This window comes from Xiphophorus hellerii, chromosome 20 (genome assembly GCF_003331165.1).
Source record: "Xiphophorus hellerii strain 12219 chromosome 20, Xiphophorus_hellerii-4.1, whole genome shotgun sequence".
Lineage (NCBI taxonomy): Eukaryota > Metazoa > Chordata > Actinopteri > Cyprinodontiformes > Poeciliidae > Xiphophorus > Xiphophorus hellerii.
The window spans coordinates 30029390-30171899 of record NC_045691.1 but is presented as its reverse complement, the minus strand read 5'-3'; the positions used below and the strand labels follow the sequence as shown (position 1 = coordinate 30171899).

Sequence of the window (142510 nt, the reverse complement as noted above, 5' to 3'; positions counted from 1 at the left end):
TAGACTGATGACGGTAGACCTGCTGTTCTGCAAGGAAATGTTTATGCTTGTTAAAGAAATTGTTTTGGAGAAAAACTGTAAGAAGATTTCAAAGATCAACGCTACTTACAGAAAGTTCTGGAAAGATTTAAGTAAGGTAGGAGGATTTTTTTTTCTCCAACTTCCTCAAAATTCATCCATCCATTCATCTAAACCCGCCTGTGCTTGCAGGGTGACGGGGTGGAACAGGTCACCAGTCCACCACTGGTGTCACCAGACTGGTGACTGGTGGAGCAACAATGTTAGTAGGTCAATACACTGTACGCTTGCTTTTATTTTCATATTGTTTCATTACTTTTATGTTTTGTGTCCATAGGTGACCGTTTATTATTATTATTATTATCATTATTATTTTTTTTATAAACCGTCCCTTCCTTCCAGCCGGACTGTGTATTTCTCTGCCTCAGCAGGAATCCCGCCTCTCGGCAGGATTACAGATGTAGAAGCTGTTATCACAGCGGGTTTCTCCCAGGAGCAGTCCTACCCACAGGTGAGCTCAGACACGGCATCAGACAACATGTAGCCATACTTTATAAGAGTCGTGTAGTCCTTTAGCACTGCAGAAATATGAATAATTTAAAATAAAATAAAAAAAACCTGCAGCTTTTAATAATGTCTCCCTACATTATGGTTAAGAGCACCAACATGAAAGGCTCAAAAAATAAATTATGGGTATAGAATCCAAACATAGAACATGAACCAGTAGAAGGTAAAACTATGCCATTTGAGGAGTTCTGGGTAGAATGTATTAGTAGAAAGAGAAGGGCTTTTTTTTGTTTTGTTTTATAGTTTTGGCTTAATTATTGCTCTGTGTTGTTTTTTTTAGTAAATCACCTTTTTAAGTCTGCATGTTCCAGTTAACATTAATCAATTACTAAATTAGTTGATGGTTTTTTTCAATAATCGAGGCATAGAACATTAAAAAGTAGACGGCGATTAAAAAAAGGACGTTTTACTAGTAGGAAGCAACGACTTTTTGTTGTCCACACTTGAAGTACGAAGAGTGGCCAACAGGGGGCGCTATGTGTCCTTTCCTTTCTCTCCCTAATAGTTCTGATAGTCTTCAGCAGTTGGATAAAATGGCAGGTTTGTGCAATATAACCTAATCCGATCAACTGAAAGCGCCTTGGACAAATAATGATGAACAGTGGAAACTCCTGCCACAGAGTTCTGTTATAGTCCCACTAAAAAGCTCGAGTTGGAGCCGAGACTCGCAGTGCCTCTCTCCTCCTTCTGTTCCTCCTCCTCTTCTTTCCTCCTGTGGAAGTCTGAATGATGGGGCTGAAGCCTCCGAATCGCTATCTGCTGCTCCTGCTCTGCTTCAACTCTCTCTGTTGTTCAGCCATCGAATCGGGTAAGACTTCTGATCCCTGTTGAAAGCGAAAAGGTGAATGAACAGCTGCGACGTAGAGCAGCGTAGAGAGTTGTGGAGGCAGAGGGGAGTCAGTGAAGCTCAATCTGCTGTTTATGTTGCCTGTTTTATTTCCTTTTTTTCAGCTAAAAAATAGATGCCTGACATGACACAGGCAGGTTACTCATTAGTCCTTGAAGTCTAGCCGGTATATAAATGAAGAAGGATGACTAAATCCACAAAAACCTACAGTAGATAAATAAATGTTGGCAGCAGTTAAATTACAAAGTGAGACATAAATTTCTATATCATTTTAATTAGTTTTATTTAATCAGTTTTGTAATAATTACCTTATCAGTTAATTTCAGCTTTATTAATTGTTTCTTTTTACGTATTTATGTATTTGAATATTTATTGTTTATTCTTTCTTTGCTTTTTTTTTTAACCATATTTGCTTCTTTAATGCTGTTTAGTTCTGTCCTTTTTACATTTCTGTATGCATTTCTGCCTCATTATGCAAATGAGAAGGGGGGTGTCTTCAGACTTCGGCTTCTGCCTATTGGTTAGTCAGCATGAGACTCCATTAGCGCCAGTCAATGTGCTACCGGCCACAGTCGCAACAAAAATGGTGACCCACTAGCTGAGAAATGTAGCGACTTTATATGAAAACAATGGTGTAACTCAGGACTGCTGTTCTGTATGTGGACTCTCTGACAGAATGTGTTTCACCTTCGACACAGATGTCGCCTGTCAACTGTATTTTTCATCATTTTGAGGAAGTCGGCTTCGGGTTCGAGAAACGTTTTTAATGGCGATTCCACTTAACTTTCATCACCCTGAGCTACAAAGATCTAACACTGGCTATTCTCTTAGCTAGAACAACATGCATTATTGCATTCTCACTTATTAAGTTCCTGTTTTCTTTATTATTATGTTCCATACGTTTTACTGCGTTTAACTACTTCTGCTAAATTTAACCAATTGTGCTAATTCATATATCAAGACGTTCGGCTGGACATTTCTGGACATTTATGTGTTTTTGCTCAATTTTACTATTGTACTTTTTGAAATATTTCAGATTTTATACAAATTTCTGCTTCTGCTGAATTATGCTATATCTTTTGCTACATTTTACTACTGTAAAATTTTGCAAAACCTATATAGCAAACAGCTTTTAAAAGTTACAACTTTTTTAAAAGTTGTTTTTTTAACCATAAAAAACCCAACTTTTTTTAGATGTTTATTATTAAACATTATGTAATTATAGTGTTTAATAATTAACACTATGATTACAATAGGCCTTCGCAGCGCTTTTGCTGCTCGGGCCTAATAAACCAAAGGAACGAGCAAAAGAAGGAAAAAAAAGAAATATCTTTTGGTCTAATCCCTGTTCTGGGTTGCTAGAATAGGAGTCTAAAAAGTAGTTGCTAAAGTAGTTTTTCTGGATTCTAAGTTTGTTCTAATCCCTGTTCTGTGTTGCTAAATAAGTATAAGCAAGTAAGTATCCTCTGGATTTTCTAAGTATGTTAACATTTTTAATGTTCCTGTTCTGGAAGTAGTGTTTCTGGATTCTAAGGTTGTTTCAATATGTGTTCAATATTTTAAACTCTGTTATTTTCTTCACTAACAACCAGAAATAAGCACAGAGACAATCTGATCAGATAACAGCCTTTTATTTCCTAGTCATGTGACAGTGGATATTATTACTGGTTATTACAAACAGTACCGTTACTTATTGAGAAATAAGATATTATCACAGATTAACTTGTACGCAATAACTTAAATCCCCAAATAATTCCGCTGTAAATCAGAAAATGAATCAACTGAAAACTGAAATTTAAAGATTAGCTTGAACTTTGTGATTTTATGATGCTGGGAACATTTATCCACAATACAGACTCCTAGCAACCTAGGGTTTTTGGTTAATTGTGTCATCTATCCACTTTTTGTAGGCACAGACATCCAGGAAAGCACTTGGTTCATTGAGTGCATACAGTGGGTCTCCAGTGAAGACACAAACACCATACAGCCTGTTCTTGAACACAAATTCCTCCACCAGAGTCGCCCTGTCACAAACACAAAGCTTTTAGTTGTTTTGCTGCTGTGATTTATCCAGTAAAATAGAAACGATGTCTAAATTTTGTGCAGAAAATTGTTTAAAGGCTGACGTACGAAAGATGTGTCCATTTTTAGAGCTGCTTACACTGTACCACTTCTGGTAACTGAACTCAAAGTCCTCGTGTTTTGCCAGTTCCTTTTCCAACTTTTCATGTGTACCAGTCTTAAACTCTGCACACTGAAGATCATTTGGACGATGTTTGACTGTAGAGGAAAAGCAGCATAAACATGTAAGGTCTGTTTAAGTGTTGACACATTTTGCTTGGGATGTCACCTTGTTGTCTGTGGTTATTAAACTGCAGGATGTTACTTGTATAAAATGTATCTTTTACATTTTTATCAAAACTGTCACTATGTCACCATGGTTAATATGAGACAGATAATCTATGAAAAGCTTGATCTCCTCCAACTCCTCCCTTTTCTCCTGCTCTCTGCAGAAGTGCACCACTCCAGGTCAAACACAACCAATCAGAGCCAAGAGGAGGGTCTTAGCGCTGTCAATCAATGTTCATGCATACCCTGCTCACTTTACAGGGGAGGGACCTGTAATGTGTGCTTGGTCAAATTTTCAGCTCTATCTGAGAGTTTTTGATGATCAAAACTTCAACAAGGTTGCTAAGTTCAGTTGTAGCAGAGAGTTTAAAAATGATATGAATCATCTGAATCATTTTGAGGTAATAACAAGAACAATGAGAAACTGGATCATCTCACCTCTTTTGTTTAAAAAGCCAACTCTTGCATCTCCATAACCTGCAAACTGAACCTTGGTGCCGCTGAAACACAAGAAAAACAAAACTAAAAATAAGTCACATTAAGAAAAACCGCTAACCCTGGGAGACCAGAGCTCAAAAGATTTTCCTGGATTAACTTAGTCTCATCTGGCAGATCAAGAACCAAATTCTGAAATTTGAGAAGATACAACTTACAGTGGGAGAGTATCTGGACAGTCAGGTAGTTTGATTGGTCGAATTGTTGTTTTTTCTGGCAGCTTCAGGAGCATGATGTCATGATAACGACCGTTGCTGTCTCTATAAACCTCACGTTGAGTGATTGGATACATCTTCTTTCTAGCTCTTTTAGGGTGAAGTCCTACATGTGCCTCATTAACCCTAGGCAAAAAAGACAATTATTAAAGAAACAATCAGTTATTGGTGATTTTTCAGTAAAACTTTTCCTCACTCACCATGACGGATCTGAGTTCCAGCAGTGAGCTGCAGTCAGAACCCACTGATCGCTAATCAGAGAACCTCCACAGATTTCATATTTTGTGTGATCGTATCTATAGACCTTCACATGATGCTGCCGCTTATCGTCTTTACAGTTCTGAAAAGAGGGTGTTTCCTGATGTGTCATTTCCTTAAACTTGCATATACAGTACATGCATGCATGCATGTGTGTGCATGTTTCCATGGCCCAGTCCCAATACTCAGGCTGCACTCTACGCCCCTCTATGAAGTGTGGACTCAATTGAAGTGCACATAAAGGTTTGAGTGTGCAGGTTACAAGTGTTCAAACATTTGTGAATTGGGACAGTATGCCCCGTGTCGTAACTTTGACATCCAAAATGGTGGGACTGGTCACTTCTTAGGCATTTGTGCTGCTAAAAAGTACAACAATAAAATAATTATTTTAAATGTACAGTAAAGATATTTTTGCTTTCCAAAGTTGCTGCTGGAGATATTTGACAGTTCAAATTTGTTTTATGACTTGTTGAATACAGAGCAAAATCCAATGTAATCACACATGCTCAGTATAGTGAAACAAAAATTGTTTCAATACTTGTGAAAACTGATTTTTTTTTCTTACTTTTTGCAACAGAAACAGCTTGTTCTGTGAGCATTGCCATATTACCAAAATGGCAGAAAATACACATTAAAATGTACAAATGTTCAATTTAACAGTCTGCGATTTGACTAATTAGAAACATGATGACAAATTCAGCTGTTACTTGGAAGAAAAAAAAACATCTCTTGTGGCTAAAAGTTGATTTAGTATAAAGTGAAACTAATGTGCTAACACAGATCACGTTAAGGACAAACAAACGGCATATACAGTATATTAAAAAAAATAGAAAAAAGCCCTGATTCTACATTGTGAAAAATAAAAAGACTAATCTAACTAAAATGTCCTTCTTAAGAGAAACTATGAATCTTGTGACTTTATAGACCAAAAATGTTACAAGAAATTTACAAGGAACACTGTGTTTCGGACAAAAGGACTCTGTCTTTTCTTTATCTGTTTTGTTTGGTTTTATCTGCATTACTGCATTCTCACTTAAGTTTCTGTTTTTCTTTATTATTTTTTTTTCAATGTGTTTCTCTCTTGTGCTCTATTTGTATCTGGGTGTCAGCATTCTTGACTACCTTTCTGCAGATGCCTTTTGCTATTACTGGTTTTACTGTCTACAAGGGTCTTTTGCACACTTTAATTAATTTGAGCAATTTATAGATCAAAATATTCTGCTTCTGCTGCGTTATGCTACATCTTTTGCTAAATTTACCATATTGCAAAAGATTTCTACTATGTATAACTGTAGCTGTTTTCTGCTTTTTTTTTCTACTTCTAATTCTTTGTTCTGCTCTTTCTTGCATATGCTGCAGCAATCATTCTGCATCATTTTGCATTCTCACTCCGATTTAAGCAATTTTTCCAGTTTCTATTCTTAAGAATAAACTTTTTATAAGTGACTTTGTAACTTCATTGAATTAACAGAATAATTAACATATTATATTAATAATATAATATTATTTATTACATTAATTTAAACATGTTATTTAACAATATTATGTTGTTAAATATTGATAATTTCAGCTTTAATTTATTTTGCAAGGAAAATCCCCTGAGAATTAAAATGGTGATTATTTCCAGACAGTAGGGGAAGACTCATAATGATGGATGGAAGCGAAGCTTTGAACTTCCTCCTTCTCTCTCTGCTCTTTGGTCCTCAGCTTCCTCTCCTGCTCCCCTGGGCTTTGGGGTTTTAGCTCAGCTACTATTTGAGCTTTTGAGATACCACAACAATAAAGACGCAAGAGCAACAACCAGTTCACACGCAAAGCCGAAGTGAGAATTAAGGTTGGATGATGTGCAACCGTTATTCAGCAGTCCAACAAATGACAATGGGTGATACATTTGCACAGGAGACATATTTGGACACACAACTTCCCCACTGATCTCACACAAATGACACAAAATTGGAAAACGACAGAAGGTTTCTAATTTACTCGGAGAGTAGTAGGCAGGATTGTGGGTTCAAAATAACATTTTTGGTAAATTTGCTAGCCCATTTCATAACATAATTTGGATCCATGACTGTTGTACCTATAAAAACTGAATTAGTTTAGTGTTTTGGGGGTTTTTTACACACAAAGTATGAGACGACTCACCAATAAGAAAGCTTGTCCCAACTCATAGTGCTGCCCTTTTCCACTCAGTAATGTTCTATTGACATCAGGACTTCGGTGAGTCAACAGAGTGCTATACGGTTTTTGTAAGCAGACACCACCCTTGATGTTTCGTATTTGTTTTTAGCCATTTCCCATCAACAGGGGCTCCTGTCTCTAGCCATTGGGACATTCCTAGAGGTCGGTCCAGGAAGATTTAGTTATTGCCCAGGGAAACAGAGCTAATAAACCCTGTGGTGGTCATAAATTTCTTCATTATTTGGCCTGTGGCCCAGAGCCAGTAGCTGGTAGACCAGTGACTGGATGTGGGGCTGGAGGAGCTGGATTTTACCACCGTCTGTTCTGTTTTTGCTTATAGATGAGCGTTGAGTTGCTCCTCAGATTGTCGCCACTCTGATCACTTTGCTTATTTATTTGGACAACCAGTATGATCATCTGTAACTTTATTGAAATATTTAAGGTGGCTATTAATTGTTCATTGTTAAAGTCTTTGTTTTCATTTTGTCAGCCTTAAAGACAGAATTCAATGTTTAATATGTCCAGCGGCTTTGGAGTGATTTGTTTAACTGACCTAGTTCATGTTTGATTTGTCACATTACGTTGTGATAATGTACAAATGATGTCATAGCTAGTGTGAGTCAACCAGAGTAAGAACAGTTTTTGGTGTGTGGCCTCTGCCTTTGATATTTTATGTTTGTTGAGCTATTTCACATGAACAAGGGCTCCCAGGCTTTGCATCATATTTACAGATTAGTCCAAGAGAATTTAGTTGTTCCCCTTGGAAACAGAACTAATAAACCCTGTCATGGTCATAAATTTGGAAAAAAAAAGGAAGAATCGTGCATTGAATAGGTCAGTTTTACAAAAAATATGGCAAAAATGATTTAAACCTCAAGACAATATTTGTTCTGAATTGGCGCCGTATGAATAAAACTGAATTAAAACCAATGGTGCGCTCTTTTCATTTGTTTAGAAAAGACAGGTGAAGCCTCATAACATAATTTTACTATTCACTGGAATAATTCAGTAACTTTTTTTTCTTCTTTGTTAGTGAATCTGGTGGATTTCTGTGGCCAAACAATCCGAAGAGACGGAATGATCGTCAAGTCACACCAGGAATCCAAAAAGTACTACTTTGTGACCATGGGAACAGACTGTCACCTCACCATGCAGGCCAGCTCGCCTAAAGACAAGGTCCAGTTCTACTTTCGCTTCTTCCTAGTCTACAGTTTGCTCAGAGTGGCTCCTTTAAGCCCCGCCCCTCTCGTCCAAGAGTCTTCACGTAGCTCCGCCTTTCTCAACTCAAGACTTGATCCCACGTCCAGTGGAAGCCCAGAAGACCCGTGTTATGCCGGCTCCTACCTTCAGTTCTATGACGGAAGAGACCGGAGCTCCCCAGCTCTTGGGCCGCCTCTCTGCGGGAAGACTGCTCCCCGGCCAGTTCTGTCCACAGGAAACTACTTGACCCTAAGGCTGGTGACACGGGGGACTCAGCCCAGGGTTGATTTTGTTGGAGACTTTACCTCCTTCAGACTGGGTAGGACGGACACAGCGACGTTCTGAATAAAGGTCCAACTCATGTTCAAACAAACTGAAATGTAAAAGCAGAAAGAAGTCATGCAGTTATGTCACTTTGCTGCAGAAGGTGTCTTGTACATCTCCTCTTCAGTGGAAAAATTTAACACATCCTGTCAGAAATTAATTTCATTAGACGGTTTTAATTCTTAACAGAGAATCATGCAACCTGCCATAAAGACGTTATTGTTGATTATTGTAACAGCTAAGCAAGTTAAAAACAGCTTTCTACTGCTGCATTCACATTTAGGAAAACCTTCTATGGCTTTACAGTTTGTTTTTTTTGGTGTGTTTAAGAGTCAGCTGGGATGTGAGACCAAGCAGGTCAACGTAGTGTGAAATCCCATTAGAGACAGCAGTGGTCATGGTCATGTGTATTTGTGGGTCCAGATTGGGCAACAGAAAATCCTACCTGAAACTCCTGGCTAAGGATTGGCATAAATTCAGTAAGGGAGTTATTCAGGTTAATGGCACCTGGATGGTCTAATCCAGGGTCACTAAAATGTATTTTTCTCTGGTTCCTGTCCTGATGTGACCCGTGACAGGATATTCGGCTACATGCAGTCATTTGGTCATTGGCAGTGGTGAGAAAACTATGTGTGCTGCTTTGACAATTGATGGAGATCTCTGAATCAGTTCTGATCAGAGAACGGGAGCATGGGACGGGAGCAGCACTTGATTCTAGGACTCTGGCTGAATTTATTAGTTCTCCAAAATACTGACAAACTTACAGCTGATGCCAGGATGCAGATTTGTAGTCGTCTTACCCCAGATGACCTAGTCTTACCTCCATTACATGTGACGAACCTTGGTTTCCAGTACATGCCATTTGAATCCCATATTAAACAAATTTCTAGGACTTCCTTCTGCACAATATTTCTAAAATTAAAAAAAAAGAACCCTGTCTCATAATCAATCAAAGAAAGAAAAAAAAAACTGAACCATGCATTTGTTACAAACAAAGCTTTGTATTGTAGTTCTTTGCTGTCAGGAAGGGCAAAATTTAGAGTTAAAAACCTTCAGAATTACCCAAGTGAGAGTTTTGATGAAGGGCTTTGAGTGCTGCAAACAGATATACTGAGTAACCAAAACCTGTCTTCAAGTAGAGTACCGTTACCACAATATATATATTTTTACTCAATTACTCTGGCAGTTTCATAAACTACGCATCGGGGGTCATAAATACTGTCTAGTCAAATTGCTTACAAAGTGGCCCTTTTTTCGCAGCAAATCCTAATTGACAAAAAGTGTTAAGTCACACTTTCTAACCGCTCCCCCACAGCTTGTCTGCGTTTTAGTTCTTTTTTTGAATTCACAAATACTCTCTTATCATTGTCAGGAGTCTTTCTCCCACTTAGTGGGGCTCTCAATGAGGAGAGCACTGTGAGTTGTAAAATATGTCATTATGGTGGCAGTTTCCCTTTTAATGCAAACTCCTCGACACTTACATTTTCAGGGTTCAACCAATCAGAGTGTAGAAGTGAGCCCTACTTCACCTGTAGAAATGGAAAGTGCATCCCCGTCAGTCTTGTGTGTGACGATAAAGACGTTGACAACTGTGGAGATGGAAGTGACCTGGAGGAAAATCTGACAGGCTGCAAAGGTGAGTTTGTGCAAAAACAAAACAAAACAAAAAACCCCAAAGCGCCAAAATACATTTTCACCATTTTATCGTTTTAATAAAATTGTGGCTGGTCATCAGGTCAGCTTTCATCCACTGAACGCCCGCCCCAGATTTCTACACCAACCCTGTCCTTGGTGAGTCTGCCAACCCATGTTGGTGGGAGGTGTATGAACTGCAGTGTAACACGCAGCAGTCTGAGGCGGGAGTCAGTAACCGGTAAGTACTGTCTGAAAAATAATCTTTTTTCTTTTTTTTGACTCCAGACAGCAGAAACATCGCAACTTCCAAACGTCCTCTTGGACATCATGATTGGTGGATTGCTCATGCCCCTAAAGAGTTATTAAAACCATACATGTGGATGGCTTTATATAGCCCGTAATAAGTCTACTCAAATACCAATTTCTGTTTTGGCTGGCCTGAGTTCCTGGAAGCATTTTATTGTCTGCTGTGAAAAGTGGCAGGTTTATCAACTAAAACACTGTCAATTTCAGACCACATTCCTCCGGCCCTATGAAGGCAACAAGATGGTTCAACACACAGACTGAATTACAACATATTGGCTCTGTTGGGGGAGCTTTGCGTTCTTTACATGAGTAATATATTATGTAAATAATACCTTTTATAGCTACTTGACATGGTAATTAAAACAAAACCGTTTATCTGCAAAAAAAGAAATTCCAAGTGACCTAAACTTTTGTTTAGTTTAGGTTTAGTTAAAATTGAATGTTAAATTAATTTACAGGAGCTATAGCCTGGCATGTAATATTTCCTCATTATTCCACTGCTCCTTCAGACTAGCCACTAGGGCTTAAACGATTCCTCGAATGATTCGAGTGTCTCGATTATTAAAATTCCTCAAGGAAAATTTACCAGCCTCGAAGCTTCGTTAATTTATGTTTTATTATTTAGCACACCGTGTTCCGGCCGGAACATTATGTGCATTGCGCGGAGCTCTGACTTCCGCCCCTGAGTTGTTGACGAAAGCTAAGTACTAGCAGCATAATAACGTCCAATTTTCAAGTTCGACTGTGGGGATTTTATTGATTGATGATAATGCTGGGGTTTTCATCGTTTTTGGGGGACCAATAAAAGCATCCTTTAAATGACTGGCGCGATGCCTGGAGTACGGCAGCCTTTCTCCTCCGGTCGCTGCTGGTTGAAAGCGAACGGCGGGAAGAGCACTGCAGGAGTATTTATACAGAGTAGCTGATGGTTACAGTGCAAGTGTAACTTTACGGACGAACCGCATAATAAATTTCATATCATCCAGGTTTGAACAAACAGGTGGCGGAAATCATCGCGGCGGTACATGGCTGGTAGATGAGTTTCTGAGTGTGATGAACGAAGGTGCCGTAAATATCCCGTATTGCTCCCCGCTCCCCCATTTTTACGTTCGTCCCCTGGTCTACCGGTCCCTGGACTTACATTCGTCTGTCCCCTGGTCTATTTCCTTCTCTCCACCCCGATCTTACGTTCATTCGTTCGTTCGTTCGCTCGCCTCCACCACTCCAAGCCCAGGCGACATTTCCTGTATTCTCAAACCCAAAGCTTGACAGGTATGGGGCAAGGTGAGAATTCATCTATTAAACTGACTGAAGATGAATACATAAACTAAAAGCTGGAGTATAAACATTTTTTTATAAGTGTATTTGTGAGCCTGGCTCTTTATTATTAAATTAAATATAATTTCAGATCTTTGTATAACTTTTCTTTAGGTTAACTTAGAAAGTGAGCTGTTATTGTTGCAGGTTAGTTTTCTAAACTACAAAAAAGTAACTGTTAGGGAAGTTCAAATGTGAAAAATTGGACTGATATTGATATCCGATAGTAACACTGGTGTTATGCCAGATTTACCCATATTTTATTTTATTATTTTTTTTAACCGATTACTCGATTAATCGTAAGAATAATGCTTGATTACTAAAATATTCGTTTACAACAGCCCTACTAGCCACTAGCAATTAGCAAACACCTGATGGAACTGCGCATCAGCTGAGCTGATTATAGGAGCCACTGTGTAAACGTCTAAAAGGGTTGATAGAGGCGGAGTTTCAGAAAGAGCAGGAGTTTTTAAAAATAAGAAAAGTCCAATTTCTAGTCATTAAATTGCAAAGTCAAATTTCTTTTCAGTCATATTTGATAAATGCAGCTTTTTTAATAACTTAAGGTAACATGGTTACTTGACTGCGCTATAAAATGTCACTATGTGCCTGGAAAACACATAACACTGCCCCTTTAAGAGCTGAGTTGGAAATGTCGCTCGGATTCAGCAAGATCTTTGGCATGTATTGAACTAATTGAACAGGAGACAGCAGAACAGTCTATGGAAAAATAAGAGACTGACTTTTCATTCTGATTCTAATCCAACATTTTAGTATTGTTGAGGTATTTTTGTTGTTACTTTGCTTCAAAATTGGCAGATTAAAAACAAAGCGAATCTGTTTTAACTTGACTTAAAAATCTAAATAAAAGCAAACTTGGCCTTACACCACAGGCAGCCCTTTCTGATCTCACGGCTTTTTGATTCATTGCTGTTTAAAAGAGAGTCTAAGAACTTAAGGACTTTCAACTTGACATTTCTACTCCTGATTGCAAACGTTTGGACGGTGCTGTAGCTCCCCATTGTTTTTCTTTCTTCCTTTCCTGACTGCAGTCTCCTCCTCGTCCTCGTCCCTGCTGGCTTTATACGTCGTCCTGGGTGTAGTGGCGGGGGGCTTGGTTCTCTGCTGGTGCTGCTGGTCGCCTGCTTGGTTCCTGTGGCGGCTCAGCGTCTGCCGCTTCTTGCCGTGCTGCAAGTCAACCTGCGCCTCCTGCACTTTCTTTCCCTGCAACTGTGCAAACGCCAAGGAACAGCGAGTGGCAAAGGTCAGCCCTCACACGCCGGTCAGCAGGAACCCCCCGGACCCAGCGGCCAGCGCCGGCGACAATCCGTGTTGACTGTTTCGGACCACTTTCCACTTCCTGGTTTGGCGTTCACAGACGCGATGCTCTGACCAGTGGTCATGACAGCAACACTTTTATTTGTAGAGGTTGATCCGACGAGGTCAATTTTGCGACACCGACTTTAGCGGAAAGCAGAAGGGCAGTGGGAGCTGGAGAAGCACGGTTTAGTTTTTGTAGCCTGTCCAGCCCTGCATCAGAAACACCGGGCTTGTTTGAATCTGTAATTAAATTTGTTTCAGCTGTTCTCTTGAGCCACACGTACTTTCCCTCTCCAGAATCAGCTAATAGATTATTTAAACTCTCGCTATTCACCTGTTAGCGACAAGAAAACATCGAAGCAATAGCAAGACCATCTCGCAGTAAAACTGCTTAATCTGATGTGTTTATTTGTCCAGCGCTACTCTGCCGCCTTGCTTATGCAATATGGCTGATCTTTCAACTGGTAAAGCAGGATATGGTCTACCTGTGTAGTTTGAATGTGAACTGTTTTGTTGAACCGTAATAAAACCATATTTATCCTCAGTGTAGTGTACAAACATCTCCGGTTCAGCAAAAATGACTGTGGAGAAGGAAATTCAGAACAAAACTTTTTGATTGTTTAATGAGTTTATGTCTGTGAATTGGGTCAGTGCCTTGAGACGACTCTTATTGTAAACATGTGCCATGCAAATTAAAACAAGTTGAATTAAAGATTTAATCTGAATGAGTTCAGTGATCTTTTGCTCCTTTTTTGAAGTCACAATGCAGTCGAGCAACGCTTCAGTCTCCGGTCTACGGCTTTGTAGACCGAAGACTGAGCTGTAGAGGAAGTAGCCTAAAGCAGCGTGTGGCCTCATGTGTAAAAGATTTGTGTACGCTGCTGAATGCTACAGATCTGACGTGTTGATGGCGAACCGACCATGGAAACATCCACACAAACCTCGTGACAGCTAGGCTTACTTTGACAGACACAGAGGCCCAATTTCAAGACATTAAATTAAAGTCAAATTTCTTTTGAGTCATATTTGATTTATACAGCATTTTTATAATAAATGAAGGTAACATAAGTTACTTGATTGTGCTATAAAATGGTACTATGTGCCCGGAAATCACGTAATACTGCCCCCTTAACGTTCTACCTCTGCTTTTTCTGTAAGCTTTTCCTAGACTTTCTGTAGCTCCATGTTTGGATATTTGTTCCAATTTGTTGTCGATGTTTTAACAGGATGTGATTCTTTTTTTTTTTCTTTATATAACCTCTCCAACTATGTAAGTTTCTTCTTCAGACACCTGATTCATCCATTTGCTCAGTCATGAAAGCAACCATGCTGGCACCGCTGTCAGCTCCTTGTAATATGGTGAAGTTTGACCGTCTACAGCAGGGGTGGGCAACTCCAGGCCTCGAGGGCCGGTCTCCTGCAACTTTTAGATGCATCTCTACTTCAACACACCTGAGTCAAATAATGAGGTCATTAGCAGGACTCTGGAGAACTTGACTGCACTTAGGAGGTGATTCCGCTATTGGATTCAAGTGTGTTGGACCAGGGAGACATCTAAGAGTTGCAGGACACCGGCCCTCGAGGACCAGGATTGCCCACCCCTGGTCTACAGGGACTTGAAGCACTGACACACCACAAAAACTACCTGCACCAGTAAAAAAGCTGATAAATCATGTTTCCTTATAAGCTCTAAGCAGATCACCAAACCAAACCTGCCGTTTCTTAGCAGAAGCTGAACAAACTTCTTCCAAACTCTTTCAGGGTTAAAGTTTGACACTTTTTACACGTAAGGAAGCTGTTGCTGAAAAAAAACTTCATATAAAAACCTCACTTGGAAAAAAGTTGATCAGCATCAGTTTTAGCTGTTTTGAAAATCCAATTACTATTTTTCTACAGCACAAAAATCCTTGTCCTCACTCGTTACAGTGCGATTGTGAAATGGTGTACAGACCTGAACTGTTTATCATTCATCCCTATTGGATCTTGAGCCAATGGGAGAGCTCCTCCTCGGAGCAAATGTGAATGAGAGTAAATCTGTGGGCTGAGCATTCACACAGCTAAAAGTAATTAAAGAAACTTTAATTACTCAAACCAGGATGTATTTACATCCTTGTCCACATTGAAACCCGCCTCTGTTGTTCTGCTTTTCAACCCGAGATTGCTTAGATGAGTCAGAGAGGGGCTTGGCAAAGAGTGTGTGTTAGCTCTGGTAACTAATGGCAACCTTTTCTAATCCTGTCTAATCCTTAAAAACAGAGCCAAAGAAATCCTTTTCATCAACCCAGTCATGTTAATTTGACTTTTTTTTTTTCTTTTTATTTTAGAATGGTGCTCTAAGCTCTTGCTAAAGTACAGAGCTGGGCGTTTGGGGGAGATCTACGGGGGGGACCGGAGGGATGTCATGGCAACCTTTATGTAAAGGATTTAATTGGCAAAAAAAAAAAAAAAAAAAGCTGTTAAACATTTTAACACAGTAAAGAAAATGTTATCCTTAATCATCCAATAAGTTGTTTTCTGCTGAGTCGGAAAGGATTCATCTTAAAAAGTGATCCTGCTCCAGGTAGTGTGTGTAAATGTTCTACTGTTGATGATCAACTCCTTTTTACTATAAAGCTTTTTACCCCGTGGCGTCATGCTTAGAGCTTTACATTGTTCCTTAGTTCTGCTGTTGCTGCTGAAAGCAAAACATCCTTTACATGGAAAGGAATCTGCTAGGGCGCCACCTGCTGGATGTAACTCTGCTGCAAGCCCTCCAAAACATTTCAGTCCTTTAATAGAATAAACAGTGATCTTTTACGGCCCTACGTGGCACCCTTTCTTTGAGCTTTGTCTTGAAAGTCATAAATTAATTTTAAAAAATAGAAAAACAGCAAACAGTGTGTGATGTTTCTCATTGATTCATTGCTAGACCTGCTCTGTTTGCTGGAGAATCAAAGTGCAGAAGCAGCTTTACGAGTCCAGATTTGACTCCTGCTTCATGTGCTCACAGTGTACAGACATAAAGTGTAAGTATGCAAATTTAGAGGAGATAAAATGAATGAACAGTATATGTGTACAGTCTTTTTTTTCTCTATAAAGAAAGTAGCAGCTTGTGGGAGTACAATTTCGGCGGCCACCGGTGGATTTGGCCTGATTTCATCAATTTTGGGTGACATAAAAGGAAACATGACATATAATTTTCTTTGTAGCCTGCTCACGTTGAATTCACTGGTCTTAGTAACAAATTTGCTAAGCTGCGTAAAGTATGTCTTTTTTTTCTGAACTGTTGTAATAATTAAATTATTGTCATTGATCTCTGTTGATTAGTTGTGAAAGAAATTAGTTATTAACTATTATTATAGTTATAATATCTTATTAGTTTATTATATGTATAAATACTACTGAGTCAGTATTTATACATGAACCTACTATTCAGTGCATGAAGCTACTATTGGGCCACTAACCAGAGCTCACAAGCAGAAACGGTCCAGTGGACCCAGCCCTACATGAAGATTAATTTTCTAACAGACTTGTTCACTGATGACTGCTGTGCAACCCTGGATGGTCCAGATGGACGCAGTAGTGGATTGGTGGTGGACGGCCACCACATCCCAACATGGCTGTGACATCAGCAAGGAGGTGGTGGAGTCATGCTGTGGGCCGAAATCATGGGGAGAGAATCATTGGTCGGCCCCTTCAGAGTGAAAATGACCTCAGCAAAGTATATGGACTTTCTGACTGGTCACTTTCTTTCATGGTTTAAACAAAGAGCCGAACCTTCAGTAGCAAAATCATCTTCATGCAAGACAATGCAATGAAGTAGCTTTTGATTTTAGTACATGTGACCACTTAATGCTGCACATTCAAAGAATGACCGTTTGCAGTTCTTTATAATCCATAAAATGTTTAGAAAATCTGCTGTGCATAATCATTTGGAACAGTGCATTTTGAGTTTTTTATTTTTGAAAAAAATACTGGAGAGCTTTGTTCAGTAAAATTTGATTTATACTGTAATAGTTCATGACTTGTACTGAATACACTGACCATCATTTGCACTGACCATTTAAGAAAATCTGAGAACATATCACTTGCATAATAATTTGGAACACAAATGTTAAAGTTGCAGTATGTAACTTTAAAAAAAATACATTTTTTTTAAACTGTCAAATAATCTGAAAAGATTGAGCTCCTCTGTTTTCTCCCAGTACTAACTAGAATCAACCAGTCAAGGTAATTACTCTGTTCTGCTGCTGGTGATCCCAGAACCTGATCTCAGTAAAATGATTTTTAATGCTGTGACTGGAGTTGTGAATACGGATTATTCCTATAGGTTCCTTGATCTTTCTGCCTCCAAACTTTATTGTTGTTATGGTGATTCGTAAACGAAGGAGAAGCTTCTCTTTCCATTTGATTTCGCTTTGGGAAGAATAAAGAATAATTTTGAATTTGAATTGAATTTCGGGATTATGGCCCAAACATTGCCTACTGGGACTTTAAGAAGTCATCTGTATGTTTTTCCATCAATGCGATTGATGAAAAACAATTGTATTGTTGCTGTATAGCGATAAAACTGCTATACAGCAACAAAACTGCTAGTGATGTTGCAGGTATGGATCCTGTCCAGGTGCTTTGGCTTCCAATTCACAGTCCAAACATCTACATAGATCATTATTTAGAACTAATAGAACTAAACAAACTGATATTAATTTTCACTAATAGGGAACAGAACATTTTTCTAAATCTTGACAGATTTCTTGGTAATGTGTGCCTTGTTGCAGTTTAGTTTCTTTGTGTTTTTAAAGCGTATTCTGTCATTGTTTTTTCGTTGTAAAGACAAACCATGAGAAAATCAGACATGAATAAAATAAACTTTTAATAGAAAGTAACAAAATGTAGTAATATTTACAGTTAGATAACATCTACAGCAAACTTCTTCCTTCTTCTCCCACAACCAGCTGCCAGTAGCTGGCGCTGCAGAGTAACTTCCTCACAGACTCACTAATGCTGCGGTTTACAGGTATTGTTTAATAATCCCACTCTCTCTCTCTCTGTTACTATAGAAACCTCTGAGCGTTGCAGTGCCCGTCCGCAATCTGACAGTCCGTCAAAGCCACGGCCATCGGCTGGCAGCGTGTAACGGCGGTTCAGACGCCATTACTCTGAAAAACTTCAGTCTTTTGTGCGAGTTGCACACCCAAAAACCCCGGTGTGGCAGCAGCAGTCTCCAATAAATATTTCCAGCCACTTTGCTTTGACCGCAGTGAATCTAGGAAGCATGCAGGCGGTTGGCCAGGTTTCGCTGGCTGAGTCTATGGGTCTTAGCCCGGGTCGGGTTCTGGGTGTTTGCTCGGCTCTCTGGAACAAGCTCCTCTTCTTCTTCCTCCTCCTCCTCATCCTCCTGTCCCGCGGCTTTCAGGGTGGGCTGTGCTTGTGCACCAGCTTCAACTTCTCTCCGCTCGGAGGCCAACAGGAGGAGCATCTCCGCATCCAGCGGCTCACCTGAGGAGAAGGGGTGGCAGAGAGTCTCAACCAGCCCGACGGCAGTGCCCAGCACCGCCAGCACGGAGCCCAGCAGGTAAACCTTCAGCAGCTTCCGGTTGGCTCTCTGACGGAGCATCTCCTTCGCAAATGGAATCAACTCCTGCATGGTTTCCATTTCCGGCGGCTGCCTGTCGGTGAAGACAGAAATGATGGCGCCATGCGGTAAAGACAAATTAAAGCCTAAAAGGTTCCAAACAGTCAGTGGCCCATCGGCTGCAACAAATAAATTGAAATAAATGTATATTTTGTATTAAATCAAAAGTGGCGACACTTTCTTTGACGTTGTCCTAAACATGACATGTCGTGAACATGTAGGAGTCTTCATGAATGTTTACGACTGCTGCCATAAAGTGTCCTTCGGTAACTAGTGACACTTTTAGTGCGGAAAGTTATTTACTAAATAACACTTCATGAGAAACACTCATAAATATTCATGAAGAGTCCTTCATGTTCACGGCAGTTGTCACGTCAGCCTTATGCACATTAAATAAATTGTTACCTCAAAAGTTATATTTGTTGCTGTTTTAAGACGACCGCAGTGTAAAGTAATTTTAGCTTTAAATTATGGCCACTTCAGTAGATTTAAACAACAGGGAAAAGGGGAGTCATGTTTTGAATGGCTACTCCTAGAATTTTTAAATATTACATTTTCACTAAAACAAAGCTTGTGTCTACAATCATTAATGTCTTCTACCTCCAGGTTCAAACATTATCAACCGTCTTAGAATTAGGACAGAATATTTGGAAAAAAAACAAGACATACTTACTGTAAATGTCGTTCTTGGTTGTTTTTTTTTTTGTTTTTTTTTGCTGAGTAGAGTTTATCCTGTTGGTGAGTTCCAGTCTGTGGAAACTTGTGGAGTCGGTGGTCGTTTATAACCCAGATGTGCTCTCCCTCCCCTCCCCTGCAGCAGGGCCTGCTGAATATGCATGAGGTCAAACCTGGCTCTTAACCAGAACCTTTGACCCAGTTGGTAGCAAGCAATGTTGTAATCAACACAACCACCACACTGACAAAAAAGAGAACGGAGCCCCATCTTTCAAAAACTGAGTTCATTTGTTACATGTAAACTAATTAAGTTTGTCAAATATACCTTATTTACATTTGTTTAACTTGACAACTTAGTGAGGTTGAAATATTTACTTGGATACATTTAATTTGATTACTTGAAATGAATTAACTCCGTCTTTTTTTCCAAGTTGGATCACCTGTTTTCTTTTTTCAGTGCAAATGAAAAATAGTAAAGCTTAGAATAAGTGTGTTTGAAACAATTACTTGAAGTAAAACATTGCAGCGAACGCTTTAAACAAAGATATTTCTATACAGCAAGATTTAAACTCAGGATCTCTAATGAAGCTAATGTTCAGTTTTTTAAAAAATTTTCCCCAATTAGTGAAGTGAAATTCAGTGCTGAACCAAACTAACATTCATAAACAACTACAGCTTTACAAACTAAAACGCCCCGTGGCACAATGTAGACAGGGCAAAGGATTTTCCAAATGGGCTTTTGTCAAGCTAACATGTCCACGCTAACATGTCCGAGCTAACATGTCCACACTAACTTGTCCACACTAACATGTCCGAGCTAACATGTCCACACTAGAATGTCCAAGCTAACATGTCCACACTAACATGTCCACACTAACATGTCCGAGCTAACTTGTCCATACTAATTCGTCCAAGCTAACATGCCCGTGCTAACATGGGAGGTTTATCTGATTTCTATGCACTCTGTCTATGACTTTTGGCTGAGAACATGTAAACATTGGTCTGCATGCCTAGACTTTGGCATCAACATCGCTGCTTGGTGACCTCACAAATATTGATATGAACATTATTATTTAATAAGAATTTTTTTGTGAAAACAGAGTTACACCGTTAAATAGTAAAAAAAAATACTGAAAGCTGTGTCATTCTCTCGTGAACTAACAGATGAAGAAATGAGCAGAAATTCAATGGGATTTCTAAGACAGACAAACAAACAGTGACCTGTACATGTTGTCCTTCAGTTTTATGGGATCTTGTTGTTTGTATACAAACAGGTGATCAGGGCCTTTCCACCTGCTAAAGTCTAGATGGGAGTCCTCCACATGGACGTGCTCAGTCAGGGCAAAGGTTGTGTAAACCCCGTCGCCTTGCAGCCGTAAACCCAACGCCGTCTGTGAACTCTGCTCAGAGTGGCGCCGTAACAGAGGAGACAGGCACACTTTGCTAATATGAGCATGCCACACGTAGTGCACACACACACACACGCCCATACACACACACACACACACGCGTGACTCATGTGAGACAAAGTAGGAAGTGGGGAAGTGTTTGTTCTGAATCACAGCCTTCACACTCACGACTCACGAGACCCTTTAATACCAGTTACCTTTGGCATCTACGGGTCAGACCAAGTGTTACTTCTTTAACTTTCTATTAAAAATAATTTTCCAGGTTTTAGTTGTTTTTTTTTAGATTAATTTAACTGTTTCTTCTTTTCCTCATTTTCAGGCCAGAATAAAAAAAACGTAGAAAGAATCACAAGAAATGGTTTCGACAAGGCGGCCAAATCGAGCTGGTCCTACTGGGCGTCTGATGAGAAAACAAACAAAAATTTAAGTCAATAGTTGGTTTTGTTAATTGTTACATTTATTTTAAAAATTTGCCAGTGTTCTTTGCCGATGTGTCACCAGTAAGACAGGTAAAAGGTTTGCAACACATAGCAACAGTGAGTGCTCATGGTTTCCTGTCATCAATGTCTGAGGGAAAACATAACATAGTTATTATTTTCCTCACTATCTGACATCAACTTATGCTAAACATTCCAGGTCAGTTTGGATTATTATTGTTGTTGTTGTTGTTATTATAGGATTATCTCTGTAAACAATTTGGGGAATTGCCAATCATGGTGTTGTAACCATCAGGATAAATTAATTAGTTAAAACAACTCCTTAATTTCATTTTGTCCCTGTGTTACATTATAGAAAATTGAAAAAGAATCAGCTAAGATATTTGGACCTCCAGTTGAGATGGTGCTACCTACAGGAGCTCCTTTTTGTGTTTGTTGTTTGTTTTTTTTTTTTTGGTTTTCTTGACCTGCTGTTCCACGTTTAGGCTAAAAAGTGCTATTTTGGCTTAAATGCATTTTTTCCCCGTCTTACTGCCTCTAAGGAACAAGCTGGTCTGTCTGGCCACTTCACCGAGAAAGCCCGATTGTTGGAACACATTAACGATGGCCGACTTTCAAGAATCCGAGAGGATATTTCCCAAGTTTCACATCCCAGCGCAATTGAAACTTTTAAACACTCTTGGAAAGCGAGGCGGGGTGTCTTCATGGAGCAAGAGACGAAGTTCAAGTTGTCTTGCTGGCTTCCAGTAAAACTATTAGACTGCTCACGTTCTGTTGACCTTTTTTTATTGTCGAGAAATAAAAAGCTTTTCAGGAGGAAGTGGAGAACGGTTTACAGATCTGCTTGGCTGGAAGCTGCTTGGAGTCGGGCCTTGGTGAGCAGAGAATGTTCAACCCTAAGCCTCTGGCTGACGCCGAGCACGTGAGTCAGCACAGCCTCACTCCACAGGTCACTCGGCAACAAGCAACAGGGGCTTTGCTAGATGAAACAAAAACATATACGCAAGAAACAAAAAACCTACCGGCATTCATCCATTCAGCCCTTTATTATTGTCACTTCTGTTAGGTAGGAAAAGTTATCCTGCAACCTCTCGTTGCCAGGGAGACAGTCCTCTACATGTTTGTCATCTTTAAGGAAACGTCAAAAGGAGAAATTTGAAATAATGTATTTGGAAGTAAAGCACCAGTGGAATACCAAACCGTTTTCTAAGTAATAATTCTAATTGCTTTAATAAGTAATTATTTTAATCCCAAATTCTGACCTGCAAAATAACTGCATGCATTTCAATCATTAGACCTCCCTAACACACGGTATTTGTGAATTATTTCGTTTTATGTTGCTTATGTGAATGAAAATTTAGGTTTTATACTAATTTTAATCCTAAATTAAAATGTTAAGTTTATGTAATTGTAAGTCGTCCTCTTATGAAAATCGAATTAAAATTTAATATAATCTCATCCTCTTTGATTTTAATGTAACCCATGTTATATTATAATCAACAAGTAAAATGTTAATGTTGCCCCATCTGATTCTTCAAAATAAAACTAAACAATGTCAAATTTAACTTCATCCCCTTTGTTCCTAAATAAACCCAAGTTACAAACAACCAAGCAACATGTGATTTCATCCTCATTGGTCAAAATTAAACACATGCAAAAACAAGTTATTTCTGAAGTTGATTTTCTCTTTTTGAGTGCATACTTAAGGATGAAAAGAAAGGAGAGAAATATACTTTGTGAAACAGGCATTTTTGTTTTAAGTAAACAAAAACTATTTACTCCCTCACTTTTCATTTTATTCACATTTGAATTTTGATGTTACAGCCTGACGTTGCATATTATATTAAGACATTTAGTTCATTTGTTTAATCCAAATAGTTAAAAAGTTTTGCATTGGTGACCTTAACGGTGTTATATGTCATTCCGAACATTAATTTCTAGAGATAAATTCTTTTCTTATTCTACAAACTAAAGAAAACCTTCAAAAAGCACCTAAACTGTTTTATTAACCTTCAATATTTAAGTACTAGCAATAAAAACTTCATGTTTTAGTCTGCTTGATTATTTTATAAATGTCTATTCATTCTGGTAAGCGCGGTGAGGTTGTTTCTCTCCTCCTAAACTCTCTGTGAAACTCAAATGGAGGGGTGATGACGTTGAGCGTTTATTGGAAACTAAAGGCGGAAACAAATCCAGTAGGTGGGAGGAACCAGGAAGTGTCAGTCTCAGACTTCCTCCTTGTTAGGATTAATGCAGAGTAAACTATAGTTTTAGTGGTCAAAGTATCAAAAAAAAATAAAAATTACCATCTTGAAAATTAACGAAGATCTCAAATCGTCTCATGCAATATTCCTTTAAGAACTTACATTTCTGAATCAGTTACTAATTTTTTTAGTCTACTAAACAACATTTATCAAACACAAAACATACAAACAAACATTCACGCCGACATGAAACAGACACAAACAAACGTTGGACGCCATCAGAATTTGGAGTCGGTCAAAATTTCATCACAGTCAAACATTTACCGTCAGTTCTCATTTTGTGTATATTTTTCTTAAATTGAAATGACCGAATTTACTGAAGCTTCAAAATTTCCTCAGTTGTCCTTTAACGACATATTTTAATGTTTGAATTCAACTCTAATGTACAGGATCCTGTTTTAAGTTTTAAGCTGTGTGTACACATACAAAAGAGATCTCAATATAATTTAGGATTACAGCAACCAGTTGATCATATTTCTGCTGAAGTGCTTCATTAATTACAAAAATATATACAGTACAGACCAAAAGTTTGGACACACCTTCTAATTCAATGGGTTTTCTTTATTTTCATGACTATTTATAAGGCAAGAAATCCCACTTATTAACCTGACAGGGCACACCTATGAAGTGAAAACCATTTCAGGTGACTACCTCTTGAAGCTCATCAAGAAAATGCAGAGTGTGTGCAAAGCAGTGATCACAGCAAAAGGTTGCTACTTTGAAGAAACTAGAATATAAGGGCTATTTTTAGTTGTTTTACACTTTTTTGTTTAGTGCATATTTCCACATGTGTTATTCATAGTTTTGATGCCTTCAGTGTGAATCTACAATGTCAATAGTCATGAAAATAAAGGAAACTCATTGAATTAAAAGGTGTGTCCAAACTTTTGGTCTGTACTGTATAAATATATTTTATTATTTTATTATAACTAGTAGTTCCAGGACAACAAAAGGTCTTTTTACCTCTCTAAGTTCAACTTTATCACAGCTGCATTTTATAGGAATTTCTTCTGTTCAATTGAAGTGCAACCAAATATTATATGGTATACCAAAATGTAATCTGCACTGCAGCATTTGTGTGAATTCTGCAGAAGCAGCATATCCTCTTGATATTTATTGCAAATCAACTTTTTGACACTCATTCTGTGGGATTTTTGACAACAGCCACCAAATCAGCATAATATTTTTTAAAGTATTCTTACTTTGCAGTATTTTATTTTATTTTTTTTTCACTATTTCTTAGAACATTTACACAGTGGCCTGTTTGCAGTTCACCTCAAAATGATTTTCACCCTCCCTTTAAATGAGGCGCTGCTAGATGTTTCTTGTGTCTTTAGTGGCGTCTTAACCACTGCAGCGAGAGTTTGTTTGGATCGGAGCTGTAGGCGTTGAAGCGACGTTACATAAGGAAGGCTCGGCTTGGTGGAACCAGCTGAGTAGCGGAAAGAGGAAAATCTGAAATCAAAGATTTCAGTAATTCAAAAACGGCCACAGGTCTGCGTTTACTGCAACTGTTCAGAGATGAAGAACCAGACATGAATCAGAGCCGGTGTAGGTTGAAGGCATGCCAGCTCCTGTCTGAAGGTGTGTGTTTGTCTGTGTGTTTTTAGCGTTTCTCACCTCGTTTGCCCCGTGAACACGGGGGAGATTAGAAGAAGTGCTGCTTTGTGGTTATGGCTGAGGTTTGGGACTAAGGTATGGATTGAGTTTAGGTTAGGATTAGTGAGGCATGTGCTGCTAATGGTTAGGCTACAGAAATGAATGAACAGTGAATGGAAGTCATTGTAAAAATCCTTATGCAGATAGAAAAACACACTGCGTGCGTGTGTCCATGTTGAGTCAGGAGTCACACCCTGTACTTTGCCTTAGTCAGTGTGTCTGCAGAGGGAGGAAAACCCGTGCCCCGGAGCTACGGCTTTTCTTTGCCTGGGTGACGACCGTCAGCGCTAACGCACAACCTGACAGCCTGACTGGATGAGGAAACGTCGCCTGCAGCGAAACTGACATGTCTGTGAAACGGTGCTTCGTTTTCACTAAACTTTGTCCTCTCATGACAGAATGAAACGGACTAAACAGTGCTGTGTCACATTTTGTACTGTGACAAAGTGTCACAGTACAATTGCAGCATTTGTTTTGTAATACTGTTATATATATATATAAAAAAAAAGAAGATCAAATTCATCAAAGCAACTCAAAACATTGCAGATCGATATTCTGACACAATCTGGTTATGATCACTGGATGTTGTTCAGGCATGCTGGTCGCTAAAGGAATTTTTATTTTTCCACCGAGCAAAAAAAGAATCCCAGTCATTCGTTCTCTACCTTTTCTGCTAAATTCTGATCATGTGAAGCGTTAGGTGTGAATAGACGCGTCAGAGCAAAAGGTTTAATCTAAAACCAACATCTGTGTCGGCCCGTCTGCTCTCAGCAACATTTTTTGGAGACAGAATCTACAGTAATTGAGCAACAAGCAGATTTATTTCACTTTAAATTCAGTACAGATATGACTGAACATCTGTTGCTTACGTGACGGCATTTGGGTAGATGCTTGTTTGCATGTGAAAAGAAGTCAGTAGAATCTTATCTAAAAGAATCTTTACAAGTGTTTGGATTTTTTTGAGCAAAAAAAACAAAACAAAAAACCTTAAAGTTGTGGATCAGTGTGAAAGTTAAGAAGAAGTTTAGATATCAAGATGAATCCCTGAAGCAATGTCTTATTAGAAGCTGATAAAAAACAAAGACATCTAAGGGAATGTTTAGTGTTTGTTCTTTCCTCAGGTATGTTGGGCGAGGTTCTTTTTGCTCACAGTTACTAACAGTGAAGTGTGAAGCCCAGTTCAGACATGTTTTGGTTCTTCTAAGTGAGTTTTTTTTTTATTTTTCTGCCTGTGTCTCTATGTATGCGTGTAGGTGTGTGTGTGCGTGTGTGTGTGTGTGTTGGTTCACGATGAAGGGAGTGGTTGTGAAGGTTGGGACTCTGACACACGCTGTATCACCCGTCCAGGTGAGCCGGTGTATAAAACAGCAGTCGGTCAGCAGCGGGTTCTTTAACACGGACAGAATCTAACCTTTAACGGATCCGATTTCCAGGGGCCCTTCACCCGATTCCCCAGCAGCCAGAGTTTACCGAGCCTTTTCACGTTTGCTGATGCTCGGCTTTCCTCTGCCACAGGAATCCAGAATGAGGATCCTTTTGCTTCTGACTGGTGAGGGCTCTTTGGTTGCTGCTTTCTTTTTGTTTTTTCCTTTTTATTTACCCTTGATGCACCTCAATACTTTAGCTTCCACAACAAAGTTTAAACGAAGCATCAAGTGTGACGCGTCCGAGCTGACGCCATGTAAAGCTCAACTTAGAGACGACGTGAAAGTGGTTGTGTTGTAACTTTGTTGGAGTTAGGAATTGTCCTAGTCGATCGTTATTGAACAGTTTTAGCTTCTTAAGGTAATTTGTGCCTGTTGCTCAGGTGGCAAAAAAAAAGAAGTTAATACTAGAAATTTATGATGCTCTGATTGAATAAAATAAATAGATTTTGAAGAATTGTTTCTATAAAAGCAAGTCGCTGCTGCAGACTGGCTCATCTGTTTGGCATGGTGGGACAGGTATAGACCTGTGGGTTCCTGGTAGACGCCTCCTATCCACCCTGAACGGAGGGGTGGGTTGGGGTGGCGGACCCCCTGGGGCTCATCCTACTGCCTCTGTCTGTAGCTAGTGTACTGAGGTGGTGGTAATGATATGGCTGCTGACGGTTTTACGGTGTCACACGTGACCTTTGGGGGGGTTTACTCTCAGATTTTGTCAGTCGGTTGTCCCTGTCTGCACCTCTGTGTGGTGGGCTCCTGGCAGGTGCCGCCGCAAAAACACAAAATGACTTTGTCAAAATTTTTCTTAGTCGTTTGGATCTGGCTTCTCGTCCAAACATCTCAGTACACTTGAAATAAGACAAAACTACTGTAGCTCATAAGTAACTTTGTAGCGAGATATAAAAGCTTGTTTTCAGTCAATAGTTCCGTATTATTGATATTTTTAAAAAGTACTAGTTCCTATTGACAGATTATTTCTCTTATAACAAGACATTTTCCCCATGAGACAATTATGCATACAGCAGCTGTGAGGGAACAGTAACGTGAACCCATAACAGTCGTACAGCTGCAGTGTGGACACATGAAGTCACTTCCTGCTTTGTTTTGGAGAAATGAGCATGCATGGTTTGAGGAAAGACCAGTAAATTTAAAATATATATATATATGTATGGGACACCTTCATGCAATTTTTGGAAAGTAACCATGCTGACACGAATGATTAGTGTGGATCAAAATAAAAGAACAGCACCTAATAATATTAATATTAATTCATATAACTAATATTTATTAACAAGAGAGTGATACTTTATCCAGGCACTATAGAGCTGGATTAATTAAAACTTTATTTTATTTATATGTATGCTTATACCTGTATTTACTTATATAGGTACTTTTTATTCCTTTATTTTAATGTGCCTATTATTATTATTATTATTATTATTATTATTATTATTACCAATGCTGTTATTTTTTAGTTATCCTTTCCTGGCTGAGTCTTGATTAGTTTTATTTTATATCCTGGGTGTTGCTTGTGGATGGGGTGTGAGGGGCGTTCACTGTTCCATATGTGGAAAAACTCAATAAATATGATGTTTAAAAAAAAGTGAATCCACACGTCCTAGTTAATGTTCTAAGGAATTCCTGATTGTTCTGCCTGTTTCTTGACAGCGGCGGCGGCGGCGGTGGCTGCAGCCCAGAACGACTGCTCTCTGGGAGCATGTTACCCTCCGAGCACAGACCTGCTGCTGGGCCGGTCTCACCAGCTCCGGGCCTCCTCCACCTGCGGCCTCACTGACTCAGAGATCTACTGCACCCCATTCCAGGTAACCAGGCGCTCCAGGAGCCGTCGTCTTCACCGTTCCTTTCCCCCCCCAAGTTTTTCTCTGCCACGACGTCTTAGCACAGAAATCTTGGCACAGACATCTGGAGTTTACAGTAAAGAGTAGGAAGCAGAAGAAAAAAAATAAAATAAAATCTGAGCAGTTCTTCATGAGAAAATGCTGTTTGAGTAGCTAGCAGTGCTCAGGGTTTTCCCCCTGCAGAGTTCATTTCAGGCAGAGGTCACGGTGGACAGAGATGAGGACGTGGTTTTAGCCACATTACCTGCCCACAGTTTGTGAAGCTGTCTGATTTTTGTGCCACAGAATCGTGATGAAACTGCATAGTCACACGCTGGGCCCGTCTGCTGGCTCAGCAGAATCAATCCAGAGCTGCATCCAAGGACTGATGGTTTTGAAATAAGGGTTGGTGTCCAGAGCAGAGGGCACGCAGTGTGCAAGACTCCAGCAAATAGTTTTGCAACTTCGATTTCTCCTCAAACTAGACGGAATGAGGTCTTTTGTTTTCTAGCTTTTGATTACACTGCAAAAACACTAAATATTACCAAGTATTTTCAGTCTAAATTCTAGTGTAAATATCTTGTTACACATTAAATAAGACTAAACTGACTTACAAGTAAATTTTCAGCAATATATAGGAGCTTGTTTTAAGTCAATAATTCCTTAATATTGATGAAAAAGTTCTAGTTCCACTGGCAGATAAATTTGCTTATAACAAGATATTTTCCCGTCTTGTAAGTGAAATAATCGTTTCAACTGCAACTCCTTTCACTTGTGGGATTCCTCAGGGGTCCATCTGTGGTCCTCTGCTGTTGAGCATGTTTTTAATTTTTGCACATCCAGATTTTTGGGTCAATTATTATAAAGAGTAAATATCCCCTTTTGTTATTTTTGTAGAGATTCTGCCACTATAACTGCCTATTACATTTTACAGTAAAAAAAAAAAACAACAACAAAAACGCTGGTTAACCGCTTAACTTCCTGAACCACGATGATAAAAACAATCAAAGTGATTTTGGTTTGAAAAATTTGAAATAAATTTGCAAAGAGGAAAATCCGTAGCTATTCAAACATTTAAATTGTTTTAGAGAACTAGTCCGTTCTGAAGTGTGCGCCGTCTGACGTTGCTTGGAGTCGTAAGTAAGTAACATTTTATTTGTGCAGCACCTTTCACGGATAAAAACCGCAAAGTGCTTCACAGGACACAAAAGAAAAGCACATCAAACCAAACATCCAATTATAATGAGGAAAAAAAAATCAGATAAAGAAAGAAAATCAGGGGTAAACTTACAATACAACAAATGCAGTGCAGTTGTTATTTGTTGTTAAACATGTAGGCTAAATTGAAATGTGTACATAGACTGAATGTTTTTATGGGTGATAACAGAGAATAATTCATACTTGGGTTTTGCTTTCATAGCAAAAACGTGTGTAAATAAACAGTTACCTATAAATAACTGACACATGCTCACGTGTGTGCAGAGGCGTGTGCAGGTGTATGATTTGTTGCTTTGTTTTGTTTTGTTTTGTTTTTTTAGACCAGAGAAACAATCTTGCATTTACTGGCATACGTTTGCTAATCTTATGTCATTAAGTTTTGTTTTGTTTTTCCAGATGCAGCTCAAGAAATAATGAACACAATTTGTCAACACAATCATTGCAATAATTTTTCTGCAAAAGCTTCGGAGCATTATGTAACATATATTTTAAATTGAAAGTAATGTTGATCATATAAAGAAAAATAGAGATTTTGCCAGTCTTTTAAAGTAAGTTTTGATAATAGCGTCAGAGTAGCGACCAAACATGCACAATTGATCCAAAATTTTGGTTGAATCAGTTTATATTTAGCATCTTTACTTGTTAAATTTGTTATGATGCCCTTCAGTTAAAATCACAATTTCAGTCAAAAAAAAAAGAAAGAAGAAAAAAGTCACCTCACCTCTTTTTATTTATATTCTGTAACTCAAATGATCTCGGATTCCACTGTGGACTTTGCACCCTGAATGTAGGCCAAAAGGCACATTTATTCTGCACAAACATCTGGCACAAAGTCATCGTAAACACCGTGTATTTACACAAATCTCAGCAGAAAAGGTTCCACGTTGAATCACTTCTCACCTGCATGCAGTTCAAAGTCAAGCCTAAAGTCCCAGTTCTGCTCTAGAGGCAACTGAGGCGGCGAAAGTGACATCTGTGCAACTCGGAGTGTTTGGAATGGAATGGCTTTTATCACCTGGGATAAGATCACCGTCTGGTTTTTTTAAATTATCTTTAAAAAGGAACACCGTACGTGAGACTGAGCACGATAACTTGTCTGTGATAATGATGGGAAAAAAAATAAATAATTCATTGACTCTTTTATTATGTAGATGTTATGTAAATCCGCAAGAATTTTTAGAAAAAAAAAGTTTTTGGTTTTATTTTAAAACCTACTGCAAAGTAGCAATAAATCTAAAATATAGCATTTAGAGACACACATTTAACCTCTATATGCATATGTGTCAGTATGATAGGCAGTTATTCAGAGCCACTTTATTGGACTCCAGTTCATACACTGCCACCTGCTGGACAAACAGTGCATCCTCATGTTAAGAAGGATGACAATCCTGGGCCCAGTTCGACCAGTTCTTATTTCTTCTGCGTTATATTTTAAACATGAAGCTCTAATTCTGAAAGGTCGGCTCTCTCCTGCATTTGCTTCGGTTCAAATCTAACAAATAATGTATTAGAAAATTATAATATTTCTTCACTAATAATGTATTAGAAAATTATACATCTCTTCACAGCATTTGTGTGACCTGACATCAACGGTGGATTGTAAGGAATCCAAAAAACAAAACAAAACAAAATAAAAAACAACATCTTTCTGAAAGATTAATGAATAAAACAACAACAAACCAGGTCTAGATGATATGGCTCTATGTGCTGACTGAGGGAGGCATAGCGTAGCTAAATGCTACTGCAGTATCTGACACTGCAGTGATCGTTGTCTGTACAAGTTGCTAGAGCAAGTGTGGTTGCCTCGTGTGTTTGAAAGCGGTAAATGGCTTGAATTTACACCAGTCTGTGTGTATAAACCTAGCTGGTCCACAGGAAACTCTTGGACGTTTTCCAGATTAGCCTCTCTGACCCTGGTGGCAGCACTCTGGTTCTAGATGTCGTCCATTGAACAAAATGTCATTGATCATGAACAGCATGAACCCAAAAGCCTTTAACTGCAATTTAATTAAAACTTGAAACATCATCTGCAGTGTGTCCCTCTGAGTCAAATAGAGGGACACACTTTTTGACTCTGCATATCACAATATACAGGTGATATCGCCAAGATGGCTCAGAGTTGATCCGTTTGTGTTGCTCTTGATTGATGACGTCTCTCTACGCTATGAGAAACCAGAGGCCCCACCGTGTCAGTCAGTGGACCCAGCAGAAGCATTTATTTGTTTTGTTTTTTTGTTTTTTTCACAGTGGAGAATGAAATGCTGCCCTTGTGACTCTAGGAACCCAAACGGTCAGCTGGCCCACACAGTGCAAGACGTCCTCACGACTTCTGGGCCAAACCGGTGGTGGCAGTCCAGTAAAGGTAAAAAAAAATAAGAGAAACAGCCTGAGATCGTACTCCCTACTGATCACTGGAGCTGTGGAAATACTCAGTGCTCCCGTTCATAAAACCATTTTTCATGAAGAACACGAAGGCCTTGTCTTCTTCCCATAGGCGTAGATCCAGTCATCCTTCAGTTTGACCTCAACAATCTGTTCCAGCTCGACAACCTGATGCTCAGCTTCAAGGTACGAAGATCCACCCTGAAGTTTCCTAAACAAAAGACACAAGCTGTTTCTTTTCTTTTGTTTTGTTTCAATATGTGGACAGAGGAAGCTTTGACTTGTTTCCCTGCAGGGTCCTCGTCCCAAAGCCCTGCTCATAGAGAGAACTCTGGACAATGGACGGACATGGCAGCCCGCACTCTACTTGGCCAAAAACTGCGAGGAAGCTTTCCCTGGGATCCAAACCAACAGCCCCATCAGTCTGGAGCAGACATACTGCCACACACTGCGACCCCATGCTGACCCATTCCAGGAGGAAACGGTAAGGACAAGCTGTCTCATGCCGTCTTACATAATCTACTCTCAAACGGTTGTCATAACTCAGATCATCCGAGTGTCGTCGAAGAGTCGTTGTGGATGGTGACGCTGCCGGCAGGAACAATCTCCAGTAGAGGTCAGTCTTGAAAAGAATCAAGAGACCTCTGACTGAAGACTGTTGCTGTCAGACAGCCTCATGACCGCCCTGACACGCTAATGGCTCAAATGTTGGGCAGCAGAGACAAAATTCCACAGTAATTTGCTACTCTGGAGCTGTGGAGCCCGGGATATGACTCTTGCCTTCTTTTTGGTCCTGTTCTCCATCAAGAATATTGGGGCTCGTAGTTGTGGTGGAAAATTACGACAAGTTAACATCTGCTGATCATGTTATATGAAATGCTTGTGAACTCTCACCAAAAGAACTATTTGGGTTGCATGTACAAGGTTGGAAGTTGTTTTCTGCAGCTGCATCAGAACCAGACTGTTTTGAATCCTGTCTCTACCTGGCAGAGCTTTTCACCCAGACCTGCTTCATTACTGATTGTCCTACATTCTCTCTGTGTTTTGCATTATATTTTAATACACCTGATTGAGTGATTTTACTCAATCAGTGCTTGAGTGACGGTGCTTGGTAAAATAGTTTTTTTCCACAACACAGTTCAGGTATTACTTTTAGCTTTTGAGAAGCTCATCAGCTGCTACCGACTGTCCGAAAGTTTTTTTTAAAAAATGAACAAAAAAGCAAGAGCAAAAATCCTTCCAGCTGCACAGCATCCTGAACCAGAGGGCATAACTGCCCAAACATGCAACGTCTCACCCAAAGCAATGTTGAAGTCTGCAAAACTTCAGGATCAGTGTAACAGAGGTACTCCAGCATGGAGGGATCGGCACAATGCTAGAATTTCTTCATATATTCATTTCAGGCTAAGAATGCTGGCACTCTTCAGCAGAACGGCGTCTCTGTGTTCAAGACGCCTCATGAGCATCAAACTAATCCTCCTTGTCATCCCCAGATTGAGTTCAGCCCGTTGCGTCCGTACCTTTTTGCTCCAGTTTCCAACAGCCAGAAGATTGAAGGTGTGTGTGTGTGTGTGTGTGTGTGTGTGGGGGTGTGTGTGGGCGTGGGTGGGTGTGTGTGTGGGTGTGCGTGCGTGTGTGTGTGTGAGCGAGTCGTGCTGCCATTAAGCCTCCCCCCGCCCCGGCTGATGTGTGTGCGGCCTGCTGACTGACTCTTCTGCCCCCAGATAAGGCCGGTCTGACCGGCCTGCGGGTGACCCTGACGGAACTGGGCGACGTGCCCCACTTCCCGGGCAGATCCTTCAGCAAGTTTTTTGCCCTGAAGGAGATGAGAGTGATGGGAACCTGCATGTGCCACGGACATGCCGACCGCTGCCAGGCGCAGGAGTACAACTACCCCGGTACCGACACCATTCAGGTAGCAGCGAAAAGCAAGTCGTTGCTCTGCTTCAGTGTCGTGTGTGTGCTTCATAAGCATGGTATTGATATTGTAATATGAATTTATCATCACACTGTCAAACATTTGAGCCACCTTTAGTTGTGTCTGTCTTCTACCCTTTAAGTCAAACAAATTTAGTGAGTTTTAGATTTTTATCCTAAATGTGTGAGTTTGTGAAAGATCAACTTACAACAGGAAGTTGTGTTAACTTTTTATTCATTTTGTCGAACCTCCAAGAGCTAAATGAGAGATTTTAGGTTAGCACTTAAAAAAACTGAAAGAAAAAACAAAGAAAAGACAGGAGTGGGCATTTCCCAGATTTTCCTAAGCATTTCCCAGAATGCTTAGCAGCATGTTTTTTTTTGTATCCTGTGTTACAGAGATGGAAGTGTGTTACACTGATCTGACTCTTGTGTGTTGAAATGTTTATTTCAATATAACTCCTGGTCCTGTTCACACTAAATGTTCTAGAGCAAAATTCATTGTGATGTTTAATCAAATTTATTATCAGATCAGACATTTTGTTCTTGCAATTTGAAAATGTAAATATTCTAACGTAAAATAAGTACATTATCAAGTTAAAAAGTTATTTTTTAACTTGATAATGTGAGTGGAAATAACAGAGAAATGTATGAGGGGCCGTTTAGGACAAAAACTATGTTTTGTCTCTCACACGCTACCAAAGACTCCTACACACTCACAAAATATTAAAATTGCACATATACACCACTAACATATCACACGTGGATACAAAAGTCTCTCTCACACATACAAAGAATGTCTTTCACTCAGACAAATACAAGTCTTATCCCCATTCATTCATTCTTTCATTCATTCATTCATTCATTCATTCATTCATTCATTCAGCCTAGTGTGAGTTCACACACAATCACATTTTCCACCTCTCATTCTGAATAGTACATCTGTATGCTTTGTGTGTGTGTGATGTTTTAGTAGTGCATATGTGCAATTTTAGTCTTGTGTGTGTGCGAGAGGAAAAAAATGCATGGACGTGCAATATTTTATTAGTTTATATGTGCAAACTTAGTCTTTTATGTATGTGTGTGAGAAAGAAAAATTGTATGCATGTGTGATGATGTAATAGTGTATATGCATAATTTTAGTATTTTGTGTGTGTGTGCGTGTGTGTGTGTGTGTTTGAGTCTTTAGTAGTGTGTGAAAGACAAAACATAGTTTTTGTCCTAAACGGCCCCTCATAGAAATGTGAGCTCTTTAACAAGGTGAGGGCAGTTTTTTTTTTTTTCCTCACATATTGTAAAATAATTATTTGGTTTAAATTGCAGCATTAATTTAAAACTCACCATTCGTTTCCCAACCCTTGTCCTCAAGGCTCACTGCCCTGCATGTTTAAGGTATTTCCTTGCTTCAGTCCAGCTGATTTCAATTGATGACTGATTAACAGGCGTTTGTTGAACTGCAATCAGATGAATCAGACACATTAAAGCAGGGAAACCTCTAAAACATGTAGGACAGTGGGCCTTGAGGACCAGGGTTGGGAAACACTGGTTTAGGCAACGTGTCTCTTGTTGTTAAGTCAACTTAATAATGAAGTTCAATTTCTGAGTTAAAACCAAAAGAATTTTCTTGTTGACTTAAATCGCGTTTTTAAGGCAGCAGGTGGACTTTCATTTTCAAGCTAAACCACCTTGAAATGTTTTACAGTGCATATGTCTTTCCGATTCTCAACTTGACGCTCCTGAGCGCCACAGAAAATCATTTCTGCCTGTAGGCATCAGCCTTTTGCAACGCCCAACTCTGAGTAACTTAAATGTTAAATCTTTCTTTCTTTACATCACACTTAGTCGTCCATACATATTTGTTTTTATAAATTGTTATTGTATATGGTTACATTTACATTATTAATGATTAACGCCTTGGATGGAGTAGCTTGTCAGCTAATAAGCAATTTCTCCTTGGGGATCAATAAACGATCTTCTATTCTACAGACCTTGCCTTTTAGAGTGTAGCTCTAGGTTTTGTACACAACAGCTTATCGCAGAGAAGGACATGTACGTTTTGTTCTTGTCCGAACCAATGAGTGAAGAGTGAACGGTTGAACTCCAGGTGTTTTATCTGCGTTATCTCGGCAGGTGAATCATGTGTGTGACTGCAGACATAACACCGCCGGCGAGAACTGCGAGCGCTGCGCCGACTTCTACAACGATCTGCCTTGGAGACCCGCAGAGGAAGGGAACACACACACCTGCCAACGTAAAGTTCCTCACGTATCTTTACACACCGTCTGAAAATTGTTTCTGGAGTTTCTGCCCACCTCGGTCAAAGTTGTGACAAATAAACTTAAGTGCTAGAGGAAAACTTAAATATATAGCGAGAACCAACATTTTCTTTACATAAGACTCCCACGTCGTCAGCTGTCAAACAACGCTGTGGAGTTCTGTTAGGAACATTTTTCAGAGTCACTTTAACTACAGCTGAAATGTCAAAACTGTTATGCGTTTCTAGTTACAGTCTAGAAAAGTGTTTATTAAAGTGGTGGCCGCCAGAGGGCGCCAAAGACGGTGTAGAAAGCTGGAGTGATGATGAGGAGGGCAAAAAAATGATACAAAAAGAAAAGGTTATTTTTAAATCATAGTTGGCATCAAATTTAATTAGCTATTTCTATTATCATTATTATAGAATCTGAGTAAAGTTACAAATAATGTGTGAAATGTTATTGGCTGTGCTCGTCTCTGATTGGCTACCAGCGACATTTATAAAGTGAGTCTGCAGCAAATGGAGAATTTTCTGTCAAGAAAAAGACGGTCGGAAGTGTCCAGCTGGTGGCGGACACTGCTGCTGGACGCCTTAAAATCAGAAGTTATAACGCAGCACTTATGCTAAATCCAATAAATATGGAAGTGTGAATAATAGTGAAAAAAATGTTGTTTTTTTGCATATGTTGTTTGTTTATAAAGGAGGTCCCCACCAGAGGCTAATGCTGTTAGGGGTCTTTGGTGTGGAAAGTTAGAGAACTCCTGACGTAGAATAGATCAGACTAGACCAGCTGTACTTGACTTCATGACCTTTTCTACGCCAAAGAGACACCTTTAGTAAAAGACGCTGTTGGCAAACCTTAATAAAAGTTTTCCTAACAGGGTTACTATTTCAAAGAAATACGCGTCACACCCTTACTAACCTTTACTAACCATAGTTCTGTCCATCTTTGTCCTGTCCTCAGGCTGTGACTGCAACAACCACGCCCAGCGCTGTCACTTCGACCCAGCAGTGTATGAGGCCAGTGGGCGGAGGAGCGGCGGAGTGTGTGAGGGCTGCATGCACCACACCACAGGGCCCAAGTGTGACCGGTGTGCCCGGGGCTACCAGCCAAACCCCCGGAGCCGGATGGATCGTCCCGATGCGTGCATACGTAAGTGAAGAGGCCGATTAAAAAAAAAAATGCAATCAAAAAATCCCAGTGCAGCGTGTTAAAAGACAAAGCCGTGTTTGAGACAATCCGGGTTCTGTTGGCTCCAGGCTGTGCCTGCAGTGCGGAGGGGACGGTGAACGGGGGCCAGTGTGAAGACAGCGCCGGCTCCTGTCCGTGCAAAGCTAATGTGGAGGGCCCTCACTGCGACCGCTGCAGAAAAGGTTTCCACAGCCTGAGCTCGTCCGACCCGATGGGCTGCAAAAGTGAGTCATCCGACGTGCAGAGAAGCAGAACGAAGGAAGGAAGCTGCATGTCATGCTTTTTATTATGTTGAGAAAAACTAAAATCTTATAGTTTAATCTTTCCATCTTGTGAAGTTTCAAAGCTTTAGAAGAAATAAAGCCACTCATAAAGAAACTCATAATTATACACACCTGAACAGAAACTCAACCATTCATCTGCATTTCAGAATCCAAATAATTTTTTTGTTGTTTTTACTCCTCCAATACTAAACTCAATAGTCATAATAAAAAAGGTATAATTTATGCTAATTAGAAGTTATACTAATGATAGTAGGTGTGTTACACACATAGAGTAGCTTAGGAGTGATAAATCATCTGGTGTTGACATTTTCCACAAAAAAAAAAAAGAAGCTGCTTAGGGCCCCAAAAAGGCTTGGACAGGCCCTGATCGTGGCTTGGACATGTTTTTAAATGTCCGTCCCAGAGCAGCAGGTCTCCCTCTGTCCCTCCCCTCAGCCCTCGTTTCTTTGTCGAGCGGTTTTGTCCGGTGGTGACGCGTTGGCGGTCAGCCGGCTCTCTGCCCAACGCCGGTTTCTCCCTCTCTGCAGAATGTTCCTGTTCTCCGGTCGGCTCCCTGTCGACCCTGTGTGACCCTGTGACCGGACAGTGCCCCTGTCGCCCCCACTTCCACGGCCTGACCTGCGACGTGTGTTCGAAAGGCTACTGGAAGCCGCCCCAGTCAGATGTCTGCGAACCGTGTGGCTGTGACCCGACCGGGTCAACCAGTGACACCTGTGACCAGGTAAGAAGACCCGTGCAGGTCCGGCACTTCAACACAGCCCCGGGGTGTAAACTCTGTCTGACCTGTGTCGAAACGCTTTTGGAAACACACGTTTCTTTCTCCCTAAGGCAACAATATCCACACAAGAGTTTATTCCACAAAATGACTATTAACAGACAAATGTTGGTTCTAGACTGCAGTATTCAGACGGAGGCATTTATCAAGCTTTCACTTTTTTCCAGACTCGGTTTGAGTTTTTGAAGTGAAATAAACTGTTCTCTGCCCTCTAAATGCATCAGTGCTTGTCCCCCACTGACAACGTTCAAAGGTCCACTCTTATGGTCCCTTGAGCTGGAATGGGTCCGTGGGCGAATCGAAACATGTTCGTCACATTTAATACACAAAATTTTTCTCAGATTTCACTCGATGGGTTTTTCCTGTTTTGAGCTCATGGAGGAATGCACCGTCCTAACTCAGTGTTTACAGTAGTGTTGTCAGCAGCGCTGTAGTGTTTACAGTTATCCTACAGTATTTTCCATCACAGATCTCAGACACGTGAAAATGGCTGCAAGCAGACGCACAGCGGTACAACCGTCCATCTTTGACCCGGAAAAAGAAGCACAATAATTCAGCACAACAAAAACCCGTTTTTAAAAGAATCTGTCTTTGTGAGGTTAGAGAAGACTGAAGTGGGTTGAGCTCCATTTAGGTTGTCAGGTGAGGGGCTGGACTTGGCTTGCCCCCCAAAATGAGCGTGCAGGATGTGAAAAGTGACGGAAAAGTCTTTGCTGATAAAGGAAGAAATATCTACATTTTAGATAATGTGTCATTTACACGGTGCTTTAACATTCATGAACGAATCAAAGAAATTGTCCAGTCAGTAGCAGACGTTCAGCGGTTCTCGGAACATTTCCTGAGCCGGAAGGTTTCACACTGTGAGTGTGTTTGGTTGCAGCGGACAGGTCAGTGTCGGTGCAGACGAGACTTTGGAGGAAGGACATGCAGTCAGTGCGCAGACGGCTCATACGGGACCCCTCTGTCTGGCTGCCGACGTGAGTCACCTGCTTTCTTTTCTGATAGTTCATCTTAATTTGCTTCCAATCAAAACCTTGTGTGCGTGTTTCTGTCCGCAGCTTGTCCGTGTGACAGAGCGGGAACCCTTCCGGAAGTGTGCAACAGGAAAACGGGAGAGTGTTTGTGCCGACCAGGTGCCACCGGGCCCCGCTGCGACTCCTGCAGTCGCGGGTACTGTGACTCGTTCCCTGCCTGTGAACTTTGTCCGAACTGCTTCTTCACTCTGGACTCCCAGCGAAGGAACGTCAGCCTCGCTCTGGACAAGCTGTCCTTCAGGCTGCCGTCTCTTCCCGGAGGCGGTGGGGATCTCGGGAGCTTCGGGCCACGCTTTCGGGAGCTTGAGGCCGGCCTCGGCCGGATCAGGGAGTCCGTATCCCGACCGCCCAAGACTGTCACACAGCTGGATGATGCTCTGTTCCTGCTCAACAAACTGAGGTGAGGAGCAGCTGAAATAACGTGTTGATTATATGTTCCAATTATGTAGGGCGAGGGGAGGAACTTAGAGATGTACCAATCTGATATTAATATCTGTATCTTCCCGATATTAAAAATGAATTCTAGATTTGGTACGATGACAATGTACCCAATCCATAAGGGCTAATCTATTCAGTCTAATTCTATGCTTTGTGCTCTGAGTGACATCATGCTTTATTCCTAATTCCTAATTTCACTTTCTGAACCATTTAAAAGAAGGTTTGTTGCAGTTTATTTCTTCACTTCTGACCCAGATAGTCAGCGTATTGTTTTAGTCGGTTTCAGTTTCTTTGTTGTTTATCTCCCATTGGCTGTTCTACTCCTAACTGCACTGGCTGAACAAATGAAAGCTGAATGTCTGACCGAGCTTGTGAAGCTGTTGGTGTGTTTAAGTGTGCTTTACTCGTGCAGAGTCATCAAAAAATGTGTCATTTTGTACATTCACATCTGTTCTTCTTTAAAAAAATAAACAAGAAGAAACCTTTTCAGTCAATTCAGCGCTTTTTTTTTTCTGTGTCGGATTGATACCAGTAAATACTTTATGTCGTATCGGAATGATAAGTGAAAAAACGTGGCAGGCAGGTTACTGCCAGACTTGGGAAAACTAAAAACAATATATAGTTGTATGGAACATTTTACAACAGGAAGTGCGCTAAGAGATGTGAAAGCAAACATTAGCAGGTCTCACTTGCATTGATCAACGGTTATTGTTCAAGGTCCAACAATAAGAAATAGACGGGGCACGACGGCATTTTAAAGCCAACATTAATAACTTTATAATAGAAACACATTCCCAAACTCTTTGGCCTAACACGGTCCTTCAGAAAAAGGACATCGTCTGAGCAGCACTAAACTGACTGAACTAGTTGGTTCAGATAACTTGGTTGGTTTAGATAACTTTAGGTCTCAATAAATGAATAAATGTTAGAAAACTGCTCTTACCTATTTAGTCAGGTCTGATATGAACATTTTGTTTAACAATGTTAAACATTCCTGTGTGACCAAAAAGGAAAAGTAGGAGAAACCTTTAAGAGGACAAATACTCTCTCACAGCTCTGTATATGAGTTTCGGTTCAAAATCTTTTCCTTCCACTAATGGATCATTTTCTGTTTTGTTTCAGGGGCGACTTGGAAAAGGTCGACGACAATCTTCCTCCTCCAGTCAGAGATCCTGGTTTGGAAGCGGAGCTGGATAAACTGCAGGCTCTGCTGGATAGCATCTCTTTAATATATGAAGCCAAGAAAGATTCCACGGGGACCGTCACCGACCCCGACGATGCAGGTCGGCTCAACCTTGGTGTTTTAGTTTTAATGACAGCAACCGGAAGAGGATATCGTATTAAAAAAAAAAAAAAGTTTTACTTTGCCGGTGTTGGGACAAATTCTCAACCCGTTTTCCAACTTTTGTACACAGAAGGTCTTGATGTCATCAAGAAAGCGTACGATGAGTCGACAGATGCGGCTAAGAAAGTGAATTCGACTGAGAACACGATAAAGGAGGCGAGAGACATCCGAGAGGAGGCCGAGGGCGTTCAGAATCGGGTGCAGCCAAACAACATCAGAGACCTGAGCCAGCTGAAAAACAACATGGCCTCCCAGCCAGACCTCACTCCTGTTGCTAAGCAGGTAACCGTCATGGCCGATCAAACGAGAGTAACCTCCTGCATTTTAGGTAGCAAAGAAAAAAATCTTGTTTCAAAAAGGAATTAATTATTGTTTAAACTTGGGTCTTTTAATGTATTTTTAATGTTGTATTAAAAAAAATGAAAAAAAAAACATCTGGAAAATGTGCCAATATTCTTTATCCGATTAATCGTCAGAACAATCGATTAGTAAAATAACCACCAGCTGCAGCGGTTAGAAACAGGAAAACAATTCTTGTTTGAAAAGGGAATTAATTGTTGTTTGCATTCGGATCGTTTGATGTACTTTTAAATTTGTGTTAAAAAAAAGGGAAAAATCTGGAAAATGGACCAATGTCTTTCGTCCGATTAATCGATCGATCGTCAGAATAATCGATAGAATAATCGATTAGTGAAATAACAGTTGGCTGCAGCCCTACCTCCAATCGGACGTGCGTCATACCAGATTTGTGACGTTCCTCTCTCCAGGTGTGTGGCAGTGCTCGGTCCGAGCCCTGCACCCCTCTGCGGTGTGAGGGGGACGCTCTGTGTCCACCGGAGGGAAGCCCGCTCTGCCAGAACGGGGCGCAGTGCGTTGGCGCGCTGCCTATAAGCAAACGGGCCGACGCCGACGTTACGGACGTGAAGGACCGTCTGGCCAACCTCAGTCTCAAGATCACCGAGGCTGCAGAGATGGTTCGCACTCTGTCCTCATCACCGCAGATTTTCATTGTTCATTGATTTGCAGATTCTTTTTTTTTTGTTGGGTTTTATTTTTTTTTTTTAGATTTTCTCTTCAATTTATTTTGTTGCTCTTTTCTCTGCAGCTTCAGAACGCGCAGGAAAAATCAGACGAGGTGAGGCAAGTAGTGAAAGACTTGTCGGGCAAGACTAAGACGGCCAGAGACCGGCTGGAGGACGACCTGCAGGAGACGCGCAACATAATTCAAGACCTCAAGGACTTTCTGACGGGTACAAATCATTCCGGGTCGCAGTGACTGCTGTGATTAGCGTCGCAAGGTAGAGATTCACTCAAACGTTTCAACTTTTCTGTGCGTCCAGATCCATCTTCCAACCTCACCCAGGTTCAGGAGATAAGCGAGTGGATTCTGAACGCCAACCTGCCGGTCAGCCTGCCTGCCTTGGAGAAGAAGCTGGAGGAGCTGAAAAATCTGGCTGCAAGTCTGCCGAACACCGAGAACGTTCTGAAGGAGGCCAAGCCCCAGCTGGACACAGCCAGGAAGCTGCTGCAGGAGGCGGATGCGGCCAGGTCAGGACGAAAAGTTAACACTGGGACCGGGAGACATTTTAAATATCGGGGGGTGGGGAGGGAAGCAACAACTAAAACTTAACCGAACGTCTCCAGAAACAAAACTGCTCTTTTTAAAAAGAGGCTAGCTCATCCGGTCTTTGGTAGAAAGAGAGAAAATCAATCAAGCAAATTATTGTGCTTGTTTTCATTTACAACGCGATTCATTTCTTTATTTTTTTAATTGCCACAGTCTTACCAATAACGCAACTACAGTTCGTGTGCCCAGATCAGTCGTTGGTCAGATTGTTGACAAATGCAGAGTAAAAAAAATAAAATAAAAAATGCATGTAAATAAATCCTTACCTCTGAATCCAGAAACTGGTTGGATCTAACCAAATTCCCTAGAGTTGCACAGACAGAAGAGGACATTGTAACTCAATCCAAATCAACACGTCATGAATGTGTGAATGAGAGAAAATCTGTTTGTGCGACACATTAACAGGGTCAAGGCGCTGGGAACCAAGGACGATTTGGACAAACTCCTGAAAGGGTTGGACGCAGGGAACGACTCCCTCTCTGACTTGGAAGAAAAGCTGCAGGGCAGCTTGGACCTCATCAAAAGTGTCCGTGACGACCTGACACAGGTAGGAAGTGCTCTGGCGTTTCTCAATAACCCGGTTATTTCAACAAAGTCAATGGAACCTGCCGAGATTTGCTGACCCCTCTGTCGCGGATGAAGGTGGAAGACACGCTGAAGCCAGCAGAGAAGGCGCTGACCGACACAGAGGCACTGACGACACCGATGAAGGACCAGCTGGAGGAGCTGAAGAAGCTGCTGGAGGACGCAAAGCGGAAGGCTCCTGAAACTCTGCAGACTGCAGGAAAGGCTGAGGAGGAGGCAGCTGCAGCTCAACCGGTGAGATCTGGACGACACAACTTCAAACTGAGAATCTGCGTGTGTTGACCAAAGCCGGTTATTCCCGTGTGACTGTCCTGGTGTGACTGTTCTAGTCCTCCTTGTTTCCTTAGCTCTGCTGCGTTTCTTTTGTCTCATAAAGAGAATGAAAAAAGTGAACCATCCACAAACAGGTTTCTAAACCTGGAAATAAAAATGACGTTACCAGAGTTCTTTTGCATCTGGCGTTAGGACTCTACGGGGAAAACAGCGTCCCCTGCAGGACGCCTTGTTTCTTAAGTGGCTAAGGCTACTTCTTCCTCATCGTTCTGTCCATGCTACTCCTTTAAAAAGTAGATTTCCTCCCCAAGAGAGTGTATATGAATACATTTGCTGTTCATATTTAATCGCTAACAAGGACTTAAAAAGCCAAAAAAATAAAATAAAATAAAAATAAAATAAAAATCTGATGTTTTTGTCCAGATGTCTTTCATGTCAGTCCAATTCATCCCAAACTAGTCAGGCAGGATAGTCATCTCCAGATCCAGCTGCTCAGAGTTCAACTCCGTCCTAATCAGATTATAGAAAAACCAAAGTCAGTTGCTAATCTAATGCTAATTGGCAAAAAGTTATCTAAGAAACAACAACTGGCTATTATTTTTCTCCTGAGCAAGCAGGTGGTAACAGTGGAAAGAAAAGACTCCCCTTTAACAGAATTAGTCGTTTTTTTGAGTAGCTGAGAACAGCTGGCAGCTCACAAGGCAGAACAGTGGCACCAAATCCATAAAGATTGGAGTTACACAAAGCTAACGTACAATTCCTACTATAAAACATACCAATATAATTCTGTCTATTTTTTATTGCATGCTACGTTTTGCCACAGGAAGGTAACTGGGAGTGTAAGTACAAGTGTGGTCCGAGAGACAAAACATAGACCAAGTAAACATTAGACATATTGATTCTAGATTCTGATGCTGTCAATATATAGTTACATAGAGCTGCAAATCAAGAGGAAATCAAGTGTGTTCAGGGCGTTTGAGTCTCAGCAGCATAATGTTCTGTTAAAACTGAAGAGCCGCTAACACGAGGCTAAACGAAGCTAAGTGTTCTGCGTATGTACTGTATATATGTGCATATACTCACGCTGGTGGCTGTGTGTGTGCTTTCAGATTCTAAAGAGTTTGGAGGAGCAGCTCGATCGTCTTAAAGGCCAGGTGAGCCCTGGAGCTCCTGGAGAGACGTCTCCTCTGGCAGAGAGAGTGGAGAAGCTGAAGGAGAAAGCTAAAACTCTGACTAACACCACACTCAATATGACGGACGCTCTCGAAGGTAACGCAGGGATGCTGCTTTATCGATATATTGTCTTAAATCATGACAAACTTTTGACCTTTTTTTTCCCCCATTGAATTCAACCGTTGGATGCTTTTGGTTGTCAGTTTCACGCTTGTTTTAGACGCTGATTGACGGTCCAAATGTTTTTGCTCTTTTTTTTGTTTGTTTTTCCTGTGCTATTTTTCCATCATAATGTCATGAATAGGAAATAGAAAATTCAATTACTTAATGACAGACAGTTTGTTAATAGTTTTCAGGGGGGAGCTGGATGTAAGATGGCTTCTGAGACACTTGGAGTGTTTTCTGATGGATGCTGGTTTTCTCTGTGTTTTCTGATGGACGCTGGTTTTCTCTGTGTTTTCTGATGGACGCTGGTTTTCTCTGTGTTTTCTGATGGACGCTGGTTTTCTCTGTGTTTTCTGATGGACGCTGGTTTTCTCTGTGTTTTCTGATGGACGCTGGTTTTCTCTGTGTTTTCTGATGGACGCTGGTTTTCTCTGTGTTTTCTGATGGACGCTGGTTTTCTCTGTGTTTTCTGATGGATGCTGGTTTTCTCTGTGTTTTCTGATGGACGCTGGTTTTCTCTGTGTTTTCTGATGGACGCTGGTTTTCTCTGTGTTTTCTGATGGACGCTGGTTTTCTCTGTGTTGTCTGATGGACGCTGGTTTTCTCTGTGTTTTCTGATGGACGCTGGTTTTCTCATCCACTCTCCAGGAAAAGCAGACACCCTGAGAGGACTGCAGGACGAGATCATCCAGAAGTCTGCCAAGCTTGAAGGACTTGACGCCAAGCTGAAGGACATCTTGCAAGCGATCCGAAAAAGAGCCGACGATCTCCGCACCTGTTCGGCCTAAATCGCCTATGCAGTGGGGCACTGTGGCGCCCCTTATTGCTCGGTCAAAACCCTAACCTAACATATATATTTTTAAAATATTTGCACTCTTTGCATAGCACTTTTTCAACAAAATAATTTTTATTCTGAGATATAGTAATCTGTGTTTCACTCTACACTCTCCTCCACTGTTAGCATGTGGTACAACTGTTCTACTTTTCAAAAAGGAACAAAAGGGTCACTGATACTGTACAATATTTATTTTTTATTGGTTTGCATCTGCTGTTTGTGCACTTTTAAAATAAATTCTTGTTTACTGCTAAGTGTGTGTGACAGTTGTTTAGAGTTTGATTTCCTTGTTTGTTTATTTAATTATTCAAAGGTTGTTAAAGTGAACTAAAACTAACAAAATAAGAAAAACTAAAATTGAGAAAACATTTTCATTAACTGAGATAAATAAAAACGGCAATTAAGGGGGAAAAACTATAACTGACTGGAACTATGTTGTGAGTTTATAAAGCTGAAACATACTGAAAGTATAGATATAATGTCTTTGGTTTTGTGTTTATGAATCTATGTTTTAGCCTTTCAAAGTCGTCTTATTTTAATGGTATTGTTGAGTATTCATTACGCAATTGTTGCATACATAATCACAATACAATACTTTGACCTTTTTGAATTCTGTGCCTAAAAATTAGCCAAAGTATAAAAAACTAAAAGTACTACTAAAACTAATAAAAACTAAACTAAAACTATGCAATTTTTAAATAAGAACTAATAAAAAACTAGTAAACACACTCTCAAAATGAATTAAAACTACCTGAAGTAGACGAAATAAAACTAAACTAAAACCCCAAACCATTATAACCCTGATTCAAAGAGAAACAAGAACAACAGTTACCATATATTTATTGTGAAAACAATACAAAAACGCACTGTACTCTATAAGGAAATACAGTCTTACATGGCATCACTAGTGTCGACTAGAGATGCACCGAGAAATGGGCGGCTGGTTGGAATGGACCATTTGTTACAAATCTCTGAACCTTGAAAAGCCGTTCAGCAACAATAAGATCAGATCTGCTTCTATTCAGAAAGCGCCACCAACACTTTGTGATGCAGACGTTCTTACAAAGGCGAAAATTCAAAGTCAGCCATTTTCAGTGTCAATGAGACGTTTCGAAAATGCCTGGCTTTGCATATCATACTGCTGCTCAGTTTTCTTTTCTGGTGCGAAAAGAGAATCAAATCACACCCTCCCGTGAGAACTTATTTTCAAATTTGCAAAGATGCTAGTTGAAGTACTAGAAAGGCTGACCATGTAGCAGCCGCCTTGCTCTGTTGAAGCCTTTTGAGCCTTTAGCCTAGGATGAGAACATTCTGGATTTGGAAATGTTGGCCACCATTTGGTACAACTTATGATCCGGATTCTCCAGGAGAAACACAGAGGTTTATGTTTAAAGCACTTACCAGGTCAAATATACTTTTATTTTATTTTTTTCTTTTATTTAACTTTTACTTTACCAGGATTAAAAAAACCATTGATATTAAAGAATTTCAAGGGAGTCTATGCCAAAAGGCAGCATATGTCTGATGTGAGATACTGTAGTCAGGTTTCTAAAGGTAAATTAATATTTGTGGCGCAAAGGCTGGACTAAAAATATTAACACTTAATAATGGCTTCTAAAAGATCCTTATGTGTTAAAGTCTTTATTGGCAGATTAAAGCTTTAGAAAAAAAGAAGACTGAAATCGACCACAGATTCTGTTATCGGTGCATCTCTAGCGTTGACAGCATCTTTACACCAGCTTGTGGCACTTTATCACTTTAGTTATGAGAGCAGCTTACAGACTTGTGAGAGAAAAGCACAGCAATCAGCCTTCTGATGGGATTCAGTGATGCTGTGGCAAAGTTTTACTAACATCCGCGTCAGCGTGATTCAGCACGAGCAGCAACACAGAGCAGGCCCAACAGACTGTCGATATCCAAAACGTACATGTCCAGACACCTAAGCTTTGGTGATTTACCATAAGCTCATTCAAACTGTCACTTATAGCTGTATTTTTATACACTGACATATGCAGTGGTGAAATGTGTGACAAATGAGATCACTTAATATAGTGGGATCATGTGTGAAAAGCAAATGACCGGCTCAGAGTAGAGGACAAAATCAAGTTTGAACTCTTCAGTGGCCTTCATTGGATTCCTGGCAACGCCAGAAATACAGAAGACAAGCAGAGCAAGTACGCAAAGACACAATAGACACAAATGGATCACAAACGACAGGACTTTGAAGTTAATACATTATAATGCCATTCCAATTCCAACCGAATTCAAATATCAGTGGTAAATAAATATAGGACATTATTTAAATTATCTATGTCTATATAAGACAAGCACAGAGTTTTGTTACATACTGGGCTTCATCATCAATGAATAATAATTTTCAACCTGTGTCTATCTTTGAACATATGATTGACGTTATTAAGTTTTAAACATTTAATGTGTGTATACTGTCTCTGAATCTGAAGTCGTAGAACAAACTCCAATGGGCTTGTTATCTGCAGCAAACAGAGCGATGGAGTTCAGCAGCAGGCGTGTCAAGGAGGGTCAAGGACTCGGGTCAACTGCAAAAAAACAAATCAAGAATCAGAAAAGGGGGAAAAAAAAGTAAGAATAATAATCTGAATGCTACAACAGGAGGGATGATATTTTACCTTCAGAGGGGACTCTGTTCATCACATGATTCTACAGACTCCAGACTGAAGCGGCTGGTCCTTCCTCTGACCCACAACATCCAAGCTGGACCGCAACATACAACAAGAATTCATTTAAAGAAAGATTCCCTCCCAAAACAATTTACTGCACAGCTCAAAACAAGGGCATTCTGAGAGCTCAGTCCTGGGAATGTGGTGTTCGATCTGAAGAAAGGTATGGCAGCGCTGTTTTTCTGTCTAATGAGGGCATTTATCAAATTCACATCAGCTCAAGTAATTCACACATTCACAAGCATTGGTTTGATACATTCACGAGGTTACGAAGTTAGTTAGTCCTAGAAAGTTGGACTAACTTTTTTGTTAAAAAAGTTAAAGGGTAAAACAAAGAAGAAAATTCAGGGTCTTCGGGTCTTATTTCCCGACCTTTGAGGGTCGGGATGCTGAACACATGAAGAAAAGGGTGTGGAAAAAGTAATGAGAGGCCAAGAAACCGACTGAAATCTGTCACTATTCAGAAAAGCTTCCCAGCTTTTATGTGAAAATCACTATCAGCTTTTATAATACAAACTGATAGTCTAAAAAAAGAATCCTTGATACCAAATTATTGTGACAGCTTGTAAAACAAAGGAAATCCTCACAAAAAGTCTTAATGTTGCTAATGGCAACAACTACAACTGCGTTTCTAAACTCTCTAATGTTCTACTCAGCCATAATCCACAGGTGGACATTTCACTATGAGTTAGCCATGGTCGGGTGGCCTTTGTAAAACTTCTGACAGATGAGTCAAAACAATAACGTAATATAAAGAAAAGGAGATAAAGATATCAAGCATTTTCCCCTATCAATACAATAGGCAATCTGCTCATCCACAAAGGAAGACTCACTGCACAAGACTCCACTGCTGAAGTACAGAATGTTGAAGCTTGATTAAAGTTTCCTGCTGAGAATTTGGACAAGCCAGTGAAATACTAGGACAATATAGTCTGGTCAGACGAGGCCAACAGTAGATTATTTGGAGGTGATGGGCAGGTGATGTTAGGAGGAAGAATGGTTCTATACTCTATCCAACTAAGCTTTCATTGATTTAAAAAAAATAAAGCAGAAAATCTGTAGAAAGAACTGAAGAGCGGTGTGAAAAAGTATTTAATGCGACTTGAAAGTTTGTTCAAGTTACCATAAACTCTCATGTGTCTTTCCAGTTTTCACCCTTAACTTCATTTGGAGTCTAACTCGTTTGTGTGGGCTGCTGCCGACATCCGGTGTAAATCTTGTCTCAATAACTCCATGAGAAATATTTAAACTGAGAACATGTTCCATACTCCTTTTCACAGTATTTCACATGGTATGCCTAAAAAAACTGCTTTTTTTGTGTGTGTTTTTTGTTTTTCGAAAAACATCACAGGGAAGGGGGAGCAGCTCTCACCTGGGAGACGGCCTGAAATGAGTGTCCCCTTCTGAATGGAAGCTGTGGGCGGCGTCTCTTGGATCTGCCATGACGGTAGGCGTGCCGCCAGGTTCGCTGTGACTGGATCTGAGGAGCGGACACATCTCCCTGCCCGACTCTGCGATAGCGCTCCGTGAGTGACTCGCCGTCACAATCGGGTTCCCGTTAGGATCAAGGGGGTCCCCCTTACCGCAGCAGGGACTCGGCAGCTCAGAGTCGGCCTCAGAGGAAGACTCCACTACGATGTTGGGCAGAGAGAGGGGCGAGGCGAGGGGCTCGCTGTGGGACAGCTGCAGTTTCATCATGTGGTGGATTACTGAAGCTGCATTGAAGGCTTGCTATTGGACAACGCACAGAGAGAAAGGACTTCATGAAAGTGGAGAAAAGAACAATTACTAATTGTTTGATATTAGAATATAACTCCTTATGAACCCTTTTCATCCGGCAAATTAAATCAGTTGAATGTAGTTTATTCTATTTTTACAGCACAAGTTCACAGTATTATTATCCTTAAGATACTTCATAAGACAAACAGGTCCAGTTACACCAAAATCTAGTTCAGTTCCAATTTTGTTCAGTTGAATCCAATTCATTTTAATATATTCTAATAGAGTAATACTTGAATACAATCACAGAGAGTCAAATTCAGTCTAGTTACAACACAATACATTGTTTGCACAATTATGAGGCAGATTGCATGTTTGTGGATTCATCTTATTATGCATTAAAGGGGCAGTATTATGTATTTTCCAGGCACATAGTGCCATTTTATAGCACAATAGCACAATCATATAACTACAAATGTGACTCAAAAGAAATTTCACTTTGTAAATAACGCCTCCGTCTCTTTAAGAACTTTTGCTGTTTCTGAAATGCTAATGTTTTTACCAGCGTTGCACTGAGAAGCAGCTCATAATGAGCTCAGCCGGTGTGCAGTACCACCAGGTGTTTGTTAATGACAGGGGACGGCTGCTCTGTGAGGGGAAGCTCTGGAGCTTGGATACTGCCACGCTGAGAAGGTCCTGCACCTCCAGGGTTGCCATGGGAGATTATAGGATTTCTCAAACTCCACTCCAGGTATGTTTTTGATGACAGAACAACATTATACCATGAGGTAAAACTCAAAAGGGTCAGTTTCACATAACACTGCCCCTTCAACCTCAGACCTGAATATTTCGTGAAGTAAAAAAGGAATGCTTAATTGTGTGCCTAATTATTGGGCAATTATTTGTAGGCAGAACTTTTATGCAGTCAAATCAAAAATGAAGATTTTCCTATCTCACCTCTTTATTTTTATGTATTAAAGTTAAAATAAACTATTTTAAAGCTGCAAATAGAAATTTCTGGGGGAAGTAGCAAACATTTATTTTTATCAGTCCTTTTTTGTGGACTAAGTAAGTGTATCTTCAAGATTATAACTGCTCATTAGTATTTATTGTTTATGTTTATTACTATATTTTTTTTATTGCTGTTCTGTGATGTCCCTGTCCCCCCTCTTCAGGGATCAATAAAGTGTCATTATTACCTATCAATTATCTTAAATCTAATTATGGTATTAAAGCAGCATGCAGCAGGGTCACTAACCTTCCATTTGGTTTTGACAAAGTTTCTCCCCATCTGTTCACAGACAGACTGATAAATGTCCAGGTCTTTGGCCGTGTTTTCGGCAATCCTGGAATCACATCAGTAGTGCATGTTAGCAGGAACTCGCTGAAAAACAGATTAAAGAACCTGTTTGTGGTTAAGAGGGAGAACTCACCACGGATGCCGAAGTGCCTGTTCAGTAGTGAAGCGTTTGGTGGGTTTTTTTTCCATCATGTTCCGAATGAAGTCTTTGGCTGTTGACACATGAGGCAGAAACCTTACGCTTGAGGGCGCTAAATCTGAACCTGTTTAAACATCTGCAGTCCTAAACATGGCACTGGTGTTATTTAAGTGTTTTTTAGAGTCACTAATTTAGATGGCTAAGAGTCACTGAAATGTCCATGAAGCAGACTAACATTCCAAATGCTCCATTGTAATTGCAAGTGTTGTGCAAACTGATCCTGTGATATGATGGTAATTACAACAAGAAAACAAAATGCACAGAAATATTTATTGTGTCCCTATATTCTGATCAGTTAGCCAAGCACGTAGCATAAGCTGAATGTTTAAATCCATGTTGTAGATTTTGGCCAAGACACTGAATTCAGCAAGCAACACAAAGGCATGTGAAAGGCATGGCCTGAGTACATTTAGCATAATAGTGGCAGAGAGTGTGCTATGATTTGCTCGACACATTTAGTCTGAGAAAAGTATCTCTGGCTTATAATACACGGTAGATTCTAGAAACATCGTGCTAGAAACATCAGAGGGAGGCTTGGGGTCTTTCCACTCCCCCGTTTTATGTTCCACCTGTGAGGTTGGAGACCGGGAGGAGGAGCAGGCCCGTGGCAGGGACCCATGCTGGTGGGCGCCTCTACCCAGCGGCAAGTTGGTGGTTCTCAGTGTCCGGGGTTGGCTGCTCGGTTATGTTGGCTCCCTCCTGGTGGCTGCTTGATGAAGGCGAGGCCCCCGGGTTTTTTGAGCCTCTAGTGGAAGGTGGCATGTCCTTGAGGCCCTTGAGTCTCCGATCTCTGGGATCTGCTCTGGTGGAACTTGTGGGCCCCTCACTGCAGTCCACTGGGGCTTCTGCACTGCGGCTGCAGCTTGGTTTTACGACCGGGGCTGTAACTGTTTATCAGGTGGATGATTAAGTCGCTACTCTTGTGTGTTTTTGAACTTAATCATTATTTCAGGTCTTTTATTTCTACATTTCAAACCTTTTGACAGGATGAATTATTATGCTTATTTATGACATGTTGCTGCTTCTGGTTAGTGTAGAATGTCTGAAAGGAAGAATTGTTGGGAAGAAAGAAAATCTTTGAAAGGGGTTGTAGCTGCTGGTGTTGCTGTGGTAATCCTGATGGAACATTGTGAGCGATTAATCCAGAGGTTGTGATGTTTATCCAAGGTTACAACATTATGAAAGGAGAATTATTATACGGTCGAATTGTACGTCAACAAAGCATCTGTCCCAGAGTAGCAGAGGTTTCTGGAGCCAGCAAAGGACCTGAGAGCTCTCCTTCTCTGATTTTAATCACTGATACAAACAATACCTCATCTGTCAACAAACTACCTGAATAATAATCACAAGGTGACCTAAAACAAAACACAGACAAAATATCACCATTATCTTCTACATAACCATTTATCTGTCTACAGTGCTATCAAGTGTAAGGAAGGTAGGTGCTAGCTGGCATTCAGTGTGTGCAGCAACTATATCTGGCTTAATCCAGCAGGTCAAACCACTATAAATGTCTCCAGAGGCTGATGTCACGGTATGTTTGATTAAATATCCTAATCCTAAGGATTATGTGAACAAATCCTGCCCAAAGAGAAGCAAGTTTATTTATATAGAACAGCTGCCACACAAGGCAACCCAAAGTGATTTTCTGATCACCAAAGAAAGGACAGAAAGAATTTTATTCTTAAAGTAATCTGAAAAGTCATTGCAAGGCTTGTTGGGTCAGCGTTCCGAAGGTGAGGCGTCTGTCAGCCAGCTTACTTTAGTATTGGTGTTTACACTGGTAATATAGACATGTTGCGATCTGAAAGACTTCTTTTCTTACCTGACTCAGAGATGTCATCCCAGAAAGGTGAATGGAAGGCATACTCGGCCCTCATGATCTTTGAAAACAGACGAGTCTCGTTTTCTTCAAAGAACGGAGGGTAGCCACAGAGTCTGCAGAATATAGAGCAAAATTAGCTACGTCATTTGTGCCTTTGCAGTTTTCTGTGTCTCATGTAATTTACCATCCCAACAGGTAATGTGACCAATGGATCTGAACAAAAAAAGTTGTATGAAAGTGAAATTAATTGGATGAAAGTTCTGTGATTTGTAAGATTTGTAAAGTGCAGACCTAACAGTTGTCCTGTTGACAGTTTCCCCCAGCTGAGCTATGAAAACCTGAACCTCCTTCTGACTCACTGAGGGCCTTTTGGCTGCTCCTGTGTCAATGCTCTCCTCCTTCTTTCCATTTCCATTTGATGGATTGAACAGAGCTAATTCAAATTTTCAAATCATGGACTGTTGTTCCAGGCTGGACAGTACCACAGTTGGTAGCACTTTTGCCTGGGTTTGAATCCCGGCCCAGGGTCTTTCTGCATGCAGTTAGCATGAGTGGGTTTTCTCTGGGTACTCCGACTTCCTCTCACAGTCCAAAAACATTGCCAGTCCATGCCCTGCGATGGAATGGCAACCTGTCCTGGGTGTTGTTGACCGCTGGAGATAGGCACCAGCACCAGTCGCAACCCCACTAGGGATAAGTGTGTAAGATAACGGGTGGGTTATAACCTAACCCTGCTTTAAGCTTTCCTCCCAGACCTGTAATCCTCGGTTTTCATTATGTTTTTTGTTCACCACTGTTCTCCAACGGCCTTCTGCAACAACTGGACTCCTCCATGTATATACTGCTGAATTTTAAACTTTGTATACCGCCTGATTGAAAAACTGATTGTCAGTTGATCTCAAAATGCAAAAAGAAGAAGCAGAAAGGATTACACAAAAACATATTTTTCGACAATTGATGAAAAACCATAGAATAAAACTGAACTAAAATTATCAATAAAGGTCTCAGCAATGAGTAACCTGACCGTTCTTCTTGATCACTTCAAAATATTTGCATAGACATTCTTGATCCGATTGTTTCCCATTTTGATGGACGGGCCCAAGAGACACTGAAGGGCAGGTACAGTCAAGTGTGAGGATGACCAGAGGGGTGTGGTCAGGACGATAGAAAGTACACTCTTGTAGTTGACGTTCGGGATTTAGCTCGCTTGATTTGGTTTGGCAATTTACAATTTACTTTTATGGGTAGAGGTAATTTAAAAACCTGCCTTTCATTTGAAACGTTATCGGTCAACACTTGCTGCAGAGCATTGATCAAAAGAGATCAATGCTCAATGCTGCCCTCTTTGGGCGGAATGGCAGCACTGAGACGGTTTTAGGCAAAATATTGCAGAATTAAACATAAAAATGTAAAACTTTGCACAGAAGCTTAAAGGTCCAATTTATAGTTCACCGAGGTGAAACATACTTACAGGATGTATGTGATAACTCCGATGGACCAGCAGTCCACTGCTTTGCTGTAGGGCTTCTGAGCCAAAACTTCAGGAGCTTAAATGAAAAACAGTGGACAACATTCAAGTTAAAAAGCACTTCCCATCAAGAATGTCAAGCTATCGTGTTACACAAAGAATACTGTTGGCATGAAATAAAGTAATTTTTTTTTTTCAGACCGAAGCCTCAAATCTCAGAGACATAAATTAGAATTTTGTGAAATTTGCTGTATGACAGCAGTGTTAAGTTATATAAAGTAGTTGGTTTGTGTCAGTGTTTACTGCTAAGGATTTTTGTTAACTTGCTGTTATTTGGAATTTTGCCACTAAAAGTTTAACAGGAAAAACACAGCTTATGTTATGAAATGTACTATAAAGGTGCTATGTGACTACAACTAAATAAGTGATGACACATAGTTGGATTTTGTATTGATTTTTGCTAGAAAAAAAATGTGCAAACTCAGCTTTAACCCTTAATACTGGAAATCAATGGGTCTTTTAAAGTTTGCATCTCACTACCCTGTGATTTTAGTGACAAAAAAGATTCTGTTTAACTTCTGACCTGTTTGGTCTTTTCTATTTCTTGAATATTCTAGCATTTACTATAACAGTTAGTACTTCTTTTTATGTCAAGAGGACAAAAGTTTGTGACTTCATTTAATGTTCTATTCTGTTCATGTAATTTATTTTTACTTTACTGGAGTTTTGAACCATTTTTACCTCTGAAATAAACTTCTAAACATTGACAGATAAAAATTATATTCCAAGATAGTAATTTGTGTGTAAACAAGTTGCCTTCATTGGTGGTGTACTTTACAAATGAGCAGATTCTAATTTCATCTGGAGTTGCATTGCTGAAAATCAACAAATACATTACATGAAGGCAGTATTCACACAAGGTTTGTAAAGTAGGCAAACCTTAAGATTCACTTACCAACATAACCTGGGGTGCCACAGGCTGTAGACATGACTCCATGCTCAAGTGTCTTAGACAGACCAAAGTCACTGACCATGATCTTAGCATTCTCGTCCATGTTGTAGTACAGCAGGTTCTCAGGCTGTGCAAACAGACGAAGAAACAAAAAAGATGAGAACTTTACTAACTTCATAAATACCTGGAACCACAGGAACCAGATTTTATGGTGGTCGAAAGTATAGCGGCCTAACTATGGAAGTAAATATGTGTCTCTAGGATGATCAGGTTGAACGTTTTGCGTTTGAATTTTAAAAACTTGAATTTTTTATGTGCACAATCTTTTAACACTGAAAAATTAAACCGAAAAACCAACTATTGAAAATGTGATCACTTTGAAATAGTGATGTGTTTTTTTTTTAGCTTGAAGTAAAAATAAGAAATGAAATTTTAACCATGTCAAAAAGAATAACAATGAAATTTCCTTTAGGTTAAAAATGTATTCTGAATATATTTTAACACTGAAAGAGTAAGTACAAATATACAACATTAAAATTTCAGTGGCACTTTATTTATTCAAATCCTTGTGACACATATTTACACCAAACATTTAGTTACCCATGTATCTGGTAATCACAGCCGGCCTACTTTATTTGCTTTAGTTTTATCTACCATAAATAGTGAGCATTTGCAATACTAATTTAAACAGTTTTTCATTATTATTATTATTATTATTATTTTCTTTTTTTGCTAAAAAAATAAAAATGTGGATGTGACTTTTCAGTGAGTCACTGAACATGATCTTTATAGTGAAAAGTGTGAAGAAATGACCAGACACACGAATTCCAGTTTTCAACTTGTGAAAGGTTGTATCTGCACAGGCTGTGTGTGTGTGTGTGTGGGGGGGGGGGGGGAGGGTTGCACGGGGGTGGGGGTGGGTGTGTCTGTGTGTGTGTGTTTACCTTCAGATCTCTGTGCACTATGCTGTTTTTATGAAGATAGCTGACAGCCTCCAGCACCTGTTTGATCACTTTGCTGGCGTCCTTCTCGGTGTAAACCCCTTTGTCTAAAATGCGATCAAACAGTTCACCGCCGGACACCCTGTTCATGCACACAGACAGAAAAAAAGGAAGGTCAGATTTTTGACCTTTCTAGAAATCTGCTGTGATGTCTTTAATGTACGAGCATTGATTTTTCTGCATCCTTTGTTCCAAGGCATTTGTCATTAGCTGATTTTTTTTTTTATTACATTTAAAATTTATTTTTATCAGAAGCTATAGCTAATTATAATCAACATTAGCTTTTAGGTAATGCCTTTATTAGTAATAGCACACTGAAAATTTTGCTATAAAACAAAAAAAAAACAAAAAAGATGTTTAATATGTGATGTTTTTTTTCTCTTTTTTGCTATTGTTCAATATAGTGATGTGATAAAAGGAATGAATCCACTTACAGTTGCATGACAAGGTAGTAATGTGTTTGGCTTTCATAAAAATCCTCCAATCCTACGACATTATCATGTTTTATCCTGGAAGAGAGACAAAGACAAAGATGCATTTTAGCTGTTGAACTTTATTTGCAAGAGCTTACTCAAAAAGATGAGTTAAAAAAAAACAGTGAAGAAAAGGAACAGTCAGCTTTTTCAGTCTTTCTGTTTACTAAAATCTGATTCAAATCCTCTCCATGAATTACTCTGATAATGTGTGAATTTTACCTCTTCAGTACGTTGATCTCGTTTTCCAGATTGCTGTGAGTGAGGTGCTTCTTCTTCAGACACTTCAGGGCGTAAAGCTGACCCGTTTTCTTTTCTCTCACCATGTAAACCTCAGAGAACGACCCCCTGCATGGACAGAGAGGCCACGTGAAAACAGTATCCGTTTCTAACAATAGCATTTACTTAAATTACATACACAACACTTTTTTTTGTAGTTGTTTGGTTTGTCTTAGCTTTATCGTCAGTTTAGATGGTTGGAAGTAGAGTTTTTTAAAGTGCTGGCCACTATTTAACAGCAGGTCAATGCCTCCACCACACCTCTAATTCCCTAACACCCTATTTCTTACCATTTTCCAAGATCTCTACATGGGACACACAATTATTAAACACAACATCAACCTCATTTGTTGATAATATTTCAGCTCTACAGAGACAAAAATCCCTTCCATCGGCCCTTGTGCCACCGTCTCCAATGTGAGAAGACTTCTCCTTCATGGGCTTTTTACTGTAAGTGCTATATTCGAGCTGAATTGGACCAAAAGGTAAATGCTTGTCCACTCAGATCATCAGGCTGTGTTCGCACTGATTACCAAAGTGCAAACAAACAACCAAGAAATGATGCAATTCCTTCATTAGCTCCATTTGATCGCAGTCCAACATCCATTTATCATCTACAGTATTCAGAATACACTCATGGCCATTTCCACAATATAAGCATGCAGATGCACTATTGCACTTGTCCCAAATCAAGACTAGCTTTATTGTTAAAGGGTGTTGTTGTGCAGCAGGGATCGCAACAATGTTTAGCTAATTCGACTCTTAATAATTATGATTCATAATTTATTATTAATGAAATTATCAATGATGTTAAGTTTCTTTTAGTTAAAACAAAGTCGGGTTACCGCCTGATGATCAGGAATCATTAGCCAAGCCCATTCAATGCACACGCACCAGAACAAACCTACCCAAACATTAGCCTTACAATCAAAATATTTTGCTAACGGGCGTGCCGTGGTGGTGTAGTGGTTAGAGCGACCCACATTTGGAGGCCTTCAGTCCTCGACGCGGCCATCGCGGGTTCGACTCCCGGACCTGACGACATTTGCCGCATGTCTTCCCCGTTTCCTGTCAGCCTACTATCATATAAGGGACACTAGAGCCCACAAAAGACCCCCTGGAGGGGTAAAAAAAAAAGAAATTTTGCTAACTTCTTTGGTGACACTAACACTAAACTATACACAGTATTGTTCTTACTAACTCATTACCTCTTTTTGTGTTTGCAATGTATTCTGATTTAGACTCTGAAATAGACTAAAGTGCCGTAAAAATAAACATTTTACAGATTTTTTTTCATTGTTTTCTCTTTTTCAGTACAAAGATATGTTTGACATTTAGGGACTATATTTGTGGACTGATGAGACAAATTGATTTTTTTACATGTATGAATGTATACCTCTGAAGTGTACAGATTATTTACTTTTTCACAAGGAGCCAGTTTGGCTTGGAAATCTTTTTTTTTTCTGAAATAACATCACTGAACGCTGCATTCTGTCGTTACATTCTGTCGATATAAAACATCGCCTGGTTCTGCTCCGACTACCTCGCTTCACACTCATTCAGCACGGACTCATACACTCAGACTCCTAATCCTCTAATGAAGTTGTGCTAGGATGTTCCAGCTCAGTTCCTCTGACGTAAGCTCTCAGACACGCACAACACACACACACACACACACACAGGACACATTCAGAGCCGGGTGAGAAATGTGCAATAAAGCAGCTTTCAACAACAGGAGTGAGTTCATCCACACACCTGTCAACTGTGTGTTCCAGGTGACTGTCCTGGCTAACAAAGCTACCATGCAGTCTCAATCTGGGCTAATGAAGCACGTGATGCAAATTACAAGAGAAGGCAGTTTTTTTTTTTGTTACAGTGGGTTTGATTGGCTGGCCTGATTGTCTCAGTGCTCAAATGAGTGCCTTAAATACAAAAGGGCCACTTAATCGTAACAACAAAAGCTACAATATGTTTTTGATTAATATAACTACATGATGACAATAATAAAACACATTTAGCTTAGTTCAGTTTAGTTTGTTTGCTTATAGCATAAACAAGTAACTATGTTAAAGTTAAACTAAACCCCCCCAAATCAACTCTTTTTTGTTGATAAACTGTCTAAATAGGTTATTGAATGGAAGTCATCAGAACATGGTTCCTCTATTAACCATTTAACAATGTTTTACCAATGTTGAACTGAGAAGTAGCTCCTATAATGAGCTCAGCAGATGTGCAGTTTCACCAGGTGTTTGCTAATTGCTGCTGGCTAGTCTGAAGGAGCAGAAGGGGGAGAGACCGTGTGGGAGGGGAGCTCAGCGAGGTGCAAGCTGCGAATCTTGGAAATTGCAGCTCTGATGAGAAGCTTCATTCGGTCCACCGAGATGGGACCGAAGCTTTTACACAGCTGAATGGTTGCCATGGAGATATAAGGTTTTCTCAAACATGCCTGAAAGAATCAAGGCAACACTCCAGGTATGTTTTTGATGAGGGAATAACATTATGACATGGTGTGAAGCTAAAAGAAAAAATAAAAAAAAGTTGAATTTACATAATACTGCCCCTTTAAACTTTTTACTTTTATACACCTTACATCACTGATGACTTTCCCACCTCTTATTGTTAACATTTTATATGGAATTTTTATATAATAAATTATATTCTCTGCATGTTCTCCCTGTGCATGCGTGGGTTCTCTCCCAGTACTCCAGCTTCCTCCCACAGTCTAAAAACATGACTGTCTAAAATTTTTCTTAGGTGTGTGTGTGCATGGTTGTCTGTCTTGTCTGTCTCTGTGTTGCCCTGCGATGGACTGGCAACCTGGGCACCAGCACCCCCTGCGGCCCCACTAGGGATAAACGTGTTAGAAAATGGGTGGATGGAAATTATATTCTCATCTAATATATATTTCTTCTAGTTGTTGTGCCCATTTGGATCATGACTTACAGAATTAACATCTGGCAAATGTAGTATTTTTATGTAAATCACCTTGTTGTACAGAATACTATATGTTTGCATTATTCTGCTCTTTATAGGGATAACAACAATAATAAGATGATATCTGCTAACCTGTGGTAGAGTCTACGGGTAACCGTTGAGCAGACATGCCAGTTGTAGGTTACGAAATGACATTTAAAAACAGCTTGACCTTAATAAGAGTTTCCTCATTATCACCGTTTGGGTTTTATACAACCAAGCTTAAAAGCTGGCCTTATTTCAGCCAGCTGACCATCAGTGTGCAATAAAAGGTGGGGATGGGGCAAAGCATCATTACCTTAAACCCTTATAGCCACACAAAGCTCTGATGGTCCAGCTCTTTCAGAAGAATCTCATTATAAGTACGTTCATGTCAGAGGGACATTTTTGTGGTTTTGAACATTTCAAAGCTAGTTTACCTCACACCCTCTGTGTGAGCCTCTGTTTTGGGTCATGACTTACAGAATTAACAACTAAAAAGAGCTCTGTATAAAAGCTCCTGATACATGGATTTCACTTTTACAGAACAGATGCTGAGTTCATTGCAAAGCAATGTAAAGAAAAACACCCTACTAGCTACTGATTCTTCCGATCATTCCTAGTGAACGAGCGGGTTATTGTTGAGCTGGTAACTCAGCCCAATAAATATCGTTACATTATTACTACAGTGTATTTGTTCTCTGCGCTTCTCTGTCCTTGAGACTGTAAGTTGGTTGTGACAGTAAAAACTGGCCTCTGTCTTCATTTCAGCAAAACAATTTGCAATATATTTTTTTTTCATTTAAACATCAAGTGGAACATAACAGGGAAAGCTGTAAAGCTCCACTTGTGAAAGTAAATCAGTTGGGCTTGTCCTTGGCACTAACGAAACAAAACTATTCTGAGAGCCAAACTGCCAGACCGGACATGTAAAAATGGAAAAAAAGCATATTTGCATGAAGATTGTGTTTAATTTGTTTAGTTTGTTTGTTTGTTTATAGCCAATGTAAATGGCCAGGTGTTAAGTCACTGTAGTACAGAAGTACTTACGATCCCATTTTTCCTTTGAAATCGAACACATCCTTGATGTTGCTGACATTTTTCTTCCAGCTGCAGATGATCTCCTTCCGCCCCATCTTGGCTCTGACGTTGCCGTAGACTCCTGCAGGACGCATAGCAAAACCAGCAGTTCTTACAAGTCCTCTGTCATAAGCTACACCAATAAAAATGTATTTTATTCTGACAGTATGATCATCATGGAAGTACTGAAACTATTGTATTATCTAAATATAATATTTGTGTTTTGGAGCTGAAGTGGTTTGTGGTTCTGATCAGGATGTCTCTTGGGAACCTCTGGAGGTTTCCCCCAGCATGTCCCACCAGGAGGAGACACCGGGTCAGACCTAGAGCGTACTGCGTGGACAATGTGTCCCTTATCACCTGGGAACACCTGAATGAGCTGGGATAAAAAATTTGGGCAAGTAAGTAGTTCCATAAATTGTTTGACATCCATAAAGGTATTCGTTGCAAATCAGTGTAGAGCTCAATTTGTACAGTTGAAGAGTCAAAGAAAAGCTGACAAATAAAGTCAAGTAACTGCCAATTTACTTATTTATCTATTTATTTATTTTACAAATGTTGGTTTCAAGGCAGTTTTCAGCAGAATTATTAATCTGTTTATATAACCAGCTGCAGACAGGTCAGTTCCTACTCAGTAAAGCTCATTTGTACCCATCACTTACACCAGATTCAAAAAAGTACAGGATTAGAGAGATAAATAGCTGGTTAACTAATCCTCCCATTCATTCCCTCAGTCCTCTCTGCTCCGCCTCTCCCGCCCTCCAGCGCTGTTCAGTGGAACAGATTAAAGGCTATTTGACCCCCAGATCAGAGTTCTTCAGTTATTTCCTTAAAAGATTAGAAATGTGTACCTTGTAAATAGCGTGACAAACTAGTGTTGCTTGATTTTCTATATATATGTTTTTAAATTTACCATTTATTATCGAGATAACGTGATTAAAAAAAAAAATAACAATCCCGCTGTTTGCAGCTCTGAATCTTTTCTGTATAATTCCTTATGAGTAGATTTTAGTTCAACTAATAACAAAACAACACAACTAAAGTTGTTTTATTATTATATTGCCAAGTAAAGGTGCCCGACCAAACGAGTTTCAACATCTAATAGCAGCCTAAATCCTTTACAGACTGTCTTGTTCAACATTTTATATCGAAATTTAAAACATAATGACTAAGACTAAGGCAACAGCAAATTAACTACGAAATAAAAACGACTTTTAAAAAGCAGAGTTTGTCTTTATGTAGTCCTGAAATAAAGAAGCAACTAGTCCCCGAAGTTACTGATTACAGACTATAACTTATCAGAGCCTTTTGGTTCTAAGACACTTTCAAACAAAACAACACGCAAGGATGCGAACACTGAACAATATTATATATATATAATATATATATATCTTATTCAAAAACCCTAAGCTGGAAGTTTTGTAAATGTGTCTCTTACCTGTGGCGCGTGGCAGATGCGGTGACTTGAGGAATCCGCGCGCGGCTCTATGTGGCCGGGGCGGGGCGGAGTCTCATTCATTCACATCGCGCGCGCGGCCTGAAAAACGTGTACAGGGCTGGAAACTGCGTCACGTTTTTATCATGAGGGCGCTTTTGTTTGGTTGCTACCTTATGTCCATTTGCTGAGATCTCTTCTCAGTGTTGATTATTCAGACGCCTTTTATATGTGACTCGTTTGGTAGCCATGTTTTATTTACAGGTCTATGAAAAAATGAAGAGCCCGCTGCGCAGAACCCCATTGAAAACCTGGTTATTCCAACACATATTGATTTCTGAACTCTTCCCGGGTGAAAACATCAGTATTGCTGTTTCTAAATGAATATGAATTTGTTTTCTTTGCGCTGTTTGAGGCCTGGAAGCGCTGCATCTTTGCATCTTTTTCATCATTTTGACCATTTCTCTTTTTCTGCCAATAAATATTACATCTTTGCTTGGTATTTTGGAGACATGTTGTCAACATGTTGGAGACATGTTGTATGTGTAAACAAAAAGGGATTATGCAAATTAGCATGCATTTCATATTCAAATATCACACTTACTTAAATTTATGTGATGTGTATTATGATGGAATATGGCCTCTCTGACGTATCCTCTCTGAAAAAGAGTTACATATTCATATGTGCAGAATAAATCCATTACAAATGTTATCATGCACCGGAGATGGTGGGAAAGATTACCTCAGTACTCTCTACAATGCACCCCCAACTTTGACTTTGACTAGGCCAGTCTAGCACATGGATATGCCTAAAGGGCAGAATAATGATGATAATCCTTCGGTACATTTTTAAAAAATGATTTATTGTGTTAGCGTGAAGATATCCAAGTCTCTCTTCCTGGTGTTTTTGAAGAGAATAGAAATAACATTTACCGTCCCTCAACGGGGAAATGGTCACCTGCAGTGAAACCGTTACATGCAAACTGGATTGCTGTCGTCGTTGCTCTTTTGGATCCGCTGGTTATTATTCTACGATCATCTGCTGAACGTAGATCTTCACATGCGCACATAAGCTGTTCAGGACCGAACAGCTGCGGCCAAGCAAAACAGCTCGGCAAAAACGCACCGTGTGATTATGACACAGCGAGTCAGCATAACTACCCTGTTGACTTTATCACACAACCAATGGGATCTCTGCAACAACAAGCTCTGCTTAACGAGGCACTTTGCGCGGTTCTAGACTAACGGAGTAGCGCTGAGTGTGTTTGCAGCTATCGCAGGTTCACACATGTTTCACTTCGAGGGATTCTCTTCGAAACTGACAGTATTTCCTATAGGCCAGTGGTTTTCCCCGGGGAAACAAGATATGTTCGCACTGAAAGGAGATTCTGAATGCTTAGGACTGTCAATCAAATCTCATCATAATGATGAGTGGGATTTTTAAAATCATCTTTGGCAGGAATAAATGAGGTCTCCTCAAATACTCAACACCAGAAATTACATTTATTTTATATTTTATAAAATATTTAAAAGTTGTTTTTTTTTCATTAATTGTTTATGTGGTTATATTTATTAAAGTTTGCTTTGTTGTCAGAACTGCTATTAAATATTCGCAGGCCCGAATAGCACTCATGATCAAAATCTGTGAAAATGTCACGTATTTACATCTCGTGCTGCTGGATCATAACCAGAATGCAGGTTAGGTTTCAACATGAAGAAACGGGAGCAAGGCACACAAAAGATAGAGCAAGAAAATGACTGAAAATGACATTTAAACTTTTTGCAAAGGTCATTAACCATTCGTTTGACTCGGGTGTGTCGGAGCAGGGACACATCCAAAGGTTGCAGGACAGAGAGACTCGATCACTCGATGACCCCCAAAATAGAGACCAAGGAAACCTGTGCAGGTGTTTCGACTTGATTGTCCATTAAGGTGTGATACCATGAGTTATCATTTCTTTACTTTTTGACAATGTCCTAATTTTCTGAGTCATTTAATAAGTCATAATAATCAAAATTACAAGTAATTACGGATTGCGATCTTTCACTCTATGAGAAATGAATCTATATGATATATGAGTGTCACTTTCTGAGTGACAAAAAATATTGAACTTTTTTACAGTGTTTTAATTTGGGGATGCATAAGCGTCAGCCACTCAAATATGGCTGATTGCTTTTGAAATCTAGTTCACGATGCAAATATAGATGCAACAAAATGTTTAAAACTTACCTAAATTTTGGCTATGGGTTTGTTTGCTTGTTTGTTTTACCTTGTGTTTGAGTTGGCTTAACTATAAAGACCATTGATGTTTACAGAAGTAATTGCGCCCCCTACAGTCAAAGCATAGGAGGGCGTTAGAATTTGCTGCTGTTGTTTATTTCTTTTTGCTGGTAATGTTGTATGTATTATTTTAAAACTGACATGGAAATGGAAATCTAAGCAAATTTACAAGTAAGTTAAGGTTTTGTTAAATTGTCTTACGCGTGTACTTCTGCTCCCTTCTTTATCCTACGTCGCCTGCGTCACTTGTTGACGTCGCGTTGATTTTGAGCGGAGGAATTATTTATTTATAAACTGACGCAAGGGCGCTAAATCTAAAATAAACCGCAAATAAAATGTAATATCCCATTATGTATGCACTGATGAAGCAGCTATACGCATGAGAGGTTCGATAATATGTATCCTTAACACAATAAATTATTTACATCTGCGTCAGACTGCGATAAACTGAAGGTCTTGTTGCTAGTACAAACAGTCGGGCTAGCTACGTTTTAGCTAGCAAGCTAACTTCACGAGTTTAGTGTTGAGCAGAGACGCTTCCTTTAACTATTTGTTGGTAGTTATCTTATTTTAATGTTTATTGTATTGTTGCGATATGATGTATGTCATGTGTGTTAACTGTAAGTTGGTTGTGACAGTAAAGACTGGCCTGTATTAGTTGGCTAAAAATAAGTAGCATACTGATAGAAGGACTTCTTATTGAGCTGCATGCTATAATTTAGCTTCAGCTAACTGACTGTGTTAGCATCCTGGGAACAGTTTGGGTGTTTTTAAATCGTTTCTCTTTCTATTTGTTTGTTCGTTTAGCCTTTTTAAACTTTTCCGATTCTGCTATTGGAATTCTATCTTAAGATAATGGCACCCCGAGTGAAACTGGAGAAAGCCGCTTGGCTTTGGGTGGAAACAGTAAAACCAGAAGACATTAAGCACGAACACATAGAGCTAGCATATCGGATCAATATCCCAGCCTGCAAAAGAGGAATCTGCAGGTACAGTATGAACATGTTCAACTATTCGTGTGTGTGGAGAAGCAAACTTAATTTTAAAGTGGACATCTCAATGAGCCTGTTTTGTATCGCTTTAAAAAAGCAGCGCTTTCTCTCTTCGACTTAATGTTTTTCGTATTGATGTGTCAAAGTTTTGGTTTATGTTCTTTACACATATTTCTTTGCAAACTCATAACAGTTGTTTTTTGGGAACCTTTATACAGGAACGCTGCATATTTGATTAGATTGCAACCTGTGTGCGCGTTTTTATTGTCGCATCGCTTTTCCACGGAATCTTTGTGATTCATGTCTCCCAGTTTCAGTAAAGCTTTATTCTTTTTTGTTTGTTACTGTTTGCTCTATTTTCACAATCTGAACAGAATTTGCCTTTGTGTGATCTTGAAGTATGACGTCTGATGGCACAGTAAAGTTCATTACAAAGTTTGTTGAGATTATTGAATCTAAAGAACATCTTAGTACAGTTATACTGCAGTTTCCACTTATGAGCGAATCAGTCTTTTTTTTTTTTACAGCAAAATCGACTAAAGAAAGGTAATGGTGGTTATTTTTCTTTGTAGGAGGAATTGCAAAGGGAATCCCAACTGTCTTGTTGGTATTGGGGAACAGGTGTGGCTCGGTGAGATTGATGAAAACACTTTCCATAATATTGATGACCCAAATTCAGAACGCAGAGAAAAGGTACTTTTTTTAAAGTTGCACACCCTTTGTTGATATTTACTCAGCTGTTCTCTAATAGGGTGTGATTGTGCCACTGGTGGAATCATTTTAGAAAATACTCTAATTAACCCTTTCTGTACTCTCCTGTCTCTGTGCCCCATTCCAGAACATATTTGTTGGCCTGACCAACCTCGGTGCAACATGTTACGTCAACACGTTCCTGCAAGTGTGGTTCCATAACCTGGAGCTTCGTAAGAGCCTTTATCAGTGCCAAAATTCGCGGGCGCAGGAACACAACATTGATTCTGGTAAATCTAAAAGCTGCATTCAGAGCATGTTCTCTTTAATGTTCTTATTTCAAAAAAATAGAGTTGAAAATAAGCTGAATTGGCAGATTATACTAACTGTCTTTTCTCTATTTAACTCACACAGATTATGAGCCCCAGTCCATATGTGAGCATCTGCAGTACCTCTTTGCACTCCTGCAAAACAGCAACAGGAAGTACATTGACCCGTCAGGGCTTGTCAAAGCGCTGGGTCTGGATACGGGACAGCAACAGGTCTGTCGTACACAAACTGTGTATTTCAGAAATGCCAAACTACTTTATGCTTGGAACACTTCAAAAGTTGATTTACTTTCAACACGTAATAAATTACAGCAGTGCTTTCTGCACTGTGTTCACTAAAAATTTGATAAGAAACGCAGGTATTGCACTACTGGCTGACAAGCACTGGAGAGAAAAGTTGACTGGATTTTCATGATCAATTTAGTTTACCGATACACTTCAGAATCACTAAGCAGACATGACACCCAGCTTGGAAACATCAGTTTGATTACTTATAATAATGTCTTTGCTTTTATTTCCAGGATGCCCAGGAGTTTTCCAATCTTTTCTTGTCTCTGTTGGAGGAGACATTGTCTAAGGAGAAGAATCCCAACTTGCAAAATCTCATCCAGCAGCAGTTCTGTGGACAGTTCTTCTATGTTACAATGTAAGGCCAGTTAGTTTTTAGTTCTTCAAATAATAATAATAAAAAAAGATTTGTTTGTGCATTTCAAGCAACTGAGGCCATGAGTTGTATTTGCTATGTGCCACTGTTTTATGACTGTTATAAGAAATGACCATTTTCACACTATGCCAAAATAAGATGAGTGAGTTGGTGTTTGTCGTTTGCCAACTTCAGCCCAGATGGTTTTTGAATTGTTCCCGCTCTCACAATAGAAAACATTTTAAAATATCTGTTAAAAAGACCCATTAGGTGGAAAACAGTAGAACCCCTTGCTGTGAGCTTCTAGCTGACTTTGCATCATGATGTGAAAAATATTTTTCCTTTGTTAATTTCCTTTGTTAGTGTCACAGTCAAAGCACTTGGTCCAGATAAAAAAGACACATACACCTTTTTCTCTCACTCTCTGAAGTTAAATCAAACCAAACTTCTCTTGTTTTAGGGTAGTTAGAATTACCAAAATGATTTGTATTTGTTAAATTCCCACATTAATGAGAGATTTATTTAATAACGTCTCCAAAATCAGAAGACTTCGGATGGCCTCACTGCATCTCAGTGAAGGATTCCACTCTAGTTCCTCAAGTAGACAGGAGAAAATGTCTCACAATAAACACCAGTAACATATCTACTGGTGTCAAAAAGACATAGTAGTAAGTTAAAAATAAGTCACATTTCTGTTGTTGCACAGTCAGAACCACACTGTAAAATTCCTCCATATTTAAATGTTTGTACAGCAAAACATGAAAATACAATGAATGGATACATATGACGTTATTATAGTTTTGGCCCAGATGAGGTTAAACACCACAACTTTCCTCTTTAATTCTAACTTGATTCTATTTAAACACACTAGCTGACAAAATCTTCAGTCATATTAGTGAATTATTTTAGCTATATACCTGTGTGATGGTCTAAGTGAAAGCAGCTTCTCATCTTGTCTATTTTCCCCATCCTTTAGTGAAAAAACAGGATTAAAAAGAAAAACAATTGGTTCAATTTGTTAGTTTTGAGCACTTGGTTCATGTTATTCCTAAGAAAAAAGCTGAAGGCAGCAACAGTCAGCCAAAATATACAAAGGTACGAAACGACATTGCTTTGGAAATTCCCATTTGTTCTGAATTATAGAAGTCATTTCTGTAGTAGCATTTCCATGGCAAAATGCTTGTTTGACTTTTGTGACTTTATTAAGAATCATGCGAAGTTTTTGTCTTTGTCTCCAGATGTAATCAGTGTGGAAGGTCATCTACTTTGCCGTCGCGGTTCTATGAGCTGGAGCTGAATATTCAGGGCCACAAAAACCTCACTGAGTGCATCACTGAGTTCCTGAAGGTGGCTTCATTTCTGTTCTCAGTTTGATCTAGACTTTCAAGAACAGATGAATTAAGTAATTGACGTCTAGTACAGGTCAGAATAAAGTATATATACATATATATCCACTCAATTAGCATATGCTTTACTCATTTCAATTGTAAGTTTTCTACCAAAATATTGTGATATATATCATTACTGCCACCCATCACAAAAGATATCAGCATATGCCATGTCGCACAGATTATGTTTGTATTTAGAAAATTTGCTATAAAATAAGCAATAATCATCAGCGCATATCAAATTGGATATGCGCCAATAAATAGTATGACATTGAAGTCAGCGTTTGTGTGCCTGGTGGAAAACTCCGGAGTTGGGTTTTAATCCCTCTGCCTGTGACCTTGTAGGAAGAGAAGCTGGATGGAGAGAACCGCTACTTCTGTGAAAACTGCCAGAGCAAACAGAACGCCACCCGGAGGATCCGACTCCACAGCCTGCCTCCGACCCTCAACCTGCAGCTCATGCGCTTTGTCTTTGATAGGTCAGTAACAGAGTTGGAAGGAAACATGGAAATGAATGAGTGAAACATGCTGACTTTGGAAGTTTTTTATTTTTATTGTTTTGTCAAGACGTTTCACTTGCTAGCTTACCACCATCAGTGTGTTTGGGTGAATTTCTGAATGTAGTGTAAAAGCATTTGAGTCCTTTGACTTGATAAAGTCCTTTATTAGTTCAGGCCATTTAGTTTGCTTTTACTTTGGAACCACATGCAAAATAAAAAAGAACTGCTAGCCTGATGTTGGACTGTGTGCTCCACTGGCTTCAGTTCAGTCCCACAGCCAGCCTCTGCTTTGGATTTAAAAACCAGGTTTTTAAATGGTGTATGTGAAGAAGGCAGACTTCTTTAGAGATACCCAGATGTGAAAATAATTAAATGTATCCATTTTTAAAGGAAACAGATGAACTTTTGCTTGATTTCATCTTTAGACAAACGGGTCTGAAGAAGAAGCTCAACACTTTCATCAACTTTCCTGAGCAGCTGGACATGGAACCGTTCTTGGAACACAAACTAGGTATTTATGAAGTTTGTGCTGTCAGATATTGAAATGGGCCACATGATTTTTCACGTTCCCCCATTTTAAATGCAGATTTGTTTTGATGTATTTTGTTAGCTTTTATTAGAGTTGGTAAAGGTTTTTAGCTACAGCTTCCCTCAGATGTCCAGCACCAGCAACCTTGGATCATTGTTTTCAAATTCCTAGGTTTTGCTCATTTCTCAAATTGACCTTTTTGGCATTTGTAATGAAATATTTATTGATTTATTTTTCTTTTGAAAATGTAACCTTTTAGAAAATCATTTTTGTTTCCCATTTTTCTTTAGGCAACTGTGAAGTGAGAATGCTGCATGTCTGTGTGCTTATGACTAAGAGGCATTGTGCAAAGACAAGAGAACTGAAATGGCTGTACACATTATGTCAAAGCTAAAAAAGAGCACTAAACCGAGCAAAAATAAAAGATGGGACATGGGTTATAAACAGCAGAGAAGCATTTATTTTAGCTGTCCATCAATCAATTTATTGTGGAATTTAGCATTTGAGCAGGAAGGGTGAGACAGTTCTGTAAATTCAGTCATGAAAGGTGCAAAAGGGTCTTCATGTAGGTACATTCATAGCCTGCCAGATTTGAAATACTTTCTGAGGAAGTAATATCCTTCCACAACAAATCTGTTCAGTTGATGCACCTGAAGTATGACAGACTCTGCTGCTGTTGTTTCCCCCCAGACCAGAAATGTGTCTATGAGTTGAGCGCAGTGCTGATCCACCGGGGAATCAGCGCCTACTCGGGACACTACATAGCTCACGTGAAGGACGCTCTTACTGGAGACTGGTACAAATTCAACGATGAAGAGATCGAAAAGATGGAGGGAAAGAAGCTGCAACTTGGCATTGAAGAGGACATAGGCGAGTATCCCAGTTCTTGAAAATCATAGTACTCTTTGTCACGTGTTATCTGACAAGGATATGTGAACGTCTGCCTGCATTAACAGTGGCGTGCATGTCGAGAGACGTAAACTCTTACTTGACGTTATTTATTTTTCTTTTCGTTTAGCTGAGACGGGCAAAACGCAGTCACGGAAACCAAAATGCAGCAAAGGCTACCACTGCTCTAGAAACGCCTACATGCTGGTGTATAAAGTCCAGGAAGACGAGAGTTCAAATCCCTCAAGGACAAACGTTGAGGTCCCTTGTGAGTAGCTAATTTTCCTATGGTGACTGGATGTTAAAAAAACAAAAATGTTAACCGATTTTCATTTTTCTTTTTTTTTAACTTTGCTTTCAGCAAAAGTTTCAATTATGTGTCTTTTTTTCCATTTTCTAATGCTACCTTTTTGTATCTTTGCTAATAGCATTCCTTCAGAAGTTGGTTGACCAAGATAACCATAAGTTTGAAGAGTGGTGCATGGAGATGGCCCACATGAGAAAACAGAGTGTGGATAAGGGCAGGGCCAAGCATGAAGAGGTGAAAGAGCTCTACGACCTTTTACCTGCAAAAGATGGTTGGTAACAACATTCCTTAACAACTCCACTTCACAGAAAGCATTCACACTGGTTGTGACTCAACTCGGATTAATCTAAGATGTGAGCAGTGTAGCAAAGAGGAAGTCAGGTCAACACATGGAAGACATTACTCCAATACACCTTTTCATTTGTGTGTTTTACCAAATTCAAATAGTGTGCTGTAATTTTGTGTCACTCATATTCAAATTCGAAGAAACTTTATTGATCCCAAAGGGAAATTAAATGTTGTTGTAACACATTAATTCAAAGTCTTCAAAGAGTTATTGTAGACAGCGATGGCTGGAAAGATCTCTTGCATTATAGTGAATTTACGGTAACGCTTACCATATGAAAAGTTAGTCGTATTCATCTTCAGGTCTGGAGGAAGGCAGGACTGTCCTTTAAAGGAACCCATGTTCCTGCAGGTGTTCCCAGAGTGCAATAAATACCGAAACACAGAACAATTGCAGAGTTGCATTTAAACATTTCAAGGTCTAATTTACTTGACCTGATTATAGTTCATTGTGAGCCAACCATCCCTAACGTTTTGTGAGTAGTGTTTATGTACTTAGGCAAGGACAGTGAACCGGACAATCTACAAATAGTACTTTAATTACCTACCAATATATGTAAATATGTCGTTTTGACTTCTTTCTTTTTTTATATTTGTCCATTCTTTTTTCAACAGTTGCAATGAATTTGTGATATATAAACAAAACCAAATAAAACTCAAAGGAGGGAAATTGTTTCGACACCTTCCAGAAGGATGAAAACTCTGATCCATGGAGTGTCTGAAAATGTTTTTCCATAAAAGAAATATAAGATTTTGCCAAATGTTAGGGACACTGCCAGACCACCTGTCTAATTACTTATATTAATCAGTTTGATTGGTTAAAATAAATAAAAAAATCAAATAACATAATTATTTCATGTCAAAAATATAAATTGAAACAATACAGTGTTTGTTTTGTCTGGAAATTAAAAAAAAAAAAAAAAATTGAAACAGTACCTGAGAGGAGAGCAGCTCCAATATCTTCCAACAACCAACTAACAGAGACTTGTCCAAAAAGAAGATATTGGCACAATTTCCCGGTCTGTCACGACTTTTTGAAAGCCATATGCAGTCTAAACGGTAGACAGCAGATGTTGGTGCTTCTATTACGCTTCAGATTTTAACTTCACCCAGGGCTGGGCAATAAAGCAATAACAATATATACTATGTAATCAATATCAATAGATAACACTTCTTATAGAATATTCAACATATAGAACATTCACTGAACTCCAATCCAAAATCTGCACAGGATTCTGGGAGATGTAGGCAGAGGAAAGGCCATTGCCACTCAATTTCTCACAGCCAGCTCAGCTAGGTTGGTGGTATCATCTAACTCACTCACTCTTTTGTCACCTAGCAACAACCCGCTGAGTAACTTGTGCAGCAGCAGTTTCAGGTTTCCCCACTGTGCCTCATAACTTCTTAGGAGAAAAAAAAGAAACAACGGCGTAGAGCAAAAACTGTGGATAAAACGGGAAAGGTCACGCCACCAGTTTGCCAGTATTTCAGATATTTAAAACAAATAAACTAATTAATAACTATTGGTATGGACAATTATTGGTATCGACTGATATGAAACGCTTATATTTTGATAAGTTTTTCAGCCGTATCATCCAGCCTTGTATTCACCTCAGAGGCAGCAGCAATATGCCTTATATTACACCAAGCACTTGCTCATGCAGCCTCCTCACCACCAGAGGTCATCTGTTGTCTTCCATACATCATTTAAGGTTATCCTGAAACTGGGACAAAAAGCTGCTTTGTAGCACATGAAGCTACCACTAAACATAGTTCCAGAATTAGTCTCTTTGTGCTTGATGTGTTTCTATGTTTTCCCTCTTTAGAAGAACTGTATGAGTTCCTCCCCCTGGAATGGCTGAAGAAGTGGCTCGACGATTCAACTGCAACCAAGGAAATTGACAACTCCATCTTTCTTTGTTCCCACGGAAAACTCCACCCAGACAATATGGGAGAAATTAAGAGGGTTTCTTTGGAAGCTGCAAAACTCCTGTATGAGCGCTACGGTGGTGGGCCAAAACTGGATGGTTAGTGAAACATTGTTTTGTCTCAGCTAAAGTCCTGGACTGTTTTTTAATGCCTAATTCGACAGCTGGGCAGGTTTTTGTAGCAGTAAGTCACTTAAGTAAGAGAAGTTCTGAAAATAATCTAATCTTTCGCCTCGATTCAAGCAGCTTTAACATTCTTGGTATTTTTTTTGGCCCTTTTAAAGCAATTCATATTGGATCTGGTCTATCTTTTGAGAATAATATTTGCATGTTTAAGTTTATTTTGCCTGTTGGTTCAGGTTCCTCTCTGTGCAGAGACTGTGTCAGCGAGCGATGCAGGGTGCTGCGGCTAAAAAAACAACTAGACGAAGACTACAAAGAAATTTCAAATCTAGTAAAGCGCACAACCAGGTAGCAAAACAGTCCACGTAACACTTAAAGTTTAGTTAAGTTTAGTTAGTTAATGTATATCCCCGTGTGTTCTAGCAGTGATGGCTACTGGGTGGGTAAGCCGTCTTTGCGCAGCTGGAGGCAGTTGGCTATGGAACAGCTGGAAGAAGATGAGCAGGAAAGCAAACACAGCAACGGCCAGACCAATGGCCAGGGACCACACACTAACAACAGTAAGACATGGCTGAAAGCTTCTCCGGTCTTTTAATGCTTGCTACCATCTCTGTTGTCTGTTAGCCAAACTAGAATCGGAACACGTCAAGCTAACCAACACCTTTGCTGCATTTAGTTTTTGAAGCAGTTGAGCAACCCGTCCTCTATGGTTTGTACCTTGTTTGACTTTGTATTAGTTGAAGACTTTGTGTCATTGTTTCGCCAATGATGATGTTAAGCAACATCATTGGCGAATCAGCAAAGTCAAACACAATCTGAATATGTTACTGGGCAGCATAATGCTGATAAAATGTTGTGTGAATTTGAAAACGAAGACATTTGTTTTACAAAAAACATTTCTTTACTCATAGAAAAAAATACATAACTGAAATATAGATTTTTAGAGGCTTCTCAAAAACACAAATTCATTAAATTTTATTCAACCCCTATTAAATCTGGGCATCTTTTACAGTTAAAATGATATTATTAACAGTGAAGCACTGTGGTTTTCAAAGTGACTTGAGGCTGCAACCGCCGCCAAAGATGGATCACCAAAGTGTTAAGCAAAGGTTGTGAATACATACAGCAATGTGATTTATTGGTTTCCTAGTTTTAGTACAACTGTACAACATTAAAAAATGTCCATATTGTCATAGTGGGGTACTTGCATAATTTTGAGGAAAGACATTAATTTAATACAATTTGTAGTAAGGCTGTAACGTGCATAGCAAGATGTGGAAAAAGTGAAGTGCTGTTAATGCTTTTCTTCGTGGTGTTGCCTAGATGGGCTTGTGTCATTACTGCCAAATGTAATGAAGGGCATTTTTAAGGCTTTCTAACTGATTTTATCTTTACTGCTTAGATTAGAGATATATCATAACTTGAAATTGCATAACTGGAACAAAGTGACATCAGCAGCAGATATTCAGATAGGAGCTTAAAGTAAAATGTTTCTGTCTCCCATTAAAGTTTCTGATAGAAAATAGCTAAACAGACAAATCAATGTCTCTACCTACTCAGTAGGTGAAACCTACAGCCTAACATGAGTTTGTTTGTGAGCCCAGCCTACTGTTTGAATTTTTTTGTTACTGTTTTTATTTCCTAGAGTTTGGGATGGAGGGCACAGCGGGAGCTGAAGATGAGATGAAGACTTTCAATGAAGACATTGTTTGCACTCATGGTATTTCCCCCATCACCGGCATCAAAAATAATGTTTACCTTCCATCAGTAACCCTTTTTTTTTTTTTTGTCAAAATATTTGAAGCTGACATTTCAATCATTTATTCTCCCCCACAATGTTTTTGCGTCTGCGCCAGGAGCACTGAGTATCCTGGAGACGGAGCGGAAGCTGGTATCTACTGAAGTGTGGACGAAGCTGAGAGAATACTTCCCCAGAGCCCCAGAGTTCACCCACATGCAGGAGCCGTGTCGGCAGTGTCTGGTGGGGGACTTTCACTGTCTGCATCTTCCCGCATCCATCCATCTGTGGATTTTTTTTTTCTGAGCCAACTGTCTGCATTTCTTTCATAGAAGTTATCTTTGAAGGGTCTTTTCACTCACAGGGCAAACTCGTCCTATTGCAAGAGTTTTGCAGGTGTTAGATTGCAAATTCAGATCAAATTATTAAGTTTTCTATACACTTGATGGTTAGCGTATGAGTACAATATGAATTGTACTTCATTTTATGGCGTCTTTCAATCGATGTTGACTGGGTTGGAGAAAAGGATAGTTAGGATTTTTGAAGAGGGATTTTGTGGGGTAAATATTAGCACTTACTAGATACCACAGTCATTGTAAAAAAGTAGGTACACCCTCAATCAGTTCTGCAGGTTTGGATTCAACAATATCAGTCTTTTAGTAGGTTTTAAAATGATATACCCTTTGTACAAAAACATTCCATATCTGTATATATTATCAATCAAAGTTTGTAGTTAGGGCGTCTGCTGTTGCAACTTCATCATAGCAGTCATGACGTCCGCAACTGGCTAGTGCCGTCAACTCAACGAGAAACATTGTGATTTTTCGATATCGCCAGATCTTCTTCCTTTAGTAGTTGGAAGTGCTATAAAGCTTTTTGTTTTTTCCTTCTTTTTTTTTGCGCCTGTGTTGTCAGACATTGGAGCAAGAGGAAAAGGACAACGAGGCGGTCAGTAAGATGATGGCTCTCGAGCAGAAGAACCAGCTGCTGAACCTGTTCCATGAAAAAAACCGGCCGGTTCTGACCAAATGGCCGCAGGTAAAACGCAGAGCCGTCGGCTGCGAAGGCTTTCGTTTCCAGTTCATGTGGCTCACTGATGCATCTGTGGTTGGTTCCTCCAGGGCACAGATAAACTTTACATAGTCCCTCTGTTTTTTGTGGAAGAGTGGAGAAAGTTTATCAGGTAGGTGTTGTTCATCATTAAAGGAAAATGTCTGTCTTATCTTGTCTAAACCGTGAAAAATGAACTACTATTCAGATAAATGTAACTGTTAGGATGTTTTCGTAGGCCGCTCACCTTGTGGTAACTTTGTTCTTGTTCTTTGCTTACTGATGTGGCTAACTCTCCCCTAGTTTCTCAGCAACAAATGAACTTTCTTCATTTTTTTTAGGAGACCCACTAAATCCTCTCCAGTGTCTAATGTTGGCAACTCGCTGCTTCTCTGTCCTCACGGCGGCTTCATGTTCACCTATGACTCCCTAATCAATGGAGAGGCCCAGCAGTGAGTTCTGATCAGTCACATCTTGAATGTGTTTCCTGTAAAAAAACAAACTTAAAATGACCTTTCTCACAGCTCTCTGTTGGATATTCAAAGTTTTCTTTCTCTCGATGTGCTTTAAGATTGTGTCTGGCAGGAATGGGCTCAAATTTTATCTCAGTGTTTTGATTTATTGCCATGACAATAACAAGGTCATTTCATAAGCACAATCTGAAATAGTGCTTAAAAAAATAATACTTAAAAAACTTAAACAATCCAATTTTGCAATTGTGCAACTAGCATCATTATTAGTTTATTATTACTACCACAGAGACATTTATGTTTGATTTGTAGATTGTCCCTTTTTAAGTAAAGTTCATTATCAAGTCGGGCAGCAGTCATGTCTATAGAAATGGGAGAAATATAATCTACAACCTAACGAAGAGCGTAAAAAAGCTGAAAGTAGCCTGTTTTCAACTAAAAGACCTTTAAAAATAACACCACTGGTCCAAAACGGCCTCTATAGTCTTCTGAATGTGTTTGGAAATTCTGTCAAAATAAAATGCGAGAATTTTTAGTTTTTTTGCGAAACACTGCTTCTCAACATCATGCTGAGAAAGTTTAATTGATCTTCTTTGCTGTTTTATGTTGATGGAAGACTGTTTAGAAGCCCTGGATGATTCACAGGCTTAAAAGGGCTTTCTGTTGAAACGGTCTGAAGAACTACTGCCGAGTACTTCTTAAAAGGATCAATCAAACTTTGAGTCGTGGGATGTAAAGTACGAACGAAAGAGCAACGACTCCAGATGATCAACTGCATTTTACGCTATTTCAGACAATACTCATAAAACATGTTAAGGTTCTATAAAGCTATTAACAGAACAGCACAGTGAATAATCCACATGTAAACGTACTTGCCAAACTTAAGTTTCAATGACATGTTTGGTTTAATATTAAAACTCCATAAGCCTGTTGTTATAGTGAGGTTAGCACTTTTATCCATTTTTTAAAGTATTCTAGTTAATTAATTTCACTTCAGAAATCAAGCAGCAATGTGATTTTGGTTTTCCTTAGTTGATCCCTGAAGTACTAACTTATTAGTACTAACTGCCTAGTTTAGGTCATAATTATCCCCATGGCAACTTGTGATAGTCTCTTCAAGTTCATTTCTATGACACATTTCAGCAACAAGGCCGTTCAAAGTGCTTAATAAAACATAAAACGTCGTTTAGTCGCCAATAATAAAAAGCAAGCAATAAACATATTTCGTCAAATGCCATCATCAAGACAAATCAAATATGTTGACCAATGTCCTGTTTACTGCTAATCAAAGGCAGCTTGAAACACGTGGGTTCTTAGCTTTGATTTAAAGGAACTCAGGTGTTTCAGCAGTTTTGCAGTTTTCTATAAGTTTCCTCCAGATTTGTGGTGCATAGAAGCTGAATGCTGCTTCTCCATGTTTGGTTCTGGTTCTGCTGGAACCAGAGGATTAATTTCACTGAGTAGTCACAGTCTTTATTCACATTTCAAACATCAACAGTTGATGGCTCATCCTGCAGCAGTGGCTTACATGAAACAAAAGGAAGGACTTTGTGAACCTAGACTCAGCCTGAGCTGATACAGGATAATAATAAGAATAATAATCTGTTGCTTTCCCTTTTACTAGGAAACTAATAATAAACTGTTGGGGAACCTTTACTGTCAACTGCAACGTTCTCACATTGTGCTGTTTGTTTTGCACAGTATAGCTCTGCTGTGGCCCGAGCGAATGGGAAGTGATCAGCAGACTCTTCATTGTTGACAAGCCAATAGCAATCCACTGTGTGAGACAGACGGAGAGCTCCATGACGCAGTACACCACCCAGCCTGGTAAGATTTCGTCCACGTCCAAGAAACGATTCTTGACTTTTATAGCAAGTGTTATCCTGTCTACCGTTTTGCCAATCAAGGAAGTGACATTTTTAAATTGGATATTTTTCTGAACGAGGGCTGAATTGTTTCTTAATCGCTTTTGCCCTAATTAAGGAGGTTAAAATAGTATTATATTGTTATGAATCTTTTTTTTTTTTTTTACCTTAACTAGAAAGAACCCTGTGCCTTCATAAAAATTGTTGCTGTGGATTTGAAAATGGTATTTTAATTACCATTTTAAATGTTAATATTGTGACAAGCCCACTACTTTTTAGTACTTAGACCACCTTAACCAAGATAAACTTATGATCTTTTAAATCTGAAATAGTAGCATTTATTTCTAATTTCATAACCAGCTGGCAGAGCCATGAGGCAACTCCATTAATGTTTCTCTTTCCAGTTTAGGCAGCATTTTTGGATTTAACTAGGCTTAAGAGCTGCAGTATAAAAAGTATCTTTATCCATATTTGTTGAAATTGTCACTGTTCAACCAGTCAGGACCAGGAGGAGGGTCTTAGTGCTGTCGATCACAATCTTGTGTGGCGCTGCTCATTCCGGGTTCATGTCCCCCCCTTGCTCTCTGCTACGCTGCAGCTAGCATAGCCTGTCATGAATGCTAAGGTAGTTAGCATGGCCATCAATGCCAATGGCTAAACAGTTTTCCAGTAACTGTTAATTGTTTTTCTGCCATTAGCACATTTAGCAGCGAGTACATGAGGGTGATTGACAGCGCTAAGACCCTCCTCCTGGCTTTCATTGATTATTTTTGGTCGGGAGTGGAGCTACTACAAATAAAGTGAGTCACAACATAGTGATATTTTTAACAGACGTAAAAAAAAACATCTTTTATAAAAGTCACGTAGTGCAGCTTTAAAGCGTTTTATGTCTCATATTTGTGTTTTGTGGATCTTTCATATTTTTTTTATTCAAATGTGTCTGGATTTAGATCTGTGCTGGGAATGCAGAGAAAGTTTCCTGTTCCAGCAGCAGAGGGACTTGAGAGAGTACACCCAGGCTACTGTCTACGTGCGCAAAGTCATTGAAGACAAAACAGTATGAAGCACACACACAGAAGAACATACTAAACCTTAACTACCACAATTAATTTATTAAGAACTAGGGCTGCACAGATTGCAGTTTTCTGGCCGATCACCGATCTTCAAGAAGCCTGACTTGCCAGTTTGCGTTTTGATCTATGCCTATTTAATTTTTCTCTGAAAAGTTGCTAAATATAACGACAAATTTACTGAATTGGCGTCAGTGGGGTGACTGTTTCTGGTGGACGGATCTGCCATGCCTCTGACATCAGAGCAGAAGGGAACAATGGCTGATTTTCAGATCGTTGTGGAAATAGATAAGAACAGTTTCTCATGTAAGTATTGGCCGATCCCGAAATGAAGGAAATCATGGCCGATTTTATCGATGCGCTTCTAAAAAGGACCAACTATCTTCTGTAAGGGGTTTAGTGTACAGACATTTGACTTTATCACACTGTCCTCTACGTAGATGGCTAAAGACGGCGCCCCAGAGCTGAATGCGTGCAGCTCTGAAGCAGAAGAGGAGAGGGAAGAGCTTCCAAAGGTGGACGGAGAGAAAGACCCAGACTTCAGTCAGGTAACTGGACTGCTGTGACATACTTGAATGATTTACATCACAGGTGTCAAACTCAAGGCCCGGGGGCCAAATCTGGTCCACTGTAGCTCTTTATGTGGCCCTCTAGACTCCAAATTACATTGATAAGTCTTTCCAGTTTTTCACAAACTTGCAAAATTCACACAGAATCAACAAATCGCCACATTTTTTTCTGATTTCACTGCAAATTTTCTCAAAATTGGTCAAAAACACTGAGTGTAAGTGACTGCTGCCTCAGCCTTACTTGATGTCAAGTTGTAGTCTGTGACTGATATGGTGAGTAATAAAAACTCCCATTTAACATCATACATTAGCGCAAATATCATAAACATTTCTAAATTGGCACCACAAAATCTGCAATTTTGATTGCAAAAAAAACACTAAAACAATCACAAAATCCTGGAGGAACAGCTATTTATTGATATTTTTATGATATTCTGGCACAACCGGCCCTTTAAGAACATGCAGAGTTTTGATGTAGGCCAAAAATGAAAATGAGTTCGACGCCCCTGTTTTACATCGTCCCGATCCTCATCTCCCTCTCTTCCATGTAACTAGAGATTCATTTTTACCATGTACAAAAAAAAATGTTTTTTTTTTTTTTTGTGAATTTATCCGTTGATAGCTAAAAATCCAAAAAATGTTTTTCTTCAGGCCCAAGACACAGCGAAGCGGCTAAAGTTGAGCGACAGCACCGCAGCTGTGGTGGCTGCTCCTGCAGTCACCAACGCGATGAAACCAGGGAGCATCAGACGAAGCACGCGCCACAGGAAGCTCAGAGGAGAGAAGGCACTCATCGTTTCAGCAAACCAGACACTAAAAGAGCTGAAAATCCAAGTGAGGGCCGCCCACCGCACAATCCAGTGCTGTCGGCCTGTTCTGCACCGCTAACTCTACCATGTTGTGTGTGACTGTAGATTATGCACGCCTTTTCTGTGGCTCCATTCGACCAGAACCTCTCTATCGACGGGAAAAGTCTCACGGACGACTCAGCCACTTTAGGCAGCCTGGGCGTTATCCCAGAATGTATCATCTGTTTAAAGGTTTGATTTGCTTCATGACTTCACGACCGGGAATGTTAGCAACTATCAAATCTATGTTTCATTATCACCTTTGGCTCTTCTCAGGCTGATGAACCAGTTACAGATTATGCTGCCATGGATGATGCCTATCAAGGTGAGTGACTTCATGTGATCTACAGGTGTGTAATTTCATGCTAAAAAGTTTGGCAGTGACACAAATGTTTCTTTATGGCCTCAAACTTTTGTCTTTTTTTTTTTTTGGCTGAAACAATCAATCGGATTAATTGTGACGAATTGGTAATGGAAGTAATCTTAAACTGATAAAGTAATCGATTAATTGTTAACTGGAATTACGAACTCAAATAAATGCCATTTTCTGAAAAAACATTCAGAGGAGTAATTAAGTCAAAACTGTACAAGATATATTTTAAAAATACCTTTGTCTGTAATCATGTTTTACCCAAAACTCCACAAGAAGCCCAGTTTTAGCTTCACTTGGTTCAAATTCACCAAAAGAATGTTATGTTTTTGCATTTTAGGAAATACAATTTTTATTTTCTCATTTTAAAAAAAAAAAAGAAGAAATATTGGTGCACTTGCATCTTTTAATGTATTTTTAGTATGGTATAAAAAGAAGGCCTGTGGTTCAATTAAAAATCTGTAGAATGTGCCAGTTCTCTTTTCCAATTAATCAGAATAATCAATAGAAAAATTGATTACTAAAACAAGCCTTTTTTTATACAAGGCTTGTTTGTATAGTTCTTGCAAGTAAAGAACTGGACTTGCAAGTCTAGTACTTTATTTTTGTATTATTATTATTATTATTTTTTTTTTTACAAATAAACAGTTTACTGAAAAACAAACATCATAAAAAATAGTGAAGGTTCCATACTTCCTGTCGTACAACCGATGTCCTTGATATTGTTCTGTACGTTTGACTCGTTCACATCTCGCGATCCATAGAACACAAAACTGAGGCCGCAAAGTCTGCGACATGCTTCGACTGCTAACACCATCACTATATATAGAAACACGTTGACTTTTTAAAATAGAGTTGTCTCCTTTGTTTTACAGTCAGAATGCCGGAGGAGGGATTTAAAGGTATGGTTTTTTTTTTTTTTTTTACTCATTTTATGTCAGGTTTTATTTTATCACAGGAGTGACATCATCTTTAGTGAAATTACTTCACAGACTTGTCTGAAGTTCTGGAAAGCATGTGAACTTATGAGTTTAATAGACGGATATGGTTAATCGTACCAGTGTTTGTGTCCCTCTTTAGGTACGGGCCTCCTTGGTCACTGAGGAACGTTCTGCTGTAGCCATAACTAAATTCCATGGAGGAGAAATGCTTGAATATGTGAAGTGTCAATATATATAAATAAGTGCTTTAATTTTTTATGTTTTGGCTAGGTTTTCTTTATTAAAACTGTGACTATGTTGTAAAGAATCTGTTTTCCTTTGCATAAGGATAGCTGGGTTTTTGATATATTCTAAAGTTCAACGTTTGTTCATTTAAACGGTGTGTGCGCTTATTTCAGTCTGACCAATCCTGAGCGAGTTGGGGAAAAAAAAGGGAAAGGACCTGTAGTTCTCCCAAGTTGTGGCTTCGGTTTATTTCGACTTTCGGTCAAGAAAATCAACTGTTTTTGTTTTGGGGGTTTTTTTTGTTGTTGTTTTGCTTTTGATTTTTAAATTATAGTTTAAGGAAAACTTGAGACGATGTTTCGTCTTTTCATTATGTGGAGGCTCTTGTACTCACCGTTCAATTTCCAGAATTGTCAAAACAATGCACAAGTAAATATCACTGCTCTTAAATGTTAGAACATTTATTAGCCCAACTTAACATCAAATCAGTACCATACACATTACCAGTCAGAAACATGAAAAAAAAACACAAAAAAAAAAAAACAGCAGGATATGTATAAAAGCTGATTTTTAAAAAAAAAAATTTTTTTCAGTATTATTATTTTCAACAGTTAAAAACGTGAATTGAAAGTAAGAAATGGAAGGCAAGTAGTTACATGTCCAGCTCTTTTCACTGTTATTTCTTATGGACAATAAAGCTATTTTCAAGGCACCCTGTATCGTCCTCATTTCTAATAATTTGACTGTCTTTTTTCAGCTCTTTGGAGACCTTCAATACCTTATGAACCATGATAAGATAGGATGGCTGTTGCTAAAACATATTTCATGTATAAAGATACTTATTTTGGAGTCCAGAAGGATCCAAAACTACAGTCCATTAAGTATAGGCGAGTGATTCTGCATATTTTGGTATTGATCCGATGCCAAGTAACGACAGGGTCCATATCGCTGATGTCAATGATACCAATACTTTAGGTGTTTTTGTGGGTTTTTCCTTTTGAGTTATTTTTGTACAAACTTAGGACAGAAATTGGACAAAGTGTTTAGGCATCTGCAAAATGAATTAATACCATTGGTGGGTTTTTCCTAAATAAAGTGCAGAAAATTTATATCAAAACAAAATAGTTTGTGAGGTATAGTTGAGAAACTAAACTACAACTCAATACAAAATTGGAAAAAAAAATCTAGATGGAATCTGCAACTAAAGTATTGATTTTATCAAGCTAGTATTGATCTGAACTGATACAAACTTGGTATTGATATTGTGAATCGACATTGAAGTGTTTCTTCCTATAATTATGAGCTGGCTTGGCTTGTCTTCAGTCCTTACCAGTTCTCACCAGAACCTCAGAATACATCTATGGTGGTCCAAGTCACTGGACCAAGCCATAACCAAATATTAATTTGTACTCCGCGGGGTTGTTTTAATTCCTCTACATTTTAATTCGTCCACCATGGCATCATATTAGTCCTAAAAGATTAAAATTTCTCACTACTTGAAAGATTTCATTTGTCCTGAAAAGCGTCGTCTCTTCTCAGTCCTAAGAGATTTTAGGTTTGACCCCCAGCAGTGTTACCAACCTTTAAAACCATTATCACCTGAGTTTAAATGTCTTTGAACATTTGAATTAACTCCCGTTGTTACTGTCCCTGCAGTTGTTATTCGGTCGTTTCCATGACTTTCGTTGATGAAGGCTCAATGACGTATGCACGCGCTGGTACGCGAAAGAAACTGGACTCCAGAAGTTACAAATTGCACCAGCTAAATAGTAAAAGATTCATGCAGGGCACCTTGTATTGTAGTAACATAGTTCAGTTACAAATCACTCTTACAAGGCAAAAAATATATTAATATATATGATTATAACATATTTTAATATGTTGAATTGTTATCTTGATATAAGTCATTGTAAGGTGTTATAAGTGTAGCTTCCGTACTTTGGTGCCACAGAAACATTGCCACATCTATGACCTAGTAATGCCCAGCATAGACTCTGAAGAGATCTTAAACACTGGCGTTCGGCAGTCAGAGGCTCATTACCGCCATGTACTGGCGGTAATGAGGCGGTGACCGTGAGGTGACGGTGGAGCAGGTCACCTCACGAGAAGCATATTTAATAAATTGGAACATTATTCAAGCTCATTTATTTCGGTAACTCTGTTCACAAAGGGAAACATATTATATAGATTAATTCCACATAGATGTTTTCCGACCTTTATTTCAGTTGGCTAGGACGATTTTCAGCTTACAACTGTTGAAAACATGATTAGAATATTATCATTGACCAGGCCAATAGAAATATTTCAGTACAGAAATGCGGGCTTAATGAAAAGGTTTTTCATCAAACAAGCCTCACCTGAATGCATTCCGATTTCAATTAATATGATTGGATACGGCAGATGACACAAAACATTCAAAATTAACACATACACATGTATGTGAATATATATATTTATGTATTAATTTATTGGGGTTTAGGTTTTTGCGTTGGTTGAAAAAACAAAGAAATCGTCCCTGCTTTGTGCTGGTGTCACAAAGACACATTTTGCTTATGTGTGCAATGTGACAAAATATAAAACACTTCAGGAGGTATGAAGACTTTTGTAAGGCAGTGTAGCTTATGGATAAAAACATCTTTCAAAAAAGAACAACTAGGCCTTTAGCACCTCCATGTTCCACTGATGATCATGTAAACATTCAACAAACATCCACGTTGTGTTTGTGCTGATGCTAAAAATGAGTCATTAAATAATTTCTGCAGCTGAAACACAGACATGTCGATCATCTGAATGATCATCCGGTGATGATCAGGTCTCCTGATTGATGGCAGTGTGTGAGCTGTCATGTAACAAATTCAACCTGTTTGGACCTGCTCGGCCTCTGGACGGGGGGATGTCTGGACCCGGGTAAACGAACACTGACTCCAGTGACTTCCTGTTCCACCCAGCCAGCGGATTCGCCCCGCTCTGCTCTTCCTGTTCTGCTCTCTGAACTGCTCCGGCTCGTCTCTGATCTGTTCAAGCGCCTCCCTCCACCTCTCCTCTGTTCGGAGCCACTCCTCTTCCTTAGTTACTCCCGCTATCCAGTCTGGCTCATCACGGCCCCTAGCAGAGGAATGGGCCCTTCCAGGACCAGCCTGGATGGGATTCCGGATGTTTCCTGAAGCCTGCATCCTCCTCAGGTAGCTGCTGGAGCTGGAGGGGCTGCCGGACCGCTGGGTTCTGAGCCTCCTGTCTGAGGAGTGGACCCGGCTCTCACTATAGCTCCTTTTGGGGCGCGGCAGGGGCCCTCTGCTGCCATCCGGACTCAGTCTGGACAGATGTCTGTGGCAGTGGGTGGAGCGGCAGCATGATGCGCTACAGCTGGAGGAGCAGATCCGGCATAGACCGCTAGTACCGCTGGCCAGCAGGGCAGCGTGTCCGGCTAGTGAGGACAGGAAGGAGAGGGGGAAGGCGCGCTGGCACTGCAGGATGCATTTGGGAGAGCTGAGGCGAGTCGGGGCCGGGGCCGCAGCGCTGGACCTCTGGCAACTGGACGTCCCTCCTGGTACGTCCTGCGTCCCATGCTCCGCCTGAACTGTCTGGATCTGGTGCCACTCCAGCTGCAGCAACCTCTCCAAGTACCGCTCCAAGGGGCCCATGGGCCGGGGCCGGAAGGCCCCTCTGCCCTCCGTGTTGTAGAAAACAGCCAGCTGACTGAGGCTCCACGAATTGAACGGTGGAGGGAGGAAGTCTGGGAAGTCCCGTCCTCTGACCGTCCGGCAGTGAGACGGGGCGTCTCCATCCTCCACCACCTCGGGCCTGAGCTCCAGTCGCGGGGCTGAGGGGACGGGAGGACAGGGGGAGTCTTTCTGACTCGGACAAGTCTGTGTCACTGTCCTCCTGGGAGGAGAGCTCCTCCTGCTGGTCAGGACTGGGATGAGGCAGGCCGTGGTCCAGGAGGGCTGCTGTGTGTTTGCTCGCCCTCAGCCCTGGGTGCAGTGTGCTTCCTGTTCTCATCAGCGTGTGCTGATGACACCTTGATCTTCATCCTGTCCTCCTCAGGGGCCGCTGGATGAAACATGGAGGTTCCCTGAGCGCTGCTGGAAACAGGAAGGCTGATCATCTAAACAGGCAAAGGCAGAATAACAAAATATAATCCAACTATCCCCTCACCTGTGCTGCGGAGCGCTGCATTTGGTCGAGGAAGTGTTAGAATTGTGTTTCCTTCTCTGTGGCTTCTGTGAATATACAGAAAAGCCCAAAATTACCCAGACCACTGACATATTTAGGTTTGAAGTAACCTTTCAATTAGACCAACAAGTTTCTTCTGACAGGATCTAAAGCCCTCTGAAGCCTATGGAAAAGTTACAGTGGCCAGTTAGCCCAACATCTAACGGTGGGAGAACATTGGAGTACACAGAGAAAGGCTTTCAAAGGGAAACCAAACAGACTCTGCACGTAAAGAAGGACTTCCAAGATTCCCTAGAGCTAAACAAAAACCCAAACGTCAGCACTGAGTCGTCAAATCATTACCATCATTTTTCATCATTTCATCCATTTGCCTTCCTCTTCCTGAGAAATTATGCAAGAGGCAGAGTTCTTCCTGGAGAGGTCAGAGTTCACCCTGAACTGGTCCCAGTCTATTGTCTACACAGGGTGAACCTGCTCTGTTTAGAGGACATTCAACTAGAAGTACTATGAGTGCAGATCTTTTAACATCGGAGTTCTGAGGTCAGCTTATCTTCAGTTTGTTGAAAGCAAAGAGCAAAAGGAGTACGTTTCCAACAAAAAATCTCAGAAATGTTTAGATTAATCCCAGAAATTTTCAACAAAACTGAAAGAAAGAAAAAACAAGTAATTTTCTGAGCTCCAAAAGTCGAAAATTTGAAGACTTTTGAATTTTCTACTTTTGAAACTCAGAACATTTCCAAAAATCGAAAATGTCCGCCTTTACGAGCTCGGCTGTCCGATTTGTTTTCTAGATCAATCTCAAAATTTCTGAGTTTTTTTTCTCGCAAATGTCTTTGTTCCTTTCTTGTTTGATTTTAGAGAATTTCTGAGCTTATTCTCAGAATTTCTGAGTATTTTGGGCGGAAATGTACCCTTCTGTTACTTACGTGTACATATCAGGAAGTCTTTGTTTTTCCTAAAAATTGTACAACTTTGTATGTTATTATTATTATTAGCAGTAGTAACCGTGCTGAGCACCCACCTTCTCGTGGTTGTTTTCCTGACCCTGGATCGGGCACTGCGGCTGTGGAAACTTCCTTTGTGACTGCCTCCTCCCCATCTTAGTCCTTAAAAAATCACACATAGACACATACACCAGAAGAAAAAAAAAAAAGAAACATGGCCGTCAACCGTGTTTTCCTTCTAGCATCCAGAATCTTTCAGGTTCTGCCACAGCTGAACAGCAGCAGACAGACAGCAGTCCCCTCCTCAGCCTCCCTGCTGCTGTTCAGCATCGCCAATAACAATAATGATGTCAGGAACCCACCCGGCCACATTGGGCCTGCTGGTGCTTCTCGGAGCTTTCTTCTTCCACTCCCTGTCGCCGATGCAGAGCCTCTCCTACGCAGCGCTGCGCTACCCGCTCCTGCAGGATGCTGCCCATCCCCGCTCTCAGGAGGCACCAATGGAATGAAGAAGAAACGGCAGCAGGACAGTGAGCGGGGGGTCCCCGAATCACGGAGCGCACCCTGCTGTTATTGTTGGAATCATTCAGTTGCCGTCCGGCAGAGGGCGCTGTGGCGCTGCTCTCCACTGAAAGCCACCGAGAGTGTAGCTAGGCCTAAGACGCCTCTGTTGTCCCTGTGACCGGTTCTGTGCGTTTCTGTGTCGGTGTCCTCTAGAAGCACCGACCCACTCTGCATTCACACCTTGTGAAGCTAACCTGAAATATTCAATGAGGTTTATTTCACATGGCCCTAAGAAATATTCAGTTGGGTAGTAAGTAATATTACTATCTTGAGTGATTTTTTTTTTTTAAATAAGTAAATAAAATTTAAAAAGTACTTTTAGGAGTGCTTTTACCACTCTGTTCTTTTTCTCGAGTAATTTTATTATTATTCAGTGTTGCTGCTCTTACTTGAGTAAAATTTCTGGATTCTCTACCCATTCAATGAAGAACAAATCCAAAAAAAAAAAAAAAATCACCACACAGACACACAGCTGCAGTTTTTGTTAAAAGTTTCAGAAGTTTTTTTATTGGAAAAAAAGTGATTTGGAAAAACAACATATTTCGCCTGATTTTGTTAATTTTTTCTTACTTATATAAATTATTGTCATTTTCACCCTTAAAATACAAAACTTTCCACTTAAATTTCGTTGTTGGTATATCTGACTATGTAATTTTTAAATCTTAATTGATTGATCATTTGATCAGGCTAGTCAGTACTCTAGCAGATTTTTTACCAAATGTTTTATTTATTTTTTTATTCTTATTCTTACTTTTTTTATTCTTACTTGAGTCTTTTCTAGTAGCACTACTTTAACCTGAGTACAATTTTTGGGCACTCTGCCCACTTCTGGCAATATTTCTGTATTAAATATAAATTTTTATTTGTCTTATGTAATGGATTTTCTTTCCGATGCATGTCTGGAATCTGTTAGAAATCCCCTATGATATCCCCTAACTTTAGCATGCAGAGAAAACAAACTGGAACTTTATAAAACCAGTTACACCCAAAAATATTCATATCCCTGGTAGATATGAGTAATTTCTGGTCTTAACGATACATTTATTAATGTATTTTTGGAATTTAGTGCTTTCTGTGTTCCTGAAAACACAGAAAGCACAGTCAGACTTGGAGCAAGTCTGACTAGTACAAGAAAAATAATAATTAAAAAAACATAGTAATTCATCATGATTTGATCTAAAGGCAAGTCCAGAAATAGTATTATTATTCTATTATTATTATATCATCCATCATCAATTATTATCCTAAGATATTACTAATACAAAGAGACAGCAAGATTACACAAAATCAAAGTGTTCCACTTTTTCGAAACCGTTTACATTTACAACTTATAATTATTGCTTTAATTGATCCTTTTCTCATGATCATGTTTCCTCATGAAGGTTCTGGTTTCAGGCCTCCATGTCACAATGCTCAGATAAGGGATTAGGAGGGAGTTTTTTACTGGTTAACTATTACTCTTCCAGTTTTATTCTCTTTTTACTGTAAACAGTCTTTAGTTTTGACAAATTTATTTGTCCTTTAGTTTTATTTATCTTCTTTTTTAGATTAAACATGCCACAGCCAAGTGCATTCACCAAGCAGCAGAGAGGAATGTGGCCATCTTCACTGAGAGCAGAAGGCTGACACTGGACCGGGTTCTGGTTCTACTGGAGGTTGCTATGTGCAACTGGGTCTAACTGACTGTATTTCTATATTAAACTGGACATTTGAAACAACCTTTCTTGTGAACTGGCACCACATTTATAAGCTTAATGAGTTAAATATGATTAAACTTCACCAAATGCCACATTTGGTATTTAGTATTTAACATTCGGTGGAATTGGAAGTATTTGGTTCTGGAGGCAAATATTTAGAGTACATAAACTGTGGACTACAGTGAGAAAGTGACTGTAATCCAGAAAAAAAGAAAGCCTCGACAGAGGGCTGTTTAACCGCTTTTATTTGTGTTCAAAGTTTGTTGGGAATGTTACATTCATAATGGTTCTGGTCTCATTTCAACAACAACACAATAAAAGAAGATTTTTTTTTTTTGGAAGATCCTTATTCTTCCATCTCCAGAGTGAATTCACAGTGATTGCAGAGTTTCTCCAGACAGATCAGGATCAAAGTTCTTGTAGTTTACGCAAAGGCTCAGTTGCAAAGGAGTGAATGATTAGATACATTTACATGATTTGGTTAGCTTGTTGAGGCACAACCAGAGTAGTCAGTATCATTATGTCTGCATCCAGCCACTGAGAAGTCTTCCGGAGATGCTGCCCTCTGCTGGAAGGGAGCTTAATACTCGATGGTCACTGCTTTTGTCTTCAGGTATTCATTCAGGGCCTCTTGACCTGTTGACAGAGACGCAGACAGCAAACACACTCTTCAGTCATTATTTCGACTACTTCCCTTTCACACCCACTTAACCATTCCTACTCTTATCACTGCATATCAGTTCGTGTCGGCTCAAGTTTTATCATATCCGAACCCAGTTTGGGTTCTGAGTGACGCCGTAATCCCTCACCCAGGTCTTTGCCAAATCCGGACTGCTTAAAGCCTCCAAAGGGCGCGGCCACATCCGTTTTGTTGTAGGTGTTGATGAAGACAGTGCCGGCGTTGAGCCTCTCGCTCACATACAGAGCTTTGCTGATGTCCCGGGTGAAAACTCCTGAAGCCAGTCCAGTACTCCGTAGTATTGGCTCTCCTCAGGACGTCGTCCACCTCTACTGGAGGACGTTGGGAGGAAGCGCATCAAACCAGACCAGTTCACATGCACAACGCAGCTTTGGATTTCAGCTTACCCGGTCTTGAACTGGGAAACAGATCATGATGGGACCGAATGACTCTTCCTTAGCGATGTACATGTGGTCCTGCACATCAGTGAACACCGTGGGCTCAAAGAAAAAACCTGGAACCGCAGGAAAACAAAAGCGCAAATTTAAGAGCTGGATGAAGAGCAAACAGGACTCAGTCGCCATTCCCGCTCCTCCTGCTGCCTCACCGGGTCTCTGGACCTGCTTTCCTCCGTAGACGAGGGTGGCTCCCTCCTTTATTCCCATCTGACAGAACTCCAAGAGTTTGTCCAGGTGGGCTTTGTGATTCTGAGGGCCGTGGTCTGTGGAGCGGTCCAACGGATCGCCAATCTTCATCTTCTTAACCTCCTCAACCTGAAAAAAAGATAAACAGGATCGTCTTTCAAAGCTCAAATCAGGACTGTTCAAATGTAGCAAAGGCTCAGTAGCAAAGGAGTGAATGATTAGTAAACAAGTTTACATGACTGTGATTGGTTAGCTTGTTGAGGCACAACCAGAGTAATCAGTATAATTACTCTGGTCTCTGTGGATGTCTGCTGTGTGTCTCCATGCTGGCCTGTGATAGATAGTAACCAGTCCGGGGTGAAACGTACCACTTTTTTCAAAAACTGGTCATGGATGGTCTCCTCCACAAACAGCCGGCCAGCTGCGATGCAGTTCTCTCCTTTGTTGAAGAACACAGGAGCTCATGCCCTGTAACGCAAACAATAGTCGGGTGTTAGTGCTGCCAAACGTAAACACAAGCACCGACTGATGAACAGTCCTCCGAAGGGACCGACCAGGCGCACAGCCTTGTCCATGTCACAGTCACCGAAGATGATGAGAGGGGATTTTCCTCCGAGCTCCAAGGAAACCTTCTTGACATTACTGACTGCACAGCTTGGGGTGAAGCAAAGCGCACACACACGATGAGAGCAGTTATGTTTATTTCTGGGTTTTAAATTTCAGAGTGTTGTGTGAGGGCGGCCTTCTCACCTCTTCATGATGTGCTTGCCGATTTCTGTAGAACCCGTGAAGCCCAGCTTTCGCACGTCAGGATGGTCAGACAAACGCTGGCCCACCAGAGCGCCTAAAAGGAAGGCGGAAGTTTCAGAAAGCGTCTCCGTCTTTCCTTCGGGAATGGAACAAGTCTGAGATACGTGAGTGTACCTGAACCAGGCAGAATGTTAACCACCCCTTTGGGCAGTCCCGCTCTTGCTGCCAGTTCAGCAAACTTGAGCTGCTGTAAGCGGAGTGACCTGGAATCAAGAGGATGCGAAAGTCTGAAACACCTTCAGGGTTTCCTTCTCTCTGGGTCCGGAGTGTAAAACGTGGATCCTACCTGAGCTGGTTTGAGGACGACGGTGTTTCCTGCTGCCAGGCAGGCTGCGGTCTTCCACGCCAGCATCATCAGCGGATAGTTCCACGGAATCACAATGGCACACACTCTGACGAGAGCAAGGGGAGCTTATCTGGGCTGACCGACTGTAACCATCACACAGCACACAGACTGGAGATCTCCAGACGTACTGATGTCTCATTGAAGGCCATGTTTGCTGTGTGTCTCTCAGATTAGTTTATTTCTGCAATATTTTGACTGAATTTACTTGGTAGAAAGTGGCATAGGTGACACTGCTTCGGTGGTGACTATATTCCGGGTCTTACACTGTTTAATAACCAAAAACATCACCATTTTGAAAATAGTTATCTACAAACAGGCAATATAACAAACACATTGCCCAGAAAACAGGCATTGGCTTTCCCAAAACAGCAGTTGTGGCAGCTTCCGGTGCCACTGGACGAGCCATTATTAGCTGCCACTGCCACAAATTGAGCTCAGCAGTTCTACAAGAAGTTCCACTCTGAGACCTGGTTTCAAAAAGTCAGAGATTCTGGTCACCCGAAGGGATGTAAACAAATGGCTGGACGGGAATTGATATGTTACGGTTTCACTGATGGCTGACTCCATGTAAGCAAGTCTTATCTTTTTAAAAATGTTGATGGTATAAAGTGTATAATCATCACAGCTGTGAACATCCAGGTACCACAGCAAGCCAGAAACAGTTCTGGCGGGTTTTGAACCTCTGAACATCTTTCATGCAACTTGAATAAGTTCAGCATCTTGAAGTTATTCTTAGTGTTTATATGATCGTAAAAGTAAGTGGTAAATAAGGCATTGTGTTAAGAAATGAAAAAATATTTGAAAAAAAAAAATCCTCACCCAATTGGCTCCTTCTTGGTGAAAGTCAGATTACGATTGGGTCTGGCCTGGTTGATGGGAATGGTGCTGCCCTGGAAGAAAGTTACATTATTTTTAAAAAGAGGAAATTAGAGGTTTTAGTTACAGATGTGCAAAAATGCATATTTTTGTATCTGAAGATGGGATTTGGCTGACTCTTATAAAGTCAGCTGTCTTACCTGGATCTTGTCACACCAGCCAGCAAAATAACGGAACGTCTGGATGGACATGCCCACATGAGTCTTGAGGGCCAAAGTGTAAACGGCTCCAGAGTCCATAGCTTCAATAGTAGCTAACTCATCCTGGTGTTCCTCCATCAGGTCCTGCCAGTCTGTGGGAGGAGTTGGAGAAAAAGCAGAGTCTAGAATGCCAGGAATTATGTTTGATACTGCAAATCAGTCAGCAAGCAGAGCAGTCTGACAATGTCTGAAGTCTGTCAGCTTCACCTGCATACAATATGTCACCAGTGTTATGGATGAACGAGTTCAAATACATATGTTGATGACTAAAAGTTGCATATTTGACAACTTTGAAATGAATGATGCTGAATGATGGTGGAGACTGGGAAGGTAACGCAGATCCTTATTTAATGGCACTCAGTTTGGGAGTGAGCTCAACTGTTAACATCGTGTTTTTGGACAAACTTTGGACATTTTCAGCCTCAACGTGGCTGTTCTTGGTTTTACCGCATGTCTTCCACCTGTCTCCATCCTGTTTCCTGTCCATTTAGTGTTCAATAAAGGCCTCTATTGGCAAAAAAATCTATGTATTGTTATTTATTGAGGTCTTTGAATTGATTCTGATTTTTGAGTGAAGGATATCTGTGTTTTCATCTTGGACCTATTCGCTCCTTCAACAGACAGGCTTAACACGATAGACGGACGGAACTGGTTTATCTAACATCGTCCAACGGTCACAAAAAAAACATGCCTTATAAATATTACTTTGTCATTATAAGGCATTGTTCTGAGTTATTCTTTACACTGAAGTTTAGAATTAAGTAGAAACCAAGCTACAAGCCAGATACATTAAATACTAAATGTAAAATGTAGCATACCTTAGATACCAAGCATCATCCAGCACTACTTACTTGTAGATGAGTCTTCCTCTGTCCCTTGGGTTCATCTTGCCCCACTCCCCCGATTCGAACGCCTCCTTAGCAGCAGCGACTGCTTTGTCCACATCACTGATCTGGGCCAGAGACACTTCACAGATGGCCTGTAAGACACATCACTTGTCTAGATTTGCTCCTCTCCTGGTGGCGGCGCGTCGGGAGTAGACCCATTGAGTTAGTTCTGATTTTTAGACTTTTGGTCATATTTTTTTGTTGAGACGACTGGACTGTTGTCTCTTCCAGGTCCAGATGCTGTGCAGTTGGAGGGATTTTTACTCTTACATTTTTACTTTCAGACAGTTGCTACGATGTGTAGCCATGGTAACAAGGTATTGTTATTTTTTGTTACAAGTGGGAGCAGCTGATTAGTGTCTCAAAAACTGAACTAATACCTGAACTACGACCCCAATATTGGGCATTTCTGCTGCCCATTATTGAGCTGTTAGCATGGCATGAAAGTCGTGGTTGCTCAGGAAGGGCAGTTGTGGCTACAGTGTAGCTGAATGCTATCAGTGTGTGAGCGTGTGGATGACTGCGTGCAGCGTAAAGAGCTTTGTGGTCCTCTGGCTTAATTAAGAGCTGTACAAGTACTTTATCATTTCACCATGTGCCTTTCATTCAGCAGTAGTCTTCAGTCAGAAGCCTCTTCAGATTTGTTGAAAGACTGACTGCTACTTGTCTTTGAAGATACTTGGATGATATAAGTTGAATTTCCCAAAGGGCAACATTTAATTGCCAGTACAGGTAACACAACCAATGAAAGAAATCAGCCAGACCGGCTCTGCTCGGTTAGAATCTCTCTTTAAAGAGGAAGATGTCATGCTGTTCATCTCTTACCGTGCCATCAGTGGGGTTGATGGTCTTGTAGGTCTTTCCGCCATCTGCATCCACAAACTCTCCGTTGATGAACAGCTGATGGGGGATCTTTACCGTCATGTTGTTGATGTTCTTTTCCACCTGGGAAGGCAAACCGTTAATGACTAATGCTGTCAGACATTGTTTCCTGGTGGGGTACCGACTGCGTACATAGTCAACCACGAGCTCTTCCTCCCCGTCCTCCCCTCGTAGTTTCCTGACACACATCTGGATGAAATCCTGGAAGGTGGTGTTCATGTAGACGTCCTCGTTCTGCAGCTGGCAGGTGCTGGCGCGAAGCTTCACTTCCTCAACAAGCCTGGAGGTTAAGAGAGAGACTTGTTTAAAATATATATATATAAAGCTTAATTTAAAGAAATTGAATGTTAACAAAGACTCCTAGAATGTTAACTAGAAGGGTTTTTTATTATTATTATTATTGTAGGATTTGGCCAATAACAATAGGACATCCATATCAAAGCTTCTTTAACGAAAGAAAAAGATGTTAGTAGATTTTTGTATTTTACAATTAACATACTGTTGTGACGCTCAAGCTTCATTCGTTCAATTTTGCAAATGACAATGAAAGAGTTAATGGTCAGTCAAGCAGATAAATGTTTTTAGATTGATTAGTTTTATTTACCTCACCACATCCATTGAAGCTGCACCAGACTTGAAGAAATCTGTGGAGTCTTCAATCTGGCTGACATTCGTCAGGATACTCTTCCATACCGACTGACAGAAAAATGCAAAGGAGAAGTAAGATCTAAGTAAGATCTTTGGTTTGACCAGACTTTATCATTCCTTGTTCAGTACATCAGTTCATCCCACCCTCATCTGCTCAGCGAAGCTTTTCTCTTCTTCGGTGAGCTCCACAGCTGTGCTGTCCCCGGAGCAGAAGTACTGGGCTGCTGGAATCATCTTGCCATCCTCAAACTGCAGATTCTTCACCAGCAGCTGAAGAGAAAAGTAATGAAGTGAGCATATGCAGTACGATATAATCATAGTGATTATCATCTGCATATACTGTGATAGTTCCTGAAATACATCTGGATAAAAAAATAAAATAAAATGTATTTTTTTCAAAAACGTCACTCAAGTAATTGGGTAAATGTAACTAGCTACTACCAAACTCTAGTGCTATGCTCCGAGCCACTTGCCCAAATAAATCTGAACAGGAATAAATGATCGTGTTTACTTGTAGAAATTTTATTTTAAAAGAGCAAAATATAATTGCTCCAAAAGTAGAGAGGTCGTAAACCACAGGCCTGCTGTAGTGAGACGGTTTGAAAGGTGAAAGTCAGAGCTGCGAGCAGCAGGGGGCGCTAGCGAGAACACAGGCAGCCTGGATGGTGTGACTGTGCGGCAGCAGCATCCTTCGCGGCGGCTGCTTCAGGAAGCCCTTAGCCTTCGGCTCGTTTTTAAAGAGGAACATGGCCGCTGCTACTCTGCACTCGTTCAACGCCTTCCTCACGGAGAGGCTGACCGCTGCTGCCGTGGACATCTATGGGTTCGTTGAAAAGACGGTGGTGGAGTACCAGGAGGAGGTCTACCGAACCCAGCTGGAGAACCAGAGGCTGCAGCGGATGCTGGACCTGGTCTACAAACCGGAGATAAGGCTCCACAGGGCAGGTAGGGCTCTCAGGTTGCTGCCCCGCCACCCAGCGGTCCACTGAGCCGACCCCTCGCGGCTCACATCACCCTGTGGTTCGGGGCCTGTTCCAGCAGCTTCCTGCTGCTATTAGCCGGTCCGGGCTAACCGCTGCGGGTCCCGGGCATCATTCTGGAGAAGTCTCCCTTCAGGTTTGGCTGGATTAAAGGGCTGTTTCACCCCGTTTACCCAGTCTGTCTGACTGGTCCAGTTTAAAGCGGATTATTTACAGTATGTTTTTGTTTCATACGCAGTGGAGGATTTATAAACGCCTCCAGTTACTGAAAACTCTCAGAAATGCATTTAAGAAAATGGCTTATTTCTAAATCAGTGTCGTGTCAAAACACGAGTTCATCACGACAGAGTATCAATTATTTGAACATTATTTAAAATGTTAAAACATCATGTACAGTACAGACCAAAAGTTTGGACACACCTTTCTAATTCAATGGGTTTTCTTTATTTTCATGACTATTTATAAGGCAATAAATCCCACTTATTAACCTGACAGGGCAGGTTGACCTATGAAGTGAAAACCATTTCAGGTGACTACCTCTAGAAGCTCATCAAGAAAATGCAGAGTGTGTGCAAAGAAGTAATCACAGCAAAAGGTTGCTACTTTGAAGAAACTAGAATATAAGGGGTATTTTCAGTTGTTTTGCACTTTTTTGTTTAGTGCATATTTCCACATGTGTTATTCATAGTTTTGATGCCTTCAGTGTGAATCTACAATGTCAATAATCATGAAAATAAAGGAAACTCATTGAATTAAAAGGTGTGTCCAAACTTCTGGTCTGTACTGTATGTCGGTTAAAAAGTCAGAGAGCTGCAGCGTTTTAAAGCTCAGATGCTAGTCATTCATTTCTTTCAGTTTCCATTAAAAACTGTAGAAGAAAAACTACATTTCAGCAATAAGGTCTCACACATTAGTACAGTGTTCAGCAGTTAGTGGTGAATATTCAGCCCTTTTAAAGTCAGACTTGTAACAATGTTTTCATTCAGCTTTACGTTGCTATTGTGCACCGAGGCTTGTTGTAGAAAATATTTTTAGGCATAAGATTCTCATGCATCATTATCAACTTGGATTGACACTAGTACAGCCAAAACCAGAAGTTTACATACACCAAATAAAAAAAGAAACCCAGTAATGACAGAATATGTCAAATTTATGTAACGCTTTTCATGTGTACTATCAGTGAGAGACGTACTGGACAGGTTAACTGAGCCATCTGAGATAGACGGACACAAACCTGTGCATGTATTTCAAGGCCACAGCAGAAAACGCACTGCTTTCTGGTTCGACCCAATTGGAAAGTCCAAAGAAATCAGCCGAGATATCAAGAAGAGAAATATGGCTCTGCTCCAGTCTGGTTCATCATTGGGAACAATTCCCAGATACTTGAAGGTTCATTCATTCCTTCAAACAATTTTACGCTAGGGGTGGGCGATATGGACTCAAAAGTTTTATCACAATACTTTATGGTACAATTGTGAAAACAGTAAAAGTTATAAGAATTATTTGTTACTTTTTTTTTTTACATAACTGTATAGCTGTGACTTCATGACAACAATCATGGCCCCACAAACACAAATCTCTCCGAGGCCACATACCCATTTGTAATACTCTTCTTTAGGACACCAGTCACATAAACTAGTGTCTTTTATACCACTAAACTGCAGACACTAACTGCATTTAATCAATATTTTAAATGATTTTTGAACAGAGACAGTTCACTGAGAGTCTAGTAAGTCTAGTACAGTAAAAATAATTTCAACAACCCAGACAGTTTTATTGGGTTTTAAGTATCGTTAACTAGAATTTCTTGTGACGACGATAAATAAATATTCTTGTCACAAGAAATGTACCACGATAAATGATCAACGATACGATAAATGCGTATTATGCGCAAGTATAGAGAGGTTGTGGATGGAGCTGAAAAGGTGTGATGAGTGAGGCGGCCCAGAAAACGGACTCTGTTACACCAGTTCTGTGAGGAATGGGCCAGAACTCCAAACTGTATGAGATTTCTACGTTGTGGAAGGAAAACCCGAGAGGTTTGACCCAAGTCATGCAGTTAAAAAGATGGTTATGAATTCAAAGAAAGTTGCAAAAATTGATTTGTGTAAGCCTAACTGATCTAAAACAACAGAGGTTTGGCCTGATTTAACTGGAGACAGTAAGGGAAAAAAGGTGCCTTCTTATCTGGAATGTAAACGACTGGTTTACCACCAGATCGATCAGGAAGTTCAGCTGGTTTTCTGCTTGATGTCGTTCTAAGACCACTTAGTCTCAGCATGTGAACAATAGTGACGCCTTGTGGACTCATACGGCAGTACAACGAATCTTGAGGAAAAGAAAGCTAAGCAAAGGTTGTGACTGCAGAATGAATTGTAGGCAACAAATGTCCTCCCTCAAGATGTGGAGGCTTCAAACGGGGCATGAAGGTATTCAGCTGGATGATATCCATATCACACTTCCAGCTTTATCCATCATAATCATTTATGATTGAGGAGCTAGGCCTTCTGATCTGAATTTTCAGAATTTAACGCTACTGATGGGGAGAAGTATTTAGTTCCACTTTATGATGGTCCTCATTTGTGTTTGTCATTATAGATGCCAACCCTCCAGTAACTACGTCCACAGAAGAAGTTGCTCCTAAGCAGCAGGAGTTGAGCGTGGAGGAGCCGGGGGGTTCAGAGGTCAAAGAGGAACAGAACGAGGAGCAGCGGGAGGAGCTGTGGAGCAGCAGTATGAAGGAAGAGGCGTCCATGGAAGACAGCGACGACGACGGCGACGCCTTGACCAGAGAGCTGATCAAAACCGTTCAGCAGTTGGAAGACTGCAGAGCGGCGGAGGAGAGCACAGGCTCCCAGCAGACCTCTCCAGAAGATCCCAAACTGCCGGAGGAAAAGACCACCACCACACTGTACCGCTGCCACATCTGCAACTACATCTTCACCAAAAAGATCGTGCTGACGTGGCACCTCAAGATGCACGAGAGCAAAGCCAAAGACGGCAAGGGCAACTTCGACTGTCACATCTGTGGCAAGCACATCCCCTGCCAGAGCAACCTGCAGAACCACATGAGGGTCCACACCGGGGAGCGGCCCTACAGCTGCCATTACTGCGGGAAGGGCTTCAAGCTGAAGGGCCACATGACCGAACACCTGAGGACTCACACCGGAGAGAAGCCCTTCAGCTGCCACATCTGTGACAAATCCTTCAACAGAGGCTCCACCCTGAGGAAACACGTATTGGCGAAACATAAGGAGCAGCGGCCGTACCGCTGTGACTTTTGTTATGAGTTATTCACTGAGAAGCTGCTGATGAAGAGACACATCAGGAAGGTCCATAGTGTCAAAGCCCAGTCTCCCAGTCAGAGCCAGGCCTAGCTCAGCCTTAACGGAGCTTCTGGAACGTTGGCGCTAGACCCCCTGAAATCTTTCACAATGTTACCTTGATGACTTTAACACTGACTCTAACGTTTATGTTGAATGTTTTCTTAGCTTATATGTGGACTTGTAAACTATCTTATGTTATTAAACTAGTGGACGTAGAGTTTTACGGTTGACACCGGGCCTGGAGACAACACGAAGATTTTATCTGTTAAGGAATAAAGTTGGTCTCAGCTGCTATTCACTGTCAAACCTGTTTGAATAAAAACCAGTTTTATTGCCTTCTACTCTGGTAAGTCATTGCACTGGAAACACATTCACACCTGATCGATGTCTGTAAACCAGGAGACCGCTAACGGTCCAGCTTTATTCCAGCATTAGTCATTTCTTGCAAAAGCAGAGGTAAAATAAGGTCAGACTGCTGGCAAAGAGGCCTGAGGTCAGCCATGGAGAAGTTCTGTAAGCCAGGTGTGCATCTGGTACCAGAACTCAACAGGAAGGAAGGACAGTCTGCAGGAAGTGACATTTAGATAGTGGAAAACAGAATAATGTCTGTAAATACAAATATTTTTACAAACCTTTGTTTTCTTTTATCCAAACCCATTTTATACTTTCCTAGATTTTGAAGACTGTGTGATAACTCTGAGTTGGGGTCTCTCCAGATGAGAAGTGGTTGGTAAATAAACTCCCTGATGTAATTACCAGTTATTTGCACTGCATGTTGCCCAGCTGCTTACCTGCAGAAAGCCAAACTTTTAAAAATACTGCAGTCGGAAAGCTACAAGCAGAATCAGAATGTCGGGTGTAGTCAGTGGGATACAAGTGCTGCATTACAAGTATTGTTTTTCTGTTTGAATTCAGAGAAATTAAATCGTCTTTTAGCATTTTCTCTTCTGTTGCCTCTTTCTCCAAACATTTCCATCTTAAAGCTGCAGAGAGCGCCTCCCTCTGGCCATTCAGACATGACAAGTGAAGAGGCAACGTCTCACAGTGGTGAGCTTTTACAGAGGAACAACACCTTGACATCTGTTACCTGGCTGTTCAAAACAATGACAGGCCAACTCTGTATGAAGCCTGTTCTGAGTCTTGTTTACACTTTAAATTCTGCAGCTGGCTAATCTGGCTAAAGCTCCACTGACTTGTGAAGCTGGCGCCCCCTACAGGTCAGCTGACGCAGGGCTTTGACTACCTCCTTTGGTGAGTCGGAGGCAGGTTGACCTTGACCCCTCGCCACATTGATCCTTTACAGAATACATCAGCTGCGACCTCTAACCTTTACAGGACCTGTACTCCTCCAGGACTCCAGCTCAAATTACAACCTGTTGGACCTCCTGCCCTCAGAGACTACGGTCCATCTGGACCAGAACGTCCTGCCACAAGAAAAGTTTCTTTCCCTCTGCCATTAGACTGATAAACAGTAGTTAATTGTCTCTGGCATAACACAGGACACACATCCACCTGCTACTCTGCATGTGTATGCATATTGTATATATACTGTATCTTTATCCCCCTCACCGTCTTGCCGTCATTTCCGAACAGCACCAGACCAGACTTGGTGACGATGCCGGGCTGGCTGGCTCCAGGAATGTCCAGAGGCTGGCCATTGGTCGCAGTGCCGTTGTCCACCAGAGTGGAGCCAAAGAAAGTCACTTTCTGTAGAGAGAGAGAGGTGGCTAAGTACTGCAGTGAAATAGTGGAAACTTGCTCCAGAAATGAACATCTGTGGGTCAAGATCTTTGCACTTTTGAATGCATGAACATATCAGCTATTAACTTGACAAGACAAGATGTTTCCTGATGTGGAAAATGAATTAAAGTCTGTGTGGAATAAAGTATGTCCTGATGTGCCCAGGGTGAGAACAAACCCAGGGCCTGTGAGGCTCTTCTGTTACCTGTCCATCAAGCTCTGCCCAGGCCCCAGGCACTTTGTCATTTCCTCTGATCCAGTTGTGAATGGCCTCAGCCGACTGGTTCCAGTCAATCTACCAACACAGAGAGCAGCTATCATCTGTACCTAAGGGGAGGATTGTTATCATTGAACACTTTTTATAATGTTCCTATAACGACAGTTTTCGCCAACGAACAAAGACTGTCCTTATAGGCTACGTTGACGCAGCAGGCAAATGCGACTTTTTCACCGCAGTCTGATTATTCATTATTCATTATTCATTGATGTGTGACATGCATCATAATTCTGCACCAAAAAAAGCCAGACATGGTAAAGTTGGACGTAAACAATTACTGAAAATAATGATTATGAACGTATGAAAGAAGTCTGTCAGTGAAGTGTCAGTCCAAACAGTTCTCTACAGAAGTCGCAGTCAACGCTCCACAAAATGCCATTGCTGTTAGTCCTTCTTATCAGTTTACTTTGTGTTATGACCATGTGATGATACTGTTGATTCCCATTGCTGAATAAACGTTCAATTGATACACAGACCGCTCCATTCAATATTGCTGCCATGACGTAGTATGAAACGTCTACGTTCTTCTTCTGTGCATGTGGGTTGCTATGGGGTTGTAAACCACTGGTGTTGGGAAATAAACTAAGAGAAAAATGTTTCACCTGTCAGAGCGGTGATCCATAAATTACACTCCTCATTACATGAGAGATGATTATAATAAAGAAGGTTCATTCATTCATTCATTCATTCATTCATTCATTCATTCATTCATTCATTCATTACGGCTTAATTATAAGTGAATTCTGAAGTCAGAAGTAAACATTTTTGCAAAGACTTCAGACCCGGATAAGCATTTAAAGTGCTAATGAGGCTCACTCCATGTGTTTTGCCTCAACATCATTTTTATCTACGTAACACAAGGAGTGTTTTTGTTTCGCTTACCTTCGAATTGTCTTTCTTCTGAATGCACTCATAAGTGGCTCCCTCTTGAGGTTGTGTGATCCTTGGGGCCTTCCCTTTGGTGATTAGCCTGACCGCTTCTACCTGCAATCACAGAAATGTTATTCAAGCTGTTGAAGCAAACATATGATAACCTTCAGGATTTTTCTGCCCCAGTCTGATCATGATGGGGACTTGCAGAAGATAAGGAGAGGATAAAGAGAAGGTGAACTCATAAAACAACATAGTTATGTAGGACTGTCGTTTGCTTTACTACATTTTGTAATGGGCCAATATTAGAATAATTGGGATTCCCATAAAACGAGGCATTTATTTGTAACAACCCAACAATCAAGATGCTCAATAAGAGGCTCAAAAAGTCCCTGAACAACTTCATGTTATTAGGTAAAAACTCACCTACAATTTAAAAAACCTGAGTCTTTGGAATCATCTGAGAAGAGTGGCTGTTATAATTTTTCTGGATCAAAATCAATAACTGAGCAAAGTAGATCCATGTGATCAGCCTTTATACAAAAGGTAACTCAAAATGCCTCAAAGCAAAACAAATCCAGCCAGCAGTAGCAGACTGCCTAATACTGTAAAAGTATGTCATTAATTTCACATAAAAATAAAATCAATCAAATAGTGTCTCTCTTCAGGAGATAAGTTGCATTTATGGTTGTCATTATAAGAAACTGAATTAGTATTATCTTTAGATACAGTTCTAAATGGGTACTGGACACTCTTGACCCCTGTGTAGAACCGCCCATGGACATCATACATTCACTAGAGTCCCAAAGACTGGATGTACGCTGCGGCTAACCTCCGTCACTCACCATGCCTTTGACGCCCTCTGGGAAGAGAAATCTCTTGTAGATTGTGTTGACCGTGTCATTAGGTTCAACGTCACACTCTCTCTGCAGCAAAATCGGTCCAGTATCAAGTCCATCGTCAGCCCAGAACACCGTGAAGCCTCCCTTCTTGTCTCCGTGGATGAGGGTCCTGTGAGGGACAGTCAACCAGACGTTGGGTCGCTACCAGAAATCCCTTTCAGTTCCAACATGAGTGTCACTGACCAGTTGATTGCCGAGGCTCCCCTGTGGCGAGGCAGCAGCGAGGGGTGGTAGATAATAGAGCCATGTTTGGGGTGGTCAATGACCTCCATGGGGATGAACTGGGAGCAGAAGGGCAGGACATTGAGTTCTGCTCCTGTAGCCTTGTACCGGTCCACCACCTCTGGGATGGCCTGCCCCTTCACTCGCCAACGGGGGAACTTAAAAACAGGGACGCCATCCTTCTCTGCCACCGTGGCTGCAGCAGAAGAAGAGAAAACAGGCAGAGAACCGCCATGTTTAGATTTCACCAACATTAAAAGGCAAATCTATATTATTCCCATCACCAGCAGTCTCAAGTATGAATAGCTAGAGTTGAAATGGAAGGCGTTATTAATGGCATTACTTTTCTTTCAGGAACCTAATTATGTACTTTTTCCATCGTTACAACGTTTTTAACATTACTGACAGACCAGCTAATCAAATCTTTATGTGAAATGTGATCTACACCTGGGAAACAACGTTATTCTTTATACACATCGAGAATATTATGAAACAACGTCACATGCTTAAACGAAACCAATGGACGAACGGACATTGGCTGTCAAAACATTGGTTTCTTCATGATGTTTTGTTTAGTTTTACTTATACTGAGTCAGATGCCATAAAATAGAGATTTACTGACACCTACTGGACATTGTTCAGCGAATTTAATTTGATCAGTTCGGCAGAACTGCTGAGGCTGTCGGCATGGTGTCACTGGCCGTCCTTCTGTTTGTGTTTCTGATTCAACTATTACACAATATGGAGAGAGTAACATTTCAGGAGTTTCCATTATTTTCTGGTTGTAATTTTTTCTGTTCAATGGCCATTTATTTAATCATGCACTCAGTGAAATGGAAAGTATTCAATTACATTTTGCCAGAGCAAGTATTTAAAGGAAGAGTAAGGCATTGTAAAATAACAACACTCAGTCTACTTATAGCCCATCTCCCTATCCAGACTGACACAGAGGTCACTGACTTTGTTTCTCATCGGTTCTTGGGAACCTACTTCATTTTGTTAGACTGGTTCCATTTCAGTAATTCGTGGATGTACAGGTCTGTCAATAATCAGACATGAGTGTGATTCTTAGACTTTAATCAGCTTTTGTGTTTAATCATTTAACTGGTGACAAAGCCCAGGATAGCTTTGTTCCCTTAATATCTTTGTTTATTGTTCATGCTTTTGATGGTCTAAATAATTTAACTCACACAAAAAGCAAACTTAGAATAAATTCATAAGGAGGATAAATAATTTTAATTGCACTGTAAAGATTCAGAAAGAAAGAACGTGTCTATATAAAACAATGTCTAAAGACAGATCACGGTTTCTCATAAATATCTGCTGTGTTGAATAACGCTCTCTCACCCAGCGGGTCGGCCTTGCCGTCCTTGTCTGGAATAGTGAAAACCCCAACAACGGTGTGGCCGTCCTTCCTCAGCTCCTTGTAAACCTCCTGGCCGAACAGGCTCTGACCGATGACTGCAATCTTCATTCTCGGGACCTTGATGTTATTTCTGAGAGGACAAACGTGTGTCCACGCAAAGACAAAGTGAGCCGTCCGGAGTAATGTTTTTCGGGATTCTCTTAACCCACATGCAGAATCAGAGTCAGAGAACACAGAGCTGAAAAGGCAATGATGTTTATTTACAAAGTGAGAAATGTACATCAGGGGAAGGTCTGGTTCAGCAACTCCTGGAAGAGAGAGTGGATTAGCAGGCCGATGGATCTTTGGAATATTGATTCACTCTTACTGTTTGTTGAGGATGATGACAAGTCGGATGACAAGTTCATCAATTCATCAATCTTTTAGCAGTGATGCAAGTCCACCTGACTGTACATCTGTCAAATGTTTGAGAAAGTGGCTGTTGGATGTATACATGGACAAAACCAGAGCAAATATTAATTCTTAGCTCTAACCTCAAAGTTTTGTGTTTTGATGGTAAGGGGTATGGCATGCCCCTTACCGTCCCCTCCCTTTTCCCTATGGCAAAGGGAGGGGACGCATTGGAACGTCCCCTCCCTTTAGAACAAAGGGAGGGGACGTTCCAATGCGTTCCAAAGGAGGAAATTTCTCAGTTTTCCTTCTCAGCAAAAAACGTGATTATTTTTATTTTATTGAATTTTTTTTTTGGACCAACTTGTAAACACAGGGATATAAGCCAGCATTCACACACATTTAGAAATGTATGTAGTTTCTTTGATGGAACTTTTTCATCAGCCCAAAAGCAACTGTAAAGACTTGCATACCGATGTAATACATTTGGAATGCGTTATCCTTAACAAGCATTAAAAACATTTTTCATCAGGTGAAACTAGCATTTTAACCATTAGAATGTTCAGCAATTAACAATGACTTCTACCTTTTATGATAACATTAAGCCATGTTTATTATTATTATTATTCATGAGTGTTTTACTTATAGGACCATCAATTGATAGTTTGGGGTTTATCTGTTAAGGATTTGTTTCTATCGCTAAAACCACTTAGATTGTTAATGTCTTTCTGTGTATTTTTGTTTGATTAGAGCACAGGTGCACCTCAGGGCTGTGTGCTGAGTCTGCTGTTTTACTTATTGTACCCCCATAGTGATTCAACTGACAAGAAAAAAGACTTGAATTATATCACTCAACGTGTGAGGATTCTATGTAATATCTGAGCTTTACTTTCTGAGATAAATTAGAAAAACTATCGCATGTTTATGCCATATTCACATTTTTTGAGATGTGCTGGTGTTGAAAGTGCCCTAAGATACTATATGACTGTGACTATATAATATTGCATGATGTACCGCACCAGACAAAAAACTAAACACAGAATCAATGGTGATACGCTAAAAGATCATTGGCTGCTGCCTAAATTGGATGGCATTGGAACGTCCTGCTGTCTAATCACAACCAGGAACATCGTTAATTAAAAACGTTCAGCTGCTCTCATCAGGCTTGGGATGCATAACTGATTAAAGTTGCTGCTCATATGCTTTGATTGATGTGTGTGTTTTTGTGTGTGACTCTTATGTACCAAATGATCCAAATCCAGATGCATCTTTCACTGCTATTCTACTCTAATCGAGTTCTGAACAATGAATTAGTGGATGCCTTAGCAGAGAGCTAACACTGATAATTAAGATTCAACCTTTCTGGATAAGCAGCTTAAAGTTGTTGGTTTTTTTCCATTTGTTTCTGCAATATTAGGAAAAAATGAGAAAATTGTCACACAGCAGTTCAACACAGTTTGTGCTCAGCATTCATGACTCCAACTTAGCAGTTTATCTGGCATACAGAGACCGGGGCAGAGCCTGGACTTCTGCCCGCCTGCTCAAACCAATCAAGTTCCTTTATTCAGTTCATCCCTCTGGTCCTGGCCAATCAGATGCTCTCATTCGCTATGGAAGGTTCACAGGAGCAAAGTTCACACACAACTCTAACATTACAATTTTAAACTTCGCTCAATGAAAATCGATGTACCCCACATCCACACACACACGCACGCACGCATGAACACGTCACACAGTGATTTCTTTCCTTTCATATATCTGTGTATGACTTTTATATGCTGAATATTGTTCTTAAACAAATTATCTTTCCGTGGGTGTGTGCATGCGTGTGTGTGAGTGGCTGCAGATGTGCTCTCTGATACAGAGAGGAAGTGCACCAAAAGTAAAAGCTAACATGCTGCCTTACCCTGCTGCAGACTTGGTTCTCCTCTTGCTGGAAAGGAGTGAGCAGAAGAGAAAAGTTGCTTTAAATTCCCTCCTTCCAGTCTCACATGCAGGCTCCTCAATTACGTAACGTGTAAACGCAGCCGAGCAATTGGACAGGGCAGACCACTTAGGAGTGCTAGAGTGGGCCAGTCTCTGAGTGGGCCCAATCACAACAAGCAAAGCTCTGTCAGCTGTTATCTACCAAGCACACTGACTGCTTTATCTGTCCAGACACACACAACTGAGCTTAAACTCTGCTTTAAATAAGAACTAAATATGTGGTTCTAGCTTCATTATTATTCTGTATTAGTTTCTCATTTTGATTTGATCAGTCTTGTTCCTGTTTTTCTTTAGTTCAGTCCTTTCTTAGTGATTCTAGTTTATTATGTTTATTTTTTGTGTTTAGTTATTCTTAGTCTAGTTTCATTATGTTTAGTTTTGCTTTACTGTTAGGTTCATTTCCTAGTCCCCTGTGCCACTTTCTCTCTCTCTCCCCTCACACCAGAAATCAGTTAGCCAATCAGCCCAGGTCCTTTGTTCCAGCATTCACTCTCCCAGTAGCTGTACACGTTTCCTCTTTTCACTCCACACCGCTTCCTCCCATTGTATCCCATTGTTCCCTGCCGACCTTTTCTTTTGGATTTATGTTTTTTGTTCTTCTCTGGATTCCTTGGTTCCATGTAATTTTTGGTCTTATTTTTTTTTACTAAATCAACTGAAAAACTACTTGACGCCTCAGCCTGCTGCATTTGGGTCCGCACAACCTACACCATGACATTAATACATAATTACATTCTCACTTTTGCACTAACATCCGTGTTGCTTGGTTTCCAAAGCTTTCCTGTTTTCTGAAGATTAACAAACATAATGTTCTCGTAGTTATATGGCACTCTTAAAGCAGTTCTGCTGAGCCAGAACATTAGTTAGGTTAGTGAAATGCTTTATAATGATGCGAGTAGTTTTTAAACTATAAATAAACAATAAAATTTTAGCAGCTACCTCTTTCTTTACCTGGACCGTTGAAATGTTACAAAAGTTAAACCCAATCCAAAAACTTGATCTCTGCTTCACAGTTCCAGTTTAATCTGCGCTGAACTGTCTGAGTTTCAAACAAGATGTAATTATTAACAAAAACAGTCATGATGACAACATTTCTATTCTGCACAGGCCTACTGTACCTCACTTGTGTGTGTGTGTGTGTGGGCGTGGGTGTGTGGGGGTGTGTGTGAGTTGGTTTGTAATACCTTGTGGGGACCATTTTCCTGACACATACTAAGTTGTGGGGACCCACTGCTCCTTGTGGGGACCGAAGCCTGGTCCCCACAAAGGGAAACATTTTTGGGTCAGGGGTTAGATTTAGGACTAAGGTGTGAATTGAGTTTTGGTTAGGGTTAGGGTAAAGGTAAGGTTTAGGCTGTAGAAATGAATGGACGTCAATGGAAAGTCTCCACAAAGATAGCCAGTCAAACATGTGTGGGCGTTTGTGTGTGGGCGTGGGGGTGTGTGGGGGTGTGTTTGTGTGTGTGGGGGTGTGTGGACAGTGGGGAGGTATTTGAGTTAGTTCGTCTGAACTGAACTAGGCGGTTCCGGTCCTTAGCAGTACCACAAGTTAATGATCCACTCAGGACATCAGCTGACCATCAGACCAGCTGTGCAGACCCAGTGGTTGGACGGTTCCTTTAGAACAGCTCTGTTTTCAGGAAAACCCACGGAAAGCTTTTTCTGATGGACAAACCCAAAAGAGTTTGTTTACATGAAAACAAAAAATAATCCACATGTGCCTCCAGGGACGGGCCGTGGTTCAAGCTAAACCTGGTGACACGTTCACACAGAGAAACTCTTCCTCTTCCTGTTGAACTGACAGTGGGTTAACACCACCTGGTGCTGCGCTGTTCTGGTCAGCTAACTGGAGGAAGCCTCCAACAATTTTCCCCTGCTTAAGTTTAAAAAAAAATTTTGACTTTTGAGAATTACAAATGGTAAACAAGGTAAAGCACTGAACTGCCTTGTTGTTGAAAATGTGCTATATAAATAAAATTACACTACCTTATCTAAAGGTAGGGCAGATAGATTAACTAAACCGAATCCAATTGACAAACAGACAAGACTAACTGACAAATTTGTCTTGGGCAAAGTGTTATACTGTTACAAATAAAAACATTGAAACAACCCATGAGGATAAAAAAAACTACTAATCACCGATGCAACAAGTAGATGGTACAATACAAGGTGTCAGCTGTAGCATGCAGCGTGGTAATGGAGTAATGTGCTTCAGAACCAACTCTTCTGCTGGAGGCTCTTTAGCAGACTAACTTTTGGCACTGAATGAGACACGCATGAAACCTAATTTGGCTTTGTGTTGTTCCTTTATTGTTTTAAGAAGCACACACATTTCATTTAACATGGGTGCATTAAATTAGACATGTCAACTGATGTGACGCACAATAAACCAGTAGGAAAATAAATGAGAGTACTAAAAGACAAAAACATTCAAAACATCAAGGCAGTTTTCAGTCTGTTGGTCCTATAATGCGCCACCCTAATGGCAGCCCGTCGTATTCAGTGAACATTGGCTGTTCATGGTCTGTGGACGTGATTGTTGCTGTTCTTATCGCTGCCTGTTGGGTTTGTAGTCTTTTGCAGCATCAGACAGCTGATTGTAACACATTGTAGCATATCTTCAACTAATATTGCGTCTTTTATATATTGTCCTCGGTAAGTCATCCATTACTGTGATTGGTCTTTACGTCTGGTTCATGTTGGTGACCGGCTTCATTAAATCCCAGGTTTGCTCTGTGCCAGGAAGTGTGAAAACGGCTCCGTGGCTTTCTTACGACATTTCCCTGGCCTTATTTAGATGGTATCTGACTCGCTCTGTGCCACTTGCAGGAAAAGTAATGGCACGCCAACCTTCATCTACAGAAAAATACAATTTTAAGTTTAAAAGCGACAAGCAGGATGCTTGAGGAACCAGGAAAGAGGGCAGGTCCTACCTGAGCAGACAGCCCGAAGAATTAACTAAGCTACTTCAATATCTGTGTTAATCTATAAAAAGGCAGAGCAGCAAAAAATTTGCAAACCTTTGTGCATTTTTTTTATTTGCTTAACCTTAACTGTCACCCCAAAAGCACTTACATATAAGTAAATTAGTCCATGAGGACACAAGTGTCATTATTACAGTTAAGGGGTTAAAAATAGTTTTTAGGCTGACAGATAAGGCTATAAATTATTGTATTACTTTAAAAACATAAACATACTCACTGAGTTTGGAGCTCCAGCTGAGGAACAATTTTCAGGTGGACTTTAATAAGTGTAGATCCATATAATAAATATAACAATTTAAGTTACCTCATCAGAATTATTCAGGGGGGCACATGGGGTTAAAGTTTTTATGTTTTCATTGCTTTAATCAAACACAAGAGGGCAGCATGCTACAAAAGATCAAATAACATAGAAGTCCCTGCTGGAGTCAGGATTCAGAGATTCAAAGTATGAATCTCTGAGTATGATTGTTTGCATCCTTTATCCAGAGTCCTGGGCATCATCAGAATGGCGCCCAGGGCTCTACTCTCCTGTCACCCTACCAACAGCCAAATACACGTCCATGGAAAGGGCAAAGTTTGATTTAATTTAATTTATTAGAGACAAAATGAAAAATGATCATCTGAAATGAAATGTTTCAGATAGATAGATCAATGGGTCTGATTGACTTTGAATCGGTATTATGAAATGCTTAGCTTCTTCATGTATCACTCTTACTCTCTCTCATGTACGTTCCACTGCACAACACTTTATTCATTGTGAATATTCTCTAGTACAAAAATGAATGACAAACTACAGCCCAGTAAGGAATCCCACACAGATGCCCAGAGACACTCTCCGGCTAATTCCGAGAGATCCCAAGACATTCCCATTGGCCATATCCCAATGGGAAAACTTTCAAAGAGAGGCAAGCGGGAGGCATCCTGATCAGACAGCCTACATGAAAATCTAATTTTGGCCACTTGTTTCTGGGATGTGGTTGTTCAGTCATGATATACACGTCACGACCAAAAGCGATGGTCAGAATGTAGATGGACCAGCAAACAAAGAGTTTTGCTATTTCTTTTTCTTTGCTTAGCATTTTCTTAACACCAGCAGTCATTTTAGTGTTGATGCACTAAAGTGAGCAGACATATTGATATAATCTGCCATAGTGTGCATGTTATGCCTCTAGAAATCAGAAAATATGTACAAGAGCTGTTTAGTTCCTTGTCAAGTTGAATATCTGTTCAGTTGTTTGATCGCAGGTGTCAAACTCCAGTCCTCGAGGGCCGCTGTCCTGCAGTTTTTAGATGTGCCACAGGTACAAAACATTGGAATGAAATGTCTTAATTACCTCCTCCTTGTGTAGATCAGTTCTCCAGAGCCTTAATGATCTAATTATTCTATTCAGGGTGGTGCATCAGAGGCACATCTAGAAGTTGCAGGACATGCGACCCTGGAGTTTGAGACCCCTGATCTAGATAAACTGCAGCTAGTCCAAAATAAAGCTGCATGACGAGCAACTTGGATGTCACTTTAGAACAAATGTTAATTTTATGCATCAGTGCCTGTCATGGATGAACGACTAGCATGCTTTACATAAAATCTGGACTTCACATGAACTGTTGAGCCTTTTCTCTCAGTTGTTACCAACCTACAATAGATATTATTTTTAAACCTCTATTATTACTTTTGTATGACCACTGCCTCAAACTAACATTCTCAAAAAAAAAAAACATATATCTGTGTGCAGAGCAGTTTCTTTCTGGAATATTCCAGCCAGCACTGGAATATATGTGGGCCCCATATGGGATAAATGAGGCCCTACATGTGGAAACCAAGGACAAAACCTTGTGGAAGCCCATATTGTTTTCTCTCACTTATTCCATATTGGGTCCCACTTAGGTATGATGACTGGGATGTTGTCTTCTGCAAGTATATTAATGTTAAAAAGAACCGTAAGAAACTGACAATATCATAAATTGATATTCGAAGTTTGTTGTCATTTGTTTTTAATCTATTTTTGTTTTTGACCTTTGAAATTGCTGAAATTGTTCTTGTGTGTTTTAATGTATCTTTTGCAGTCTTTGTAAAAAGTTGCAATTATTGAAGCGGTTGATTAGAATTTACCGTTTAATTTCATTCTGTTTGTGTCTTAAACAACAGCTGAAGTTTTAGTTATTCTTCCGTACCGTCAGATGAATATACTGATTATTTAGGCGGAGAAACCACCACGTTTCTTTTCTTGGACTCTCTATTACAAGAAAATCAACAGTAAAACAAAGTCATTCTGTTGATCAGGTGAGTGATGAAGATGGCACTTCCACCGCGCCTTTGAACAACCCTGCTTATTCACAGCTTTAAATAAACATGGGACGTTACCAGGAGCCACAGTGGCACATAATTTAGCCGCAGCGTGTGATTCACAGTTAAGATTCAAGCACAGAGGAGGCTTTAAGTGAATATACATTAGGAAAAGAAGTCACCGTTGCCTCCTCTGAACTAAAAGCAGACAAACAGGCTCTTAGAATATCAGATCTATACCTCCAAGTGTTTCCACTTCATCTAGTTATAGCTGAGTACATATGACGTGTTTGCTGTGTATAAAGCGAGTTGGCTCTGGGAGCCGTGGGGCAGACAGGAGCGCCACACATCCATCACACTGAACGACCTCCACAGGAACCTCTGTTCCATATCTGTGCTGTGCTCTCTGAGCTGGTTTGATGCAACTGGCAGCTATTATTGTAACACTTGTGTTTGATGTAGTCTTAGACTAAGATGCAGAATTAGTGCCTGTTACATTTAGTTATAGTTTCTTAAGGGGATCTACAGTATTATAGAAAATTTGCTTTCTTTTTGTGTTTGGGTCTCTACTTATTCTTCCCTCGCAGAACAACTTCATCTCACTAGACAGACAGTTAGCGGCATGGAGAAAAGAGAACTTCAGAAGTTTTGTTGAGGACTGATGTCTTTTCCTTTCCCTCAGCTTTATTTCTTCAGTCTCTTTCCTTTTTTTTCTTTCTACAGGACTTAAACAATAAACAGAAACACAACATTCAGTCATTTCTTTTGCAAACTGAAATATAAAGTTACGGTATCCGAAAACGTTGCCTACGCAGAAGTACAGCAAAAATAGAAGTAAATATGCCTAAGAGTCTGAACACAAATAATTGCTTTCAGATGAGTGTGGGCGATATTGCAAAAAAAGATAAATAAATAAAATTAAAACGATATCACGATATATCTTTTAAATACCTTAATATTTTCCACATTTTCTGCTTGTTCTTTTTTGGGGGTGTGGCCAAGGATTACTTTCCTTTAAAGTCACTACATTAAAAAAAACACATTAATATATAAATATATACAAAATTGCACAACATGTTTAATGCATCACAGAAACCACAAAATAGATCAATAGAAATGTAAACTAAATTGGCTAACAAAAAGCAGTCTGAAATCAGCTACAAAATGGAAATAAAAATACTTAAGTACAAAAATAAATTTTTTATAAGATGTTAAAAAGTGTTTCCCCCTCATGTTTATTTTTAAACGCACAAATTGTGTGCAATACTAAGGATCTTGTTTTAACATAAAAGAAAGTCTTTCTTTTAAAAATGCTCAACACCATATGTCAAAACCCCTGGAAACAATAAAAGCTTGTGTACACTTCATAAAGATCTAGATTTTTGTTCATTTTTATTTCTTGTTACGGACACTTACTAAGGTTAGCGGTTAGCTTTCATCTCCTTCACACTCCTCTCCGCATCACCGTTTTCATTACTTTACCAACAATGGGCTAAGTTTATTGTTTAATTTTTATTCTTTTCCCCAAAATGAATATCTGATTCGGGACCTTCAACTCCGACTGAACTGTACCCAGAGCTGGTTGCTAGTATTTCATGAGGTGACCCAAAGACAAACAGGGCAAACATTATTGCACGCAATTACCTGGGGGGCAATTCAGAGCAGCCAGTTTACTCCATTTTTATCTTCTCTGCACACGACCGTCATCCGTCTTGTTGGGCCTCTTGGTTTACCCAGCCCTCCCTTCAGTACAGAGCAGGTGCTTCCACTGTGTCAAGTTAAAAATCCTTCTCAGCTGTTTGTGCAACGCACACTATTAATCCCGTGTGTCCCACTATATAAGACCGAGACTGACATAATTAAAAATAAAAGCAGAAATATATAAATGACCCAATAAATTAATCAATCAAGTATTAAGTTAAAAAAGGAAAACTTAACGTCATGTTATACATGTTAAGTCATGTTAACGTCATGACTTAACATGACTTAACGTCATGTTAAGTCATGTTAAGTCATGTTAAGTCATGTTAAGTCATGTCCCCCATGACATGACTTAACGTCATGTCATGGGGGAAGTTTCAGTTTAGTTCTAACAACCTATGAATTTAAGGGCATGATATAAGTTTTTCCTTTTACTAGATACATTTATTTCTCTTTGTAACTTCATCTTTTTAGTTGCATTTGTTCTTTTTACATTTTTATGTCTTCTTTCTTTTCCGTATGCCTTTTAGTCTCATTATGCAAATGAGGGTCTTTAGGCTTTAACTTCTGCCTAAAGACCCTGCTCTAAAGGCCACAACAAAGATGGCGACCTGCAATCAGTTTATCAGTGACTTAGTAACTTTATTTGCGCTTTTGCACCTGAATTGACTAAGGGTGATTTCACATCTGATTCCATTTGATTGGGGAGCAAAATTGCAACATTAGTAAAATTTTCAGCTGGGGCGGTTCGCTTTCACACTGCACTGTGTCGAACGACCCAAGATAATTGAACAAGCTGTTCCACGGCTCGCCTGTGGCAGCGCTGCACCAAGAACTGCTGAAAGAATCGACACAAAACTTCTAAAGACCAACGCGAACTTTCTTCTTCACGAAATGTGAACAAAAACGGAGTCTTGTCAAATTTTAGCGGTTGTAGGATTTCTTCGTTGATATACATTACTGTTTTGGACATCGTTTTTACTTATTTATTTTTGTTTCGGAAACCCAAATGAAAAATTCTACAGTATGGTTTTACTCACCTCATATACAAGTCGCGTGGTGCTGAGGATGTGGTTGTGTTGGTGTGAGTCAGGTGCAGTCATGGTTTTGTGCGTACTCTACATTGATAGTGAGACTGTTTTAGGCCAGACTAAAAGAATTGCAAAAAAAAAATGTAAAAATTCACACAGAAACATAAAGATAGAACCCTAAATAACCCATACTGACAGTTTATGAGGCAAAAAAGTGAAAAAAAAAGAAGATTGATTTGGGGACGAGTTTCACTTTAAAGTAGGTAAACCATTTACATTTATATGTTTCATATAACAATAACCTCACGTGAGCAACTTTATATCGATGTGACGTTTTCAGATATATCTTCACTAAGCTGATCTTGCAGTAGCTACATCTGCATCAGTTCTCTCACTATGTGCAGAGCTATTCTTACAGTGTGGCTAAAATACGTGACCATCCATCATGTTGCCTTTCTGGGCTTATTAAAACAGGGAGCATGTGGAAGCTGTGAGTTTATCAAGTTTTAAATAACACAGTCAGCTGCTGGATGACTTCAGTCCACATTTCTGTGGAAACACTCTTTACTTAGAGCAGCTTTTGGACTGGAATCTGCTCTGAAAACCCACCAAACCAAACCCAACTGCTCATATGTGATGTTAATGTTTGTTTTCTTGGCAGCCCATGGGCCAGACTAAGTTTTCAGGGACTAGACTTTAACCAGAGATGTTTTTCTAACTCAACACAGGCCTGTTCTTAGACCTGCTTCATCCCACACTTCATGTTTTTTGATGATGGGAAGGAACAGGAAAATCTATTTGCTGAATTAAAACCTTGCCTTGCATAATTGTGAAGCACTCAGTGTGGAAGGGGAAAGTGTGGAGCCATAGTAAAGAGCTGTCCCCAAATGAATGCCACACACTCAGGAACATGTAGTTGTCCAAAATCCATTGGTTTTGACCTTTTGCAGTACCAAAGTGTCAATACCGGCATCTATGAGCCCCAACCAAGTGTGTTACGTTCACAGACGAATTAGCTTGACACAAGTAGAAGCCATGGTTAAACTGGCAAAAACAGGTTGGGAAAATTATGTCAGTCGCTCTGTTCAACACTCCCGTCCCTCACTTCCGACGTCCATCATGGCGCCTGTAGTGAGTAAGTTACATAGTTGCAAAGGGTCAATAGTGAAACATTGAGAGCTAAGAGTTTTACTAGGCCTAAGAGTCTGAGCCCATCTCCTGTAAAACATCCCGACACCCTAACATATTGATTCTGTATTAACACCATTCACTGTGAGCAGCAGAACATGACATAATACCAAAAGTTTACAGAGTTAAACATGTTGAGGCAAACACGTTGAGCTTTATGCTCAACACAGACAGCATTCTATGTTTTCCAGCACCTTCCAGCAGCTTGCCTCTGTCTCTAAGTCAACATCACCACAGACCAGCTTAAAGCCAGTTTAGCTATCGTTTTTAAAGCTTCGATTCATCATGGCTCCAGGTTAGACTGGGTAAATGGTCCCCCAGCTACAGGCCCGGCAGGATAAGTAAATGAAGAACAGGCGAACGGTTCTCTGCTAGGACAGAGACCGCAGTCTGGCCCAGAACGGCCCCACAGAATACGATACCAGCTGTACTGGTGGATAACACTCAACAAACATTGGGTCGCATTACAGTAGTCCACCTTTCATTTCCTGCTTGGAAATGACATACATATGAGCAGGAGTGGAAATTAGTAATGATCAGTTACTCAGTTCTCAAGTACTGAGTAACTGATCATACTGATAAAACACAAATATATATTCATGTATTTATGCTTGAAATATCTTCACTTGACCTCCAAATGTCTCAGCGGTTAGAAAACAGAGCCTGTGTGCAAACTAGAAGTCTTTCTTTAATATAAACTGTTTCTCGTCCATTTGTGGTTAAAATATGTTTTTTCTTCATTCAGTGAATTTTCTTGCAGTGGGTAAAGTATTTAGAAATTTTACTCAACTAAGAGCAGTGGTACTTCATAATACTACTCAGATAAATGTAGAAAGTACTGTGGAGTAAAACTTCTTCTGAGTGCAACAGAGAACCTTTGGGGTTGTGGTAGGCTGGGAGATTATCATCATGGAGGCACAAGTTGAGCAATCTGTAGAAACTGCATGATGCCTTTGTGCCAATATGAACCAAAAGCTCTTAAAAAACGAGATTTGACACAATTTAAATCTACTGTGTGTGCATCATTAAGTATCAAGGCAGTTCCAAGGCAAACTAGGGTTACCACTAGGTACTTCCAAAATGTAGGTACAGTCATATTCAATGAATTAAGAGGATATGTGTTCCAATAAGGCTGGTTTATTGGATTAAAAACACCTTTTGAAAACCTCAACCTTTAAGCAGGTATTAAACATACTTTTAATTAAGTCCACAGTTCAGTCCAGCTATTTGTAGTTTGTGTTCCAGCTGTGCGAGGGAGTACTTTGGTACATTTGGACATAAATGTCAGGAGTTACCTATCCAGTGTGCAAATATGTGATGTCTACAATATGAAGGAGGAAAGAAAAAGAAGAGGAAAGAGATTATTGTAATTAGATTTTGCGTTTCTGTCCAAAAATCTGAAATGGAAGGCCTTGTCTGCTATTGAGGGCTAGCAGTTATGGAAGGAATGTTTCCCAAATAGCTTTTGAGGACACCAGAGCAATTATCCTCAGTCACAAATCACTTAAAGCCTATTGTTTGCCCTGACACAGAGGCTCATCACAGCAGAGGCTCTTCACTAGGATCTGCCTTTGAGAGTCTACATGGGCTAGTGCAGAGAGTGCAGGGGTCATTGCAAACCTTAGTTTTAATATTTAGGTAAGACAGAAAATTAAAATGATCCAATTTTGTCCACAGCTCAATTTGTTGGAGTGATTTTGAGTAGTTTGAACAACACAGTTTTGTTGAAGAAGCAAAAGGGAATTGAGGTTGTCAATAGACAACGTGTTGGCATCACGTGTCCTCCAACCAGAACATGCAAAGCAGAAAAGGAAAAGTTCCAATTAATGTTTGACTTCACAAACTAGACATGTTGATCTAGATTTTCAAGTTAGACCTACCAGCACGCTTTTACCAAGAACAACAAGGTTAAAAAGTTACGTTTAGGAATTTTCAGAGCATGAAAAATGAGAATAAACTATAAACCTAGCTTAATCAGTCTTTACTGTTACCACTACTGATATATATATACTGTATATCCTCAGTCACAAATCACTATATATATATATATATATATATATATATATATATATATATATATATATATATATAGCCAGGCTTAAAATACGCTGGAGGAAACCCTGTGGTGATGATGTAACCATGGTTACGACCATGTGACCTTGAAATTAGAGCCTTCAAAGTTCATGCAGCATGGATGAAAGCATTGAGTCAGGTGGACAGGAGCAAACCGACCAAGTGGAGATGCTGGTAAAGTGGCAGGAGACTCACAGGTGATGCAATGGCTTATAACAATGTGATGAGAATAGTAAATTTAGCTAATTATTTTGTATAGTTTTATAATAAGATTGGTGTACTTTAAGGTAAAAACTATGCATCTTTGTGTTGTTCATTGCAGTAGCGCTACAAAGAGATAAAAAGTGTGAAGCTAGTGGCAGCGTAATAAAGTGCAGGTCAGCATTGGATTTCTGGGCATTCCTACATGCACTGTGGAGACAAACTCCTTCTTGTTCCCCACATGATCCCTATCCAATGGCAACCCCCGCTCCCACCTAACACACTACTCTGTGTTACATAACCGGCGCCCCTTTTATCACACCCTCAGCTTTTTTTTGGCAGAGGTCCCTCATTCCATGCGGCGGTGTAACCTCGCAAGCTTCAACAAGCACCACACCAAAGCACTCGAGAGTTTTTGCAATCAGAAGCTTTTTTAGTTCACCTCGTGATTACTTTGGTGTAACATTAACAAAGAACAGGTTGACATTTAAAAGTGTACCCCAGCCTCTTAAAAAAAAATCCAGAAATTCCTACCTGCGCATTAAAGTGACTTTGACGTCCTGATGTCGTTGCGTACATTATGCAATGGGGACACATGACTCCGACACACACTTTTCAGCGTGATCATCATACACCTCAACAGCATCTATTTTTATGTTTCGGATGAGATGCAGATCTATTTGAAGGCTCGTGAATGATGAATACCAACCAGAGTGACAAAAGACTTGAAAGTAATGTGAGATGGCAACAGAACTCGGGAGTAAGAAGTCAAACTGAGAGTTAAAGTTACATTTAAAGGATTTATACATTTCTTTTTACTGCGCCTCCAATTCTACATTATACTCTATGCTGATTTGAACTGTGAAAAGTGTGTCTCAACAGTTTGTTATCTAGCAGCCATCACTACCATTTATGTGAACATCTGTCATATTGAATATGGTATCAGGGTTTGGTGATGAAGACACGACTTTTAAAGTCAGAATTCTAAATTTAGAAGATGTTCCAACTTTTTCACTTTCTTGTAAATGTAAATAAAGTGCATGATGGGATGTTGGTGGCACTGGCGATGGTGGTAGGAGGAGTTTGTCCTGTAATCGGAGGGCAGCAGAATATTTTTTCCCACTTTCCGTTTTGTATTGTTTAATCATGAACTAAGGCAGATGAGGCCTGTAGAGCGTTAGATGTTGTTCTGGGTTGTTCTGTGACTTCCTGGGTGAATTTGCAATGGATAGACCAACAACTTCAAGGAAGATTCACTACTGTTCAGTGTTTTCTCCATTTGTGGATGACGGCTGTCATAGTTGTTCTCCGAAGTCCCTAACCCTAAGAAATATCCTTGTGGCCTTTGTGTAAGCATGGCCTAGTGTATGTGTGTTGGAGTCTGTTTTCCAGTTGCGACTCTGTTTTGAGCAAACCAAGCGTGACCTGGAGTAAATGGCGTGGGACATTCAGAGCACTGGGAGCGAAAAGGACCTTTGAAATCCTGTGAAAAAAGTATTTCTAGCTGCAGACTGGCTTGTAGAGCTTACTAAATCACTCTGTGGGTTATAGATATATAGACTGAAGCATCAAGGTAAAATGGTAAATGGCTTATACTTGTGCAGTGCTTCATCAAGTCTGCTTTCCTTACTCTGTGAGGACCTGATTGGATAGTTTTCAAATTGTATCTGTGAATATGATCCTTGTATGAGGGCGTATTTTGGGAGATTAGTACACAGCCATATCGGTTGTTCAGCTCTACCTCCAAGAGCACGACTGTAACTCAGTCATCTGATCATAGATGGACTATGTGCAGCATTGCTGCTTGCATAAATTATCATCCACATTTTGACAAGTTGTGATGAAGAATAAAGCTAAAAACTAGCTCATACATGAACATGATTGACAGCGCATAGGCCCTCCTCCTGGCTCTGATTTGTGGTTTCTTCTGATTCAAATTAATAAATTACTTTATTTGATCCCTATGGGAAATTAAATAACATTGTAATAATGGGAAAAGGCATGAGCTCCATTTTTGTGTTTTATTCTGTCATGACATAAAGTCTTAACAAAAACGTAAAAAACATATTTTTATAGAAGTTACGTACTGAAGTTCCCTGAAGAGTATTTTCACATTCAGTAAATGTAATTCCACACAATTCTGCTGAACTTCCATCTGCAGAGCAAAGGTCAAATCCTCTTCGGATTACAGAGGAGTTGACCTTTGCTGACACAGCAGAACTCATGCAGCCTGACCGACCATCACAATAATAATATATGTACTACAGCTCCCAGCAGACCTCATTAAGGCACGTTCTGCTGCTGGGGGAACAGAGCGGTGCCCTAGCTTTCCACACTGGCCTACATCGCTGCCTCTCAGGAAAGCAGGGGCAAAAGAACTGCAGCCAGAATAAAGGACCATTGTCCACCTCCTGCCCACTCCTACTCATTGTCTCCGTTCATCCTTCAAACGCTGACCCTGCCAGAACAAGGCCTGTGCCAAAATCAACCGGACCTGGGAATGTTGAAGCCGGTTTCAACATTTTGTTTAAGAGTCGTAGTTCTGAGCACAGATGAAAAGAAAAGCAACAAGATATTACAAACATGTAGAAGACCTGAAAGATAAGATGAAATGAAATCAAAAACCTCTTACTACTGCTGCAAAAAGGCTTTCTTCAAATATATTCCACTCCAATCACTCTATTTAGGGACTCTGAGACTCTGTAGAACAAAGTTCCAGCAACTAGAACTCTAGTTCTTACCCTTTTTACATTAAAGGTTAAAAACCATTTTTTCACAGAAATATTCATTTTTGTACAGAAAAGTTTCAAAATCACACATCTAGTTTTACTCTTACTCAAGTGAGAGTAAAAAAGTATTTGATAAAAAGTCTACTGAAGAACTGAGTAACTGATCAAATTATCAATCATTTAGTATTTTAAAATTTCATAATCAGAATGAGCAAAATATAAATTTAGTGGACATTTTGGTATTTTAAAGACAAAAATGACAATTATTTGTTTAAAGTAACAGAACAAAATAACAAAATCAGACAAAAGAACATTTTTCCAAATAAGTTTCTTTCAATAAAAAACATACAAAACTAATAAAAACTGTAGGTGTGTTTCTGTGTCTGGTGAATTTTTGGTTAAAACGTGTTTGTTCTTCATTGGGTGGGTAGAAAATTTAAAAAAATTGCGATACTTCATAATAAAATTACTCAGGAAAAAGTAAAAAGTGTAGTAGTAAAAATACTCCTAAAACTACATTTTTTCAAAAAGGTTACTCAAGTAAATGTAACTAGTTACTGTCCAACTCTGCTCATGGACAACCCATGTTGAAGGAAAGGATCGTCCATTCGGTTTTCCACACAGGAAACCATGGCAACCGGCATAACCTCACAGCGTTAGAAAACACTGCAGAGTGCTTGGTCAATGCTGGTCCATACCCAGTATCTGTAATCAGGAATCAGATCTGTGCTCCCATCACACTTCACTTCCTCTGCTCTCTGACTCCATTAAGGTGCCAGCTCTCACGATTGAACCCAACAGTCAGTGTTGTGCAACCACAGAATAAATGAAGTAATATACTCGACAAGATTAAGATCCTTCATTTCAATCTGGTGAAGGTTAGGATTAGGAATATACTAGTAATTGTTTCGGTCAGGCAGAAATTATAAATACTAAAATTGATGGAAGTCAAAGTCCTCAGTTGGATTGAAGTACAGCGATGTGTGTGTGCATGTACTTGTATATGCTGCCTATAGGGAACTACAGTCACTACTGTCACCCACAAAGCAAGGTCATTTGTCAGTGAGGACATTTTCCTGGTCCTCAGTTTTCTCAGTCCTACTAGGTTTACAGATAATGTTGTGAGTGTACTGTAATAGTTAGGTTTAGGAAAATATCTGAATTAGGCATAAATGCAGTTACTAAATGAATAGGGAAAGTCCTCAGAATGATAGAAATACAAGTGTGTGGGGTGTGTGTGTGGGGGTGTGTGTGTGTGTGTGTGTATGTGTGTCTCCATGGAGTGGAGAGAGTCATCTATTAACTTGGTCTCAAATAGCATATGTTTACGACCAGTGTTGGGTAAGTTACTTTAAAAATGTAATCCGTTACAGTTACAAGTTACCTTGTTTAAAATGTAATTGTAGTGTAACTTTTTCGATTACTTTTAAAAAGTAATGTAACTAATTACTTTTGATTACTTTGAGGTTTTAATGAGTATTGACCCATGTTCAACATTTAATTTTTGAGAACTGAGTGGGAACCTTAAAAGAGCACTAAGCTGAGAGGGAATTGCTGACAGGCAATCACAGGAGGTCCACAAGAAGAGATGCCAGCACCAGGCATTAAAGATTTTCTCAGACTCCTCTCATCGGGCCATACTCTTTTCTGCTCCTCCCCCAGGCTCTACCATTTACGCAGTTTGCAGACTAACACAAGCAGGTTCAGAAACCACTTCTTTCCTACAGCGGTCACCTTATTGAACTCTTCCCAAAGACCAGTCTTTCCTTCCCCTCTATCCATACCTTACTGTACCATCCCAACATTTGTACAGTGTTCCTCTTCAATTCGCACCTGTATAGCCCTATCTACAGTGGCTCTGCACATACATGCATTTCCCTAGGGGTAATTTATTTATTCTGCTGCACATATCTATCAACCATCTTTCCTTACCCTAGCTGTGAATAACTGCATTTTATCTCTAAATACTGCATGCTGTACAATCTGCACACGTTGCACTTGATTAGATGCCAAACTGCATTTCATTACTTCATACATGTGCAATGACAATGAAGTGCTCTAGTTTAGTAATAAATAAGCAAAGTAAGACTTTTACATCACATTTTATTTTTCTTGATTTTTTCTTTGCACACCCTTGCTTGTAAAATTAAACACGGCATAATACAGTGCATCAAGAATTAAGATGGACGATGGGTAGTCAAGTTAGTCATTGAACATTTAACAGTCAATGGAATGTTGACAAAAATAGAAGTGTTTGCAACATATCATTCAAAATCAAAACGGGAAAAACAATAGTTTTCCAAAATCACACAATCACTGTGTTAGACAAGCAAAACAACTGTGGACACTGTGGATACTTCCCGAGTATCAGATGGACTAAACGTGCCTTTCAGAAGAACGCCTGGATGCTTCCTCTGAAAAGAGAGAGAAAAAAAAAGATAGAAGAAAAATATACTATAATTAATAATTATATGTTCAAAGTAGCATTAATTGGGGCCTGCCCATAGCAATGCATAAGGAGAGTAGTGACTGACTTGCGAAGCAAGTTATAAAATTCCACTTAGCTTAGCATTTATGCTAATTTTTAGCATCAGAACGCTGGGTCCAAACCGACGGGCCCACTTTGGCAGGCCCCAGTTACATTTCTTCAGGAATTTTCTAGTTTACTTTATGTTCATCATGAAAACCATAACACTAGCACATTGCATACAATGTCTCATGGGAAAGAATAGATTCCAACGTTTGTCATGCATCAACACCAAACAGTCAAATATTCGTAAAACAATACGCTTCGTCTATCAGTGAGTTGCACTTACCTCTAAATGTTTCCTCTGGTTTGACATAGATTGCTTCGACGTGGACAAGTTCTTGATAGCCGGCAAACACTTCTTGCACTGCACGGTTAAATTTGAGCCATTTTCACATATGTAAATGAAATGCTCCTTATATTTCCAGTGCTGGAAGGCTGTCATTTTTGATGCGCTGCTTGAGCTGAAATGGAACCGTCCGCTCGCTTGCTGTTCCTCCAGGAGGCTCCGCCAGCACAGGACGGATCATCAGAGTGGCATTGCGGCTGGCAAATATGATAGAGACAAGGAGCCGTAGCGGGAAACGGCGATATAGGGCGCAAAGCAATAAAAATATCATTACATATTTCGCAAAGGTTTTTGTTCATATTTTTTTTTAAATGTAACTAAATTTGTAATTCTTAATATTTTCGGAAGTAACTGTAACTGAATTACATATTTTCTCATTGTAACTGTAACGAATTACAGTTACTCATTTTTTGTAATTAAATTACGTAACGTCGTTACATGTAATCCGTTACTACCCAACACTGTTTACGACAGACCTACTTCTAGGAAAATAACTGGGAGTGACTGAGCGCCAAAGGATCAAATCTACTCAGGCTCTTCAGAAAAGATTTCTAGAACTTTTGTGAATTAGAAATCCAGACACTCTCTGAAATCTGCCAGCATACTGTGTGGAAAAGCACTTTTCCAAAAGATCTATAATATTTTTGGTGTTTTGTGTGAAACAAAGATATGTAATCATAAGGCTGAAGCAGCTCTCGCGTATACACTTATTTGAGTAGGGAAGATGATAGGAAATGTTCTTTACTATGTTTACAGGAGAACATTTTTCAAACCAAGTATTTCTTTACAAACTTAGGACAAATTATTGTGGCTACAGCTAAAACCAGATATCTACATATATTAAATAAAAAGACCCATGCATGTTTTTTCTCATCTGAAGTTAAATCAGACCAAACATTTTGTGTTTTAGGTCAGTTAGAATTATACAAACAATTTCTCTCTGCTTAACGCCAGAAAACTTGGTGAACTTCAGACAAATATGTTTGTACCTTTTTATTCAGCGTATGTAAATACCTGCTTTCAGCTCCAGATACGATTTGGCCATTTATCATTAGAGACTAAAGTTTGATTAGGGATGAAAGACCTTAGACTGGACTTGGACTTGGCCATGGGTCAGAGACAGGATCCAGCAGAGAGGATACCAAACATATTCAGTCTGAGCTTATCCTTGCTGGGGTTTTTTGTTTTTTTACTGGATTTGTAGTTACAGACAGGTCAATGATTGATTGACAGACTGATATCAACCCAACTGTCGTCATCATCTGTCTGCCTCTGTTGGTTTTGTCCGATAAACAGTGAGACCAGCAGGGCTGCAGAGACCTTCAGAAACATTGTCTGACCGCACAAATACTGCAGTCAGACGTCATCAGGTACACGCAGTTCAGTGGCATTGGTATCGCTCAGAGGGCTGCTTGTGTCTAACTATATTGTGGGACACTGTAACACATTATGTCCCATTTATTCCTCAGATTATAAATACGACTGAAAGATCAATGTAATCTTTTTTTTGTTTTTGGTACTTCCACTTTCAAAGCACCTTTTTTATTAGGGATACACCGATTTATCGCCTGGATGATTTATCCGGGCTGATTTCCTTAATTTTGGTTAATCGGTGATTGACCGATACTTACATGTGAAGGTGATCTTATCTACCTCAGCAAAGGTCTAAAAATCAGCCATCTAGAAGTTTGACCATCAGACTGGCCCACCAGGTCATGTCTGCACGTTTGCAGTAAACAATAGTCACACCACTGTCTCCAGCTCTGTGACTTTCTTGGTGTATATACAACAAAAGAAAAATTGGTGTTGGATAAAATCGGAATAGGCAAGTCAGGCTTCTTAAAAGATTGGTAGTCACTGATTGGCCAGAAATCTGCAATCGGTGCACCCCTATGTTTTATGCTTTTCGCAAAACATCCAAGCCAGATATGAGAGCAAAGTGAGATCAGGGCTTCAAGACAAGACTTGATTTTGGTCAACATTAACATAAAGCAGGCAACTGGCATTCTGTAATCTAAATTTCAGCTGAGAGATTAATTAAGATACTTGTTGTTTAGAGCAAGGCTTAACCAATCTATTTATAGCTGACCACAAATCATAATTGGAGAAAGGCAGTTTCTCTCGGTTCTGGATGAATTATCTGAAGCCGTCAGTCGGGAGGCGTTTCGGGACGACATCCTGTTGGAAAAGATATGATTGTCCTGTTCAGTGCAAACCAACTGAGATGACAAAGTTACAGCAGAGTGGGGTGAAAGTGATTCTTGGTAAATGTCGCTGGAGATTTTAATCATTGACTATGGAGCCTTACTAGTTAAAAGCATTTCTAGATCATCATAAAACCCTCTTCATGTATAGCATCACACCAATAGTGGAGAGGAGTGAAATGAGCTATCTATGTCAAACACACACAAAAAAGTAAATAGAGGAGATTTCCTCAGATCACATCGTTCCAGATTTCACATCTGCTGTGGGGGACAAATGTAACATTGCAGAGAGCAAGGAGGCAGGTGTGAGTAGCACATACACTAGCTAGATTGACAGCACTAAGACCCTCCTCCTGGCTCTGATTGGTTGTTTTTGACCGGGAGTGGACCAGTATTACGCAGCTTTATGATTAAGCCAATAACTGATTGGGATTTAGCTGAAGTGTTTATATTTGTTATATTTGCGTTTAAGAATGATCAACATTGTCTTCGAATAGCATACAATCACCAAATCAGTAAATTTAAACTTTTTAAATTTTTTTAAAGATCAAAACATGGTGATCCGCTGGCAGACTGCTCTGGCGCCCCCTAACGCCGGGAATAGCTGGGAGGTTGAGTCACAGCAGGAAGAACAATTTCCGTTTGTGCAGACCTGGACATAAAAATGTGAACTATTACATACTTCCGAGCTGCACTGTTGGAGTCGCCCTAGTCCTTCTGACCAAGGAAGAGTCGAATGATGAGAGATCTGGATTTAGCGCCTGTTTAGACGCACACAGTCTTCTACACCTACAAAACAAACCCCAAAAAACGACAAAAATTACTGAAAAGGTTTTATTTGTAGATGAATCTTAAAGAGAACAAAGGAAAAAAATATATACATATATATCCATATGTACTAATTTATGTACAGGCAACTTTACAGACAACTAGAAATGTTTACAGCCATTTATGTGGATGAGCAGGATGTGCTGTCGGAGCAGTCTCTGTGGTGTTGCACTGATGCAACGATGAACAAGTCCTGCATATGTACATACAATCATAGGATGCAAATGCCTCTCTGTTCACACAAGCATTACAAACTCAAAAGCTGAATCAATGGAATGATGTGCCATATTGTACATCCGCTGATATTACGTCACACACAGCAGATGGAAGCCCTTAATATTTACAGGCAGTAAGGAGGGACTCCGTAACAGAGACATTGTCACTGAATTACCTGCAAGTTCCCTCTGCTGGCAGCTCAGTAGGCAGGTGTGAAGTGTGAACTTCAGCGTTTGTAGTGACAAAATATTCTTGCTAGCTGAGTTGCAAGGCTATCGCGGTGTTTGCAGTTAACATACATACAAGGTAGAGTTGAGGCAGGTTTTTGTCATTTGTGAAATAGCTCACATATTGAGGCATTCAGTCATATTGAAATGTTCGAAATAGTCACTAAGATCTTTACATACAAAAGGTGACAGCTGCCCATTGGAGTTACATCTAATTATCAAGACCTCTACCTCCTTGGTTATTTTGTGAGTCATACTGCCTGGACTTTTTTTTTTTTGGAAGATTGTCATCTTAAGACCGCATCTACATCTACATGTGAGATATACGGAAGGCTGTACAGGCCCTAAATACTAATGATGGTCTTATATTTCACTCTGAAACTTTTTGCAGTTATTTGTGCAGTGTATCGTCGTGACAACATGTCCACCTCTGATGCTTAATGTCAGAGTGGGGGGAAAAAAATGTCTGGCGAAAAAATGAAAGAAAACACACACTTTCTGAGCCAGATTTTGCTCTCCGACAGAAATCTGTTGTAAGGTTTGAACTTTGACGTATACTGAAGACAATCAGCATGTACTTAGCTAAAATTTCTTGATTTGCGTCAGGATCCAAAGATTCGAGATGGAATGTCTAAATCAGCTCAGAAAAAAACTAGAAGTCAGACTAGACATGACTTTTAGCCACATAATCCCAGTGGCATTTGGTTTCTGGGCCTTCAGAGGGAGTTTACCATTTAAATCCGCCGCGGGATAATGTTACAGTTGCACATGACGTCACGCTGTTCAGACCTCGGCCCACTCCGCCGTGACAGACGTCAAAACAACCTAAACGTTTCTGTAAAGCCTGTCATAAAGCAGACATCTGTAACCTATTATCGCTGTTATTTAGTTGATTTCACTTTAAAAATTGTCAAAAGATGGGCGTGCCGTGGTGGCGTAGCGGTTAGCGAGACCGGTATTTGGAGGCCTTGAGTCCTCGACGCGGCTGTCGCGGGTTCGACTCCCGGACGCGACGACATTTGCCGCATGTCTTCCCCCCTCTCCTTCCCCGTTTCCTGTCAGCCTACTGTCATATAAGGGACACTAGAGCCCACAAAAAGACCCCCTGGAGGGGTAAAAAAAAAAAAAATTGTCAAAAGATGCTGTGCTGTATAAACAAACAGATAAGGATAGAAACCAAACTTAATTAGGAAATATACGGCGGCGATGGATATCAGCCGTCAATCATAATGACCGGCAGCCGTCGGTGTAACCGCGGATTTACAGAAAATGCTTTTTACAAGGTAAGAAGATTAACGTTCATATACCTTATAAGTAAGTATGATTACAAAAATATCAAATATAGGATTATGGAGAAGGTATGCGTCTAACCATTAGTAACCATGGAGAAAATGCTCCATCATCACGTAGCCTAGCATGTATGGAAAACTTGGGGCTTATTGCGGTCGGTCTGACCGTCCAATCAGAGACCGGAAAACTTCTGACGTCACTGTGGGCTTTCTATATGGCGAATCTGAAAGTTGATGAACCGTTTGACTGCTTACTGAAAGTGGGCCTGCTCTACTGATTCTGAAGGCCGATTAGATTGACCCTGGCAACACATAAAGACTGAAATCTGATTGGGTGAAACATCAAGAATCCACCTAGACATGTGCAGGAAGCAGCGGAGCCAAGAGAATAGATACAAGTATTGGAAGTGTTTACTTCCAGTACTTACTATTGGAAATAATTCAATAACATTCAATTGAATATATAATTTAGGTTGTAGGGATCCTAAAGGTGTTTAGGCCTGCAGTGAAGGCCTCGCATGTCCTGCTGGCATCATCAGGACTAAAAGAAAACAAGCTTACCGTATCTTCTGATGACAGAACAGACAGAACAAAATATCAGTGCAGACACAGTTGTTCCAGAGAAACTAAGCAACGGTGGCTTGTTTCAAACTACTGGAGGGGTTACTGGACTCGGCCGTCCCTGGGTTTCCGGTTGATTACAGCAAATCCCAGACAGTTCCAATGTAGAGCAAGGTTTTGAGGCTCATGTACGCACGCGTCCTTACAATACTTCTGTGGTTTTACTTTGAGGAGTCGATCCTCCCCTGCGATCCCTGGAAGTACATGGAAGAGTCAGTTGGCCGAGCGAACTGTCCGGCCGCTTCGTGGAAAGCGGTGGACTTTGATGTGTTTTGACAGGTGGTCACTGCGGGCAAACTTCTTCTCACACACGGGGCATTGGTAGGGTTTGACGCCCGAATGGGATCTCCTGTGACGGGACAGCTCATCAGACCGAGAGAACCTGGAAGGAGGGAGGAGAAAATGAAATGTGAGGATGAATGGAGAAGGGCTGGTTAGGCTGGAAACCACAAGCTATTTTCTTATTGACTAAACTGATCGATGTTTACAGGCGTTTACTGACGAGGATCAATAGTAAGAACATAAACTTCAGCAATAACAATGATCCACACGTGTTTCCATTGAGGGAATTTATTTTTGTAATTCCAATTTGTGCAATTATATGGTCAATGGAAACGCTGCTATTGATACAGTAAATAATTACAAATAAAAATGAACTCTACGCTTTATTAATTTATTAGGGACAAAAAATGTTTCGCTTTTCAGTGATATTTGGATTTCTACATTTTCACAAATACAAACATAATGAGCAAAAAAAAAAAGAGAGAGAGAGAGAGATTGAAAAACCAGTCATAAATATAAAGGATTAATTCAAATGAATTCTTTTCTGGATGTCCTGACCCAAAGTAACTTCAGGTTGAGCAAAGTTATGGTCTGTAAAAAGTGATTACACCCAATCTCTACTGATCAGAATGAAGTAGTTTTTTTAAATCAGTGAATGATCAGCAATTGATGATTTAGCTCATTTAGAAAAGAGTGTAAAAGTCTCCTGTCCTCCAAATATCTGGTTATCTTTGACAGTTAACCAACTTTGACAGTTAGCTTTACTTCTTCTGCTCATTATGTTGAGACTCTTATTTTGGAAGAGAGACTGTCTTGGGAAAACGGAGCGTCTTCTTCAAATTCCCGCTACAAGAGATCTTTCCTGCCAACAGCCATCACTATCTACAATAACTCTTTGAAGAATTTGACTTCAACCACATTTAACTTCCCTGTGGAATCAATAAAGTATTTTTGAGTTTGAATTTCAGTCAGGAAGTAGTTCTGACAGGATGGTTCCAGTCAGGCGAGATGAAACCAGATCTTCCTTTTACTCTCAAGCAACATCTTGTTTGTCCAGCCTCTACAACGGTTTCCTCGCCAAGCCGAGCAGCTTTAACCACATAATTATCGGCCGTGAGCCGAAGCGTTTCACACCAGGCTGTAACTCCTCGGCCTGCAGCTCGGTTAGACCAGCGTGGAATCCCAGCTGGAGTTGGAGGAGAGGAAAACACCGGTCGGCTGAAGCGGCGTGAATCTCAGCTGCCGGCTCTCCTCCCAGCAAAACAAGATGTCTGCCGGTCACTGCACGCAGCTGGACTCTGCAGCCCAGATGTTCCTTAGCTGACCGAGCAAGATACAAAACCCACACGGTGATGTTGTCATGTGACAGAGCAGCCATGTTTCAAATGAACATGTAAACACTATAAGATACGGATACAAAAATACCAAAAGATCCACTTCAGTCTTAGAGACACATAGTTTAAAAGGTCAGTGGGGTTCTGTTGAGAGGGAAGTCACTAGATAACCTCATTAAAAGATTTTCCCTTAGCAACGTGGGAAACCATTACCTAACTATGTTAACCTAGAAAGAAAAGTAGGCTTCTGTCATCTAAAAAGTGTAGCCATCTGTAATGCACACCTGCCAACAGCCATCACAATCTTCAATGACTCTTTGAAGAATCTGAATTAAATGTTTTTATACAACACCATTTAATTTCCCTTTGGGATCAATAAAGTATTTTTGAATTTGAATTTGCAAACAACTCCACACAGAAATGTCAAAATAGTTCAATTGCTGTCATGATCGATTTAAATGCCTGTTTACATAGAGGGCTGTTATTATTATTATTATTATTATTATTATTATAGCTACACTATAAGACATGTTAGCAGAATGATTTACTACAAACATTCACTGGTCAGACACCATTTTCTTGGCTTTATATGAATAAAGCAGACTTGCCTAATAATGCTGCTGTTGACACAGAAGCTGCTGCGGGTTGCAACCACTTTTATTTAAAAAGAAAAATCACAATCTCAACAAGATAATTTATGTTATACACATTTAGAAGCTGCACATACAGTAAGTAGGTAACTGAACTCTCAAGCTGTCCTGGAAATACGAAATTTGTCACATTTATTCCTATGCATGGCGGCTCTCAAAAACTATTTTTACTCTGCCAGTGAAATGGCTGAACCTTGAAACTTTTCTGAACCTCCACAGAGGGAAAAAAACAAAAACACTGTCAATTATTGATTCATATTTGACCTTTTCAGACGACTACATTTAAGAATGGAACAGGATCTATTACACGCTTCTGTCGTTATGGTAAAGATTGTACGCAAAAACATTTGATCATAAAAATAAAACTCGGGGTAGAGAAAGAGGGAGCATAATCTCACCAAGGTGAGATGATGAAAATGGCTAGATATCTGTGTTTGAGGGGCCCAGTGGGCCCTCGGACCACCACCTGGCTAACATTAGACTGTCAGAATGTGAAGGAACTCAAACCACAAGACGACCACATTTAGTCTGAACCTATTAGGTTCATCCTAACCGGAGGCTGAATTTAGAGTGACTCTTAAAACACTCTCCTCTGATCCCTCTCTATTCTTATTTGTTATTGTGGATGAAAATCAATAAATAAAGGTCAGTTATACAATAGGGGCCTGACTCTCAGCAATGAGGGCCCGACTCTGTGTGGAGTTTGTTCTCCTGGTTGATTTATGGAACCTCTGGCTTCTTCCCATCATGTTAACCTACATAACCTGACTGGCCATATCTGTGTTTACCTGCCTCACAACCACAGACTGCTGCAGATGGACACCATCACCACCAGCACCATCACTAGCACCACCAACACCATCACCATCATCACCACCACTGGCACCACCAACACCAACACCATCACCATCATCACCACCACTGGCACTACCAACACCATTATCACCACCACTAACATCACCAACACCATTATCACCACCACTAACATCACCAACACCATTATCACCACCACTAACAACACCATCGCCATCATCACCACCACTGGCACCATCAACACCAACACCATCACCATCATCACCACCACTGGCACTACCAACACCATTATCACCACCACTAACATCACCAACTCCATCACTAGCTGAAAGCTGAAAGATTCTGTCATTAAGACAATAGCAACATAATCTTTGCATCTTAAAACATAAACTCAGTATAATTTTCTAACAGTGACTCCAGTTGGAATATAAACTGCAGAGTATAATTTAGTCTCTATTTAATGGTAACCGGAGAGGGTGTTTCTTGATTTGGCGCAGCAGTGGCTTTGCAGTGAGCCGATGATGTCCAGCGTTGACACGGGCTGTTGGGAACACGGTACCGATCCGGTGTAGAACGAGACGATATCTGGCTCCATGCAGGCCTGCAGCTGCTCTGCAGGGTCCTGTGTTCGACTCACACACCGCCTCGGCCAAATCAGTGTTTGACAAGTAAGCATTAAGTTTTAGTGTCATCATCAAAACGGCACGTGAATTCGAAAGGAAAATGACACGCTGAACTGGACGACCAGACAAAGACTACGACAATTGTTCTGGCATGACGGTCAGCACTGCCCAACATCACCGTTTACAGTAGGAAGCTGAGGGGCATTTTGCTTCCTGTGGGCCCCTCTCTGTCCCCCCTTCAGACTCTTGCTCGATTCTTCCCGTCTTTCATGCCGTGAGGCGGCTTGGACGTTCCTGCCCACAGTCATGGTAACTATTCAGTGCTTATTCTTTGTCGGGTCAACAACCTCACTCTTGCTCCCTTTAAGTGATTGCATGCAAACCGAAGTAGGGCTTTTTTTCTGTTTTGTCTGCAGGTTGCTAAGAAAACCACTGTCTTCCTTACAGTGCACTTCTTTATTTGATGCTATAGTACTGCATTATAGTCAGAAGTGGGCAGAGTACACAAATAATTCACTCAAGCAAGAGAAGCGATTCTTCATAATCAAATTACTCAAGTAAAAGAGTGCAGGGTAGTAAAAATACTTCTAAAAGTACTTTTCTTCCAAAATATTACTCAAGTAAATATAACCAGTTACACAAAGCTCTTGTTGTAATACTATAGTGTAGTACTACAATGTACTGCATTATAGTAACCTCTACACCTAACCATTAACCTTAGCTGTAAAATAATAATAATAATAATGTTTTGAGCAGGTTCTCAAACATTATTGGAAAGATGGGCCTTGCAAGATGAGAAATGCTGAAACACACACACACACACATGCACGCACACACACCCTGCCTTTTGTAAACAGACAGAGGTCCTTTTGTTTGCTAGAACACAGTTCCTGGATTAAACTGAGCAAACGTGTGCGGCCCTCCTCATCCTGTCAGAACGTACGCTGCTTTCCAACTACAAACCATGAGCAGCAGCTGACTGAGAGGTCAGAGGCAACACAGGACCTTCAGGATGAATTACTGGCACCGTGCAAGACGTGGCATCCAGAAGGTAAACGGCATAGTTCAGACCATACCTATGCATTCAAGCACATTCACATCAGGCACAATATCCCTCATACTGATTTTTAGTAGCAAAGCACAGCATCAAATATGGCCATTTTGATGCAGCTAGTCTTTGTTTGTGGACTCCAACTTCTCAGGAACCGGAAACTTGGTGTGTGTGACAAGTACAAGAAACGATCCCAAAAATAGTCCGTCCACGTTAAATAATAAAAGGGAAAAAATAAATCTTCAGATTGACTCAGAAACTTGTTCAAATGACTGCAGTAGCTCTACATGTAGAACAGTTCATGGAGCTAAACAGGCTAAGAAACGTGTTAGCAGGAAAATGTGAATATACGTACAGTGCTGTTCACATCTAATCACATTATCCATTTGGGCTTTTAGTGCATCTTACTGCAAAGTTCTATGTGGACTAAATTTATAAACTGATTTTACAGTTATACTCAAAGAGCTTCATACCAAACAAACCAATAAATTGGTTCACTGCTTATTCTCACCACATTCCACAAAAACCTGGTGGGGAAAACATATTTGTGTCGTTGGGGGGGGGCCTCTCTGTCCTACCATCACAAATGTAAACCTGTAGAATCTGTTAAACATTACTGGGAGTTTAACTGGAAGTGTTGGTCACCAGAGATGGGCAGTAACTAGTCACATTTACTCAATTACATTTACTTGAGCAATTATTTTTGAAAAAAAAAAGAAGGTACTTTAAGGAGTATTTTTACTATGCTGCACTATTTACTTTTACTTGAGTAATTTTATTATGAAGTATCAATACTTTTATTGGAGTAGAATTTCTGGATTTTCTACCCACTGAATGAAGAACAAACATGTTTTAACCAGAAAATCCACCAGAGACACAGCTGCAGGTTTTGTTAAAGTTTCAGAAGATTTTTTTTATTGAAAGAAACTGGTTTGGAAAAATTTTATTTTACCTGATTTTATTATATTTTGCTACTTATATAAATTGTTGTCACTTTGGTCCTTAAAGTACCAAAATTTCCACTTAGCTTTATATTTTGTTCCATCTGATGATGTCATTTCTAAATATTAAATTATTAATAATGTGATTGGTTACTCAGTACTTCAGTAGATTTTTTTTTTACCAAATATGTTTTTACTGGAGTCATTTCTTGGACGGCTACGTTTTACTTTTACTTGATTTAGAATATGTAGAAGTTGTGCTATTTTTACTTCAGTGCCATTTTTGTGTCCTCTGCCCACCTCTGGGCACGGCCATATGACTCTCTAGACCTGAAACCTTAAATAAATATGTGGGCTGAGCTGGAGAGCAGACAGCATCAGGATTCTGATCATCATGTGGAGCTTCGACCTTGTGAAATACCGAGCGCTGTCCTGTTGGCTGAGGGAGGATGTACACAGGGCTAACAGAACGGCTCCAGCAATTGCACCACCACTGGTTTAGTAAGAACATGCAGTTTTCACCTACTAAATAAAGTTACTCAGATTAAAGGTTGGACTTTAATGAATTAATATGTCTCTGCGTGCATCTGGGGGCGGGGGAGTATTTTAGGATTACAGATGAACCTCGCAGTAAGAAGGCCACCGCAATATTCTCCCACTCTCAGCTCCATCAAACCTGATGACAGCGACACAGAGAAGCCGTTGCTAAGGTTACAATTACAACTTCCTCCACACTCATGAAACAGGAGGACGTCCTTCTGATTCAGCAAACTTTACAAGTAGAGGCAGACGACCCAAAAATTGTATTCAAGTAAGAGTAAAAAAGTATTTGGTAAAAAGTCTACTGAAGTACTGAGTAACTGATCAAACTATCAGTCACTTATTATTTAAAAGTTCTGTCAATCAGTGGGTTGAGAATCCAGAAATTTCACTCAAGTAAGAGAAGAGATACTTCAAAACAAAATTACTCAAAAGTAGAAAGTACAGCACAGTAAAAATACTCTTAAAGGTCATTTGTTTCAAGTTACTCAAGTACAAATACCAACTAGTTACTATCCAACTCTGTCCATGGGTGCAGGCTGTCGACACCTGTTCTAAATCCTTCTGCACCAAGGAGTCTGTTTTATTGCTTCACTCAGTGAACCACTTTGTGTAACCAACAGAAATAGCTTATTACATAAACATCAAAAGCCCACCCGGTCCCGGTGGCACCCACCTCCATCCACAGCCCTGCCAGTTGCAGGCGAACGGCTTTTCCCCGGTGTGCCTCCTCAGGTGGGCCTTCAGGTGGCTGCTTTTTGTGTACATCTTGTTGCAGCCAGGAAAAGAGCACTTGTGCATTTTAATGAGATCTGCGACGGGATTCTTCTGGAACCTTTGACCTCCAATGAGAATGGCCGACGCCTGGCTGGCAGCGCTCTCCCCCAGCCCGAGTGGCTTGGCTGCAATGGGGACTGGCGCAATCCGTACGAACTTGGAGACACTGAGGCTGGGGGATGGCATGATGTGGGGCACCAGGGCAAAAGTCTGTCCCTGAATGTTGACCAGCAGCTGTGCAATTTTGATGTCTGAGACGAGGCCAGGCTCTGAGGGCTGGGCTGCCGGAGTAACCGGGGTCAGCGTGGGCTCCTGCTTCACCCGGATGGGCTGAATCTGGACGACGACGGGCGTCCCGCTGCTGCTTGTGGACCTGTCTTCTAATGACGGTTTGTTGGTTGAGGTTTTCTTGGCCCCTGCGACAGATTCGTGCATTGGGTTGGCCGATGATGCTTTGCTGATGGGCAGGGCCACCGTGGCTGGACCAGAGGTGCCGGCAGTGGGGACAGTTTGGTCTGAATGCTTGGCATCTGGCTCCAACTTGAGCTCAGAAGTGGACGCCCTGCAACACTCCAGACCCCCATCTAAACCAAAAGTCTCCTCTGGTCCAACGTCAAACCCTTCCTGCTTCACCGTCACCATCTCCATATTCTCCTCAAGGAATTCTTCAATCTCCTCCAGTGTCGGATGGAACGACCCTAAAAGCTGTTCTGCTGTCTCCACATTTGACCAAGTGAGAAAGTTAAAGTCTTCCTCCTCCGCTGGCTTGTGTTTGGATGGCTCATCTCCCCTCGAGTCCCACTGGAAGGCGTTTAGTGGCTCGGGTGCGGCAGAAACTCTGCCGGCACTTCCTAAGGAGGTCTGGGACAGCAGGTGGTCCAGGATGCTGTCCTGGCTTTCAGCGCTAGAGCTGCTTCCACAGCTGGAGCTGAGCTCCGGTGAATCTGGGCTGGAGCAGGAGCGAGGGCTGGATAGCAAGCTCACATCGTCGTCTGAAAACGGTGACGGGATCACCTGGTAGGAGCCGAGGTCCGACACCATGTCTAGTGGGCTGTAGGCACGTAGAGAACAGCTGAGTGGAAGGGAAGTCTCTCTGTTCGCTGGAGAGTTATCCACCATCCCTGGCCAAACTGCTTCCTCTGGCTCAATTCTGCACTCTGTTTACACAGATCCGAGAGAACTTGTCCTTGGCCGTGGAGATGGGTAGACCAAATAAACTACAGTAACCAAGGTCACCCTCCCCACTCCAGTGAGAACCTCAAAGCCGTACAGGAAACAATCCAGAGGTGTCCAGGCTGGATGCCGGATTTCTGCAAGGACAAAAAAGTAACATCTAGAAAATGTAACTAAAAACAATCCAGCTCCTCAACATTTTATTTGATACATTTCTGAGAAACAGTTGAATATGATATATAAAACACTTTATGACATTACTAACACACACATCGTGATTCAGCTTCAGGTTTATGCTTTGTTACACTATCTCGTTTTCATCAAAGTTCGGAGTTCATGATTTAAGAGATGAATCAGAGAACGTCCCGTCTTCAGTTTGCGAATTCAAACTCAAGAAAAAGGCAACCTGCAGGTCAGTGATACTTTTAAGACTAGTCTTCAAACTTTCCTTTTTGATAAAACTTATTGATAGACTGTTAGGTTATCTTGAGCTGTCTCTGTGGTTATGGTGCTATAGGCTTAGGCTACTGGACAGACCACTTTTCCTTAACCCTGCTACTTTTGTGTTCTTCTGCTGTTCTACAATTTGAATTATTTGGTGATTATTTCAACTGTTAGTTAAGTTTTCTCTTAGAGTTTTTCTCTCCATAGAAGCTGCAACCATTTATTGTTGGAGATTAACTATTAAAGTTTCCATATATAAATTAATCCTACTTTAGTTTTCTTTCTGCATTCTGCTCTGTCTTTTCAAAACTCCAGTCGGTCGCGGCAGGTGGCCGCTTGTTCTGGTTCTGCTGGAGGTTTCTTCCTGTTCAAGGGGAGTTTTTCCTCTCCACTGTTGCTACATGCATGCTTGGTATGACGGATTGATGTAAAGTCAACGACTTAGTGCAATCTGCTGTTTTTTCTTAGATAGCAAACTTTTAAACCAATTTGAACAATGAACTGGACTTGGTGCACTTTACCATTAGCATCATTTGGATTGTATGTGTGGTTGAATTGAAATGACTTTGGTAAATGACATGTTGTCATTGTGCACTCTATAAATAAACAGGACAACATATACTTTGTCCTGTTTTCTGATTTATTTAGGACAAAACATACATAGTTTAGTCAACTCTTCACTCTTTTCTTCTCAGCTCTTATTCGCATTTATCTAAGTTTTGACATACTGCAGACTCAGAAAGACTGTTTCAGTGCATTCTTTTAAAACTAACATAAATGAAGTTGACAAAACCTGAAACAAAACATCTGCTTTTTTTTCCTTCAGATGACCAAAAACAAGATTTCATGATTTCATGGAACTTTTCACCTTCACACTGCGTTCTGTGTTTTTATCTTCCCGATAGTGTTTTGACTCGCTAACCGCAATGAGTTCAGCATTCAACGTTTTGGTGAGCAGGTTCAAAAATCCTAAGATAATATCAAAATGAATGACGAATGAGACAGGATTGTTCTAAGTCGGAGTGGACGGTCTTCTCTGATTCCCATTTTGATCGATATTAATCAGATGATCAGAAATTTCCTGCATTTTTTCCTGCAAAAATCGGACTTCACTCAGCCAACATTAGGTCACTGCTTGCCAAAAGCATTTCTAGTGTTGTTGTTTTTTTTATTCAGACGGTAGATTATCTGTGTATATAGCAATTAAATCAACTGATTATTGAACATCCAACATCACGTTAATTTTGGCTACCACTACCATCCAGTCGTGGAAGATATCTGCAGAGTTGTACATTTTCTCCAGTCAGTCATTTCTTGTTTTTTTTTAAATTTTTGTTCAAGGTGACATAAAGAATCTCATATTTTTCAAGGTAAATGAAAGCTTTTCAATAGGAATGCAGTTTAATAGGTTGATAGGTTACACTCAGAGGACTGATTCTGGACCAAACTGTAAAGAGCAGCAGTGATAGCATGTGGCGGTATCATATTCCTATTAATGTCCTACAGTAGGCCTCATAAATAGGCTGCTTAACTGGAACGTGGGGGGCTTCGGCCTCCCTCCCCTCGTGTTTCTCTCCGTGCTTCCTTTCTAGGGGCCCCTGCATACTCCGAGTGACCGAAGGTAAACCCGGGCGACAGGCAGACAGGGGGGAGAAAGGGGGGGGAAACGAGGAAGGAAACGGGCCGCCTGGGGGCGACAGAGAGCAGCTGTGCAGGATCACCTGCTCCGCTTGTTTACAGGACGGCAGCAGTCTGGAGCTGGAGCAGTACGGATTGTTGTCATGTTTGTACAACAATTTATGTCGAACAATCTGAACTATTATTATTATTATTATTAATTATTAGTTCACAGTAGATCCAAATATAACCGATTATTTAAAAAAGAAGAAGAAGAAATCTTGTTTTTTACATGAAGCTATTTAATCTCTCCCTTTTCCCTCTTTTTTTAAAAATCTAAATCTGATGCGTCCAGAGAACTGCGGTGCATCATGTCGTTTACAGTTACAGAATCAGAACCTCCTCTCCTCTCCTCTCCTCCTCGCCTCCTTCACGTAAACATGTTTTCATCCAGACAGCAGCAGCAGCAGCATATGGCACCGTGAGAAAACGCTCCCCTCACTAAGTTGGATCCGGTCTTACCGTGGTCAGGGTCCGGGTCCGGGGAGACTCCGGGGGCTCTGCGTCATCCCTCTGGGTCGGAGAAGCAGCCGTTTATCCGCACGGGGTTCACCTATCCACGCAGCGCTGCGGTCCGACCGTCCGCTCTGCTCCCACGGAGTTCTACTATGTGGCTGTCACATGACTGTAGTGGAAACCGAGAGGCTCCCTCTGAAGGCTCGTCCCCGCTCCGCGGCTCCATTGGCCGCCAGAGGAGAGGACGCGGGAAGGGAGGGCGGGTTGTGAGCCTCCGTCACTCCCGTTTCTGCTGCATGGGCTGACATGTGATCAGGAGCGGCTGCGCTGACTTATTGCCTGGAAGATGAGTCCAGAAGGTAGAGCGGCAGAAGTGGGTCGGCTGCAGGAAGGCCGTGGAAACAGAAAGAGCTGCTGCTGCTGGAGCTAATACTTGAAATGAACGGTGGATTCATAAAAATCAAGTGTGAAAATAAGAAAATAAATCTTTTTTTTTTTTTTAGGACTCTGGTCCTCAAGGCACACTGCCCTGATTGTTTTAGGTGATTTCAATTGTCAAGTGTTTGCT

At 40.3% G+C, this 142510-nt stretch overlaps 9 protein-coding genes, 1 long non-coding RNA gene and 1 pseudogene across 12 annotated transcripts; 4 read left to right on the top strand and 7 right to left on the bottom strand.

The window, feature by feature from the left end:
* The first annotated feature begins 740 nt into the window (after nucleotides 1-740).
* Nucleotides 741-13765, top strand: ldlrad2 (low density lipoprotein receptor class A domain containing 2). Its single transcript, XM_032550061.1, has 5 exons — nucleotides 741-1393; nucleotides 7964-8449; nucleotides 9944-10090; nucleotides 10190-10327; nucleotides 12765-13765. Exons 1-5 carry the CDS (start codon nucleotides 1312-1314, stop codon nucleotides 13046-13048), a joined length of 1137 nt encoding a protein of 378 aa, XP_032405952.1. The 5' UTR covers nucleotides 741-1311; the 3' UTR covers nucleotides 13049-13765.
* On the bottom strand, nucleotides 2978-6192 carry LOC116710817 (trypsin-1-like; annotated as a pseudogene).
* A 4098-nt stretch (nucleotides 13766-17863) lies between the features above and the next one.
* LOC116710815 (G0/G1 switch protein 2) lies at nucleotides 17864-19446 on the bottom strand. Its single transcript, XM_032550062.1, has 2 exons — nucleotides 19320-19446; nucleotides 17864-18680 (listed from the first exon to the last, which is right to left on the bottom strand). Exon 2 carries the CDS (start codon nucleotides 18665-18667, stop codon nucleotides 18278-18280), a length of 390 nt encoding a protein of 129 aa, XP_032405953.1. The 5' UTR covers nucleotides 18668-18680; nucleotides 19320-19446; the 3' UTR covers nucleotides 17864-18277.
* Nucleotides 19447-26403: 6957 nt separating this feature from the next.
* Nucleotides 26404-46103, top strand: lamb3 (laminin subunit beta 3). Of its 3 annotated transcripts, none has more exons than XM_032550057.1 (22): nucleotides 26404-26639; nucleotides 28183-28337; nucleotides 31818-31932; nucleotides 32065-32138; nucleotides 32248-32436; nucleotides 33446-33509; nucleotides 33677-33867; nucleotides 36000-36120; nucleotides 37088-37276; nucleotides 37384-37539; nucleotides 38127-38320; nucleotides 39255-39351; nucleotides 39433-39808; nucleotides 40969-41129; nucleotides 41265-41473; nucleotides 41959-42165; nucleotides 42297-42441; nucleotides 42532-42739; nucleotides 43224-43365; nucleotides 43461-43637; nucleotides 44786-44945; nucleotides 45663-46103. In XM_032550057.1, exons 1-22 carry the CDS (start codon nucleotides 26582-26584, stop codon nucleotides 45800-45802), a joined length of 3528 nt encoding a protein of 1175 aa, XP_032405948.1. In that variant the 5' UTR covers nucleotides 26404-26581; the 3' UTR covers nucleotides 45803-46103. The 3 variants fall into 3 exon arrangements, with proteins under 3 accessions (XP_032405948.1, XP_032405946.1, XP_032405947.1); XM_032550055.1 differs by having other exon boundaries at nucleotides 41262-41473; XM_032550056.1 differs by having other exon boundaries at nucleotides 26405-26639; nucleotides 28186-28337; nucleotides 41262-41473.
* Nucleotides 46104-46669: 566 nt separating this feature from the next.
* LOC116710813 (calcium/calmodulin-dependent protein kinase type 1D) lies at nucleotides 46670-63547 on the bottom strand. The gene is made up of 13 exons (XM_032550060.1): nucleotides 63235-63547; nucleotides 61767-61878; nucleotides 57708-57833; nucleotides 57447-57521; nucleotides 56956-57094; nucleotides 56015-56138; nucleotides 55063-55138; nucleotides 53592-53704; nucleotides 51701-51779; nucleotides 51526-51613; nucleotides 49921-50279; nucleotides 48498-48582; nucleotides 46670-48407 (listed from the first exon to the last, which is right to left on the bottom strand). Exons 2-12 carry the CDS (start codon nucleotides 61850-61852, stop codon nucleotides 48519-48521), a joined length of 1329 nt encoding a protein of 442 aa, XP_032405951.1. The 5' UTR covers nucleotides 61853-61878; nucleotides 63235-63547; the 3' UTR covers nucleotides 46670-48407; nucleotides 48498-48518.
* Nucleotides 63548-65581: 2034 nt separating this feature from the next.
* Nucleotides 65582-84032, top strand: usp48 (ubiquitin specific peptidase 48). The gene is given in 29 exon segments (XM_032548620.1): nucleotides 65582-65683; nucleotides 66320-66501; nucleotides 67077-67197; nucleotides 67343-67484; nucleotides 67609-67736; nucleotides 68045-68169; nucleotides 69405-69513; nucleotides 69900-70033; nucleotides 70480-70565; nucleotides 71274-71453; nucleotides 71602-71739; nucleotides 71900-72049; nucleotides 73950-74150; nucleotides 74411-74522; nucleotides 74598-74734; nucleotides 75820-75894; nucleotides 76031-76155; nucleotides 76828-76950; nucleotides 77034-77095; nucleotides 77304-77414; nucleotides 79134-79149; nucleotides 79151-79259; nucleotides 80248-80354; nucleotides 80808-80915; nucleotides 81588-81770; nucleotides 81851-81976; nucleotides 82061-82109; nucleotides 83030-83056; nucleotides 83235-84032. Coding segments are annotated over 28 exon segments (3141 nt in total). The 5' UTR covers nucleotides 65582-65683; nucleotides 66320-66367; the 3' UTR covers nucleotides 83258-84032.
* A 1416-nt stretch (nucleotides 84033-85448) lies between these two features.
* On the bottom strand, nucleotides 85449-89113 carry LOC116709906 (protein FAM217B-like). The gene is given in 8 exon segments (XM_032548621.1): nucleotides 85449-86390; nucleotides 86392-87141; nucleotides 87143-87298; nucleotides 87300-87402; nucleotides 87476-87540; nucleotides 88515-88599; nucleotides 88800-88873; nucleotides 88875-89113. Coding segments are annotated over 8 exon segments (1503 nt in total). The 5' UTR covers nucleotides 88917-89113; the 3' UTR covers nucleotides 85449-86162.
* A 1812-nt stretch (nucleotides 89114-90925) lies between these two features.
* On the bottom strand, nucleotides 90926-108761 carry aldh1l1 (aldehyde dehydrogenase 1 family, member L1). Its single transcript, XM_032548623.1, is given in 25 exon segments — nucleotides 90926-91334; nucleotides 91508-91664; nucleotides 91666-91704; nucleotides 91785-91891; nucleotides 91985-92150; nucleotides 92390-92481; nucleotides 92572-92675; nucleotides 92772-92865; nucleotides 92946-93015; nucleotides 93017-93034; nucleotides 93118-93223; nucleotides 93997-94067; nucleotides 94194-94337; nucleotides 95098-95232; nucleotides 95966-96085; nucleotides 96155-96302; nucleotides 96627-96718; nucleotides 96815-96940; nucleotides 102546-102683; nucleotides 102922-103011; nucleotides 103876-103977; nucleotides 104709-104874; nucleotides 104949-105183; nucleotides 106335-106483; nucleotides 108650-108761. Coding segments are annotated over 24 exon segments (2703 nt in total). The 5' UTR covers nucleotides 106462-106483; nucleotides 108650-108761; the 3' UTR covers nucleotides 90926-91278.
* LOC116709907 (zinc finger protein 26-like) lies at nucleotides 96995-101317 on the top strand. The gene is made up of 2 exons (XM_032548622.1): nucleotides 96995-97615; nucleotides 100249-101317. The coding sequence occupies exons 1-2, from the start codon at nucleotides 97417-97419 to the stop codon at nucleotides 101025-101027; spliced, it is 978 nt and encodes a 325-aa protein (XP_032404513.1). The 5' UTR covers nucleotides 96995-97416; the 3' UTR covers nucleotides 101028-101317.
* Nucleotides 108762-125003: 16242 nt separating the features above from the next.
* On the bottom strand, nucleotides 125004-126544 carry LOC116709853 (uncharacterized). The gene is made up of 2 exons (XR_004336976.1): nucleotides 125737-126544; nucleotides 125004-125334 (listed from the first exon to the last, which is right to left on the bottom strand). It is a non-coding gene; the product is annotated as an uncharacterized LOC116709853 (long non-coding RNA).
* A 4618-nt stretch (nucleotides 126545-131162) lies between these two features.
* Nucleotides 131163-142140, bottom strand: klf15 (Kruppel like factor 15). The gene is made up of 3 exons (XM_032550217.1): nucleotides 141949-142140; nucleotides 138092-139502; nucleotides 131163-131563 (listed from the first exon to the last, which is right to left on the bottom strand). The coding sequence occupies exons 2-3, from the start codon at nucleotides 139309-139311 to the stop codon at nucleotides 131395-131397; spliced, it is 1389 nt and encodes a 462-aa protein (XP_032406108.1). The 5' UTR covers nucleotides 139312-139502; nucleotides 141949-142140; the 3' UTR covers nucleotides 131163-131394.
* Nucleotides 142141-142510: the final 370 nt, after the last annotated feature.

What these genes read in the sequence shown, in the direction of transcription:
- ldlrad2 (XM_032550061.1), top strand. Translation starts at nt 1,312, where the DNA reads ATGATGGGGCTGAAGCCTCCGAATCGCTATCTGCTGCTCCTGCTCTGC. An exon ending in TTGTTCAGCCATCGAATCGG is followed by an intron (nt 1,394 to 7,963) that starts GTAAGACTTCTG and finishes CTTCTTTGTTAG; the next exon opens with TGAATCTGGTGGATTTCTGT. An exon ending in AAATCTGACAGGCTGCAAAG is followed by an intron (nt 10,091 to 10,189) that starts GTGAGTTTGTGC and finishes GCTGGTCATCAG; the next exon opens with GTCAGCTTTCATCCACTGAA.
- LOC116710815 (XM_032550062.1), bottom strand. Translation starts at nt 18,667, where the DNA reads ATGGAAACCATGCAGGAGTTGATTCCATTTGCGAAGGAGATGCTCCGT.
- lamb3 (XM_032550055.1), top strand. Translation starts at nt 26,582, where the DNA reads ATGCTCGGCTTTCCTCTGCCACAGGAATCCAGAATGAGGATCCTTTTG. An exon ending in GATCCTTTTGCTTCTGACTG is followed by an intron (nt 26,640 to 28,182) that starts GTGAGGGCTCTT and finishes GTTTCTTGACAG; the next exon opens with CGGCGGCGGCGGCGGTGGCT. An exon ending in CACCGACCCCGACGATGCAG is followed by an intron (nt 41,130 to 41,261) that starts GTCGGCTCAACC and finishes TTTTGTACACAG; the next exon opens with AAGGTCTTGATGTCATCAAG.
- LOC116710813 (XM_032550060.1), bottom strand. Translation starts at nt 61,852, where the DNA reads ATGGGGCGGAAGGAGATCATCTGCAGCTGGAAGAAAAATGTCAGCAAC. An exon ending in TAGTGCACAGAGATCTGAAG is followed by an intron (nt 56,139 to 56,955) that starts GTAAACACACAC and finishes CTGTTTGCACAG; the next exon opens with CCTGAGAACCTGCTGTACTA. An exon ending in GGATGACATCTCTGAGTCAG is followed by an intron (nt 51,780 to 53,591) that starts GTAAGAAAAGAA and finishes ATGTGTCAACAG; the next exon opens with CCAAAGACTTCATTCGGAAC.
- LOC116709907 (XM_032548622.1), top strand. Translation starts at nt 97,417, where the DNA reads ATGGCCGCTGCTACTCTGCACTCGTTCAACGCCTTCCTCACGGAGAGG. An exon ending in GATAAGGCTCCACAGGGCAG is followed by an intron (nt 97,616 to 100,248) that starts GTAGGGCTCTCA and finishes TTGTCATTATAG; the next exon opens with ATGCCAACCCTCCAGTAACT.
- klf15 (XM_032550217.1), bottom strand. Translation starts at nt 139,311, where the DNA reads ATGGTGGATAACTCTCCAGCGAACAGAGAGACTTCCCTTCCACTCAGC. An exon ending in TGGCAGGGCTGTGGATGGAG is followed by an intron (nt 131,564 to 138,091) that starts GTGGGTGCCACC and finishes CCCTCCTTCCAG; the next exon opens with GTTCTCTCGGTCTGATGAGC.